Genomic DNA, 144,179 nt, shown 5'->3' on the forward strand with positions numbered 1-144,179 from the left:
AACTATCTTCAAAGATTAAGCAGGCTGCATCTCTGGAAAATAGTTTAAAAAGAAACGTGAAAGAGGTCTTTAGAATTATGAGGGTGTTCCATAAGGTGGAAACTATTCTCACTTATGGATGAGCACAGAACAAGAAGCATAAATATAAGATACCCACTAAATTGTCAAATAAAGAATATAGCAGGAATTTCCTTACACAATGGGTGGTGAACATACATATCTTGCTGCCACATGGTTGAAGCAGATAACACATTTAAGGGGAGGCTTGATGTATACATGAGAGACAATGAAATAGCAGGAAATAGGGACAGCGTGGCAAGAGATTAATTTGTGGGAGGAGGCGCATGTGTTCTGTAAACATTGGCATTGACCAGTGGGGCTATATGGCCTGCTTCTGTGCTGTACATTCCATGCATGTCATTCAACCCCTTCAATAAAGGGCTGAGACAAACTGTAGCGCTTCTGCTGCTGCCCAAATCAAATGAGATTGAATTACTTATCACACACTGAAAACATTGTAGTGCTGGAGAAAGAGGACAACCCAGAGGGTTCAAGGACAGAATCACTTTGGCTAGAGCTAAGAAACAAAAAGGGTGCAATTACATTGCTCAGTGTAGACTATAGATCGCCAACTGGTGAGAAGGACGTAGAGGAACAAATCTGCAGGGAAATTACAGAGAGATGCAAGCATTATAGAGTAGTTATAATGGGTGTCTTTAATTACCCAAATGTAGACTGGGACAGTGGTAGTGTAAAGGGTGCAGAGGGGCAAACGTTCCTAGATTGTGTTCAGGAAAATTTTCTACAGTAGTATGTGTCCAACCCAACAAGAAAAGATATACTGTTGGACCTGGTTCTTGGAAATGAGCTGGGCCAGGTAGATCACGTGTCAGTGGGGGAACATTTAGGAGACAGTGATCATTGTATTGTGAGTTTTAGAATGATGATAGAAAAGGACAATAGGCAATCCAGAGTAAGAATATTTGACTGGATGACAACTGACTTTGATGGGGCAAGAACGGAGCTGGGCCAGAGAGACTGGAACGAAAGATTGGTGGGAAAAAATGCAACTGAACAATGGGCTACCTTCAAAAAAGAATTGGTTCAGGCACAGGCAAGGCATATTCCATCGAAAAGCAAAGGTAGGGCAAACAAATCCAGAGCTCCCTGGATGAAGAAGGAGATAGAAATTAAGACAAAAAAGAAAAAGTGTGCTTATAACGGGTGTCAGGTAGAAAATACAATACAAATAAAATTGAAAATAAAATACAAGAGGAATACAGAAAGTTCAGAGGGGAGGTGAAAAAGCATATTAGAGAAGCAAAGAGGGATTATGAGAAAAGACTGGCAGCCAACATAAAGCGGAATCCCAAAGCCTTCTGTTGGCATATAAATAGTGAAAGGGTGGTAAAAGTGGGAGAAGGGCTGATTAGGGACCTAAAAGGGAATTTACACATGGACGATGGGGCCATGGCTGAGGTATTAAATTAACACTTTGCATTCGTCTTTACCAAGGAGGTAGATGCTACCCAGGCCATGGTGACAGGTGAGGAAACTCTGTCACTAGAAGGGTTCAAAATTGATAAGGAGGGAGTGTTGAATAGACTGTCAGTACTTAAAGTTGACAAGGCACCGGAACCGGATGAGATGCATCCAAGGATATTGAAGGAAGTGAGAGCGGAAATTGCAGGGGCACTGGCCATAATCTTTCAGCCTTCCCTAGAAGTGCCAGAGGACTGAAGAATTGCAAACATTACGCCCTTGTTCAAAAAACATTGTAAGGATAAGCCCAGCAATTACAGGCCAGTCAGTTTAACTTAAGTGGTGGGCAAGATTCTAGAAACAATTATTCGGTATAGATTAGTAGTCACATGGAAAAATATGGATTGATAAGGAAGAGCCAACATGGATTTATAAAGAGGAAATCATGTTTAACTAACTTGCTGGAGTTTTTTGAAGAGGTAACAGAAAATGTCGATCAGGGTAATGCTGTTGATGTGGTGTATATGGACTTTCAAAAGGCATTTGATACAGTGCCACACAACAGGCTTGTGAGAAAAGTTATTGTTCATGGAATAAAAGGGACAGTAGCAATGTGGATACAAAATTGGCTGAAAAATAGGAAGTAGAGAGCAATGGTTAATGCATATTTTTTTGGCTGGAGGAAGATTTGTGGTGGAGTTCCCCAGGGGTGAGTATTGGGACCCTTGCTTTTCCTGATATATATTAATGATCCAGATCTTGGTGTGCAGGAGACAGTTTCAAAGTTTGCAGATGATATGAAGCTTGGGAGTGTTGTAAACTGTGAGGAGGATGGTGTAGAACTTCAAAGGGCATAGACAAGTTGGTGGAGTGGGCAGAAAGGTGGCAGATGAAGTTCAATGTGGAGAAGTGTGGGGTGATGCATTTTGGTAGGAAGAACATTGACAGACAGTATAAAATAAGGGGTGAAATTTTGAAAGGGGGTGCAGGAGCAGGAAGACCTGGGTGCATATGTGTACAGATCATTGAAGGTGGCAGGGCAGGTGGAGAGAGCAGTTAATAAAGCATACAGTATACTGGGCTTTATTAATAGGGGCATAGAGTACAAGAGCAAGGAGGTTATGCTGAATTTATATAAGACACTCATTAGATTTCAGCTGGAGTATCCTGTACAGTTCTGGGTGCCACATTATAGGAAGGATTTGAACACATTTGCACCGGTCTTCACAATGGAAAAGGACGATGTAGGTATAGACATAAGGGTGGAGGACTGTGAAGTATTAGAGGAAATTAACATAGAGAGGAGGTACTAGTGGGTTTAGTGGCTTTAAAAGTGGATAAATCCACAGTCCAGATGAGATGTATCCCAGGCTGTTGAGGGAGGCAAGGGAAGAGATATCAGGGGCCCTGGCAGTAATTTTTAAATCCTCTCTGGCCACAAGTGAGGCGGCAGTGGACTGGAGGACTGCTAACATTGTCCCATTATTAAAAAAGGGAGGAAGGGATAGACCAGGAAATTACAGGCCAGTCAGCCTATCCTTGGTGGTGGGCAAGTTACTAGAAAGAATTCTGAGGGACAGGATATATCTGCACTTGGAGAGACACAGATTAATCAGGGATAGTCAACATGGATTTGTGAAGGGAAGGTCGTGTTTGACAAATCTGATCAAATTTTTTGAGGAGGTAACCATGAGTGTTGATGAGGGTAATGCATTTGATGTGGTCTACATGGACTTTAGCAAGGCTTTTGATAAGGTCCCTCATGGCAAACTGGTCAAGAAAATAAAAACCCATGGGATCCAAGGCAAAGTGACATGTTGGATCCGAAATTGGCTGAGAGGCAGGAAGCAGAGGGTGATGGTAGAGGGATGTTTCTGTGACTGGAAATCTGTTTCCAGTGGGATTCTGCAGGGCTCAGTGCTGGGGCCCTTGCTGTTTGTGGTGTACATAAATGATTTGGAATTAAATGTAGGGGGTATGATCAAGAAGTTCATGGATCACACAAAAATTGGTAGGGTGGTATAAAGTGAGGATAGCTGTAAACTGCAGGAGGACATCAATGGACTGGTCAGGTGGGCAGATCAGTGGCAAATGGAATTCAACCCAGAAAAGTATGAGGTAATGCACTTGGGGAGGGCTAACAAGGGATTACACAATGAATGGTAGGTCCCTGGAAAGTACTGAAGATCAGAGGGACCTTGGTGTTCATATCCATAGGTCACTGAAGGTAGCAGGGCAGGGAGATAAGGTGGTTAAGAAGGCATATGGGATACTTGCCTTTATTAGCTGGGGCATAGAATACAAGAGCAGGAAGGTTATGCTGGAGTACTGCATGCAGTTCTTGTCACCACATTATAGGAAGGATGTGATTGCATTGGAGAAAGTGCAGAGGAGATTTGCCAGGATGCTGCCTGGACTGGAGGGTCTGAGCTATGAAGAAGGATTGGATAGGCTGGGGTTGTTTTCCTTGAAGCAGCGAAGGCTGAGAGGGGACCTGATAGAGGTGTATAAGATTATGAGGGGCATAGATAGAATGGATAGGAAGGCACTTTTTCCATTAGCTGAGGAGCCAATAACCAGGGGCATAGATTTAAGGTAAGAGGTGGAAGGCTAAGAGGGGAATTGGGGAGAAATTTTTTCATCCGGAGGGTGGTGGGAGTCTGGAACTCACTGCCTGAAAGGGTGGTTGAGTCAGAAACTCTCGTATCATTTAAGAAGTATTTAGATATTCACTTGTGATGCCATAACCTCCAGGGCTATGGGCCAAGCGCTGGAGAATGGGATTAGTGTAGTCAGATCTTTGTTGACCAGCGCAGAAACGATGGGCAGAATGGTCTCCTTCTGTGCTGTAGATGTCTGAGTCTACATTGGAACCAGTGCAGAAGAGGTTTACAAGAATGGTTTCAGGGAAGAGAAACTTCAGCTATGAGGATAGATTGGAGAGGTTGGGATTGTTTTCCTTGGAGAGAAGAAGGCTAAGAGGAGATTTGATAGAGATGTTCAAAATCATGAGGGGGCTGGACAGAGCAGATAGGGAGAAGCTGTTCCCGCTCGTAAAAGGATCAAGAACGAGATGGCACAGATTGAAAGTGAATTGTAAAAGAAGCAAATATGACGTGAGAAAAAACTTCTTCACACAACGAGTGGTTCGGGTCTGGAATGCACTGCCTGGAAGTGTGGTGGAAGCAGGTTGAATCGAGGCATTCAAGAGGGCATTAGATGATTATTTGAATAGAAAAAATGTGCAGGGTACAGGGAAAAGGCAGGGCAATGGCACTAGGTCACAATGTTCATTTGGAGAGCCAGTTCAGACACGATGGGCCGAATGGCCTCCTCCTGAGCTGTTAAAAATCTGTGATTCTGTGAAACCAAGTCCTGGAGCTTCCTAATCTGCAGGCTCAGCTACTCGCTGGATGAACTTGCTGTACCGTGAGGGGAGGCAACTGACAGCGGAATATTTTTGGCATATAATAATATACTTTGACTTATCACGGAGAATATTGTGTCCAGAAAGCAAAAGCAGGGCCAGAATTTTACGCCCCGTGGGCGGGCACGCGTCCGACCTGAACAGATGTGGAATAGCACAAGATGACATCGGGCAAGTGTCCTGAAGTCATCCCGCATGCAAGCAATCTTCAGGTCGGCGGGCGCATCTGGGTGTTGGAGCTGTGCCCGCCAACAATTAGAGGGCCACTTAAAGCCATTGAAAAGCCAATTGATCCCAATTTTACAGTGTCCGTGTAATTTCGCGCTCGTTGCATGGGCAAAATGGGCAGGCGGGCAGCCCACTTTTACTGAAAGGGCGGGATAAAAAGGGTGCGCAGCAATGCCATTGTGAGGAGTTTAAGAGATAGTTTGCTGCTGTTTACTTATTTGAACTTGGCAGCTTCATCTTTATTCTGAGCTTCAGTCTTAGCATTTCTAGGCTTCATTTCAGGACTCATTGCTGTCTCCAAGCCCTCTGGATGAATTTAACAGCCTTTTATTACCCTGGTAATGGGGATTGTGCTCTCCGCTGTTGGCACCTCCTCTGAGGAAGAGAGGGGCTGAAGGGAGAGGAGGCCAGGTGTCCCAATGCAGCTTCCAGGGGAGGGACCTGTGGGAGGAGAGGTGCAGGCACAAGGGGCACAGGGCCAGCAGGTAGTCCAAGGAGGAAGGGGCCGCAGAAGACGCCACTATCCTGCTGCCAGGGTTTACAGGCGGCGATGCAGCTACCTCAACATGTCCGAGGTGCAATGCCAAAGGAGGCTCCGCCTCTCTAGGGAGACTGTGACCTCCATTTGTCATAAGATTGGGCCTGAGATCACCTCCAACTTTTGGGTGGACACCCCATGCCAGTGGCTCTGAACGTCACAGTGGCCCTCAACCTCTATGCCTCCGGCTCTTTCCAGGGGTCAGAGTGGGATCTTTGTGGAGTCTCCCAATCAGCTGTCCACAGTTGCTTCAAGCTGGTGACTGATGCTCTGTTCAGGCGGGTCATGACATTTATTCATTTCCGAATGGATGAGGCCAGCCAGGCTGAGCAAGCCAGAGGCTTTGCAGTGATTGCTGGGTCCCCAACATCCAGGGTGCAATCGACTGCACACATGTGGCCATCTAGGTGCCAGCAAGTGAGCCCGGTGCCTTTGTCAACAGGAAGTGATTCCACTCGATGAACGTCCAGATCGTGTGTGATCACAAGATGCACATTCTTCAAGTCTGTGCACGGTACCCTGGCAGCTCTCATGAAGCCTACATCCTCAGATGCTCCCAGGTGCCAAGGCTCTTCAGTGCTCCAGCCCGGCTGGGTGGATGGCTGCTGGGTGACAAGGGCTACCTGTTGAAAAGGTGGCTCATGAAGCCTCTCCCCCATTCAAGAACAGAGGCAGAGCAGCATTATAATAGGAGTCATGCCTTCACAAGGGCGGTGATAGAGAGGACCATAAGTCATCTGAAGATGCGCTTCCGATGCCTGGACCGTTCAGTGGGAGCACTACAATACCCCCCAGAGTGGGTGTCACTGATGGTGGTTACATGCTGCGCTCTCCACAATCTGGCACTGGAAAGGGGGGACCCACTGCAGGAAGAGGATCTTGAGGCAGCTGCACAGGCTGCAGAGGTTGAATTCAGTGGTGAGTCAGAAGAGGAGCCCAATGAGGAGCATGGTGAGGACATGGAGGCAGACCTCTGGATCTTTCACTGAAACAGGGACACCAGGGATGCCTTGATCCAATGACCCTTCAGCTGGGCTGCCAAAGATCTGCTTCCACCTCAGGCAAGGCTGCAGCCTCCATCCCGGATGTCTGAAATGATCCTTTCCTTTGAACTCAAAGTCCACTCGGTTCCGGTGCAATAAAGTTTGGAGCCACTCCTTTAACACTCATTTTGACACTCACATCAAATGAACAGAACTATATATGGTGTTAACAGCCACACCATTAAACATATTAACAAAACATGGCAGAACAGAAGATATCCATGAACAGTCCCTCTTGTGTTCACAGTGCCTTAAACCTATGTTTGCAAGTGCTGTGTCTTGTTGCCTCCACCCCACCTCGCTGGCAGCGGCATTGGAAGCAGCCTGCTGACTCTGTTGTCCTGTTGGCCTTGATGACCTTGGCGTTTGTCCTCTGGCCAGTGGATCCTGTTTTGGCCCCACCTGGGAAGGAGCAGCCGGTACTACGGCTGGCCTGTCCCCAGTCATCACAGCCTCATCAGTTGCCACAGTCACTGGATGAGTTGCGGAGGAGCTGCTGCCATCATCCAGAGTGCCCTGAGAAGAACCCTCAGCTCATGTGCCAACGTGAGGTCTCCCTGGACCTCCCTGCTTGCCATTGATGGGCAGGCACCTAGTTGGGATACTGGGTGCCTCATCCATCTCCCACAAGGATACTGACATCCTGAGATCATTGCTTATGTGAGGGCTTACAGTTCCGAGTGCAACCCCAGGAACTCCTGATTCTGCCCCTGAAGCTGCCTCTCCATGAGAGTCACCACTCTCTCAATGGAGGAGGCAGTGCGCTTGGCGATGAGGGTTAACACAGTGTTTATGCTCCACATGGACTTCTCCACAATGGAGACCATGGCACGCAGACCCTCATGGATCTCTGCCAGATCCTCCCACACATCCCACTGTACATCCAGCATCAGTCGCCTAATGGGCGACTCCAGAGGCTCATCACCTGCCTTTGACTCAGTATCGTCCTTGTCGACAGCAGTCCTCCAACTATCGGCGCCCTGGGTACTCTGCCTCTGCCAGCTCCTCAAGCAAGTGTGAAGTGCCCTCACTGATATTCTAGCTGACAATCTAATGCCCACCATTTGTTGGTATCTGCGCTGGTGCTTGGTGCTGAGATGGGATGTGATGCAGGGGCATCTAAAGCCCAGTGGTCCTCTGGCATCAAAGGTGACTCTTTGGTGTCCTGCATTCATGGGCGAGCTGGCGATTCTAGGGGAGAACAAGTCATCACACTGTCACTGTGCATACCAGGCACCCTGGTGAGACAATAGAGATCTGCATCACGGTGCCATCTCTTTCAATGACCAATGGAGACTCCAAGTTTGAGGCTCCCATTAATGATGAGACTATACAAGAATGTTTGCACAATCCAATGCTCTCACCTCTGTTCACTGCGCTCTTAACTTCGACAGAGGCCCCTGCCTCTCCACGACCGGCTGAACAAGGCGGGTGGCGGCTCTCCAGCTCCAAGGCATCCATCTCATACCCTTTCTTAGTTTTTTCATTGGTGTTATGGCCTCTCTTCTCCTGAAATAACAGAGGAGCATTGATTAGTCCACTCGCTACCTGGCCCTCGACCCACAAGGCACTCAGGCCAAGCAGCCAGGGTTCACTCCCTTGGCCAGCACCGGTGTCAGTGACAGTTGGCACTTAGACTCTAATACCCCTGAGCTCCATGGAGGGACAGCCAGCCCTTAACACTTCTCCAACACTGATCCATGCCAACCCGGTATTCACCCTTGCTGAGCGCAGCAGATCGTTGAACCTGTTGCGGCACTGCATCCATGTGCGCCGCACAACATCGTGGCTGCTGACTTCGGCTGCCATCTCCTCCCAGACATTTTTGGTCAGTTGCGGTGGCCTCCTCCTGCCATCCCTGGGTACTAGAGTGTCCTGCCTGACACCGACCTCCTCCACAAGGACCATGAAGCATTCATCCAAGAAACGGGCAGCTGAGTGCCTACCCGACTTTCCCTCCCCACCTGACATTTCCGGCTGCTGGTGAGGCCATTATTTGAATGAGATGGTTTTCTGGACAGACTCCAAAGATTCTCCTCAGCAGTCTTCAAGGGAGCTGCCTCTGCCAGTTTTAAAGCACTCACCGGGTCGCCATTGGACCCGGCGCCCGACAGGCTCCCACCTGGCCCTTGCCAACCATTGAGAAGATGCGTTTCACGCTGGGCGGGCCTTAGTTGGCCAATGCGAACATGGCCGGGAGCAAATTCCATATCCGCTTCTACTCCCGCTGACTTGGCGTGCATGCCAAGTGTGAAATTCAGGCCCAGGAATCACAGTGTAAAACATGTTGCAATAAATCTCAAGAAGAACACCGCATTAATTTGAACTGAGCTGAAGTGCCATGTACAATTTCAGCCTTGCTCTTAAAAGGGGCACCTGTATCATACTCCTCCATATTTTGGAATTTGGAATCCTCTTACTAGATTCCATAGAGTCTTGGCATTTCTATCCTAGGTTTATGTTAGGCTCTGGTTAAACACAGCTGATCTGCAACAGTTGGTGAGGCAGCACATTAGTCAGGAAGGAAAATCTGGACAGAATTTGTGGTTGTGATGATGGCAAAACTATCAGTGTTCACTCTCATTACTATATGAAAAATACAGGAAATTTTGGTGCCCACACATACACAATTAAACATTGAAATCCGGAAGTTGCTGGCACTACTACCCTGCATCACAGAAGGGTATGCCGTTGCATTCTTCATATATGCAATCAGCACAGAATTAGTGAATTGACATAAACTTCCATTTTTTATGCAATATCCCTGCTGGAAAAACCATTGGAAATGTTAAGCCTTATTGAATGAGGTGTAAGTGAGTTTTTAATGGCCTAGCAAGTCGTAATTACTACTGAATAACCTCACTGATCCTGAAAAAACAATTTTATAAGTGTGGAGTGTCATCCCCTCCCATTACATGATAAAAATTCCATGACTTTTAAAATAGTAAAAATTAATTTTTTGAGTGGAGTTCAATGTTCCTGACAGAGCTCTTGCCTACTGGCTGGAGAACCGTTGGATGCACCACCTCACCTCCAATGGGGAAGGCTCACCAGAATTAAGTGGCCATCAGGTGCTTAAGTGGCCAGCATCTGGTCATCCCTGGGATTAAGGACTCCCGGGGCAAAAATCCCACCCACCAAGAGCTGCCGGCCAATTAGAGGCTGGCCTTTCTCTGTTGCCAGCAGTGCCACTGGGAGCAGTGGCAGCTGCTGGCAATGCACCCTCCAGAGGCCCAGAATCAACAAGCACTCTAGGCCAAAGCTGAGTGAGGGCGGGTTGGGTTTGTGGGGTGGGGGTCGTGGGATGGGGGGAAGGGGATTCTGCAGAAAGGGCAAGGGGTGGATCTCAGCGGGCCCCCTTCCTGACAATCCCTCGATCAGCCACTGAATACCTTTGAATGAGGGGCCTCACCCACACCCCCACCCCCACTACCTTCCCCCCACCCCACCCTACCCCACACCCACCCTACCCCCACCCTCACCACCCTTGGAAGTCCACAAGCAAACACCAGTGGCAGCAGGATGAGGCTTTTAGGTGGGCATTAATTGCTCACTTACGGGCTTCAATTAACAACCTCCAAACACACCACCAGGATATGTTAAATTTCACCCTAATTTATATTTTTGAAGCTTGTTTACGCTATTTTAGTTTCTACCTTAATCCCATGTCTATGCCCTGATCTTTATTTCACTTTCTGTAAAGTGATTAGAAAGTGAATTATAAGCAGTGATTTTCACTTCCTGGTTTGCTGTTTGTGAGGTTTAGAACCATAGAACCATAGACAAGTTACAGCGCAGAAAGAGGCCATTCAGTCTATCGTGTCTGCGCCGGCCAAAAAGAGAAATAAAATAAACTAGCTGCTCATTTTAATCCCACTTTCCAGCGCTCGGTCTGTTGCCTTGCAAGTTACAACACTTCAGGTTCAGATCCAGGTGCCTTTTAAATGACTTGTGTGTTTCAGCCTCAACCACCAATTTAGGCAGTGAATTCCAGACTCCCACCACCCTCTGGGTGAAAAAGTTTTTCCTCTTGTCCCCTCTAATCCTTCTATCAATCATCTTAAATCTATGCCCCCTGGTAATTGATCCCTCAGCTAGGGGAAATAGGTCTTTACTGTCTCCCCTATCTAAGCCTCTCATAATTTTGTACACCTCAATTAGGTCACCCCTTAGCCTCCTCTGTTCTAAGGAAAACAACCCTAGCCTATCCAATCTCTCCTCATAGCTGCAATTTCCAAGCCCTGGCAATGTTCTTGTAAACCTCCTCTGCATTGTCTCCAGAGCAATTGTGTCCTTCCTATAATGTGGTGACCAGAACTGTACACAAATTCCAATTGTGGCCTAGCCAGTGTCTTATACAGTTCCATCATTACATCCCTGTTTTTGTATTCAATACCTTGTCCAATAAAGGAAAGCATTTCATATGCTTTCTTGACCACCTTGTCCACCTGTCCTGCCACCTTCAAGGACCTGTGGACATGCACTCCAAGGTCTCTCACTTCTTCACCCCTTCTCAATTACTTCCCGTTTATTGAATATTCCCTTGCTTTGTTTGCCCTCCCCAAATGCCTTACATTATACTTTTCTGGACTGAATTCCATTTGCCACTTCTTCTCCCACTCAACCAAACCATTGATATCATTCTGGAGTCAACAGCTATCCTCTTCACTATCAACTACATGGTAAATGTTTGTGTTATCTGCAAATTTCCCAATCATGCCTCCAACATTTAAGTCCAAGTCATCAATATATACAACAAACAGCAAGGGCCCCAACACTGATCCCTGTGGAACAGCACTGGGAACAGTTTTCCATTTGCAAAAACAACATCAACCCTTTGATTCTTGTCACCGAGCTAATTTTGGATCCAACTTGCCACCTTTCCCTGTATCCCATGAGATCTCACTTTCCTGACCAATCTGCCATGTGGGACCTTGTCAAATGCTTTACTGAAATCTATGTAGACAACATCCACTTCACTACTCTCATCAATCCTCCTTGTTACTTCCTCAAAAAAAATTACTAAGTTAGTAAGGCACAATCTTCCCCTCACAAACCATGCTGACTATCTCTGATCAATCCGTGCCTTTCTAAGACAGTTTATCCTGTCTCAGAATCATTTCCAGTAATTTTCCCACCACCGAAGTCAGGCTGACCGGCCTATAATTTTCTGGCCTATCCCTCGCACCCTTTTTAAATAATGGAACAATGTTCACAGACCTCCAATCCTCTGGGACCTTGCCTGTATCTAGTGAAGATTGGAAAATGATCCTCAGAGTATCCCTTATTTCCCCCCTGGCTTCCTTCAACAGCTTGGGAAACAATCCATTTGGCCCTGGTGATTTATCCACCTTCAACGATGCCAGTCCCTCCAGTAATTCCTCTCTTACAATGCTTATTGTATCTAATATTTCACACTCTTCCTATTTAACTAGAATATCTGCATCATCCCTCTTCTTAGTGAAGACAGAGACAAAGTACTTATTGAGAACCCTGCCCACATTTTCGACATCAACCCACAGGTTACCATGTACATCTCTCATAGGCCCTAACTTTTCCTTAGTTTTTCTCTTGCTCGTAATGTACTGGTAAAACATCTCAAGATTTTCTTTGACTTTACCTGCCAATATTTTTTCATATCCTCTCTTTGCTTTCCTAATTTCCATTTTTATTTTATCCCTGTACTTTCTATGCTCCTCTAGGCTTTCTACAGTATTAAGTCTTTTGTGACTGTCATAAGCTTTCTTTTTCTGCTTTATCTTGGCCTGTATGCTCCTGGATAACCAGGGGGCTCTAGATTTTGTAGTACCACCCTTTTTCTTTGTGGGGACATGTCTACACTGTGCCTGTAGAATCTCGCCTTTGAATGCCTCCCACTGATTTGACACAGTTTTCCCTTCTAATAGCTGTATCGAGTCCACTCTCGCCAGCTCACCTCTCAGCTTTGTAAAAGTTGTCTTCCCCCAATTTAGAACTTTTACTCCTATTCTATCTTTGATCTTTTCCATAATGATGCTAAATCTAACTATACTATAGTCACTATCTCCAAAACGTTCCCCTACTGCTACTTCATCCACTTGCCCAGTTTCATTTCCTAAAACTAAACCTAGAATTGCACCCCCTCTCTTTGGGCTCATTATGTGCTGGCTAAAAAAAACCCTCTTGAATGCAGTTCAAGAATTTTGCACCCTCAGTGCCCTTCACACTGTTCGTATCCCAATTGCTATTAGGGTAGTTGAAGTCTCCAATGATTATTACCCTAATGTTTTTGCATTCAGAAATCTGTCTACATATTTGCTCTTCTAACTCCTTTCCACTATTTGGGGGTCTATAGGGCTATCTTAGCAGTATGGCTGCCCCTTTTTTATTCTGAGCTCAACCCATATGGCCTCATTTGATGCCTCATTTAGTATATCATCCCTCCTCACAGCTGTAATTGATTCTTTAAACAATAATACTACACCCCCACCTTTTTTATTCCCCTCCCTATCCTACCTGAAAAGTCTCTATCCAGGGAGTTGAGCTGCCATTTTTGCCCCTCCTTAAGCCAAGTTTCCATGATAGCGATGATACCATGTTGCCACGTGTCTATGTGTGCCCTCAGCTCATCGGCTTTATTTAAGACAAATACAAAAATATCTGGAAAAACTCAGCAGGTCTGACAGCATCTGCGGAGAGGGATACAGTTGATGTTTCGACTCTGTATGACCCTTCATCAGAACTAAAAAATATAGAAATGAGATGAAATATAAGCTGGTAGAGGGGGGTGGGAGGGACAGGTAGCGCTCGATAGGGGGCCAGTGATAGGTGGAGGCCAAGAAGAGATTGCCAAAGATGTCATAGACAAAAGGACAAAGGGGTGTTGATGGTGGTGATATTATCTAAAAGATGTGCTAATGGGGACATTAAGGGTAACGAGCAGGACAAGCTAGTGGCAGATGGCCCTAGTGGGGGTGGGGTGGGGGGAAGGGATCGAAATGGGCTAAAAGGTAGAGATAAAACAATAGATCAAAATAAATGTAAAAATAGGTGGGAAAAGAAAAATATATTTGTAAAAAAATTATAAATTATTGGAAAAAGGGGGATTGGAAACGGGGTGGGGATGGAGGAGAGAGTTCATGATCTGAAATTGTTGAACTCAATATTAAGTCCGGAAGACTGCAAAGTGCCTAGTCGGAAGATGAGGTGCTGTTCCTCCAGTTTGCATTGAGCTTCACTGGATCATTGCAGCAGGCCAAAGACGGACATGTGGGCATGAGAGCAGGGTGGAGTGTTAAAATGGCAAGCGACAGGGAGGTCTGGGCCATGCTTGCGGACAGAACGAAGGTGTTCCGCAAAGTGGTCACCCAGTCTGCGTTTGGTCTCTCCAATGTAGAGGAAACTGCATTGGGAGCAGCGAATGCAGTAGACTAAATTGAGGGAAGTGCAAGTGAAATGCTACTTCACTTGAAAGGAGTGTTTGGGCCCTTGGACGGTGAGGAGGGGGGAAGTAAAGGAGCAGGTGTTGCACCTTCTGCGGTTGCATGGGAAGGTGCCGTGGGAGGGGGTTGAGGTATAGGGGGTGATGGAGAAGTGGACCAGGGTGTCCCGGAGGGAATAATCCCTGCGGAATGCCGCCAAGGGAAGCGGTGAAGGGAAAATGTGTTTGGTGGTGGCATCATGCTGGAGTTGGCAGAAATGGCAATGGATGATCCTTTGAATGCAGAGGCTGGTGGGGTGATAAGTGAGGACAAGGGGGACCCTATCATGTTTCTGGAAGGGAGAGGAAGGAGTGAGGGTGGATGCGCGGGAGATGGGCTGGACACGGCTGAGGGCCCTGTCAACCACCGTGGGTGGAAAACCTCGATTAAGGAAGAAGAAAGACATGTCAGACGAACTGTTTTGGAAAGTGGCATCATCAGAACAGATGCGACGGAGGCGAAGGAACTGAGAGAATGGGATGGAGTCCTTACAGGAAGCGGAGTGTGAGGAGCTGTAGTCGAGGTAGCTGTGGGAGTATTTGGCTTTATTTAATATGTCCCTTGCATTTACGTGTATACCTTTTAACACTGCCAAATTCCTGTGCTGTACACTTTTTAACCTGTGCTGCTTCTGTCTTTCAGAGTCACTCACTAATTCTCCATCTCCCGTTCCCTGCTCTGACTTTGCCCTCAGGTACCCACGCCCCTGCCAATCTAGTTTAAACACCCACCCCATCTCCCCCCACCCCCCACCCCACTCCCGCCAAAACAGCACTAGCAAATCTCCCTGAGAGGATAGTCATCCCAGTCCTGTTCAAGGGTAGACTGTCCAGCTTGTACAGGTCCCACCTTCCCCAGAACCAGTCCCAGTGCCTCAGAAATCTGATGTCCTCCCTCCTACACCAGCTTTCTTGCTACGTGTTTATTCGCTCAATTATCTTGTTTCCATACCCACTTGCATGTGGGACTAGGAGTAATTCAGAGATTACTACTTTAGAGGTCCTGCTTTTTAATCTCCTTCCTAGCTCCCTGAAATCTGCTTTCAGGACCTCATCCCCTTTCCTACCTCAGTCATTGGTACCAGTGTGGACCACAACCTCTGGATGATCACCCTGCCCCAGAAGAATGTCCTGCAGCCGCTTAGTGACATCCTTGACCCTGGCACCAGGGAGGCAACAAACCATCCTGGAGTCATGTCTATGGCCACAGAAATGCCAGTCCATTCCGCTAACTAATGAATCCCCTATTACTACTGCTCTTCCCCTCTTCTTTCCCTCCTCCTGTATAGCAGAGCTGCCTGTGATGCCGCAAACTTGGCTCTGACTGCACTCCTCCGAGGAACCAATGCCCTCACCATTATCCAAAACAGAAAACCAATTGGTAAGCGGGACCCCAGGGGACTCTTGCACTACCTGCCCAATTTTCTTGGACTGCCTGGCAGTCACCTATTCCCTTTCTGCCTCCAGGCTGCTAAGTTGCGATGTGACCACCTCTCTGAACCTGCTACCACGTAGCTCTCAGCCTTGCAGATGTGCCACAGTAACTCCAGCTGCCGCTTGATCTCTGAGACCCGGAGCTCAAGGTTCTGGAGCTGGTGACACTTGCTGCACCTGTAGTCATCTAGGACACCGGTAGCATCCACGACTTCCCACATATTATAGGACACTTATTCCTCACAGCTGAGCTGTCCTGGCATGGCTTCAATTTACCTCCCTTGTGTTAACTTTACTTTACTTTGGTTTAGTCATGCAACTTTATTTTACTTGGCCTTGAATTAACTTTATTCCCCCATTGCTTGCGTTTTTTTACTCAAATGTAAGTAGCACCTTCTTTTAAAAAGAATGTGTTTTTCTAATTCTCAGTTACTTGATGAAACTCCCTAACAGCAGTTTCTCATCAACCAATGAACTTATGTTTCTCCTGTGAACTTGGGTGCTAGCTGCTGCTGACTGCCTGGCTCGGGATCCTCCTCTCGCATTTAGGTGGCTCGGGGTCCTCTTCTCGAACTTCAATCTGTTGGGTTGCTTAACCTGACTTCACTGTTGCCAGACACAACAGTTGCCCTATAGAATGTGCCAGAGTGAGAGCAGAATTTTCCGTACCCATTGGCATCGGATGTCATGGTGGGCGTGAGCGGATAATATGGCAGAAAGGCCAAAAATCAGTTTTAAGACATCGTGAAACCAGTTTGCAATCATCTGCTTCACCTGTCAATGGCAGGCCGTGTTTCCCACCGCCTCACATCAGGAACTGCATATCATTATAAGCCCAGCTCACCGGAATCAGCCCCACACCTGGATCATCCGGCACATTGGCATGAATGCACGTCAGCGTGTTTCACAACTGAACATAAGCGACATGTACCTGGCGAGTTGCACTTCGCTTGGGACTTTGAGGCTTGTTTGCCTACCTTGCTTCAAGCAGCACTCATCAGTGCCAGGCTTTTCAGGCAGCACCACATTAATTTAGGGGGGCTGAAGGGCAGGTCTGTACTTAGGCCAGCTGTAAGGCTTGGGTGGCTTTTTAACAGCCGGATGGCTAGGGCTTGCTTGGGGAAGGGGGAGAACTGGCATCAGGCAAGGAAAGAGGCTGCAGGGTGAGGAGTGTACTGGGGAAGGGTGGTACCCCAGTGTGTGTGTGGGGACACATCTGTGCAAGTGTCCTCAAGAGGTTGTGGAGGCAGTCTCCAGAGGGAGATGTGAAGGTGTGTGTGAGAGAGTGAGTGATGATGTCCCTTGAGTTGGCAGTGAGTGAGATGCCAGTGAGATGTGAGTGTGTGAGTTTAGAGTGGGATGGTTGTCTTACCCTGGTGGCATGGATGAGATCATTCATCTTCTTTCTGCACTGGATGGCCAACCTCTTATGTGCAGTGTTGGCACTGACCAACACTGTCACCGCTTCCCAAGCCAGGGTGGTGACACTGATGGATCTCCTGCAGCGGGAGTGGGGGTAGAGGACAGTGCGGTGGGCTCCAGTAATGTCCAGAAGATGTCCCAGGGATGTATTACTGAATCGGGGGGCTGCAGTCTTCATGCCTTTCGGGGCCTTGTCCTCTGTGCAGTAGTCCAGTGCTGGAAGCACTGAGAGGTGTACTTATGGCTGCACTTTAAATATGGCGCCTGGTGTGAGGAAGTGGTGAGGTGATGGCGTGGTGGGCAAATTGGAGGTTGCCCGTCAACAAAATGGCGTGCTCCCGGGAATGCATGATTAATAAGGTGGGATTAAGATGGTATGGCGCAAAAACCCGCCATTGCAGGCAGCAGGTAAAATGTCCTTTTTCCCATCCACTACCTACTTAGCGCAAATCTGGGACGATTCCGCCCTGAAACTCAAGTTGGGAATAATTGACTCGATTCCACAGAGCCTAGTAAATTTTCGTGGACAGCTTTCTTTGGTCAATTGTTTGTACCATCTCTTCACCATAGACCACACAATCTGGACCAATACTTTTTCTTTAATATATCCCCCCTTTTATAGAAAATCACAGTCTGAGCAGAATTTTTTGTTTTCGTGAAGTCACTATGATGTTACCAAAAGTACATGTGGCCATTCCAGAATAGCAATGTTAGGTGAGAGCAACCCAACACAACCCATTTTTAAAGAGCTGTCATTTAATGCAAATTATTCAAGTAAGTATTGAGAAAAGTAAAACAAAAGCTTTAACAACTGTAGTTATGGTGAATGACTAATGGATATTGATGATATTCATGAGCTCCAGAAAGAAAATGGGACAAAGTACCACAAGCGGTATATAAGAGTTAGTAACCAGCAACTGCAGCTCACAGCAAAATAAAACCACTCTTCCACATTGTTAACATTCAATTCAAGGATTCATTTTTTCAAGAACTTTTGATATTACCTATGATTTATATTTGCGATTGTATAGCTGCTATTGGCTCAGTAGGAAGGACATAATGGTTGCTCAGCTGATACAAAGAAGAAAACTGCAGCTGAATGGAGCATTGGTATTGTCAATGAATATATTGGCACTTACAATTTTGTGAAGTGGAGAAAATAACATAAATGCATATCTGAAGTTGGAAATGACATTGACAACTCTGGGAATTGATCACATTAGTTTGCCTTATGTTAGAAAGTAAGGTTTCTCTTTCATCAATTACACAGAAAGGATCAGATCAGAGTGTGATGACTGCACAGATTTCCTTGTAGATAAACCTTTTTTTCACCCCTCCTGGACCAAACAGGATGGTAGAAGATTTGTTTTCAATTAGTCATTTGCTTTCAGTTCCTGAAGGTCAGGAGCCAAGTGGTAATGATAGTTGAGGAAGGGAAAGATTTCACAATGATAAAATATTAATTTTCTTTGTGTAATAAAATTAGTTTCTGAATTGGACAAATTAGAACATGATTTTTCTAGGAAACATAGACCACATTTAATTTGTTTCCCTATATGTGCTTTTGTACTTTAAACACTAAAATTAAAATTAATTTAACATATAGTAATGCAAATTAGGCCTGAAAAACTTGAATGCAATTTGTCGTTTTTAAAAAAAATGTCATTACCAGCAGTTTACTGTCACCATTACAATTGAAGTCTTGCTAAATGAATGGTTGCTTTAGTGTTGATAATGAGTTTGTTCAAACATTTAATCTCAAATTAAATTCAAGGGACTATTCCAAAGAAATGCATATGTAAAGTATAAAATAAAGTATGAAATAAAAATGCTTGAGAAAATTCTTTAGCTCTGTGTGCTATTTATTTCAGGAACGTGTAGTATTTGATACTCCCTGTCCCCTATGTTTAACAAAACCTGATCCCAGGTCCTTTTTTTAGTTTGTCCTGTTTACCTTCCCGCCCACCCGCCTGCTGATTGATGTCTTTCTAAACATGCTGGTGTAAGTGAGCAGTCCTGACCGAGTCAGGTGCTACAAACAGTGTTTGGGGGTTTTGCCTCACAAAAGAAACCAAGGGTATTTTCTTTTACAGTGCTTCAAGGTGGAATGTGTCTACCATCTAACGATGAAACATTGTTCATTTATTTCCCATGAAATAACGTGGCTAACCTATCTTAAATGGCTCCTTACATTTTGAGAAAATAGCATTCTAATTACCTTCTAAAAGAAGAAAAGGCTTGCATTTATATAGCACTTCTCACAATGTCAGGACTCCCAAAGTGTTTTATTGCCAATGAAGTACTTCTAAAGTAGTCATTTGGTAAGACAGAATTTGATTATAGCTGAAGAAAGACATGTTGAAGCTTTTCATCTTGCACTCATTAGGACATTCTCAAGAATACCAAATGTAAAAGGAACAACAGTTTATACATTGTGAAATTGATAATAGGGTCACTAATTTGTGCTGTGCCCTACACTGCACTTGATCTGAGGTGTGCAAATTTCTTTCATTTTTTTGATTTGACCTGTTTATGCCATTTAATTGCCTCAATAGATGACCACACAGAAGAAGCCTATTCGACCTGTCATGTTTAAGAGCAATTTACCTCGTGCCAGTCCCTGACCTTCTCCCTGTAACATTGGCACATCTTCCTTAAATTTGCCCATACTACAAACAATACGCATATTCCTTTAATTTATACTTGCTTGTTGATGTCTATTCCTTCCATTTCCTGTGGGTGACATTCTCTGTGCTCCCATTTTTCAAGGTTTTAGTTTGATCTCCGGCACCGCTGGGAGCTGACAGATTAGCATTTTAACCTGCATTCCTGAGCAGGTGGCAAGAACACCCACCAATAGGTTCCTTTTTAACATATCTGATGATGTGACTGGAACCTGACAACAATTTTTGCTCTGTAGCCTGAGCAGTCTGAGTTTCCTGCCAGGTCAACTCAACACATAAGTGAATTAGGACCAGAAGAGGCCCCAAAAGGTATATATTAAAAACATTTCCTTTTGAGACCAGGAGGAATGGAAGGGCTCCTTCCAGCCTCAAAAGAAAAGCTTCGGATTCCTCTGTTGTGACCTTGCATCCTCGACATTCCACCCCACCACCGCCACACACCTGTCTGATCACAGGATACCTGAAGGGTGGCCCAGTCTCTGATTTTCCACTATTTCCCACTGACCTTTTGCTCAGAATAAATGAGAATTCGGCCAGTGGGATTTAAATGAGGCTCAGCCATTAAAATCAGCCTAGTCTTATTCTGTCACAGGTAGGCTGAAGAATTAACGTGCCAGCATGGTTCCCAACTGGAAAACTACTGGCAATTAAAATGCAGCTGCACCTTTCAGTTGGCTAAATAAAAATTCAGATGTATCATTTGAAATGCTTGACTATAGGTTAATTGAAGGGTTCAGTCCACAATCAGAATGTCAATGGCCGAACTCACACTGCAATGATAGAAGTTGCATTTCATATTATCACTACTATTGTAGTGTTGATATCTGTTTCTTTGCCAGTGGGATAGGACACACTAGGAATGGTGATGGAGGAGTCTGGGACATTGAAGGTGTAGAGTAAAGGGTTAACATCAGAAGTATACATGATGCTGATGTAACAATGATGTCAGATCACATGACTGAGTACCGAGCGAGATCTTGTAGAGAGCAGACGCTTTTACCTCACGTGAAGGTCCAAATGTCCAAATACTTGGCTTTAACTAAATCGTTCTGGTTAGAAAGACTATGGACTTGAGCAGCATGCTTTTGGGACTATCAAATAGCCTAGACAATCCCCAAACCCCATCTAAACCCCTACCACACAACAAAACATGATGTAAGGTTTGATTTGGTCAGTATGACCATGTCAGGCTGTTGCTTGACTTGTTTGTGTCAGCTCTCCCAGTTTTGGCACAATCCCCCAGTTAATAGTGAGGATGAATTTACAGGGGAGACCGGGGTGTGTCTTTTGTCATTCCCAGTGTCTAGATTGAGGCTGGGTTGTCTGTCCGGTTTTATTCTTGTTCAACTTTTCTGGAGCTGTTTCATACAACTGAATAGCTTGCTAGGCTATTTCAGAGGTCAGTTAAGAGCCAACACTTTGCTCTGGAGTGGGTCTGGAGTCATAGGTAGGCCAGACTGGGTAAAGACAGCAGATTTCACCCTGATAGACCTTTGTGAGCCAGATTGGTTTTTTACAAAATCATGGTTCTCATTACAGAGGCCAACTCTTTATTCTAGATTTTATTTATTTTTTACCTAATTTTCAAATGCTATCTATGGTTTGCTTGCTAATTACTAGCCACTAATTATTGCAAGTTTGTTAGTAGTGAAAAGAGATTCTGTAAAATGCCTTCTCAAGGGCAATTAGGGATGGGCAATACTTGCTGGCCTAGCCAGCGACACCCACGTCCCATGAATGAATTAAAAAAGTACTCACAGTATACATGAGGATAATCATTAGAAATGCACTAGAAACATAGGCCAGACTTCTATGAACGGTGTGCGTTTTTCAGCGTGCATATCGTGCTGGCTGGCCATTAATTGACCAGCCAGCAGGAAGTCGCAGTTGGGGGCCAATTGCGGTTGGGGGCCCATTTCCTGACCGCTCCCAGGCCCGCCGATCACGCGCGCCCGATGAGGGAAAAGTTCAGGCTTAGAGACAGGGCAGTTATGGTATAAATGGAGGCTATTTATTATGTTCCTTCTATCGGATCGCTTTGCTTAGCGAACATGGTTGCATACCTATCTACTGGTGATTGAGTTGGTAATCAAGATGATGAAGACGAAGAGACAATTGTAAGATGAAGCACATGCTGTTTATTAACATAAGTAACAGACCACTAACACGATGTGTGCTTTGCAAACCAAACCCTATTCTAAAACTACTGATTAACAGTGTAGCCCGTGCTACATAGCAATTGGGTGATATAATCATGTGGTCAATCTGCTCACACTCTCTAAAGGGTGTATTGCACCTCAGATTACCACTTCACCCCCTCTTTACTCGAAGGTACAATTTACAATCTTTACAATATATCAACTATTTACATAAATAAACTATTTACAAATTCAGTCTCTCTGGAGGCTTCTTCAAACGTGTCGAATGTTGTAGTTCTACGACTTTGGATGGTTTATCCGAGGCTTCTCTGTCAAGAGTCATCTGTCCATTAGGCTCTCCAGTAGGAACCTGTAAGTTTGTTTCTTCATCTCTCTCAGCCTCAATGGATCCTACCGGTACTTCCAAACCAAGGGGACACATTGAGTAGTCTCAAACAGGAATGCTTGCTGCATCCTTTCTTGTAGATCTGTTCCCCTTTTCCTGAGGTGATCTACGTGTATCCTACTTATCCGACCTTCGACCAATATGTGATAGGGCAGGGGTCCTGTCATTGCACTAACTTCACCTGATAGCCACTTGGGTCCATTTCCAAAGTTCATTGTAAAAACTGCGTTTCCAACACTGAAGTTTCTTCATGACTGTGGTAATCCTATCCATTTTACTGGGCCTCCTGACTTCTCTCTACCCTCCCACTAAATTCGGCCTTATGAGACTCAAACGTATCCTGAGACGTCTCTTCATCAATAACTCTGCGGGGGCAATACCAGTGGTCGCGTGTGGCGTAGTCCTATAGCTGAGTAGGAAATGTGATAGTCTCATTGCAACAGAGTCTCCATCCAATATTTTCATTCCGGACTTGAATATCTGGACTGCCCTCTCGGCCAACCCATTAGATGCAGGGTGGTAACGCGAGGTCTTAACAAGTGTTATGCCATTGAGACATGCAAATCTTTGGAATTCCCCACTGGTGAATGCCGTTCCATTATCATACACTATTATCTCCGGTAACCCATGTAACGTTAAACTCTGATACAATCTGTTTATGGTGTTGGCAGATGTGGGTTATCTTACGTCATATACATCCATCCACTTCGAGTGAGCCTCTATGATCAAAAGGAACTTTGTGCCCAAAAAAGGCCCCACGTAGTCAACGTGGAGGCAGACCCAGGGCCCTCCTGGCCATTCCCAGGGATGCAATGGAGTTGAAGGGGGCAATTTCTGTACCTGTTGGCATTGTAAGCAGCTCTTGACTAAGTTTTCGATTTCTGTATCTATCCCTGGCTGCCATAAGTAGCTGCGCGCCAACATTTTCATTCTAGAGATACCGATGTGAGCACTATGCAATTTGGTCAATAATGGCTTTCTTCCTTTCAGAGGCACAATTACTCTCGCTCCCCACAGCAAGGTGCTTTTTTGGCAAGTGAGCTTGTGACTACTATTAAAATAGAGCTTCATTTCATCAGACTTTGGCTTGTTAGACCACCCCTGTAAGACTTGATCCCTTACATGAGACAAAACTGGATCGCGGTCTGTCCACTCTCTTATTTGTTGGCATGTACTCGTGACGAATCCAGAAAGTTTAATAACAAGACAAGTTCTTGAGGAATTGGGACATTCACATTGCTGGCTTATAGAGGTAATTGGCTCAGTGCTTTAGCATTTACAATCTGGCTTCCCGGCCAGTGGATAAAAATATATTTGTAAGCAACTAGAATCAATTCCCACCTTTGGATGAGTGCAGAGGCAATTGTGGGTATTGCCTTTTCTTCGTTGAACAAGCCTAGTAGTCACTTGTGGTCGGATACAAATGTAAAGTGGCGACCATCGATGTATTGGTGGAACTTCTTAATGCCAAATATAATGGATAAGCCTTCTTTCTCTATTTGTGAGTACCTTCGTTCTGCTACACTGAGTGTTCTTGAGATGTAACCAATGGGCTGCTCGGAGCCATCCGCCATCCGTTGGGACAGTACTGCCCCTACTTCATAAGGGAATGCATTGCAGGTCAAAATTAATTCTTTCTTTGGATCGAAATGTACCAACACGGCCAATGAATATAGCAACTGCTTTACTGCCGTAAAAGCCTGTTGTTGTGGAACTTGCCAGGAAGGTTTTTGTGGAGTAACCCGTATAATGGAACCAGTGCTGTTGGAAAATTTGGGAGAAAATGGCCATAATAGTTAATCATTCCCAAGAAGGGGCGTTTTTCGGTGTTGGTGCCTCACGAGTAGCTCTCACCTCGTCTTCTACTCAGTGAAGGCCCTGTGAGTTGACCCCATGACCCAGTTAAACCACTTCTTTTGCTTGGAAGATACATTTTTCCCTTTTCAAACATACTCCAGCTTGTGAGAAAAACTTCAATACCTCTTCCAGGTTAGCCAGGTGTTCTCCAACAGTTAGTCCTGTTACTAGGACCTCATCGAGATAAACCACAAAATGGGGCAGTCCTTGAAGTAAATTTTCCATGGTCCACTGGAAAATGGCACAAGCCGATGAGACTCCGAAGGGTAACCGGGTATATTGATATAACCTCCCTATGTGTGTTGATAGACACCAAGTCCCGAGAGGCCTTTTCTAGCTCGACTTGCTGGTAAGCGTGGCTCATATCGAGCTTCGTATATGTGGAACCCCCTGCCAGCTTGGAGTACAATTCATCAATTTTTCGTATAGGATACCTGTCCAGTCTGGCCATTTTTTTAACGGTCAACCTGTAGTCCCCACATATTCGCACACTCTGGTCAGGCTTTAGTACTGGAACTATGGGTGCTGCCCATTTGGAAAATTGTACAGGTTGTAAAACTCCCAACTTTTCCAGCCTGTCTAATTCAATATTCACTTTTTCTCGCTGTGCATAGGGGACTGGCCTTGCCTTCATGAATCTGGGTGTTGCCTGAGGACCCATGTGGATTTTAGCTTGCAGCCCCTGATTGTTTCCAAGCTCCTCCCTGAACACAGAGGCATATTTCTGTAATAATTCTTGCAGATCTTTCACTCTGAGTTGAAAAATCTCAGTCCACTCCAACTTTATTTCCTTAAGCCAGTTCTAACCGAGTAGTGTTGGACCCTCCCCTGCTACCACTATTAGAGGCAGGTTAACAGACTGATTTCCATACTGTACTGGAATCTTGTATAAAACTCTTACTTGTATGTCTTCACCAGTATACGTCTTTAATTTAGCATCTGAATTTTCCAGATTTAATGGGTGGTCTCCTCCATTCAGATATTTGAACGTAGGTTCCCCTTTAACTGTTGTGGATGCCCCTGTATCCACCTCCATTTGGATGAGTTTTCCATTGACTTTCACTGTCACATAGATTAGCTCTATTTTACCCACTTTTAAGTTATATAGTGAGTAAATATCCGACTCTGTTTCTTCTGGTTTCTCTGCAATCCAGATTTCACGATTTCTACCTTTTTGTTTAAAGTTTTATCTTAGTCTGTCTTTACAATGTTGCATAATGTATCCATTATGATGGCAGAAGAAACATTCAATTCTTTTAAATTGTCATTCGCTTGCAGTCTGTCTGGTTCCATTTCTGTCATTATTATTGTGGGTTTTCTCTGTTAAACCATTGCTTTTTGCTGGTCTGTTAATGGTGGCTGTTTCCCGCCTTCCTACGGAGCCCTATACTTCTGCACCATTTCTAACCAGTGCTTCCCTCCTGACACCAAGGAGGGTGACATTTTGTGCTCCCGTGATTGCTTCTGAATCCCAGTGCTGTCCATTGAGAGGGCCAACTCCAGCACCTTGCCGAAGCCTAAATTCGTTTCTGACAACAACCTTTTTTGAATGGCATCTTCATTAATCCCACATACTAATCGGCCTCTTAACATGTTGTTAATCGATGTCCCGAACTCACAATGCTCTGTCAGTTGTTTTAAGGCTGCTACATAGCAAGCGACTGTCTCTCCAGAGGCATGACACCTCAAATTAAATTTAAAACGCTGCATTGTTACTGAGGGTTTCAGCTGAAAGGGCTTTTCACAAGATTTACCAACTCATCAAAGCTCTCAGAATCTAGGGTGTTTTGTGCCGTTAGACTACGAATTAGGCCGTATGTTTTACTGGCACACGTCAATAAGAGGATCACTCGCCTCTTCTCCTCTCCCGATATGTCATTGGCCAAAAAGAAGAATGCAAGGCATTCAGTGTAATGTGACCAGTCATCAGTGGTCTGATCAAATGGTTTGATACGGCCAAACTGTGGCATACTGGAGGGAGATAACTTCGACGACAATGATAAAGGCTGTACTTACAATCATCTTGCAAGGTATGGCTGATTTACTTCTGGTTAATTTCCGTGGCTTTCTTTGGTGTTGTCGACTGGTGGTGTTTTGCCTCATCGCCAGTTGTTATGTTCCTTCTATTGGATCACTTTGCTCAGCCAACACGGTTGCACATCTATCTACTGGTGAGTGAGTTGGTAATCAAGATGATGCAAATGAAGAGACCATTGTGAGATGAAGCACATGCTGTTTATTAACATAAGTAATGGAGGGCTAACACATGTGTGCTTCTCAAACCAAGCCTTATTCTAAAACTACTGATTAACAATGTAGATCACGTTATGCAGCAATTGGATAATACAATCACGTGATCAATCTGCTCACATTCTCTTAAAGGTGTATTGCGCTTCAGATTACCACACTATTCAACCAATTTTGTTCGTGCCAGCCAAAAACACATCTATCTAGCCTAATCCCATTTTCCAGCTCTTGGTCTGTAGCCCTGCAGGTTATGGAACCTCCAGTGCATATCTAACTATTTTTTAATTGCAATGAGAGTTTCTGCCCCTATCACCCTTTCAGGCAGCGAGGAGATGTCCTTAGCCCTGGAACTTGGCAGGCAATACACCCTCTGGGTGAAAAAAAAATTTCCTCAACTTTCACCTAATTCTTTTTCCAATTACTTTAAATCCACGTGTTCTGGTCATTGACTGCTTTGCTAAGGGAATTAGATCCTTCCCATCCACTATTTGCTCATAATTTTTCACACCTCAATTAAATCTCCCTCAGCCTCCTCTGTTCCAATGAAAACAATCCCAACCTATCCAATCTTTCCTCATAGTCAAAATTCTCCAGTCCTGGCAGCATCTTTGTAAATCTTCTCTGTACACTCTTTAGTGTGATCACATCCTTTCTGTAATATGGTGACCAGAACTATATATAATGCTCTAGTAATGAGCTAACTGTGTTTTATACAGTTCTAGTGTAACCTTCGCTTGCTTTATGTTCTATTCCTCAGTTAATAAAGGAAATTATCCTCCATGCTTTCTGAACTACATTATCTACCTGCTCTGCTACCTTTAGCCAACTGTGGACATGCACCACAAGGTCCCTTTGTTTCTCTACATTACACAATATCTCACCATTTATTGTGTGCTCCCCTGCCTTGTTTGCCCTTCCCAAATGTATTACCTCACACTAGTCCAGATTGAATTCCATTTGTCACTTTTCCACAACCTTGATGGAGTAAGGGGACACACTGAGAGGAGACTACACTGAAGTGAGATGTAGACAGGGTGCATGCTGGGAATTTTGTTCTTGTAAGCTTTTTTCTCAATTTAAATTTATATTGGAGTCAGGCCCTGACACAGATGTCCGGGCCAAAGGGGCAAAGAGGTGCTCCTTTTTCTACCTTTTTTCGGCCTCCAGTAGTTGGTGAGTTTTTTCCTTTGTCTCCAAGCAAAGGTGAGTGCAACTTTCTATTACTTAATCTGTGTAAATTATTGACTAATTACATAAGGTTGGACAGAAATAGCAGGGCTGCTGGTGTGCTGTGACTACAGCATGTGGGAATCTATGGCATGCACTGCAACCCTCACCTGGTCTGGCCTACATGTTACCCCAGACCCACAGCAATGTGGTTGACTTTTAACTGCCCTCTGAAATGACTCTCTGAATAAATCACTAAGGGCAATTAGGAATGGGCAACAAATGCTGGCCTTGCCAGTAACACCTACATCCCATGAAAGAATAAAAACAAATCCCAGACAACCATATCTGCAGAGACAGGAGAAATTATCATGGGGAATGAAGAAATAGAAGAGGCATTTAACAAATATTTTGTGTCTGTCTTCACAATAGATGACACAAATTTCATGCCAGAAATAGACAGTAACCTAGGTATTAAAAAGAGAAGAAATTAAGGAGATTAATATCAGCAGAGAAAAAGCATTGAAGAAGCTTAATGGATGGGACCTGATGTCCTATGCACCCTAGGGTTCTAAAAGAGATAGCTGCAGAGATGGTGCACGTACTGGCTATGATTTTCCAAAATTCCTTAGATTCTGGAATGGGCCCATTAGATTAGAAGTTGTCAAATGTTTTTAAGAATGCTTTTTAAGAAAGGAGGGAGAGAGAAAACAGTGAACTACACGCCAGTTGGCCTAACATCAATTGTTGGGAAAATGCTGGAATCTATTATTAAGGAAGTATTAACAACGCACTCAGAAAAGCATAGTATGATTAGAACAAGTCAACATGATTTTACTAAAGGGAAATCCTGTTTGACAAATTTATTAGAGTTTTTTGAGGATATAATGAATAGGGTAGATAAAAGGAAACCAGTTGATGGGGTATACCTAGATTTCCAAAAGGCATTTGATAAGGTGCCACACAAAAGGTTATAGGCAAGATAAGGGCTCGTGGAGTTGGGGGTAATATTTTAGCATGTATAGAGGATTGCTTAATGGATAGATAGCAGAGAGTAGGTATGAACAGGGCTTTTTCAAGTTGGCAGGCAATAAGTAATGGAGTGCCGCAAGGATCAGCGCTGGGGCCTCAGCTATTTACAACCTATATTAATGACTTAGATGAATATACAGAGAGTAACATATCAAAGTTTGCTGATGATACCAAGCTAGATGGATAGGTAAGCTGTGGGGAGGACACAGAGAGGCTGCAATGAGATATAAATAGCTTAGGTCAGTGGGCAACAAGTTGGCAGATGGATTATTATGTAGGGAGGTGTGAAGTTATTCACCTTGGTCATAAGAATCTTGTAATTGTTGATGTTTAAAGAGACTTGAGTGTGCTTATACAAGAAATGCAGAAAGTTAGCATGCAGGTGCAGCAAGCAATTAGGAAGTCTAATAGCATGTTGGCCTTCATTGCAAGGGAATTGGAGCAAAAGAATAAAGAAGTCTTACTAAAATTGTATAGGGTTTTGGTCAGACTACATCTGGAATAGTGTGTGCAGTTTTGGTCTCCATATTTCAGAAAGGATATACTTGCATTGGAGGCGGTACAGTGAAGGTTTAATAAATTGGGCCCTGGGATGAGGGGGATGATGACAGGCTAAGTAAATTGGGCTTATACTCTCTGGAGTTTAGAAGAATGAGAGGCAATCTCATTGAAACGTACAAAACTCTGAAGGAGTTTGATAGGTATGATGCTGAGAGATTGTTTCCGCTGGTCGGAGAATCTAAAAAGTGGGGGCACATACTCAGGATAAGGGGCTGATCATTTAGGATTGTGATGAGGAGAAATTACTTCACTCAAAGGGTTGTGAATCTTTGGAATTCTCTACCCCAGAGGGTTGTGAATGCTCCATCGCTGAATACATTTAAGGCTGGGATAGATGGATTTTTGATCTCTCATGGAATTGAGGGATATGGGAACTGGGCGGGAAAATGGAGTTTTAGCCAAAAGTCAGCCATAATCGTATTGAATGGTCAAGCAGGTTTGTTGAGCCATATGATCTACTCCTCCTCCTATTTCTTGTGTTCTTGTGTATTTTTATCAGTCTATTGATTGATTGCTGCAGTTTACAGTTTTCTTCTTCATTATCAACCACATAGCCATTTTCCATATCAATTTAATTTTGATTTTTCCACTTTCATTTAAGTCTGAATCACTGATAAGTACCATGAAAAGCAACGGATAATACTGCACCCTGCAGAACCTCAATGGAAACCTCCCAGTCAGAAAAAAAACTTGTCAACCCTTACCCTTTGCTTCGTGCCACTCAGCCAGTTTTGAATCTTCTTTCCCTTTGGTCCCATGGGATTTTGCTTTTTGGGCCACTCTGTCATGTAGGACCTTTACAAAAGCCTTGGGAATATTCATGGTAAATGTGCTGTTTCATCGATCCTCCTTGTTACTGCCTCAAAAAACTCAATCAAGTTAGCTAGCCATGACCTTCCCTTAACAAATCCATGCTGACTGCCCTTGATTAACCTTTGCCTTTTAAATGGCGAGTTACACTGTCCCTCAGAATGTTTTCCAATAATTTGCCCACCACTGAGGTGAGGCTGACTGGCCTGTAATTACTTGGACTGTCCATTCCTCCCTTTTTAAACAACGTTAGTAGGACATTAAATGTTCATTAAGATCTATGCCCATGTCTTCCACCTCCACACACAGGTTACTTTTTTTATTCATTCATGGGATGTGGGTGTCACTGTTAGGCTAGCATTTATTGCCCACTCCCTATTGCCCTTATTAAGAGGGCACTTTAAGAGCCAACCATTTTAAGAGTCACATGTAGGCCAGACCAAGTAAGGGTGGCAGAATTCCTTCCCTAAAGGGCATTAATGAACCAGATAGGTTTTTCCAACAATCGGAAATTATTTTGTTGTCATCATCAGACTTTTAATTCCAGATTTTTATTCTATTCAGATTTCGAACCTGGGTCTCCAGAGAATTACCCTGGATCTCTGGGATACTAGTCCAGTGGTAATACCACGATGCCACTGCCTCTCCTACTCTTTACTTAGTTAGCCTCTTGTTCTTTATGTATTTAGAGACATTTTTGCATTTTCCTAGATTATACTTGTCAATATTTTTCATGCCCTCTCTTTGCTTTCCAGATTTCCTTTTTAATTTTACCCTTACGTTTTCTATACTCCTCTAGGCTTTCTGAAATATTGAGCTCTCGGTATCTGACATAAATTTACCTTTTTGCCTTAGCCTACTCTGTATGCTTTTTGACATCCATGGGGGTCTAGATTAAGGGAACCCCACCATTTTCCTTTGTGGGAACATCTTCTGAACCTTCTCTATCTCCTCCTTGAACACCTTCCTCTGCTTTGTCACCAACCTACCCTCATGTAGCTGTTTCCAGTCCACTGGACTGTTTCCAGTCCACTTTTGCCAAAACATGTCTCAGCTTAGTAAAATTGGCTTTTCTCCAAATTAAGACTTTAACTCTTGGTCTATCATTGTCCTTTTCCATAACTACCCTAAATCTTACTGAGTTATGATCATTGTCATGAAAATGCTCTTCCACTGATACCCCTTTCATCTGCCAATATTCATTCTCTAAAACTAAGTCCAGAACTGTCCCTTTCTGTTGTTGGGGTTGCTATGTACTCTCTAATAATATTCTCCTGAATGCATTTTAAGAACTCTATACCTTCTATAATTTTTAGACTGATCTTATCACAGTTAACATAAAGGTAATTGAAATCCTCTGCTATTACTACCTGTGTTTTCTGTACTTCTCATCAGTTGGCTTACATGTTTGCTCTTCTAGCTCCCTCTGACTGTTTGAGGTCAATAGTATATCCTAGCTGTGTGATTTCCCATTTTTTGCTCCTCAGTTGAACCCATTAGCCTCATTTGATGATCCTTCTTGTATGTCAGCCCTTCTCATAGGTGTGATATTGTGACTGTCTCCTTTTTTACTCCTTTCTATCTCGTCTGAAAACCCTGTAACCGGGAATGTTGAGCTGCCATTCCTTCCCTTCTTTAAGCCATGTTTCAGTAATAGCTATGATATCATACTTCCAAGCATCTATTTCTATCCTCAGCTCATCTGCCTTATCCACTAACCTCCTTACATTAAAGTACCATTAATCACTGAACCTTTATTGTCTTGTTTCTAGCCTTTGTTCCTCTGCCTTCCACATTCACATACTAATCTTCTGCCTTCCATTTCCAGATATATATCTCTCACATTTGAATTTATGCTCAAGTTCCCAACCCACCTGCCAAGTTAGTTCAAACACTCCCCAAAAACACAAGCAAATCTCCCATCACAATCTTGGTCCCGGCCCTGTTGAGGTGCAATTCGTCCAGCTTTTTGGGGCTCACCTCGTAACGCCACCCTCCCCCCAAACCCATCACAATGCTCGAGAAATCTAAAGCCCTCCCTCCTGCTCCATCTCTCAAGCCTCACCTGCAGCTGCACTATTGTCTGATTTCTGTACTCACTAGCATGTCAGACCAGGAGTAATCCAAAGTTTACAACTGCTGAGGTCCTACTTTTTAATTTCTTTCCTACCCCCCTAAAACCTGACTGCAGCATCTCATTCCTCTTTCCACCTATGTCATTGGTGCTGATGTGGACCATGACCGCTGGTATTTACTCCCCTCAGAAAATTTTGCAATCACTCAGTGACATTCTTGACCCTGGCACCAGGAAGACAACACGCCATCCTGGAGTTATGTTTGTCGTGGCAAAAGCACTTGTCAGTTCCCGTAACTCCTTATTCCCCTATCACTACTGCTTTCCTGAGCTTCCTCCTCCTATCTCTCTTCAATGAAGAGTGCAGGAGGGCATGCCAGACATACCTAAAAATGGGGTGTCAATCTGGTGAAGCTATACCACAGGACTACTTGCATAAGCAGCAAGTAGTAGAACTAAGTAAGTCCACAACCAATGGATTAGATCTAAGCTCTGCAGTCCTGCCACATCCAGTTGTGAATGGCGGTGGACAATTAAGCAACTCATTGGAGGAGGAGGATCCACAAATATCCCCATCCTTAATGATGGAGGAGCCCAGCACATCAGTGCAAAGGATAAGGCTGAAGCATTTGCAACAATCTTCAATCAGAAGTGCCAAGTGGATGATCCATCTTGGCCTCCTCCGGAGGTGCCCAGCATCACAGATGCCAGCCTTCAGGCAATTCAATTCACTCCATGTGATATCAAGAAACGGCTGAAGGCACTGGATATTACAAAGGCTATGGGAACTGACAATATTCCAGCAATAGTACTGAAAGCTTTTGTTCCAGAACTTGCCGCGTCCCTAGCCAAGCTGTTTCAGTACAGCTACAACACTGACATCTACCAGGCAATGTGGAAAATTGCCCATGTAAGTGCTGTACACTAAAAGCAGGACAAATCCAACCCGGCCAATTAACGGCCCATCAGTTTACTCTTAATTATCAGTAAAGTGATGGAAGGAGTCATCAACAGTGCTATCAAGCAGAACTTGCTTAGAAATAACCTGCTCACTGATGCTCGGTTTGGGCTCCACCGAGGCCACTTAGCTCCTGACCTCATTACAGCCTTGGGTCAAACATGGACAAAGAGCTGAACTCCAGAGGTGAGGTGAGAGTGAATGCCCTTGAACAAAGTTGCATTTGGCTGAGAGTGACATCAAGGAGCCCTAGCAAAACTGGAGTCAATGGGAATCAGGGGGAAAAATCTTCCCTGGTTCGAGTCAGACCTAACACAAAAGAAGATGGTTGTAGTTGTTGGAAGTCAATGATCTCAGTTCCAAGACATCACTGCAGGAGTTCCTCAGGGTGGTATCCTTTACCTTGACCTTCCTACCAGCATAAGGTCAGAAGTGGAGATGTTTGCTGATGATTGCGTAAAGTTCAACACCATTCATGACTCCTCAGATACTGAAGCAGTCCATGTCCAAATTCAGCAAGGCCTGGATAATATACAGGCTTAGGCTGACAAGTAGCAAGTAACATTCATGCCACACAAGTGTCAGGCAATGACCATCTCCAAGAAGAGAATCTAACCATTGCCCCTTGACATTCAATGGCATTACTATCGCTGAATGCCCCACTATCAACATCTTGGGGTTACCATTGAACAGAAACTGAACTGGACTAGCTATATAAATACTATGGCTACAGGAGCAGGCCAGAGGTCAGGAATCCTGCAGCGAGTAGCTCACCTCCTGACTCCCCAAAGCCTGTCCACCATCCACAAGGCACAAGTCAGGAGTGTGATGGAATACTCTCTACTTGCCTGGAGTGAAGCTCCAACGACACTCTCAGACTTCTCAGAGGAACCATCACCCTCATCAGTATTCAGAACGAAGTACCGGTTAGAGAATGAGCACTTAGGGAACTCCCGCACTACCCCAGTGCGGTCCACTTTGATGGTCACCCATTCCGTTTCTGCTTGCACACTCCTAAGTTGCAGGGTAACCACCTCTTGAAATGTGCTCTCCACGTAGCTCTTAGCCTTGTGGATGCATTGCTGCGATGTCAGTTGCTGCTCAGCTCCTTCTGCTGAAGGTACTTCTTGCACATCAGATTTTCCAGGCACAAGAAGCGTTCTAGAATCTCAATTTAGAACAGGATGCATTATCGACATGACTGAGGGACCCTGACTTGTCTTATCTTCATTTATTAGGCCATTAACCAAATGTATCAGTTTAAGCCACTATAATTTTTGGTGATACATGCCAAAAACTTCAAGCACAACCTCCCCTTCCCAGTATTGCTACCACAAGGTCAGAATTACTGCCAGTTTCCTTCTGCTAGTGCCAGATACAAAAGATACTACAGTGGGGAATATTCAAATTGTGAGTACTGCTTGCTAAATATTTTAGATGATAAATGTGCAATTGCCTGACTTGGCAAAAACTCTGCTGTTTTGAACTCATTTATGTTTCCTGCACATGAATGAAACAATTTCTTGTATTCAAATCCAGTGATTATTTGATCAGTACCTGCGCTCACAAAGACTGAATGTAACTCTGAGGAAATTGGAGCAAATACATGTATAGAAACAATTTTCACATAGAATCATAGAATGGCAGAGCACAGAAGGAGGCTGTTTGGACCATTGTGCATGTGCCTGTTCTTTGAAAGAACTGTCCAATTAGTCCCATTCCAGTCTTTTCTCAATAGTCCTGCAAAAAGCGCCCCTTCAAATATTTATATAATTCCCTTTTGAAAGTTATTATTAGATGTGCTTCCACCTCTCAAGCTTTGAATTCCAGATCATAGCAACTTGCTACGGAAAAATAATCCTCGTCTCTGGTTCTTTTGCCAATTATCTTAAATCTGTGTCCCCTGGTAACCAATCTTTGATACAGTTTCTCCTTATTTACGCTATTAAAACCCTTCATGATTCTGAGCACCTCTATTAACTCTCCTCTTAATCTTCTTTGTTCTAAGGAGATGAGCAGGTCCTGCTTCTAATCTACGCTTTAAGATATGCACAGTGTCAATACCTGAGCTAGTGGCAGTAATCGTAAACTGAAGCGATGGAGCTGTGTCTTCATGATCACTTTCTTCTTGGTGTTCTCCCACTACCTGTAGGCCTGAGTACCTGAAAGAGTAATAAAGCACAGAGGTCAGTTTGTGGTGCTGCACGGAGGGGAAAACAAGAGATACGAGCATACTCCTGGTCAGGCTTGGGATAATAAGTGGCAAGTAACATTCGCTTCACTCAAGATTCCAACAAGAGAGAATCTAACCATCTCCCCTTGACATTTAATGGCATTACCATCGCTGAATCTCCCACTGTCAACATCCTGGCAGCTACCATTGGCCAGAAACTGAACTGAGGCAGCCATATAAATACTGTGGCAATGAGAGCAGGTCAGAGGCTGGGAATTCTGCGATGAGTTTCTCACTTCCTGACTCCCCAAAGCCTGTCCATCATCTAAGGCACAAGTCAGGAGTGTGATTGGATACTCTCCACTTGCCTGGATGAATGCAGGCAACAACACTCAAGAAGCTCAACACCCTCCAGGAGAAAGCTTCCCGGTAGATTGGCATCCCATCCACCATATTAAACATCCACTCCCTCCACTACCGATGCACAGTGACTGCTGTGTGCACAATATACAAATGCACTGCAGCAACTCACCAAAGTTATTTCGCCAGCATCTTCTAAACTCGCAAGCTCTGCCAACTAGAAGGACAAGGGTAGCAGATGCACGGGAACATCACCACCTGGAAGCTCCCTTCCAAGACACACCATCCTGACTTGGAACTATACCGCTGTTCCTCCGCTATTTCTGGGTCAAAATCCTGGAACTCCCTTCCTAACAGCACCATGAGTGTACCCACGCGACAAGGACAGCAGCGGTTCAGGAAGACAGCTGACCACTACCTTCTCAAGGGCAGTTAGGAATGGGCAACAAATGCTGGCCTTGCCAGTGATGCCCACATCCCATGAAAGAATAAAAAAAACTCCATCTGCAGCTTGTAAATCAGAAAACAGCATGGGATAAAGGGAAAGTGAGATGTGGGAAGCAAAATTAGCTATGGGGATACGTTCATTTTCGATGGTTGCAGCCCTGTCATTGGCTACAGCATCAGCAATGGGTCTTCCAATAATGTGAAGCAATATCTCCTCTATGAGGCTTAGGAGATGCAGACTTACCTGCTCCAGTTCTGTGCCACTTTGTCCTTGAAAAAAGAGGAAAGTGTGTCAGAGAGTGTGGGGTGCAATCTGTTTGGCTGATGTGGTTGTCAGGATTGAATAGCTGTGTGCAAGCTGTGCGATGCAGGTTTGAAGCTTGCAGCGGTGTGGGGGTGAGGTGGAGCATGTGAATGTTTTCTTTGAATTCTGATTGATGGTGATTATTGATAGCTGAGTTGTGGGGTTGCAGTGAATTGAGCAGTGTCTGAGGCTGATTGTGCATGGTGGGATATGGCGTTTGAAAATGCATTCACTGACCTTGACCACTTGTGTGAGTTTATTGAACTTCTTGTGGCATTGTATCCAGGTCTTCAGGGCTTTACTCCTGTCATTGACCTCCACAACTATTTAAGAAGGAAATAGATAAATTCCTGGGCTCTAAAGGGGTCAGGGGGTATGGGGAGAGCACGGGAGTGCGGTGTTGAGATCGAGGATCAGCCAAGATCATGTTGAATGGTGGAGCAGGCACGAGGGGCTGAGTGGCCTACTCCTGTTCCTATTTTCTATGTCTCTATCTGGTCCCACTGCCTTTTGAGCATATTTCTGCAGGGTCTTGAGGCCCACTAAGGATAAGGGACTCCTCCTTTCCACTTTCTCCATCAATACCTCCAGTGCAGTGTCTGAAGAGCTTGGGGCCCACTCTTCCCCATGTTGTAGCATTTTCTGTTCTTTCCCAGTTCAGAATTACTTCCTGTACGTCTGCCAAAACCTGCCCTAGACAGAAGGGAACTCCCCTTTAAGAGGATAAAACAAAATACTACGGCTGCTGGAGATCTGAAATAAAAACAGAAAGTGCTGGAACATTCAGCAGCTTTGGCAGCATCTGTGGAAAAATAATCCAATATAGCTCTTCTTTGGAACTCTGGGGCCCCGAAGAAGAGTCATATTGGGCTCGAAACATTAACTCTGTTTCTCTCTCCACAGATGCTGCCAGACCTGCTGAGTTTTTCCAGCGCTGTCTGTTTAGATCCCCTTGAGAGGTGCAGGCTAAATTGAACTGGTGTTAGTAAGTTGCCATTATGGGCTCCCTGCAGATTTGTCCAGCCAATGAACAGCAGGGTTATCACTGGTCGCGTGCAGCAACCAATCAAATGAACAGGCAGCAGGGAATTGGCGTGCTGCCTGCTTTACATTAATGGACAGGAGTTAATGGTGCATTGTGATCCCTGCTTTGGGAGCTATCCAATTTAGCCGTCTAGGTTTCTGCTGTCATCCATGTAAATGAAATTCAGTGGCTCGCAGTAACTTGCAGCTGGGGAAAAAGTTAAACACTGATTCGAAAAATTTTACACAATGTTTTTCAGCTGTGTTTTTTGGAATGCTGCATTTATGTGGCAATTTCAATAATAGCAGCTTTTTCCCAAATGTTAGTAGTTACTTTGATGCCAAAATGTGTTGGGAAATGTAACCTTTAAACATGAAATTCAATTAGTTAATGACCTCATTATATTATGGCCATTTTCACAGGACCTTATGAATGTTATGTGATGAAAATATAATCTCATGAGGGCTTCTCCCAGGTGGTTATGTATGGTTTCCATTATATTCTCTCTCATGGGAATCATTGTCTTACTTCATATGCTTTTTCCATTCTACCTCCTGGAATGTTCCAATCTACAACTGCAACTTCTCACAGCTTATGATGTTTTATGAATGTTGAAGATGTGACTTATCCAGTTGTGCAAATAATGTTTTGACTCTTGGCTCTCGGGCAAACCTTTACACAAGTGTATTGCATGTATCAGTTATGAGAAATGTTCCATTTTAACCTCACAAGACTTTCATTTTACCTTAGGAATTTATTTCATCCAGGCAGCAAGGATCTTCTATTCTATTTCAGTAAGAGTGTGCTATCATTGTCCTCCTTCATGCCAATTTTACCTGCCACCTTGCAAGATGTATCTACTCCGAGGCACTTACGAGATGATCAGTATTCTCACAATATGGCAAAGGTGATTGTAAAATGATTCCTTATGATCGATACGATGAAGTCAGAAGGCTAAATAATAAAACACATAGCACATGATCAATAAATGTTTTCTTCTATGAAAGTACTTTCTGTTCAAAATGAGATTGAATTGCTACTGAATGGCACCTGTTCCTCAACATTAAAAAGAACCTCCTGAAAACATACCTCTTCAGCCATGGCTTCATTCAACATTCCTAAGTTTTCTGTCAACTCTTGCTTGGTGTCTAACCTTCCTTCGTTCCCAAACCCCCATTCCCATCATCACCTCATACAACCTGGTGAAGGATCTGGGATGTTAAACTTCTATTTGTTATTAGTGTTTTCAAAAGAATAAAAAAACTTAGAAGATGTTATTGCTCTGCAAAATATTTTGTGAATCTATGATACCAGACCATTTGTAGAAATGTTTTCAAAGCTCTGATAGTCATCTGAGTGATAAAGAAAAAGTGAGAAAATTGTGCTTTTCACACTGGAAAGGAGGCAACTTATGTGGTCTTGTAGAGGCATATGAGATAGAAAGAGATTAGAAAACAATAATTTGGGATACTTTAAATAAGAGCGGGACGTAGTTACAAACCAGTGAAAGGCATTGGATATTAGGTGGTTCATTCTTACATAGAAAATGATCAACACTTGGATAGGGCCTCTGGACAGAAAGGTCCAGGTGAAAATACTGGTTTTATCTAAAAGACAAAGAGAGAATAGATTGTGTTAAAATCAGGGCCGTAGTTAACTTGCGATTGGTACTGCACTATTCTGGTAGTGGCTTCACTGTGCCAGTGCCTTCTTCCAGAAATTTCTGATGCTGCTACTCCTCTTCCTTTTTTTTATTTCTTCAGAGGATGTGGGTTTCCCTGGCAAAGCCAGCATTTATTGCTCACTGAGGGGCAGAGAGAAAGGCCCCAAGCTTCAAATTTAGCGAGATAAAAGCTGTAGGAAACAGATTTAAAGCAAGAACAGCTTGCAAGAGGCAAGAAGGTCCAAAGAGACAACTGAAGGTCTGTATATCTTTGCTATGGGCATGCAGAGCAGCAGTGTACTGTTGATGGCTGAGTTAGTGAGAGAATGTTTGGAAACAGTTTGAATGCATGTGGTGACCCAGGGAAGAGGAACATCAGAAGGGGAGTTCAAAATCCTGGAGGTGAACCCTTGTGGAAGATGTCTGAAAGTGTCGGTTAGGGAAAAGATTCCCAAGCAAGTTCTTGGAGAGTGGAGATTGGAAATCCTCCTGTGAAAAACGAAGTTCAGTGAGACCGGTTGGCTCATGGTGTGACAAGCATCTGGGGGGGCGGGGGTGGGGTTGAGGAAAAATCCATGCCATCTGGTTGAAGTGGCATTTGTCACTTGGTTTCAGAGTGTGGTGTGTCTGACCATGGGGTGTCTATTGGCACATGGACTTGTGTACTTACTGTGGACATTATAGTATAAGACAACTTTTGTAACTTGTGTTATCCTTACAAACCTGTGTATATCTGTAAAGGTATAGTTGTGGGTGAAGGAGTATTGTAATATAGTTCATCTTTTCTTGTTGAATAAATATTTTATTCTTTTGTTAAAAGTTCATCAGCTGACTCCTGTGGCTCTGTTCAGTAGCTACTCTCCACGTATCTAAAGAAACAAATAAAAGTTAGAATCTATCAAGCTGGGTTCCACCCTGGTATCAGACTTGTCCAGGGGCAATCTCAGCTGGGATTGTAACACTAGTAGTTAATAAATACTTACTGCTGAACTACCTAAGATTTCGAAAACCTTGATAAGGTTTACTGAACTATGTTCAACGCGTTACAACATGGTGGCAGGGAATGGAACAACTCAAGAAGAAAATTAAATTTCTGAAAAACTGAAGATAAAATCAAAGAAGCATTGTGACCTGAAGAAAAGCTCAAGAAGCAAATGCACAGAAGGAAATTGCCAGAGAAAAGCTCCAAAAAAAGACTTGGAAGCTGATGGCTGAAATTAAATTTCTCATTGTAGCAGAAGACTCCTTTGCATCCCATGGAAGCCCAGGTTCAATATCCAGAGTGTGCAGAGTCAGGACGCCTAGCAGGGGTGAGTAAAAATTTAAAATTCCTGAACAACGCAAGTCCTGAGAAAAGTTAAATATTGCAGTGGTCAGACATTGCTTTTTAAATTGCAGTGGGAGAAACCTGATCCCCGAGTCAGCACTTGAACATGTGGTGGCAAGCTTGCTCTAAAGAAAGAAAGAAAAATTAATTAAAGTTAATCGCGACTGAACAGGCAGCTTTAAAAACCCAGCAAAAGCTGGGATTCGGTGCTTCCAAGACCCGAGAACACTGCGCTAAAGCAGGGAAGACTCTAACCAGTTGGTCCAGGCAGCCATTGCTGAAAAATTTAAACACTGAGATCGCAAATGCCATTACTGCAGGAGCATGCTAAAACTGGCAAGAACAGGAAAACCCTTTGTGCAGAAGCATATGGCAGTGCCATCTTGGATTTTCAGAAATCTCTTAAAGCTGAACCTGCAGTTTAAGAATTTTAACCATTGATCAAAAATCCACGCTTCCAAATCAATTTGGACTTATCCAAGGTCCAAATCAATCACAAAATTGGGGACTCTGGAGAAAGAGATTCCTTAGATACATGATTGTTTCAGGTCAGGATAAAAAGACAGAAGCTGAACAAGTTAACACATTGCTTTATTTGGTAGGCCCCATAGCCAATGATATAATAGCTAGACAAGGAATCAATAAATCATCTGCAAAACCTAATGAACTTTTAAAATCATTCGGTGCTTACTTTAACCTCAGAAGTAACACAATCCTTGAAAGGGCTAAATTTAATAAACATATTCAGCATCCAGGAGAACCTGTCAACTCCTTCATCGATGAGCTGTACAGAATGGTTGAAGGCTGTGATTATGGGGACCTGAAACCTGAGCTAATCACAGATAGAATAGTTGTAGGAGTTGTGGACGATGCACTTTCAGATATGCTTCAAGTGAAGGAAGATCAAATCCTTGAGAAGACCATGCAGATTGTCAGGCAATCTGAAATCCATTTGCAGCAGAGATCCATAATGAGGGGAGAAACAAAACCACGGTACAAAGTAAACCCCACTGTCCAGTTAGTGAAGCAGCACAGAAACAGAGAGGCTCTAGGCCAAGGGAAGCAATATTCTAACTGACCAGTAGCGTGACCATGCCAGCACTGAGGAGCAAAGCACCCCCACAGGCGTGATCAATTATCCAGCAATTTCAACCCAATGCTTTCAATGCAAACAAATAGAGCACTTAGGGGAGTTGTGCAAAGCCAAAACATCGAAATGCACAGGAGATCCCAAGGGGATGCATGAGGTCGAGCTAGCACACCAGGAGGACACACAACCATGCTTCTTGGTGAGGTCAAAGATCCTAGACTTTCATTCTGGAATGCAGCCACCTTGGTTAATGGCCATCTCACAAACTTTAAATTGAACACGAGAGCCAATGTTATGGTCATATTGGACAAAGAACTGTGGCTGAGGGACCTCTGTCTATGAACAACAAACACACCACTTTATGGCCTGGAGGAACCTGACTTCCAGTCATAGGCATGATTCTGGAACCATTAAGCTATGGCGGCAAACAAGTCTTCGAGATGATGTGTGTCATCTGTAACCAGTCTTTTTCTCTCTTGAGCAGAGATGCATGTGTAGCCCTGAATCTCCTCAAAATGGCAGGAGATGTCATGACAACCACTGTTGTAAATTATACCGAACTCCTGAGAACTGCAAAAAGAAAGGTTCTCTTGACTGGGACTTCAGCTCTGAATTATCTTCTCTTTTTGCAGAGCAGGTTTGCTCAATTTCATTATAGGTGGCAGAAGCCCCTCATTGGTCAGGTCAGCCAACCAATCCGATGGTGACCATGACACCTTGAGCAGATAACAGCCAGGAAAGGAACCAACAATGAAAAGAGACTCAACCTCCGGCCAGGTTAGAGAGATAAACCCTGAGGCCACAGAGCAGATGCTGCAATCCCCAGCCAGTATGACAGTGGCACAAATGATGCTGGAACCGAGGATCAACCATCCATTGATGACAGCACTCCACACAGCCAAATGCAAAGGTAAGCTTACTATCAAGCCACACCCTCACAACAGGAAGAGCCAACTTCCATCCCGGCATGCATCACAGTGAGCTGCATGAAGGAAGAAGAGAGAAAAAAGCATTATAGAGACAAGCTGAGAGTTTGTCCGTCCTGTAAAGGGTAGGATAAATGAACTGCCATCTATCACGACAATTGGGGAACCGACAAAGAGCGATTCAATGCCAAAGAACAGAAAAACAGGAAAGATACCCAGGTGCCAGAACAACCTCGGATTCAACAAAACTTACCTGCAGTGACAGAGTCTACCATTCCACCGACAGCAGTGAGAACAAGATCTAAAAGGGTTACAAGGCCTTCGGACCGAACCTATGAGCTCAGAGACTTGAGGAGGGGAAAAGCAGTAGGAGTAATTATGTAAATATATATTGAATAAAGACTTGGGAGAGGTGTAGTATAAGGGTTTGGCACATAAGGGTTAATATGGGGCTGAGTACAGTACTACGTACATATAACACATGACCTGCACATATAGGTCAGTGTAGTGGTAGAGCCATGTGTAGAAGCAAGCATGGAGACAGCTTCTAGCTTGGACCTTTACGGTACCTATGTATATAGTTACTATTAATTGATAAATCCTTACTGTTGAACTACCTAAGACTATGTATACCTTTATAAGACCTACCAAACTGCGCACAATACCTTACAACACATGTGGTGTAGCTACTGTACATCCACAGTGCTATTAGGAAGTGGGTTGCAGGATTTGGATACCATTCCAAGTCAGGTTGATGTGAGGCTTGAGGGGGAACTTGAAGGTGGTAGTGTTTCTGTCCATCTGCTGCCTTTATCCTTCTAGGTGGTTGAGGTCGCAAGTTTGGAAGGGCCTGCCGAAAGCACCTTGGCATGTTGCTGTAGGGCTTCTTATAGATAATACGCACTGCTGCCATTATGTGTCACTGGCGGAGGGAATGAATGTTTAAAGTGGTGGATGGTGTGCCAATCAAACACGCTGCTTTGTCTTGGATTTTATCAAGCTTATTGAGCATTGTTGGTGCTGTACTCATCCAGGCCAGTGGAGAATATTCATCACACTTCTGACTTACATCTTGTAGATAGTGGACAGGCTTTGGGGAGGCAGGAGATGAGTTACTTACCACAGAATTCCCAGCCTCTGAACTGTTCTTATAGCCATAGTATTTATATGACTAGTCCAGTTATGGTCCTGGTCAATAGTGACTCCCAGAATGTTGATGGTAGGGTATTCAGCAATGGCAACGCTCTTCAATGTCAATGTGAGGTGAGTAGATTCCCTCATGTTGTAGATGGTTATTTCCTGGCACTTGTGCGGTGCCAATTTTAATTACCAGCTATCAGCTGAAAGCTTAATGTTGTCCAGGTCTTGCTGCAGGTGGACATGGACAGCTTTAGTATCTGAGGAGTTGTGAATGGAACCGGATACTGCAGTTATCAGTATAAACTCCATCAGACTTCATGATGGAGGGAATGTCATTGATGAAGCTGTTGAAGATAGCTGGGTCTCGGATACTACTCTGAGGAGCTCCTGCAGCAATGTGTCCTGGGGCTGAGATAATTGGCCTCCAATAAACACAACTATCTTCCTTTGTGCTAGGTATGACTCCAAACAGTGGGGAGTTTCCTCCCGATTCCCATTGCCTTCAATTTTGCTCGGGCCTCTTGATGCCACACTCTGTCAAATGCTGCCTTGATGTCAAGGGCAGTCACTCTTGCCATGCCGCTGGGGTTCAGCTCTTTTGTCTATGTTTGGACCAAAGCTGTAATGAGGTCAGGAGCTGTGTGGTCTTAGCGGAACCTAAACTGAGCAGCGGTGAGCAGGTTATTGATGAGCAAGTGCCGTTTGATAGCACTGTTGATGACACCTTCCATCACTTTGTGGAAATTGAGAGCAGATCTGATAGATGATAATTGGCTGCATTAGATTTGCCAACTTTTTATGGAGAGGAATTACCTGGGAAATTTTCCACATTGTTGGATAGAAGCCAGTGTTGCAGCTGCACTCGAACAATTTGGCTAGGGGAGCAGATAGTTCTGGAGCACAAACTGGGATATTGTCTTGGCCCATAGCTTTCTATGTCTGGTGCATTCAGTCATTTCCTGATAATGCGTGCAGTGAATATAATTGTCTGAAGACTATGATGATGGAACCTTAGGAGGATGCCACAATGTATCATGCATTTTGTACTTCTGGCTGAAGATGGTTGCAAATGTTTCATACTTGTCACCCACATACTGGGCTCTCCCATCATTGAGGATGGGGATGTTCACGGTGCCTCCTCCTCTGCTTAGTTGTTTAATTGTCCACCGCCATTCCCAACTGGATGTGGCAGGACTGCTGAGCTTTGATCTGATCCATTGCTTGTGGGATTGCTTAGCTCTGTCTATGGCATGTTGCTTCCACTATTTAGCATGTTTGTAGTCCTTTGTTGTAGCTTCACAGTTTAGTAACCTATTTTTAGGTATGCTTAGTGCTGCTCCTAACATTCTCTCTTATCCTCCTTATTGAACCAGGGTTGGCCCCTAGCTTGCTGATAATGGTAGAGTGAGGGATGTGCCAGGCCATGAGGCTACAGGTTGTGGTGGAGTGCAATCCTGCTGCTGCTGCTGGCCCTCTGGTGGGTCTGTCCTACCGGTGAGACAGGACATACCCAGGGTATGGTGATGGAGCAGTCTAGGACATCGATTGTAAGGTATGATTTGATGAGTATGACTATGTCAGACTGTTGCTTGACTAGTCTGTGGAAAACCTTTCCAAATTTGTGCACAAGCCCCCAGATGTTACTGAAGATGACCTTGCAGGGTTCACTAAACAGGGTGTGCCTCTGTTGTGTCTGGTGCATAGGCCAGTGCCGGACAGTCCTGCCTATTTTATTCTTATTCAGCTTCTCTGTAGTGGGCTGATACAGCTGAGTGACTTGCTAGGCCATTTCAGAGGACAGTTAAGGGCCAACTGGTTTGCTGTGAGTCTGCACTTACATGTAGACCAGACTGGATGAGGATGGCGGATTTCCTTCCCTAAAGGACATTCATGAACTGGATGGATTTTTACAACAATTCGGTAGTTTCATGGTCCCCATTACTGAGACTAAATTTTTATTCCAGATTAATTTATTTGGATTTAGATTCACCAGCTGTCATGGTGGAATTGGAACTTATGACATGAGTCCTGAATTATTATTCTGAACAGATGTTATTCCCATTAGGTCAATCCAACACTCTTCGTCCTTCTGAACACAAAAATTGGAAATTAGGTGTCAGGAAGGTTTCAGGTGCCCTGATATTGCTCGGACTTTGGTTAAGTATAGTGTACACCTCAGTTAGAACTTAAAAACAAAATCATTCACAAAATCACGATTGAACTCCAGAAATATCTGTTATCTCGATATCAGGCGACTTTGGGGCCTGTTGCACTTAAATTTTACAGATGTAATTCCACAGCAGCACATTACTGATGTAAGTCTGGGAAACTCGCGCGAGCTGGTCTTTTCCATGGAGAAGGGAGCTATATAAATAAGTGTCACAAATCATTGAGGAAATTTGTGCATATTGATATTCCAGCTAAAGCCGGTATAAACCAATGTAATTCTTGCGCTTTAGTTAAACCAAAACTTTCTGGGAAAGTTCCAAGGGAATTTGGGCAATTATGTCTTTTGAGGAAAACATTCTTTTTTTAAAATTCAGATACTTTGTCCACATTTATGCACAAGGAGTCTAGCAATCCAGAACATCGACCAGTCCAGTATAGTGCAAAAGCTAGTGAAATGAAGGGCCCTAATTTCTGACTAGTGCCAGAAAGTGCTGGCCCGCAGGAATTAGAAGAAATAAATACCTACTCACCTGGTCTTGAAAATTACGTTGCCACTTCCGTTGGCCGGAGCTGCTTGGGACCTGCATCGAAAGAGTCCTCACAGGCCAGGCCCCAGCAAAGTGTAGCTCCAGACAATTCAAGGACCACCCCCCACCCTGAATTTTCGACCGCCCCTAACCTCGCCCCCACCTCGGACCCCCCACGCCCACCTTTTTTACAGCATGAGCTGCCGTCAAGCAGGTGAGTTTAAAGGACCAGGGAAATTGATAGGCCAGGGAGCATGTAAGTGTCTAAGGAAAGTGGATAGGGTTTGGGGGCTGGGGGTGTTCGGGGGTGGGATGGGGTGTCGGAGGTCCGGGGGTGGGGGTAGGGGGCACGTTGGTCGGAGGTCCGGGGCTGGGGTTCGGTTGGATGTCCGGTGGAGGGGGATCAGGTCCATGGTTGTGGGGGGGCGGGGGGGAGTGTCTGGGGTACGGTGGGTGTGGGGGTCCGAGGCGGGGGCGAGGTTAGGGACGGTCGAAAATCCAGGCGAGGTCCTGTGTGGGGGTGTCTGAGGCCTGGAGGGGTTGTGTGGGGTGGGGTCCGAGGTCTTGGGGGGATGGGGGGTGTGTGGGTGGGAGTCGGAAGTTCGGGGGTTTGGAGGTCAGGGAGAGTTTGTATGGTGGGGGGGGGGGGGGGGTCTGAGGTCAGCAGGGGGATGTAGGTTGGAAGTTTATGGGGAGTGGAGGGGTTGTCCGAGGTCATGGGCAGAGGTCAGTAGGTCAGTCGAAGGTCTGGGGATGACGGGGAGTCGGAAGTCTGTGGGGAGGGGGTGGAGGGTGTCGGACGTTGGGAGGGTGGGGGGTGTCAGAGGTCGGTGGGGCTAGGGGGTGTCGGAGGTCGAGGGTTTGGGGGTGTCGGAGGTTTGGGGAATGGGGAGCTTAGGGGATGACCCATGGGGCCGGCCTGGGTCTTTACAATAGCTACTCAGAAGTTAGAAGTGGCTTTAATTCTTCTAACTTTTTCTGAGTAATCTTTGCTGTAACCCTGGCGGAACCATCTGAAGTTTGTGATTTAAACCACATTTTTGGATGGTTCTCCGTGCAGCGCAATTGTCCAGAGGAAGTTAGCACTTCTGGGCAATTGCTGCACAAATCCTTACCTGGGAACTTCCCAGGGGGATTCCCCAGCACATCTTTGGGGTACCCCCCTAGTTCGATGCTGGGGAGCATGTAAGTTATGGGCCAAAGTATCTCTTCTCTATCCGCTGAATCTGTAGATCCTTTATTTCACAAATGCCTGTTTTATTTAACTTTCTAATGATTTGTATAATTAGGACTACAGATTCTATGCTGAAAGCCTCCCAAATAAATTGTACACTTTTTAGGTTTTGCATTCAGGCAGTTATGGTGTTTTAACATTATTTTCCAAAAGAATATTATAATTAGACCAACCCTTTTTTCTTGTTTCACGCATTTTTTTGGGAATACTACAGACACTCAACCAAATAAATTCAAATTGGTAATTGTAAAAACAAAAAATAAAACATGACTATCATTTCAAACATGCATTTATAATCCAGTCATGTTTTTTGACCTCAAATGTGGAATTCAAGGTCATTCTGGTAGGAACAACCTGATCATCTGTCTAAAAGAATTTATGACAAGCAAGCTTTGCCAGTGAGAGAAGCATCTTTGCCTATATGCATGTGTGGGTAAGGGGTGCAAGGGCAAATGTTTATTGATTTATTTATTTATTGGGCTTTGCAGCTTTTGGGTTTTGTCCTACATTTACTACCATTAGAAAAAAATCCAACAGCGTCTCAATATATTTTCTGTCTTGAATATCAGGGTCAAATATTTTTGGAAGTCATCTATGGCTGGAATTTTCCATCCCTGTTGGCGTGGGGAATCATGGTGGATGTAAGAGGACAATATTGTGGGAAGGCCAAAAATTGGTTTCACTGCCATCGTGAAACCAGTTTGCGATCGTCCGCTCTGCCCGTCACTGGCAGGCCCTGTTTCCCACTGCTGGACAATAACACATACGCACATCATTCTAAGCCCTGCTTGCTGGAATCATCCCCCAGTGTAAAAGTTACTGCCCACATCGACTGGAAAACACGCCAGCCTAGAACATCTCTTGAAAAGTGTGACGTGCAGAAGTCAGGACTCACCGCTAGGGCCCTGCTCACATCACGGACATCCGATAAGCAGAAGATGCTGAAACCCTACAGCTATCAGACCCTGGAGGAACACATGCATCGCATGCTGGGTGGATCTTCATGGACATGGCTCCGTCGCGAAGCAGCTCAAGGAAGGTGGAAAATGACAGTTGAAGTCTGGGGTCTGCTCGGGACATCAGTGTCTTGACCATGGTCTGCTACGGATAATCATTGCGGGGTTGGAGAGGAAGGTCCAGCTGTAAGTGGGAGAGGAAGGTGTACTGGGGGGGCAGGGCGATGTTGGGAGGGGGGAACTTTGGTGTCAAGGGGGTGGGTGAGGTTGGTGGGGGCGGGAGAATGGGGGAAGGACAGTGTAATGGGGGAGAATGCAGCAACTGAGGAGGTAGGTGTAAGGGGGGAGGAAGGTGTAAGGGAAGGAGTTCGGAGGGGAGAAGGAGTTCAGCAGAGGGAAGGACTTCAGATGGAGGAAAGAGTTTGGAGGGAGGAAGGAGTTTGTGGGGTGAAGGAGTTCCGGGGGTGGGGGGTAAGGAATTCAGAAAGGGGAAGGAGTCCGGGAGGAGGAAGAAGTTATGGTGGAGGAAGGAGTAAGTGCAGAGGAAAGAGTAAGGGGGGATGTCCAGGTAAATGTGCAAGGGAGGGGTCTGTGGAGTCAATGGCTGCCTCCTGGGGAGTGAAATGAGGGTGGGCAAGGTAGGAGGGAGTGGTGAGAATGAGAGAGGGCAGAGGGAGCCAGTAGGGTGGGAGGGTGAAGGTGTGTGATGTTAGCAGCCGAAGGGATGGTGAGGGTGGTTGGTGGGGACTCGGAGGCAAACACGGACGCTGGGGGAGGGAGAGGACAGCCTCTGAGATTCCTGGGTGGAAGACCCAGGGGTGTCCAGCTGTCGCTCCTCCTTCCTTTTTGTGTCCCAGGGCCCCGGCCTGATTCCTTGAGGGGAGGGAGCACCTGGAGGGACGTTGAGGTGCCCCGTTTCCCTCTCGAGTTGCCACTGCAGGAACTCACCCATGACTACGGTGATGGAGTGCATCGCTCCGTTCAGCTGGACCAGGGTCTCCATGACGTCCACCATCCTGCCCATGGAGACCTCTATATATACACACGTGGGCATCACTTCATCAGAGAGCAGGCGGACTCACTCCTCTGACTCACCTGCCGCTCTGTTGAGGGTTTCGAGCAGCTCTGCGTGATGTTCCCCTGCCTTCTGCTGTCTCTCCATGGTGAGATGGAAGGCCGAATCCAGAGGCTCGTCATCTGACTTGGACTTTTTCCCCAACAGTCCTCCGAGTGCCAGGAGCTTGGCTGAACCTGCCTCCTCTTGCTGTGGATGGGCGTCTGTGCGGTGACCACCAGATTGTGAACCCGAGCCTGCTCTAGATCGGGGCCCCACCGAGGTGTGCGCCTCTGCAGTGGAGCAGGGTGTGGGTAAGTGCTATGATGGGTCTTCGAAGCTGCTTATTTCCAGCTCTTCAATGGAGGAGGTGTCCTCTTGGCTGGAGGTGAGGGTGTGGATGGAGTTGAGGGACTGGCTGGCTGAGAGTGTCGGTTGCTTGGCAGAGCTCCCTGTGAACCAAAGTAGAAATAATGAGCGCATGGCAGCAGAGTCAAAAGCAGGAGAGAGAGCATTCACAGTTGTGTTGAGAGAGGGATGATGTGGTGCAAAATCCTCCCGAGGCTGTTTGCCGCTGACCTCACAGTCACCACAGGCACGGTCCACGTCCTCACCCATCAGCACGATGGCACTCTCCTCAAAGCGAGTGAGGGGCCTAATGTGGGCCACTTCACTCCTGGACTGGGACCTCTCCCTGCTGTTGTGAGCCAGCTTCTCCTGCATGAAAGGAGATGGAGAGAGTGTGAGAATGGCACTGAGTGGAATGTTTGCGTGGTGAGTGGAGCCATGGATGGGATGAGGACATGAGCTACAAAGGATATGAGTCTGATGGAGATGTGAGGGTGTGTGTGAGAGTTAGTGGTGTTGTCCTTTGAGGTGTGAGATCCCTGTGGATGTGTGATGTATTTGTGAGTGTGTGAGTTGAGAGTGATGAGAAGAGTGTCTTACCCTGGCAGAATGGATGAGAGCATCCGTCCACTTTCTGCACTGGGTGGCTGTCCTCTTTTGCAGGGTGTTGGCACTGACCACAACTGTCACCACCTCCCATGCTGGATTGTTGACCTTGCTTGCTGGCCTTCAGCCCGAGCGGGGGTAGAGGGCATTGTGGCAGGCCTCCACTGCGTGCAGTAGGCGCTTCAGGGAGGCATCGCTAAATTTGGGGGCAGCATGTTTCCTCCCTTTGTCAGCCATCAGTTCCCAGCAGCTTCCTTGAAGAGTGTTAGCTCAGGGGCGGCCTTTAAATACGGCACCTAGTTTACTGAAGTCCTGAGGTGATGGTGTGGGGTGGACAAATAAGAGGATCCACCTGCCAGCGACCCAGCGTGCTTCCCGGGAATGCATAATTAATGAGACGGGAATGGGGCGATACGACGCAAAAAGCCACCATTGCTGCAAGCGGGTAAAACGTCCTTTTTCCCACCTGCTACTGCACTTAGTGCAAATCTGGGACAATTCTGCCCCATGTGAAGTGTGTGCCTCTGGCAACATCAGCATCTATTGCCCATCCCTAATTTCCTTTGAGAAGATGTTGGTGAGCCATCTTTTGGAATACAACTGAGTGGCTTGCTAGGCCATTTCAGAGGGCAGTTAAGGGTTAGCCACATTGCTGTGGTTCTGGAGTCACATATGGGCCAGACTGGGTAAGGATCACAGGTTTTCCTTTCCGGAAGGACATTCGTGAGCCAAAATGGGTTTTCAAGATAATTCAGTAGTTTCTTGGTCACCATTATTAATGTTTCCTTTTTTAAAATGCCAGGTTTAGTAACGAATTGAATTTAAATTCCTCAGCTGTTGTGATGGGATTTGAACTCATGTCTCTGGATAATTAGTCCATGAATCTGGATTACTAATTCAATAACATACTGCATCCTTAATCTGTATTCTAAATAATCTTTGATTCACTAATCTAAAAAAGTGAGTTCTCTCAGAATGTAGTGTGTATATCAAACAAGGAGCAACTTCAACAGCCTCCAAAGGGCTCCACAGAATGTGATTGATGATGTAGAGGTCATCTAAGTGTTGGTGGCAGCTCAGTGCTACCAGTATTTCTCACCCTTTAGCACCGATCTTATCTCCAGTTGAAATTTATGACTGAATTAACAAGCGTTCAGCTGAAAGGCAGTGGAAGAACACCTCCCTCTAAGGTTGAAGACACTTGAGAGTTTCTCTTGTGGTGCTCTAAATTCTAACCTTATGCCTACAAAGATACTCACTTTCCCATTAAACTAATGCTGACTAGAGTTAGTTGGGGTCTTAAGGGAGCAGCACTTTGCTGCTGTATAGAGACAAATTGCTATTCAGTAATGAGAATAATGGGTTTAGTAATAAGTATGTAGGTTGAACAAGGTACTATTTATGCATCACAAATTACTTGCCTTGCAGGGGCAAGAAAGTTCTGTTTGCTTAGCCAGCTATATTTTGTACTTTGACAAAAATAAATGATGGTGCAAAATTATTTAAATCTGAGCATCAGCAGTTTATTCAACTTCTCTGTCCTCCTTCAAGGGGCGGGGAGAGAGGATCCAGTTTTAGTTAGGCTTTCTACACAGAACACAGCAAAATCTCATGGATGATTAAAGAAATGCTTTGGGATCAGCTCTTCCTGCTTAACTCTTCTTTGATTATCACGGAGCAAAATTTAATGAGTGTTGTGATTGATTATTATACCCTCCAGAAAAAGGAAACATGACAGCAGGAAGCAGGAAATAATTACACACAAAAAAAAGAATAAATCCTTGCCGGGTTTCTTCACTCTCCTATTCCTTGCCCCCTCCACCACCCCACCCCACCCCCACCCTAAACTCTCCAGTCACTGCCAAAACATCCACTGCCTTTCTCGCTTTTTGTTTCTTTTTTGCTATTGGTATCACTTAAGTTAAGGTCCTCATAGGACTTTTAGGCAGACATCTGAACTAGTTAAATGCCCTTGGCTTTAGTAGCTATGACTAATTGACGAGGGGCATTGATATTGCTAATGTTGTGCAAGAAATGAATAAAATTTAATTTTTGAGTTCATCTGAAGTTTGAAGGTTTTTTAATCTCTGGGCAGCGATAACCAAATGATGTGATATGATTTGTCAGGGAGACCATTGGAACTCAAGATTTTAACTCAGTCGAAACCCATTCACTTGCACAGTGTTAAAGTCAGGCCAAAGTCTTACATGTTAAATAAAATTTGACCTGCGGGTTCCTTTATGAATTTTATTCCAAATTATTTTTGCAATTATTCCCCTTTCCACTCTTTGGAGCTTCCTATGACATACACATTTCCTGCTGTCTCGATCAGAACTGCTGCAGCAGTTAACAGCAGGCTCCCTGATCGAGAGAGGGGAAAATAAGCCAGGGTTGTCACTCCTAACAATGACCCAGTGACCCAAGCTAGAAATATGCACTTGCGAATGCCAGAAGAGGACATAGTTCTTGTGGTCCGCATAGTCGAACAGTCCTCTGGCGCTCATAGTTCAGGCTGATACATGAAGAAAGACCAGCAGGGAAAATTATCAGGGAGCAACCAGTGGAACTGTACCCTAACGTTACTGCCTTTCAAAGGGGAAAAACACATGGTAAATTAATTGAGACCAAGCACCTTCTGAAATGACAGAGTTTTATAAGAGGCATATTGTTAAGATTTTTTTTCAAACAAAACCTAAGTATATCTTATCAGGGGCTGAATGCATTTAGTGAAAAGACATGAACAGATGCTATCCTCATTTTCATGCTTTTTAAATAACATACATGATCTGTGAATTCACCGTGTCCTAATTTCCCTCCTATCAATCCATCTGGAAAGTTTTGTTAAGTAATTTTCACTCTTTACCAATGACCCTTTATAAGCTGTCCCATGCCAGTACTATTGCTGTTTTCTTAGCAGCAACCAAACAAAAGCTGTTAAAGTAACAAGGAGGAAATAAATGATTTAATAGCACAAATGCAGCCCAACCAATTGGACATTTTGCATGCAATAAGCCTGTGAGGCGAAAACATCAGCACCTGCGATTCCCATTCTAATTCCCTTGACACTCTACATTCCAGCCATACTGCTCAAATAAAGTTCTTATATGATCCATTGTTGACCCTAGGGCAGGACCTAAATGCCAGTAAGGCTTCATCTGAGGTCCTGGACCTTGTTTTGCACTGTGCTTCCATTAATCACTGCATCAGACTGACAAGCATAGGCCACAGGCTGTCAGTGGCCTTCATGTTGTTTCCATGGAAACATTGAAGCCTTTTGCAGATGTGGCTTAGTCTTAAAGTTTTCCTTTCCAGATTTTTGCCTTATATCCACAAACAGCCGTTGTATCCTGTGTGGACCAGATGGCAATGGAGCTTCTAATTTTAACTGGACTGTAACCTCATGTAAATGCCTTACAAAAGAGCACCTGAAAGGTCCAGAGATTCCCTAGCATCCAAAATCAGAACAAAATGTTGCATTGTTATTCTACAAAAAATCTGCTCATGTTCTTATCTTAGTAAATCCCTTTGATAATTTAGCGTTAGTGCTAAGATTCCTATTTGAAAGAACTTCTTCAATGTACAGAATGTAAGAGTATAAATCAATTTAATGGCCCAAAGCATAAACTAAAGCTGATAATTCCTGAATATGAAATTATATTAAGCATTTTGAGTTAGATTGTTAAAACGCAGTGACAGTTACATTTTTGATTAGCATATGTATAATATATATATTCTTAAATGTTTTGTTGGACTTGCAGTTTCTAATAATGTCTGAGGTAAACTTTAAACCAGATCTCTGTAAGTAATATTGGTCTGCCAAGTTGAACACAATGATAGAATAGATGAGAATTTTTGTTATATTCCTGACATGAATTGCACAACATATATAGACATGTTTTATAACCCACAGTACTCACCTGCAGAAGGCATGTTTGGCTGATGTTTTGCATATGTGCTTCAGCCAACATCAAATGATGGTTGGCACAAAGAATAAAGGCCTGTCATATTGAAGAAAGTGAGTAGGAACAGGGCACATATGTATTTATCCTTCTGCTAGGAGATAGGTGGAGAGGATAAGAACATTTCCTGTAAAATACTTCAACAGTTGAATGGTCAAGTTAAGTAGAGATGCTTAAGTTAAATTATTATGGACAGGGATGAGAAAGGACTGAAACCCCAATTTCCTTCCCTTACTGACTGTAATCAGGCTGTTGTTGAAAAGGAAGATGTGTGTGTTTCTCAGTCCCAGAGTGTGGGATCAATTGGAATAACCAGCAGCAAGCTTTAGTGGGTTTAAATAAAGATTATTATTTATTTGTGCATTTACCGTGAATGTCTAATGCTACATCACTCACTTGTCTGAACATATGAACAATGAGCCATTCAGTCCCTTGAGCCTGCTCTGTCATTTAATAAAATCATGGCTGACCTGATAGTAACCTGAAATCTGCATCCCATAACCTATCACCCCTTTGCTTACCAAGAATCTATCTACCTCTGCCTTAAAAATATTCAGGGACTCTCCTTCCACCACCCTTCTAGGAAAAGAGTTCCAAAGACTCATGACCCTCTGAGTGAAAAAAACTGTGCCTCATTTCCTCATTGTTTTAAATGGGCAACCCCTTATTTTTAAACAGTGACCCCTAGTTCTAGATTTTTCCACAAAAGGAAACATTCTCTCCACATCCACCCTGTCAAGACTAATCAGGATCTTATATGTTTCAGTCAAGTCCCCTCTTACTGTTCTAACATCCCGCAGATACAACACTAGCCTGTCCAATCTTTCCTCATAGGACAACCCACCCATTCCTGGTATTAGTCTGGTAAACCTTCTCTGAACTGCTTCCAATGCATTTACATCCTTCCTTTAATAAGGTGACCAATACTGTACACTCACACACATACTCTCGAGAAAAACACTGTTACAGAGGATATGCGCTTTTACCAATTACAACAAAGGAACAATTCATAGTTTGAGTGTTTGGCTCATCTTAGGAAAGGAGCATACATGGAAGACCCAGTAAAGAAGGCATTTTCACTCCTGAAGGGCAGTCGAGGTGGATTCAAATAGTCAGAGTTGCATACTGCAGGATTACTGCAGGGTTCCCTTGAAGAGATGGATTGTTCAACAAGTCACAGAGTTAGTCTTCCCAACAGGGTGTCAAGTTTCTGTGCTGGTGGACTTGAAAAGGAACAGGCTAGGAGACTTATAAGATATTGTAATCTCCATGTTTTAAACAGGCATAGATGTTTCTGCCCTGTCTGTGCTGTCTCTGAGTTGTCGCTCACAGACTGACTGGTTTCTCTCTTGGTCTTGGAATAAAAGATTTATTATGTGAAGACTGTTTCATCAGGTGACCACCAGATTAAATATTTCTATTGCCCTCCCAGAATTAATTAAAGCTGGCAGCCATTGCTTTACAATGGGGAATGTGCAGTGGGGCGGTGGGGGGGCAATCTCTTCACACTACCATATGATGAACTGGCTTCTGCAATTTTCATTTGTTAAGTATCAAGCTTGGAGACAGGGAGTCTCGGGGGTCTATAGGTTCTGAGTTTTGGGTAAGTCCACAAACAATAGCAGGTGTAAATTCCACAGATAGGTTTCATCTTGGTATGTCCATTCAAGGGGGCACTCCACACATGGTGAATCAATAAGGAACTTTATCGAGACTGAAGTAGCCTGTACAGAAATTACATAAGTCAGCTGACCCTCAGAAGCCACCTTAGCGGCCTTTAGTGCCCATTTTTAAAAGGACATTAGTTCCGGAAGATTCCAAACTGACTACAGCCCGTGTTTTTAAGTTATGCATAGTACATGCCTCTAATGGGCATGACATAATTTAGGAATACTCAATGGGAATGTAAGTAACATTTAATTTGTTTCATCACTAGGGAAAAAATGCTAATTCACAAGTGACAAAATCATATCCATCTATCCATCACTGATCCCTAACTTTGAAGATGGTGATATCTCACTTTACCCCTGATTAACCTATTTTATGACTTAGAATTGCAGCTTACAGACAGCACCCCTGGCACCCCCACCTCGAGCTATGAGCATCATGAAGTTCCAAATTAACTATATTATTTCTCGAGTAGTTGAAATATTCAGTTCTCATATATTCTTCCGGGAGAATAATTGCCCAATAAATGTATGGTAATTCAAAGACTCTGGCTCCAGACTCATCAAAGTTTGTGATTTACAAAACCAAAGCTTGAAACAATGCAGTGGACTTAATTTACTTTCTTTCAAAATAGGTATCAAGATCAGGGCTGGGATATTTGTGCTAAGGCAGGTTCTAAGTAGTAGGTTGGGTGGGATAGTAAGTAAATTGCCTGTGCAAAGCCCAGAAGAAAATGAAATAGGTCGAATTATCCTATTTCCAGTTGATTGCTTTGATAATTATTTCCTTCCCGGTTTTGCGTCTCCAAGCTGTGATGCAGGCGTCATGTGCACATGCATAACATGATCTCCAGTCGGCAATTTAAGTGGCCAATGCAAAAAATGGAATTTGGAGGAGCTAGGAAGTTTTGAAAGGAGGCAGTGAGAGGTAGTTAAATTAGATTCACAATGAGAAAAACCAGCACCTGTTTTAATGATGCTTCCCTTAAATAACTGTTAGGTACAAAAACGGGAAGACTTACATTCACAAAGCACTATTCACAACCACTGGACATCACAAAGTGCTTTACAATGAAGTACATTTAAGTGTAGTCACTACTGTAATGCAGCAGCCAATTTTGCACACAGCAAACTCCCACAAACAGCAATGTGATAATAACCAGATAATCTGGTTTTGCGATATTGTTTGAGGGATAAATATTGGCCATGACACTGGGGATAATGCCCCTGCCCTTCTTTGAAATTGTGTCATTGGATCTTTTACATCCACCAGAGTGATAAATGGATCCCAAGCCAGAAGGTGAAGTAGGAAATTAGATGAAAATCCTTTATGTGATATAAGGACAAATGGATATGATGGATATAGTAAAGAAACAAAGGTTGTGTCAAAATGAGGAGTGAATTGCTACATAAAATCCATCTGAATGGAACATGAAGGGATAAAGAAAGAAACAAGACAAAATCAACATAGCAAAACCAAAAAAAAGAGAGAAGAGAAAAACACAGAGAACAAGGTGGAGGCAGAGGTTATGATCTAAAGTTGATGAACTCAGTGTTGAGCCCATAAGGCTGTATAGTATTGAGTTGAAAGATAAGGTGCTGTTCCTTGAGCTTGCGTTGAGTTTCACTGGAACACTGCAGCAGGCCATGGATGGAAAGGTCGGTATGGGAGCAAGGTGGAGAGTTAAAAAGACAAACAACTGGAAGCTTGGGGTCGTGCTTGAATGTGGTGTTCCACAAAGCGGTCACCCAGTCTACACTTTGTGGCTCCAGTGTAGAGGAGACCTCTTTTTTAAATTCATGCATGGGATGTGAGCATCGCTGGCTGGGCCACCATTTATTGCCCATCCCTAGTTGCCCTTGAGAAGATGGTGGTGAGCTGCCTTCTTGAATTGTTTCTGTCCTTGTGTTATAGGTGCATCCACAGTGCTGTTAGTGAGAGAGTTTCCAGGATTTTTACCCAGCAACAGTGAAGGAACGGCGATATATTTCCAAGTCAGGATGGTGAGTGACTTGGAGGGGAACTTCCAGGTGGTGGTGTCCCCATGTATGTGCTGACCTTATCCTTCTAGATAGTAGTGGTTGTGGGTTTGGAAGGTGCTGCCTAAGGATCCTTGGTGAGTTCCTACAATGCATCTTGTATATGGTACACACTGCTGCTACTGTGTGTCGGTGGTGGAGGGAGTGAATGTTCATGGATGGGGTGCCAACCAATTGGGCTGCTTTGTTTTGGATGGTGTCAAGCTTCTTGAGTGTTGTTGGAGCTGCACTCATTCAGGCCAGTGGAGAGTATTCCATCACACTCCTGACTTGTGCCTTGTAGATGGTGGACAGGCTTTGGGGAGTCAGGAGGTGAGTTACTTGCCACAGGATTCCTAGCTTCTGACCTGCATTGGTAGCCACAGTACTTATATAGCCAGTCCAGTTCAGTTTCTGGTCAATGGCAAGCCCCCAGGACGTTGATAATGGGGGATTCAATGATGGTAGTGTCTTTAAATATCAAGGGGTGATGGTTAGATTCTTTCTTTGTGAGCCAGTAAATTTTAAGTTGAAAAGCAAATCACTGTTTCACTTGTTCACACAGGGCTTGATGTTCAGTAATGATATGGTTCAGGGGGAGGGAAGTGTCACCGAGAGTTGGCATATGGTCCCTGCTAGGTAGAGGTCAGTACACTAGACAACAACAACACCACCCTTGTCAGTGGTTTTGATGGCAATGTTAGGGTTGGACTTCAGAGATCAGAGTACAGCAAGTTCAGAGGGAGACAGGTTAGAATGACTGAGAGGAGAAAAGAAATTGAGCTGATAGTTCACAATGAAAAGAAGGTAAGAGGCCATCGGGAGGGCTCCAGGTGGAGGGGGAGTACTGGAGACAGGTGAAGAGATCCATTAAGCAGGGGCAAGACTCCTGGTCAAAGAGGTGGGCACTGAGCTCAAAATTTATTGAGGTGGGGACATAAGGATTGGAGCAGGGGCACCCAGGTGCAAACATAACCGTGGAAGAGGGGCAGACAGTTGGGCTGAATGATCCCCTCAACCTCCCGCTGCCCAGACCTGTTAATGGCCACCTTGCTCAAAGGCAGGAGCAGGCGAAAGAAGAAGCCCCCTGTGCTGCCCGCCCCCCTCAATACCAGCTGGCCAAAGATCAGGAGCACGGGGCTGAAGTGCAGCCAAAAATTGACGAGCACCCTTTCAAGTGAAAAAAAAGGGGCTGTAACCCTGGGCAACCTCTATATATGTGGAACACAGTCTCCTCAGGGCTGCAGAAAATACAGGTAGCCTGGGAGTCTTAATCTTCCATTGCATGGGACTGCTGCATGCAACACCCTCCATGTCAAATCCCTGATGGTAAAGGGGAGGTCTACCATGTGAAGAATCTCCCACCAGGGGCCCCCAGCACCTCCAAATTCCCTCTTTATAGGCTGTTTGTAAATCGAATGAACAAATATAAACTAATTAACTAATTGAAAGTCCCTTAAAAGTCCACTGTAACAGAAAAACCAAAGCTTTCAAAGGAAACTTAACAAATTCAATTAAAATAATCTTCCCTGGGCTGATGATGCACTCCAGCCCCTGCGGTGTCCACCAGTCACAGAAGGCCTTGAGCTTACCAGTGGACATGCTCCCTCTCCAGGGACACCCAGGTATGAATGAAGCCATGGAAGAGGGGCAGACAGTCGGACTGGATGACTCCCTCAACCGCCCACTGCCTGGACCTGTTAATGGCCACCTTGGCCAGGCCCAGGAGCAGACTCATGAGGAGATCTTCTGATTTGCCCACACCAGTGGCCAAAGATCAGGAATGTGGGGCTGAAGTGCAGCCACAAATTGATGAGCAACCCCTTCAAATAAGAAAAAACTGAACTGCAATCTTGCATAATCTACATATACATGGAACACGGACTCCTCAAGGCCGCAGAAAAGAAAGGTGGCCTCTGGGAGTCCGTGAACCATCTTAACCTTTCATTTCACAGGACTGCTGCAGGCAACACCCTCCACACCAGGCCCCTGATGGAAAGGATGAGGATTCCCACGTAGAGCGCCTCCCACCGGGGTATCCCACCTCCACTCTCTTTAAATGTGCTAAAGATATATAATAATCTATAACCTCCACCTGTTTATCCTTAACTTTAACAATATAATTAACACAACATTAACACAGAACAGGTAGATGGGACATTGGTTTAGCATCTCATCAAAGGATAGTACCTCTGACATGCAGTGCAGCCTCAAAACTTCATTGGAGTGTCGGCCTGGATTTTTGAGCTTAAGTTTTGGAGTTTGGGACGTTGTGACTCAGAGGTGAGAGTGCTACCAACTGTGCCAGGAGTGGGACGGGTATAACTTTCCCCAGCAATGGGAAGAAGAAACCTGCTGCTGTTACCAAGAAAATGTGCTTTGTGGTGGCTGATCAGCAGCAGGAGGGTTGTGCCTCAGCAGTGCAGAAAGTGGTTTCGTGACCTATCTAGGCCAAGATAGATTTTAAAATTTTTTCATGGGATGTGGGTGTTGCTGGCTAGCCCAGCATTTATTGCCCATCCCTAATTGCCCTTGAGCAGGTAGTAGTGAGCTGCCTTCTTGAACCACTGCAGACCATGTGTTGAAGGAACATTCAGAGTGCTGTTAGGGAGGGAGTTCTAGGATTTTGACCCAGTGACATTGAAGGAACAGCAATATATTTCCAAGTCAGGATGGTGAGTGGCTTGGAGGGGACTTGCAGGTGGTGGTGTTCCCATGTATCTGCTGCCCTTGTCTTTCTAGGTGGTAGTGGTCATGGGTTTGCTGTCGATGGAGCCTTGGTGAGTTGCTGCAGTACATCTTCTAGATAGTATACACTGCTGCCACTATGTGTTGGTGGTGGAGGGAGGGCCAACCAAGTAGGATGCTTTGTCCTGGATGGTGTCAAGCTTCTTGAGTGTTATTGGAGCTGCACTCATCCAGGCAAGTGGAGGGTATTCTATCACGCTCCTGACATGTGCCTTGTAGATGGTGGACAGGCTTTGGAGAGTCAGGAGGTGAGTTACTCTCCACAGAATTCCTAGTCTCTGAACTGCTCTTGTAGCCACAGTATTTATATGGCTAGTCCAGTCCAGGATGCTCCCAGGATGTTGATAGTGGGGGATTTAATGATAATAATGCCATTGAATGTCAAGGGGAGATGGTTAGATGCTTTCTTGTTGGAGATGGTCATGGCCTGGCACTTGTGTGGCATGAATGTTATTTGCCATTTACCAACCCAAGCCTGGATATTGTCCATGTCTTGCTGTGTATGGACACGGGCTGCTTCAGTATCTGAGGAGCCGTGAGTGGTGCTGAACATTGTGCAATCATCAGCAAACATCCCCGCTTCTGACCTTAGGATGGAAGGAAGGTCATTGAGGAAACAGTGAAGATGGTTAGGCCTAGGACACTAACTTGAGGAACTCCTGCAGATATCCCAGGATTGAGATGATTGATTTCCAACAACCAGAGCCATCTTCCTTTGTGCTAGATATGATCCCAACCAGCCGAAAGATTTCTCCCTGATTCCCATTGACTTCAGTTTTGCTAGGGCTCCTTGTTGCCACACTTGGTCAAATGCTGGTCAAGGACAGTCACTCTAACCTCACCTCTGGAGTTCAGCTCTTTGTCCATGATTGAACCAAGGCTGTAACGAGATCAGGAGCTGAGTGGCCCTGGCGGAACCCAAACTGAGCATCGGTGAACAGGTTATTGCTGAGTAAATGCCACTTGATAGCACTGTCGATGACCCCTTCCATTACTTTACCGATGATCAAGTGTAGACTGATGGGGCGGTGATTGGCCGGATTTATCCTGCATTTTGTGTACAAGACATAACTGGGCAATTTTCCACATTACCGGATAGATGCCAGCATTGTAGCTGTACTGGAACAGCTTGGCTTGGCTAGTTCTAGGGCACAAGTCTTCAGTACTATCGCTGGAATGTTGTCAGGGTCCACAGCCTTTGCAGTATCCAGTGCCTTCAGTCATTTCTTGATATCATGTGGAGTGAATCGCATTGGCTGAAGACTGGTATCTGTGATGCTGGGGACCTGTGGAGGAGGCTGAGATGGATCATTCACTCGGCACTTCTGGTTGAAGATTGTAGCAAATGCTCCATCTTTGCCTTTTGTATTTTTTTGCTTTTTTTTGATTTACCTAATTCTGTGTTGTAGAACACTACACCTGTCCCAAACTGCACCACCCAACCCCTCTCTGTCTTGCCAATTGTTCTCAAACACATCACTTCACACAGTCACTCAAGTTTCAACAACACCCACTCTTCATTTTCTATGCACTCCCTCTCCTCCCCATGTATCCACCCACCACTCCAATCCTTACGTAATGTGCCGCATTAGCAAACAAAGGACACTGGTGACATTCACAGCAACAGGAAATGTGTGACCACCAGATCCAGCAGGGAGCACTGCACCTTGAAGGATGCTGCAGAGGTCAGTGACCACCTGTTGTGCCAGTGTCAGTTTGCAGGAGTACTGCTCTTTAGATAAGTGAAGGGAGTCGAGCCTCTGCCTGTAAACACTCACAAATGGGGAGTGCGTCCTGCGACCTCAGTCTCTCTGCTCTCTGCTATGTCATTCTCCATCTGTTCTCCTCTCTACAGTTCTCCAGTCTATGGTCCAGAATCTATTTTGCACCTCTCTCTCATGTGCTTTTCTGTTGCGTGCCTGTATATCACAACACAAAATGGTAGTTCTGCCTGGGATGATAACTGTCTTCCATGCCCGATATCCCACACCACCTGTCCTGATACTATCTGTTTGTAAACCTCCAAACCTCTGAAAAAACATCTCACAAGAACTCTCTGCAAAACGTTTGCCTGGGGGAGCTGAGAAAACAATTGTAAGCACTGAGCCCTGATTGAGATTGGTCAATTAGAACTTTAAACTTTGAAGAGCTGCTTCAACTCACCTCTGTTTTACCAACCAGTTTCCAAGCTCAGGGAAACCTGTATTGGAGGCAGTAAATTCAAACCCCTATTGAAATCATTTGAAATTCACTTCATGAGAACATAAAAATTAAGAGTTCGAGCAGGCCATTTGGTCCTTCAAGTCTACTTTACCATTCAATAAGACCATTGCCAATCTTCTACCTCAACACCACCTATCCGCACTATCCCCATATCTCTTAATTCCTAGCACATGGCAGTGATTGGTCAACCTCAGGTTACTTGCACGCAGTCAAATGTAACTCTGTTAAATCCGAAAGTTGGCTTGTTGGGTTTGGGTTTGAGAATTTTAAAAATTTTACCTTCCCACCCATCTCAAACCCACCCATCCTTGGAGATTGAAATTCTCTCCATTAAGATTCTCTGTATGTGGAGGAGAAATACTTATCACAGCCCACCTGGGACTACACATCAACCCATTGTAATCATAATACTGGATCTCTTTAAACAACACCAGGGCCAGGATTTTACAGCCCCTTCCGCCCGGTGGGATATCACGGTCCCGCCGAACTGAATGGTGATTTAAATGGCTCGCCGCATCTGCCGGGTGGGGAGACACGCCGTGGTGGGACCCTAAAATCCTGGCCCAGGTTGTCCTCTGGCTTCATTTAGCCTGTTTGTAGTCAATTTAGATTTATGTCAGGTCTCTGTCTGCATTGTTTATGTACATTTGCTTCTGTTGTCCACTGTCTCTATTATAGAGCGTTGGAACAGTACTTAAAGAAATAAATGGGAATTTGTTTTTAGTGCATAAAACAGAGAACCAAATGAAGCAAATGCATCATAACAATGCTTTCCATCCATGTAACAGATAATGAAAAAGATTGTTCCTGTTTTCCAGAGTAAGGTGTGAACAGTGTATTTAGGACAAGCTAATATTCCTGCAGAATTGAAATATTTTCACAATCTTAGCACAGTAGATTGCTAGATTACTTTTCTGTTATGTTTGAATGAAGCATCACTTATGTCAGATTATGATTTCCAGCATCCGCAGTTTTTTGTTTTTACCTCTGAGCTTATAGTTTTTGAGTTTTAGGGGAAAAGTCAATTAACTGACCCTATTATCTTGTATATATTGAATTTAATGGGCGGCTTCAGTTGACATATGTTACTCATGATGAAAAGCTAGATATATTTAGCTTAACTTTATAAGTATAAGGCTCACAAAACATGTGACATTTTTTACCACTATTTTAATGGTCCCCAGGACGCCTGCCTCCGAATATTGTGCTCCTATTCGTCAGCCAACTCCTGTTTCCTGTGAGGTTTGGGGAGAAAACTGGTGGGGGACATGGAAGTGAGGCTTGGGATCTCCTGGACCTTACATTGAGGAGATCAGGAAGGTTTATTGCCTTCTTCAGCCTCTGTGAGTCTGATTTCCAACATGAGTTAACTTGGGCCTCCAGATCCCTTGCTAATTGATGCAAAGCAAATTCATTTACTACACCAATCCATGGTTGTGGGTCACACAGAATTATAACAGTGTTCAGAGGGAGAGATAATGAATTCCTGGAAGATATAGTTGGACTTCTCTCAATCTGATGCTTCATTAGTTAAGCTCTTATGGTCGTTGTGAATCAGTCTGTAAGCATACTGTACATTTTTATTTGAATTTGCTGTAAATCAGTAACCAGTTTAAATTTACAGTCATAGTGTAAATAGTGCTGTATTGGGTGGAAAAGGAAAATCGAATGAGGTATATGAGTTAGAAGGGGAGGTATATGAGTTGGAAGTTAGAAGAGTTACTTCACGGTGTAAATGGGGCTAAAACTGCATTGCTCTTGAACTTCTTTGCTTGAGTTTATATTGAATTCATCTTATTGACTGACAAATCTGTTCTGACTTTGGTGGGATCAAAGGCTTTTTCTAGTTCTCTGAATATTGATTTGGTTGACAGTAATAAGCTGGAGACTGCAAGACTTTGTTAAGCAGAACTCAACTCATTTTTGATCATGACCAATCCAACAGTTGTCTTGTAACAGTTTCATTGTTATAGACAGGAATAGAATTAGTTTCATGCTCATATTTTAATCTCTCATTAACATTAGGATCTTAGAGAAAGTAAAAGGAGTTGAGTAGGACCTTATTGCAAAGGGGTGGAGTATAAAAGTAGGGAAATCTTTCCAGAACTGTAAAAGGCACTGGTGAGACCACACCTAGAGTACTGTGTACAGTTTTGGCCTCCTTATTTAAAGAGGGGTATACTTGCATTAGAGGCAGTTCAGAGAAGGTTTACTAGGTTGATTCATGGGATTGGGGTTGCCTTATGCAGAAAATTTGAGCAGGTTGGTCCTGTACTCATTGGAGTTTAGAAGAATACTAGGGGGAGAATTTTCTCCCCCGTTCGGGAGCGGGTGCAGGAGTGCAGAAATCCCCCTGAGGCATGGAGCTGCCTCAGGGAGATTAATTTAATAATGAAACATTGGAAAAAGAAAAAATGAAATTACTCAGACATGTCCTCTCTTGTGACATTGTCACATGAGCTGGGACATGTTTATGAATTTCCCCAAGACATTTTATTTAATTAGTAAATGCTTCATGAAACCTCATCCCGCCCATGGATGAGATTTCATGAAAAATGCGAAGGCCGCCTGGGCTCTTCGCCTGCCCCCAACCTTAAGGTTGAGTGGGCAGCCCTGACAATACTTTAATTAGTTAATTAATGGCCTTAACAGGCCTTTGACAGTTCAATGGGCGTGCAGCCGACTCCAGTGCGCGCCTGCCGAACTGAAGATTGGAATTACATGCGGTGACATTGGGACACATGCCCCCGCATGCCGAACGGAAGATTCTGGCCTCAGTGATCTTATTGAAACATATAAGATTTTGAGGGGCATTAACAGAGTAGATGCTGAGAGGATATTTCCCTTGGGGGAATTAGGGAGGCACAGTTTCAGAATAAGGGGTCCCCCATTTAATGTAGAGATGATGAGGAATTTCTTCTCTCAGAAGGTTATTAATCTTTGGAATTCCCTACCCCAGACAGCAGTGGAGGCTGGGTCACTGAATACATTCAAGGTTGAGTTAGACAGATTTTTGATCTAGAAGAGAGTCAAGGGTAATGGGGGAGAGGCAGAAAATGGAGTTACAGCCATGATCAATTCAACCATGGCCTTACTGAATGGTGGAGCGGGCTTGAGGGGCCAAATGGTCTACTCCTGCTCCTATTTCTCATGTTTCTTATGTCTATGTTATGATAAATGGAAGAATATGAGCTGAAGTTGCTTCGCATATGACTTGTTCCTTAAATGCAAAGGCAGATCTAGATTTCTGTTTTGACAGGCTGAAAACCCTGCATCAAACAAGCAGGCCAGATTTTGATTCTGATAAGAACATAAGAACATAAGAACAGGAGTAGACCATTTGGCCCCTCGAGTCTGTGCCACCATTCAATAAGATCATGCCTGATCTTCTTGTGTTTCGATTTCCATGTTCCCATCTACCCTCGATAACCTTTGATTCTCTTGCCTAACAAGAATCTATCTACCTCTGCCTTAAAAATATTCAATGACCCCACTTCCACCACCTTCTGAGGAAGAGAATTCCAACGTCGCACAACCTTTTGAGAGAAAAAAATTCTCCTCATCTCTGTCCTAAAAGAGTGACCCCTAATTTTAAAACAGTGCCCCCTAATTATGGATTTTCCCACAAGAGGAAACATCCTTTCGATGTCCACCTTTTCAAGGTAATTCAGGATCTTGTATACTTCAATCAAATCACCCCTCACTCTTCTAACCTCCAGGGGAAACAAGCCCAGTCTGTCCAACCTTTCCTCATAAGACAACCCACTCATTTCAGGAATAAATCGAGCAAACCACCTTTGAGCCGCCTCCAATGCATTTAGATCCTTCCTTAAATAAGGAGACCAAAACTGCACACAGTATTCGAGGTACGGTCTCACCAATGCCTTGTATAACTGAAGCACAACATCCTTGCTTTTATGTTCAATCCTTCTCGTAATAAAGGGTAGCATTCCATTAGCCTTCTTAATTACTTGCTGTACCTGCATACTAACTTTTGTGACTCATGTACTAGAACACCTAGATCCCCCTGCACCTCAGAATTATGCAGCCATTCTCCATTTAAGTAATACTCTGCTTTTTTGTTCTTCCTGCCAAAGTGAACATTTTTGTGTCATCTGCAAATTTAGCTACCATGTCTTCACTCCTCTCATCTAAGTCATTGATGTAAATCGTAAAAAATTGAGGCCCCAGCACAGACCCCTGTGGGATTCCACTTGTCACATCCTGCCAATCTGAAAAAGGCCCATTTATGCATACTCTCTACTTTCTGCCAGCTAGTCAATCCCCTGCCTGCCAGCCAATCTCCTGTCCATGCTAATATGTTACCCCCTACACCATGTGCTTTTATTTTCCATAATAACCTTTGATGTGGCACCTTATCAAATGCCTTCTGGAATTCCAGGTACAGTATGTCTACAGGCTCCCCTTTATCCACTACCCATGTTATTCCTTCAAAAAGCTCCAATAAATTGGTTAAACATGATTTTCCTTTCACAAAAGCATGCTGACTCTTTCCAATTGCCTTGAGCTCTTCTAAATCCCAGCTATAATCTCCTTAATGGTCGATTCTAACAATTTCCCCAGACATCCAACAGACACCAAGCTAGCTGGCCTATAGTTTTCTGTTATCTGCCTCTCTCCCTTCTTGAATAGAAGAGTCATATTTGCTACTTTCCAGTCTGATGGAACTTTTCCAGAATTTAGCGAATTTTGGAAAATTAACACCAGCACATCGGCCACCTCATTAGTCACCTTTTTTAAGACCCTAGGATATAACCCATCGAGGCCTGAAGACTTGCCAGCCCACAGATCCATCAACTTGCTCAGCACCATTTCCCTAGTGATTTCAAATTTCACTAAGTTCCCCTCTCCCTTTCACCTCCTGATTTGCAGCTATTACTGCAATGTTTTTTTGTATCCGCTATAGTGAACACAGAAGCAAAATATTTATTCATTTCTTCTGCCATTTTCTTATTATCTTCTATTAACTCTCCAATGTCATTCTCTAGAGGACCAACACTCACTTTATTTACTCTTTTCCTTTTTAAATACATGTAGAAACTCTTGCTATGCGTTTTTACATTTCTAGCTACTACTCATGCTCTAATTTCTTTCTCTCGATTAGATAGATCTAGCAGAAGGAACAAGAAGGCATTAGCAAGATCTTTTTCTTTTTAATGTTCCCCAGAGGCCATGTTGGTGAAGAGATAGCAGAGGATGATGGTCATTGTCCAGAATGCTTTGTTCATTGGAAAGATTACAGCTATAGTGAGGCCTCTAAAGCTCGTTGGGAGATCACAGGCAGGTCACTGGTCCCTAGTGTACAGTCAATTCAACCTGCGGTAATAGCAAGTCCATGCACTTGATTTCTTCACCATCTGAGAGGCTTGCTGTCAGATATCTGGGATAAAGAGCCTCTTTCTTTCTTGTGCCATCTGAAAACATAATCTGGGTTTCAGAAACCAGATATATTGGCAGCTTACATTTCACAGGTAAAGATGATTTTTAAAAAAAATCCTTGTGGGGAGTGATCATTTGCAGTCCAGGTGTATGATTAAAATTGCAAATCAAAGCTGACCTGATAACAAAGAAATCATTGATACCATGTGTGTCTAGCTTTTAGACCAAGGATCACACACTGCCTGTTTAGGACAGCTGTAACTATTGTGAAAATAGAAGTATTTTATGGGTATTTTAAATTCATTGGGACTAAAAGTTTGGTCTCTGTTTTTCATCTGAGGTTTTATTCATCTTGTAAAAAGGTTTTTCTTTACCTCTTTGCACGAAAGGAGTGTTGACCTTTTATCAATCCAGTCTGCATAATGAATTGAACAAAATGCACTCTAAGTTTCCCTAACATACAGTGTGGGATTAGTATTCACAATGTATCAATACAAGCGATTTTTAAAAAAAAAAGCAAAAGTGCGGCATGACCCAACTCCCACCTATCTTGGAGTGACCTTTGATGGCTCCCTAACTTACCATCATCACCTCTGATAGACTGCCGAAAAGACTAAGGCACAAATGAATATCATTGGCAAGCTTGCTGGCACAAGCTGTGCTACAAAAAATCCACTGTACCTCGTACTTCTGCCATAGTTCTTCTTGACAGCTGAGTGCTGTGCCTCAGGTTGTCATTCCAAAAACATTGACGCACAGCTTCACTCAGTAATGGAGATAATCTCTGAGATCAACTCCAGTTCAGTGGTTAACAGTCCTCCCTGCATTCGACAGGATGCAGCAACACACAGAGAAATTACTTGTATCAGCAGCAACTTGGACCTCCTCATCTATAGAGACCATCAAATTCCCTCAGCTCAGCACATGGCTCTACAAAACAGCCTTTGGACATGAACTGAACGTCTCCAACTCGGTAACAGTGATGACGCCTATTGGAAGGCTTGAGCAGAAAACACCCTCCCAAATAAACACATTAGGCAGAATTTTCACCTCGGCAGGTGGCGTGCGCCCGATCCGCTTGAGCGTGGAATGATGCGTTGACGTCGGGTGAGCGTCCTGAAGCTAACGTGCAGTCGCCCGGCAGATCGGTTGGCAGACAGGCATGGAAATCGGCAGCACGCCCGTTGACAATTAAAAGGCCTGTTAAGGCCATTAAAGTGTCATTTAAATTAAATTTTCCACTGCCCTTCCAACCTTACGGTTGGCGGGCAGGCGAAAAGGCCAAGCGGCCTTTGCATTTTTTTGGAAACCTCATCCACGGGCGGGATGAGGTTTCCAACATCAAATAAAAATAAAATAACATTTTTACAATTTCACTTATAACATGTGCCCCTACTCATGTGACTGGGTCACATGAGGAGACATGTTTTTTAACATTAAAAAATTCTTTATTTTTGTTTTTTAAAACTTTTCATCTCCCTGAGGCAGCTCTGTGCCTTAAGGAGCTTTTCCAACACGTGCCTGCACACATGCGTGAAGTTCCCCACTCACCCTCCCCCTCCAATCCCCAGCACAGGCAGCGCTGAGTGTTGCTGCTCACGTTTCACACTGGGCGGTCCTTAATTGACCGGCTTCCCGACTGTCCCCGCCCACCCCCGCCAAGCCCGCCTGACAAGGGCAAAATTCTGCCCATTGTCTCTGACCCAACATCTCAACAACTGGGCTTCAATCTTTCCCGGAGCATGAGAACAATTCTCAATAGACTATAACTGGAAATGGCCCATGAGGCCACCTGATGTACAAATGGCACCTCAAAGTCTCACCTGGCTGTGACCGTGGAAACTCTGACCAAACCGCGAAACACATAATAACATCTTGCCCCGACTCAAGATTGGGGGCGACATTCTGAAGCTATACTTGCTCTCCAGCAGGTCACTGGACTGGTCAGGGAACTTGACATGCCAGCAGGTAAGAAGGAGTGAACTGGCTCCCTTCTATTTAGCCTCCTCAAATGGTCACGAGAAAGGTTTAAGTTTCTTTTTCACGAGGATATGCCTTTTCCAAATCAGAATGTATTCAACCATTTAAGCTGTGAGCAATAAGGAGCCAATCAAACAAAGCCTTCTTGAGTAAAAAAAGGACCAAATTTATTTTCCACAAAACCCGAGGAAAAAAGAAAAGAAAAACGTGACATCACACACACAGGTATCAGAAATAAGGGAAGTTAGAATAAAAAGAAGTTAAAAGAATATACAGTTAACTGTCCATAGATTGTTCTTGAGACGTAGATTTTTAAATGATACGACAAATTTGGATTAGCTGGTTTTGTGGATGCGGTCAGATGCGGAGGATGTTGTAATTATTATGAGATCTCAGTTTGCTGGCCGATTTCTAGTAAAGTTGGCTTCTGAACTGGCTTATACACTTCTTCCAAAAGAGAGAGAGAGGGAGCCCAGCTTTAAGCCTGTTTCCTTTGCTGAAGTCTTTCTTGCAATCACTGCAGTGGCTGCAGCCTAGCTTGTTATACTTCACCCATTGTGTATTTCCCAGTGGTTTTGGGTAGGTCTGCCTGTGGCAGCCATTGTTTCAATATCCAGCACTTTGCATTTTAATGTCTCTTCCTTTGACAGTGATGAATTTCGATGGGTCTCTGAATTACAGGAAATGTATCTCTTCACGCTCCCCTGAGGGTGATTTGTTTGTTTTCATTTTCTCCTTGGAAGGTGGCTTTGCATTTTTTAAGCAGTCTGTTCTGTCTCATGTCAAATTGCAACATTTCTAGTCAGTTGAAAGTTGAAAAATCATACTTCCAAAAATAAAGGGGCATAGTCTCATGCCACCATGAAAACTGTGATGAAAGCCTCTGCTCATAAAACCTTACAAAAGGAGAATACAAAAGGTGGCTAGCATTAGCAGTAATTACCAATTGGTGAATGAATTAAACACAACAGCAATAACTTGCATTAATGAAATGTCTTGAACATAAAAAATTGCAATGCATTTCACAGGGGTATAGATCAGTCAAAATTGGATGCCAAGACTTAAAAGGAGAGTTGACCAAAAGCTTAATTAAAAAAAGTGAGTTTTTAAAGAAAGCCTTAAAGAAGGAGGGGAGCTGGAGAGGCAGAGAGAGCATTCCATGAATGGGACTTCAACAACTGATGGCATGGCTGCCAATACTAGATAACGGGAAGGAGGATACACAAAAGATCAGAGTCAGAGGAACAGAAGATTACAGGAGGGTTGCAGAGCTGGAGAATGCTGTGGAGATATGCAGTGGCAAGGCCTAGAAGGGATTTAAACATGAAAATTAGAAATTTAAATTGGTTCCAGGTCTTCCAACAACCCCAATGTCAGCAAGGGCAAGAGTGATAGGTAAGTGGGGTTTGGTGCAAAATAGGATACAGGCAGCAGAGTTTTGGATGACCAAGTTTATGAAAGATGGAGGATGGATCAACTAGGAAAGCATTGGAATAGTAGGGCCTGAAAGTGGCAAAGGTTGGGGCTGGGACAGAGGTGGGTGAAATGGATAGTCCATGTGATAGACAGGATATGGGGTCAGAACCTCAGCTCAGGTTCAACTGATATACTGAGATTATGTACAATCTGCTTCAGCCTGAGACAATGGCTGGGAGTGGGATGAAATCAGTGGGTCCAGAGTTTGTGACATAGGATTGGAAATGGTGTCAGCAATGGCTGAGTTGGTAGCACTTTTATCTCTGAGTCAGAAGGTTGAGGATTCAAGTCCCATTTCTGAGACTTGAGCACAAAATGCAGGCTGACATTTCAATTCAGTATTGGCCAAATGTTGGACTGTCTGAGATGCTGTCTCTTGAGTGCGATGTTAAACCTAAATTCCATCTGCTCTCTCAGGTGAATTTAAAAGATTCCATGGGGCTATTTTGAAGAAGAGCAGAGCAGCTATCCCTGACAATGGTCGGGTGGGCACGGCACACCTGACATTTTACATCTCCCCTGCCAACCAACTCGCTGCAGGGGAAACATAGAATCCAGCCCCACATCTTTGGATGATGTTGCCCAGGAGTAGCATATAGATGAGGAAAAGGAGGAAGCCAATAACTGATTTTTGGGAAATTCCTAAGGTTACAATGTCAGGGTTGGAAAGAAAAGCAATTGCTGAAGATGCTTTGGTTATAATTGAATATGTATGAGTGAAACTAAGTGAGGGCGATCATGCTGAGCTGAACAACAGTGTATGGGCATTGGAGGAGGATGGTGTGACCAACTGTGTCAAAGGCTGCCGAGAGGTCAAGCAGGACTAGGAAGGATATTACACCACGGTGACAATCACAGAGGAACTTGGGACTTTGTTTAGGGCTGTTTTAGTATTCTGACAGGGATGGAAACTGGGCTGAAAAGATTCAAACTCATTGTAAAATCTAGCAAAATTACAGGAACAAAGTTACAACCTAATTCTAAATTAAATGTGGATAATTATGGCATGTCGGCACAAGCCTTTTCACCAAAAAGCTGTGAGAAGTCATTTAAGAATTGTTGAACCTTTGAGGATTGAAGCACATAGAAAGGAAATCTACTGTACGAAGTTTCAGTGAGTAATCAGACAAGGGCAAGGAAAATAAGACAGAGGGCAAATTAAATACCTGCAGCTTAGAAATGAATAGGATACAGGAATCTTTGTGTGATAGAAATAATACTGCAGTCCAAAAAACACTAATAGATTAAAAACAAAGATGCATAGACATCTCATTCAGACCATGGAAAGTGTGTACATTAAGTAGTAGATTTCTCAGGGTTGTGTTCTGAAATTAAGATCAAATTTAGCTATTTGATAATAGAGGTTGTGCTCTTGTAGCAAAGTGTTTGAGTTATCAATGAATATTCATTGAAGTCTCAAATTCTTTGTCCCCTATCCCACTGTCACACTAACTGTGTCACTATTTTGGTCCACGGCAAACTGAAGAGCTGTTCACAAACTTCAAGTGAAATATCACCTCACATGCCTAACATATTTAGCAGTCTATCTCTTGAGTAAAACATGATTGTGCCCCCCCTCCCCCCCCCCACCCCAGCAGATTTTCAAGGTCCTGCTACCCTGGCACTGTGTACACCTGACCTTGGAAATCTGCTGCCGCATACAACCGTGTTTAACTCACCAGACAAACTCATGATTCGTAAAATATGGGAGGTGAAATTTCACTTAAAGTTTTGATACCGCTCTTCAGTTTTGAGTTAATCAAAATCATTGCCAGCTTTATCACCCTTACCTCCCTTGGCACTATTTACCCATCTCCCCTCATTTAGAGGTTCTCAACCACCCACCAGTGACAGTCGTTGCCAGCTAGTTTGGCAATGCCACTCTGCTGAGGTAGTTGCTATTGCTCCCCCACTCCCCAACTGAGCTTTTTTCCTAACTTTCCTTAGCCCCAAAAGATTGTTTACAATGCTTCTTCCCTTCCACACAAGATTGCTTTTCCAGACACCCACCCCAAGGTAGCCTCCCTGGCCTCTGTTCCTCCCTGGTCCCCATTCTCCTCTCCTGTTTACAATTCTCCTACTCTTTTCTCCTCCTGTCTCCCTCACCCTGACTCCCATTCCTGCTCTCTAATTTTCCACATCGCTGCCTCTTGTATCCCTTTCTCTGCATCACGCCCACGCCCTTTCTCTCCTTCTTATCTTTCTCCTATCCAACCTCTTCCCCCTCTCCCCTCTTGTCTCTCTTTCTTTCACCTCCCATCTGCCATCTCCTTACCTCTACTTCCCCGCCCCCACCCACACCCACACCCCCATCACTGATTCCACTCTGTTGGCCAAATTATCTTTTTGTTCTTCAACCATGCTTGACTTGGATTCTGCATTTAGTCTTAACTTGCCATAGTAAATTGATTTGTTATATTTAAAATTATTGGGACAATTTCTAACTTTGCATTCCTAATGGGGTTCCTTATCTTAAGAGTGTATATTGAAAATTCTCCATAAATTTTAGTTTGTCACAGCCTTGAGTCAGTTATTTTTACTAAGAACTATATCAGCATGAAACTCTTTCTGATACAAATCGGTAATTATGATATAGAAGACTTTGAGAAGGAAAACTAATTTATTTTCATTATTTTTTATTTAATTATTTATTTTTATAACATCATTAAACATCTGACTCCTGTATCTTTAGGGGGATTGATATAAATTGGATTAACACCTATGGGACCATGGTGCTGGTAAGTCAGTATTTGTTACATTTTTTTATTTATCTATATTCATAATAGCAATTAGTTAAAAAAATTCTTAGCAACGTTTTTGTATTTTCAGACAAGTCATCATATTTTTAGATTAACATAGTTCAGATATAATCAGAATCCATTCAGTAAGATAGGATTAAATTTATGCACTGAGTCTGAATAATACACATGAAACACTGAGGGCAGCTGCTATGCTGATTCTCAGCGAGTTAGCTCCCTTGGTCCAATTTTAATTTACCGATATATGCATACATGCATCAGATATATGTCTGGCTATGATTAATGTTAATATATATAGTGAGTAGAGTACTATCGATCTTCTGTGCAAGGGAGGAAGGTTTGGAGCAAGAGGGGACATGATGGCGTAGCGGTCATGTTACTGGACTAGTAATCCAAAAGCCCTGGTTAATGCTCTGGGGACAAATGTGCAAGGTCTCAACTTGAATTTGAATTCAAGTGATAACCTAGAATTGAAAAGCTAGTCTCAAACAATTCTTGATTGTTATAAAAACCCATCTGGTTCACTAATGTCTTTTAGGGAAGGAAATCTGCCATCCTTCTCTGGCCTGGCCTACATGTGATTCTAGACCTACAGCAATGTGGTTGATTCTTAACTGTCCTCTGAAAATGGTGTGACAAGCCACTCAGTTCAAGGGCAATCAGGGATGGGCAACAAATGCTGGCCTTACCAGTCACGCCAACATCCCATGAAAGAATAAAGAGAAAAAAAATGTTGTTGATTCTTTCCCCAAAGTGGGCTCATCTTCAGTGAGGTGTGAGTCAGAATGAAGAATTCATTGCATTAACACTTACGGTCAGAATTTCAGGTCTAGCCTCCAATTGAAAGTCTGACATTCCTTTGCCACAGAAAATTGTTTAAATAATCTGCAATACAATTATGTCCTTTACTATGATTCTTCTGCACAGCATTTAGAAATGTATAGCAACAATACTTTATGCGTCTGTGACCTGATACTAAATATAATGAAACCTGCAAAAGAATTTCAAGCTCGGAGGAATGTTAAGGCTCTTTCTTTGTGTGTTTTTGTGCACGTCACTCTTCATAATTTGAAGGATTCATTTTTATTGTTTGTGCTGTTTTCACATGCTCAGTAAAATTAGATGCAGACTTCCTGAGGAAAACATTTCAGTGTAATGAGTAAGAATATGATTTATAAGAACATTAATTGAAATGTTTAGAATATTACACTGGGCATTAAAACTTTAGCAAAGTTGAATGAAACAGGAAGAGAAACAGATGTGGAGGGTGGCTGTCAGTTTGCAGTAAAATTTCACAGTAGATCTGTGTCTCGGAAAGGAAACATGTAAATAGGATTTGTTAGGCATTTCAACATTACACAGACATGACTTAAATTTTTCTTGTGGTGTGAAAAAATGTTTCAATTTAGTTCAAATCAATCAGACAATTACTCACCCTAAAACTACTGTATAAATGAAACATGGTGCCAGTTTGTGCCTGATGTCAGCAGGTTTATTTTTCTGAAACTAGGTGCTCATAAGTTGTTTTTCTAGTTGAGATCTGCTCCAATACATTCCAGAAAGAATTAATTAATGGCTGTTGTGATGTAAATGACTATAGGTGACCAGAGTTCACATAACATCATAACGTTTCAAACTTCTGTAGGAAAATAATTGACTGCTGGTAATTATCTGTGTGGATGAAGGGCCATAAACCTATTGTGCAAATATGCAGAAAGGAATTCATTTTTTTTTCAAAATGGAAATGCTTTCTACCTACAGGAGATATATGCTTTTGTATCTTTTCCTTTGATCTTTTGGTCCATATATTTGAATTGTTATTACAATTATTCACTTGTATCCAAGCTTCCATCATGTCAGTGGGTTACAGGACCAAATTCATTTAAAATAAACTTCCACATTCAAATGATCAGCTTCACCTGATAAACAGGTATAAATTGGGTGAGCTCAGTAGTAAAATTGATGATCTGTACCGTTGAACATCTGCATAGAACTGACGGAAACTTCACTGGAATATTTCAGTGAAGATAAACCACAATCATTTCGAGACCCACCCAATTTTACAATGTTCCAGCGTACAGTATGCTGAATGCTCCATATATAATGGGGTTGTCAAAGGTCACTAGGGAATGAGTTGCATTCAAAACAATTTGATCAGTTTGATAAATAACCAATTGGCAAATCTTAATGTGCCACTTTCTAGTTTTCTTTTCAGTTTTTCCTACTGTCACTTACTTTCTTCAGGAATTTTGTAGCAATTGTTCTGTGTTGCCTTTTTCTTTTCTGCATCCATAATAAATAGGTTTTCTATTCAGAACCCCCACCTATATCTGAGCTTTTCAGGGCATGAAAACCAAACCAGGAATGCAAAGCAGGTTGGTGTACACCTGTACTATTCTATGCCCATCTTCTGGCCCCTTTCCACCTGTATCTACAGGCAGGAATGTGCATGCCACGCTTTGTCAGAGGACTGGTGCCTGTGGAAATTTCCAATTCAGCTAGTGTTGTGCTGCTTCATCACTTGTTGGCAGACTGTTTCATGCCTACAGAGCTCTGAAGAAGAGTCATGCAGTCTCAAAACGTTAACTCTATTTCTCTCTCCACAGATGCTGCCTGACATGCTGAGTTTTTCCAGCATTTTCTGTTTTTATTTAAGATTTTTAATTATGTACAGAGAACCGTTTGTTCATTCTAGTATGCCCCACTTTTGTCCGTCCTAAATCATCCCGGCTCGGTGAAAATCTAGCCGTCTAAATAATTATAATATTGCTAGCTGTAGGAAATATTATGTAATTAGCACATTACACTTCAGGAGAGCTAATTGTTTATTTGTAGCTATTTATAACTAAACTGCACTTATAATGGATGCTATAACTCTTATTATGACGCAGCAGATGATGTGTGCCAGGCAGATCAAATCCACAAGGAAACATAATCACGCGGTCACAAATGTTTTGCAATTTGTATTTTATTTTGAGATATGTGCCCTGAATTCAGAAGTAATAACACTACTGTGGCTTCAGAGGTTTTAGAAAACTAAATTAAGCATTTATTAACAAAAGAAAAGATTTCAATCACAAACATAGGTCTACAAATTACTATTATAATAACTCCTAAAACCCCTAATTAATCTGGCTCCCAGTTAAGGCTACAGTAGAAAACAAATAGATTTAAATAGACCCAGGCAAAGCAACACAATACCTTGGACAGTGATATTCAAAGTGAGTTTTCTCAGCTTCGGTTCCTATAGACAGCAACTTGATGCACAGAGGCTGGAGGCCTTTCACACTTGTTAGATCTTAGAATTCCTTCTCCTAGCCTTATATCCTTTATATGTGTTTCTCCTTTTTAAATGTCAATTCCATTGTTTCGATATGTCTTTGAACTTTACCTTTCTCATAATATAAATCTTTTCACAATGTTCATATTATCAGTAACCTTTGGGAAAAATAAACACACTGTTTGGCCTAGCTGCTTCTAGCTAGGTGTAACATCCTATCATCTCTTTGAAATTCAAACTATCCTAATTTATATAAAAATGCAAATTTTCCTCACCCCTCACATTCTACAACTTCAGCCATGTTTACGTATTTCGCATTTCAAGCCTAGCTTCTTCTTGATAACTCAAAGCTTCCAGACCAGCTGTCTCCAATTCAATTAAATCCCACACACACTCACATACACACAAACTATCCAAACCCCACTATTAACCCACCTTTACAATAAATCACAATAATTTTACGAGAATTATTATATTTTTATGACACTCTTAAATCAGTCAGCAAATTGAACACTTCCCCAAGATGCAATGGAGATCACTAGATACTTAGGGGTGAAGAAGGCCATTTGGGTGATCTTGGTTCATTGATCCAAAGTGATCCTTTCTCAGTCACATAATTCTAAGGCATTTTCTCCCAGTATTTTATTTGTACTTATTGTTCATTGTGTGGAGACAAAATTTTGGATATTTGTTCAAAAATGATTTCGTTTCAACCTGAGTCCCCTTGTACTAAGCAGCAAAGAAGTTGTAATTAGTTAGCACCTCTCACAATCTCAGTATGCCCCAAAGCACTTCACAATCAATGAAGTAATTTTGAAGTGTAGTATAGGAAAACACAGTAACCAATTTAAATTTAGCCAGGATCCACAGTCAGCAATAAGTAACATTGGCTGACAGATAAATATTAGCTAGGATACCAGGAGAATTTGCCTGTTTTTCTTCTTTAAGGGGACTGCTGCAGGTTGCAACAAGAACTGGAAAACTGGAACGGAGCACACCCAGCAGAACATGGAGCAGTAGGCCCTTGTTTATGCAGCCTGATTGTCGACGGAGCCAATTTTTTCCAGGTGTCTTTGGAGTATGAGAAATAGCCCATAAAATGTAACATTTGTGCTCATTCCCTCTTTGATGGTAGGTTTTGTAAGATGCTGCATATGGCCACATAATGCTTCTGAACATCATGGGGGAAACCTGGACTTTAAGATATGTAAACCTGGATCCGTTGCTTTGCTTCTCCCCGCCTTAACCCTCACCCTGCTTAATTCCGGTGAAATTCATTAAATGGCCTCTGTGAGTAGTATATTGTGGTATGGTGCCAAATTGGCTGTAGCCTCACACATAGTCTAATCCCAGTGGGATATAGCTTAAACCATCCTTAGCAATTACTTCACTTCAGTGTAATGTCATTGATGGATCTCTTCTGACACCATCATCACTGCAACACACTCCAGAAATACAATGGTTTAATGTAGCGACAAAAACTGTTTAATGGCTTTCTATAAACAATATAAGCAGCTGCCACTCTAGATATTATTTAATTGAAAATGATATAGATAATGACCAATTAGTCAAAACTGAGAATTTTACAAAACCTATTATTTTCACATCTAACTGAACATATGGAACAATTTTAAGTCATAAGATTGCCATTACTAGAAACTTCTTTACTACATTCAGATGCGGGATGTTCTAATTGAGGTTTAGGCAGTTTTAAATGATACTCCAGTGATTAATAAGAATAATAGGTTTGTTACCATACAAAGTTAAATCTAGTTGTTGTGAGGTTGATTTATACTTATAAATAAACCGCCATCTGGACAGACATCTGGGTTGTACTTTGGTATAAGGAATTAGAAAGTTCTTTATATTCAGCAATGTACTGAATGCCTGCAATAGAGATGAATAACTGTTGCCTTCCACTGATGTCAACAGTTCAGCTCCACAAACTGGTTTCCCACAGCATGTCAAGGATGAGTATGCGTGGCTTATAGATCACAGCCATTTCCCTGATAGATATTTCAGCCTTTATATATCAAAAACACTGGATAAGGGTTTCACATACTGATGAATCTATAGATATATCTATATACAATAATTATTAACTTAAATGAGGTATGATTATTAATTTTATTAAACTTGACTAGAAACTTATCACATAAAATAATTTTTCCTATATCCAAATCATTTCATTGAGAGTGAATTATGATAATCTGTGAAGATTCTTCGGAGTAGATTTGGGCGATGGGTGGTTTCTGGATACCTGGAAAGCTCCTTCTGCTGGTTGCCTGATTGTCCTAATGAGAGGCCTGTGACATTGAGAAGGCTGGGCCTCATTAGTATAATGCTGGCAGACTCCAAGTGGAAGAGGAACACCCCTCGGGACATCCACAGTATCAGGCTGAAAGAAAGCGACTGCAAGAAGGAGGATGCATTCTTGGGGTTGAGTGGGGTGGGCTGAGGAGGGGTGGGTGTGGTGGTGTGACAGCAGCACAGGTTGTTTTTGTGAGGCCTGGAGAAACATTATTGTTCCCATGACCACGGAAACATAAATTAAAGCATACCTGCTGGGCTTCCCTTTGGCTGTCTGGCCCATTGATGCTGGGAGGAATGTAAACAGATTGTACCCCTCCCAATATTGTCCTAATATCGCAATTGGTGTCCGACATAGGTTTGCATATTGAAAGGGCCTACCAACTGGCTGAGGCTCAGCATTCTACCTGTTTAGCAGTACATCCTGGAGAAGATAGAGATGTCCACATTGTCAATAGGAATGTGATGGTAAGTTGTTCCCCCAGCATTTTGGGGGCATTATTACCCTGTAGCCACTGGATTGGAGGCCTTTAATAGTCTCCTATAATTATTTTAAGCAACTTATTACTTTTATAGCCGTGCTAGTTATTACTCATTGAAAAAAGTGCAAATTGCAATTGATGAATTGTATTTAGATGTATTTTCCACAGGATAGCCAGAATTTATTGAGGGCCCCTTGAGTAGGATGTGAGGTGGGAGTGTGGTACAATCGCATCAGGACATGTTGTTGTGGAAACCTGATGCTGCAATGGTGGGACCTCATCATGCCAGTGGCGGGAAAGCAATGAGGTGGCGAAGCCACTGGCAAGTGGCAGGAGCCAATTGTGCTCATTGATCAGGTAGTTAAGTCTCATTTATATACCTCTGACAGTGATTTTATGTTACTTTGAAATTAAACAAGGGATGCAAGGGGATCACAGGCCATCAGGTTCCCCAGCTGTTTAAAGCTGATGGCACCCAGGCGTGGCCTCATGTTTCCAAGTGGAAGTCAGCCATTTCAAAGCTGCCTTCTAATGGAGTGCAAATGTCTGAGGAAATGGGAGGAGACGACTGCTTCAGGCAGCCTGTGGGGAAGTTTTGAGGATCCGAGGGGCAGGACTGAGGAGTTGAGGGACTGCAGCCTGTGGGGCAGTTCTGAAGAGCCTAAGGGAAGACAATTACAGTATTTGCCTTTCAGTGGGATCCTGCTCTGAAGACAGGGAGGTATGAGGCCTCCCAATCTGGAGATGGGGATTGGGGAAGTGGGGGGTGGGGGCGTTATGGCTCCCCCTCTGGAGACAAGGAGGGGTGAGGGCTCCCCCTCTGGAGATGGGGATGGGAGGGTGAAGGTTCCCCCTTTGGAGACAAGAGGAGCAGTGAGGACTCTCGCACTAGAGACAGGGTGGGATGATGACTTCCACTCTGGAGACAGGGTGGGGCCCTCACAATGGTTGCTAAAAATTCCAGAGGGTCAAGGAGCACTGCAATTCAGGTATGACTGCCGTTTCAGAATGACGACTGCACCTGTCTCCTCATCAGCTGAGTCAAGGTTGCCGTCTTCCTGCCGGTCCTGTCACATGATTGGACAGGCCCTATGCCTCCATCTTGCTAATCACCACCACGTGATCACATTTGGCTAGGGGCTTCACTCCTGATTGGCAACAGCACCAGCTTCTGGGTCCACTGCCAAGATCTGTGCCCTGACATTTCAATTCTGTCTGATATTTCTGAAATTAGACACAGCTGTAAATAAATAAATGCTCTTCCAAGTAGATAGTTTGTTCTATTAGAATATTTAGGCAGGCTGATTAAAGAATATTTGAGATCTATCAATACAGAACCATGGTGGGAAGCAAAGTAAACATTTTTTATTGAAACATTCTTATAAAACACACATTATTCAGCATATACACTGATCTGGATAATTAGCTGCGGAATATACTATTGCCAAATAATCCATTTCAAGAGCAGTTTCACATTGTGCTGTAATAAAATATAAGATGATATAATTCAGCTTCTTCAACTGGTCTAGCAGTAGATTGTAAAGAATCTAGCCAGCCATGTTTGTTATACTTAGAATTGTGTAAATTAGAGCAGAGAAAGGGGCTATTCAGTCCATCTGGCTTGTGTCAGTTCAGGCTCTTTCTTGGAGATATCAACTCTAATCCTTTGTCCTTTTATATTTTTCCTTTTCAAATATCCAATTCCATTCTAAAGCTTCAGTAGCTACCTGTGCTAAGTTATTCCCTATTCTAATAGCCTTACTTGTGAAAATGCTTCTTCTAATTTCCTGTTTAACCTTCCAGCGATAATCCTAAATTTATGCTTCTTTGCTATCAAATTGTTCCTTAAAGTTTCAATCAATACCGGTTGCAGTATTGATAGTGTCACAAGGCTGCACAATAGTAACTCAAGTGCATGTTTTTCATTTAATTTAATAAGACCTAAAAATTTGCAGTACCAATTAGAAACCCACTCTAACAGCGGGATTGTCCGGTCCCGCTGAAAATCAATGGACTTTTGGCTGGGCCACCATATCTCCTAGAGCAGGTCCCGCCACAAAAGGGCCAGAAAATCCCAGCCTATGTTCTTACAAACCAGCTTTGCTTTGGGGAGATAGAAAGTGGCTGCCCACATGTATAAAATTGAAACTGCGTCAAAATAAATGTGTTTTTCCAATAATGTTTCCGGTAATAGGGTATCCGTTAACTGATACCTATTTTTATCCACTTTATATAGGCACAAACTAGACATTTGTCCAAAGTTTCCACACTAGACTAGTAAATAGAAATGCTGCAGAAGCCGGATGTACCACTAAATGGTCTAGACCAGAAGTTGCAAAGTTGGATTCCAAGTCTGTGCTGCCATCAACCAGGTCTGGTTTCACACTTGTCGTGGCTGAATTACACCCTGCTGAAAAATTGTAAGGAACCAGGTAAGAACAAGACTTGGGTTTGGCTGTAATAGTACTGGATGCTCCCAGCCCTCCTAGAACTAAAACCCAGTGAGAGTCAACACTGTCAAGAGTGGCTTGGAGGAAAGGAAGATTTGTAGAAGTATTATTAAATATTTCTTATTCAAATATGAGTAATGATGATTTTGAAGGGATCTGAACCCAGTTTTCACCTAGTTTGTGATTGTTTTATTTGTGATTATGTTGGATAGAATATTCATCTCCAGATGTAAGAACTTGTCTGATGATTTTTGAGTACTCTGGATTACCTTGGGCCACGAAAGTTATAAGATATTTAACATTAACCCTTTATCCTATATATATGTAAATATATAATCTGCTGTAATGTGCCTTTAAGGGATATCAACATGACATCCCTAGAAGGGGAATGTGTCATGTGATCCAGTCTTAGTATCACTTTTGCTTTGAGCAGAGCACACACACACAGCTCTGATGTCTTCAAGTTTTATACCCATGTATAACTGTTCTCATGTGCCTAGTCTTAATAAATGAACTCACAATGTGTTTACTTAATCCCTTTTGAGTGATTGGTACCTTGCGTCTTGTACAGTAAATAAGCCCCCAAGAATTATATCATTATAATAAGATGACGTGGTGATCAGCGGTTGTATGACAGGTGGCAGCAAGATTAAGTACAGGTACAACATGACGAACAGCCTTAGATCATGCTACATGGAATGAGAAGATCCTTGGTGTTTTGGTCAGACTGCAAAGAAGTTAGAGAGTGTTGAAAAAACAGAATGGTGACTGCGAGGAAAATCTTTGGAGACACAGCGCCAAGCTAGTGCTCAGGTAAAGAACTGGTAAGCAAATGGATCCCTTGTGATGAGATTGCAGCGCATAGCCTGTCAGTTCTGTGAGTGGAACAGCGCATCGAGAGGACAAGCACTGGGTTAGTTTAGTCAGGAAAAGTGAGTGACAAGGGTGTGGGCTGGATTGATAGCAAACAAGGAAGAGTCAAACAAAAAGCAACTCATAAAAATCGAGCCAGACATGGTTGCAATTATAACGCGTGGCTTGGGGAGCTCCTGAACAATAAATTGAATAAAAAGCAAAGATGCCATTACTCCATGGTGCGTTCCCAACACAACTCATCTTCATGGGCAGAACTTTGGAAAAGCACACAAAAGTGGCTACAGTGACACTCATCCCAGGTATGTTAGAAGAAGGAAGGTCAAAGGGTTATTATCAGAACACCCACAGAATCCTCCAGTTTGAATTGGGATTTAGATGAGCACGACGAGATGAAGAGTGGTGAACACATGTTTCACATTGTCAATCTCATGGAAAACATAGATGCCATCACACCATCCGAAACATTTGCCAAGATTCAAATTATCTGTCATAAGAAAGTTGGCAGCTATTCATTATTAGCTAAGATTGACACCTGCGAATTCTAAAAGACATGTATCCACAGAGATGGAAGGCCATGGCGAAACCTACTGTTGTGAAATTTTCAGCGTACAACGGTTCACTAATTCCATGTACAGGGTCATAGTACTGGAGTGCAAGTACAATCAATCCTACTATGTGTCACAGATGTTCTACATTGTGGAAACGACAAGCTCAGCGATTGCAGGTCTACCAGCATGTCATAACCCAACTCTAGTAATTCTTTTTTATTTACTCATGTGATGTGGGTGTCGCTGGCTAGGCCAGCATTTATTACTCATTCCTACTTGCCCTTGAGAAGGTGCTGATGAGCTGCCTTCTTGAACCGCTGCAATCCCTGTGGTGTAGGTACATCCACAGAGCTGTTAGGGAGGGAGTTCCAGGATATAGGACCCAGTGACAGTGAAGGAACGGCGATATATTTCTAAGTCAGGATGGTGAGTGACTTGGAGGGGAACTTCCAGGTGGTGGTGTTCCCGTCTAACTGCTGCCCTTGTCCTTCTAGATGGCAGCAGTCATGGGTTTGAAAGTGCTGTCTAAGGAATCTTGGCGAGTTCCTGCAGTGCATATTGTAGATGGTACACACTGCTGCCTCTATGCACTGGTGGTAGAAGGAGTGATGAAGTGCCAATCAGCTGGCTGCTTTGTCCTGGATGGTGTCATGCTTCTTGAGTGTTGCTGGGCCTGCACTCATCCAGGCAAGTGAAGAGTATTCCATCAGACTCCTAACTTGTGCCTTGCAGATGGTGAACAGGCTTTGGGGAGTCAGGAGGTGAGTTACTCACCGCAGAATTCTTAGCCTCTGACCCGCTCTTGTAGCTACAGTATTTATATGGCTAGCCCAGTTCAGTTTCTGGTCAATGGTAATCCCCAGGATGCTGATAAAAGGGGATTCAGCGATGGTAATGCCATTGAATGTCAAGGGGTGAAGATTAGATTCTCTTTTGTTGGAGATGATCATTGCCTGGCGCTTGTGTGGTGCAAATGTTACTTGCCACTTATCAGCCCAAGACTGGATATTGCCCAGGTCTTGCTGCATTTAAACATGAACATCTTCAGTATCTGAGGAGTCGTGAATGGTGCTGAACACTGTGCAATCACCAGCAAACATTCCCACTTTTAACCTTTTGATGGCAGAAAGGTCATTGATGATGCAACTGAAGATGGTTGGACCTAGGACACCAACCTGAGGAACTCCTGCAGTGATGTCCTGGAGCTGAGATGACTGACCTCCAACAACCTCAACCATCTTTCTTTGTGCTAGGTATGACTCCAATCAACAGAAAGTTTTCCCCCTGATTCCCATTGACTCCACTTTTGCGAGGGCTCTTTGATGTCACACTCGGTCAAATGCTGCTTTGATGTCAAGGGTAGTCACTCTCTCCTCACTTCTGGTGTTCAGTTCTTTTGTGCCTGTTTGAACCAAGGCTGTAACGAGGTCTTGAGCTGAGTGGCCCTGGCAGAACCCAAACTGAGCATCAGTGAACAGGTTATAGCTAAGCAAGTGCCACTTGATAGCACTGTTGATGACCTCCTCCACCACTTTAGTGATGATGGAGAGTAGACTGATGAGGTGGTAATTGGTTGGGTTGGATTTGTCCTGCTTTTTGTGCACAGGACATACCTGGGCAATTTTCCACATTGCTGGGTGGATGCCAGTGTTGTAGCTGTACTGGAACAGCTTTTATAGGGGCGCGGCAAGTTGTGGAGCACAAGTCTTTAGTACTATGGCCGGAATATTGCAGTATCCAACGTCTTCAGCTGTTTTTTAATGTCACATGGATTGAATCGAATTGGCTGAAGACTGACATCTGTGATGCTGGGATCCTCCGGAGGAAGCTGAGTTGGATCATTCACCCGGCATGTCTGGCTGAAGATTGTCGCAAATGCCTAGCACCCTGGGCACTGGGCTCCCCCATCAATGAAGATGGGGACATTTGTGGAGCCTCCTACTCCAGTGAGTTGTTTAATTGTCTACCATGACTGGATGTAGCAGCACTGAAGAGCTTGGTTGTGGGATTGCTTTGCTCTGTCTATCACATGCTGCTTTTGCAGTTTGGTACGCAAGTAGTCCTGTGTTGTAGCTTCACCAGGCTGACACCTCCGGCGGGATTTTCCACACCCGCCCACCACCGCCATCTTCTGGTCCCGCTGCAGGTCAATGGACTTCTGGCTGATGTGCCGCCTCGCCCACGGCGGGTCCTGCCTATGACGTTGCTGGAAAATCCTGGCCCTCATTTTTAGCTATGCCTGGTGCTGCTCCTGGCATGCTCTCCTGCACTCCTTATTGAACCAGGGTTGATCCCCTGGCTTTATGGTAATTGTCGAGTTGAGGATATGCTAGGCCATGGGCTACACATTGTGGTTGAGTACAATTCTGCTGCTGCTGCTGCTGATCTCCCACAGTGCCTCATGGATGCCCAGCTAGATCTGTTTGAAGTCTATCCCATTTAGCACAGTGGTAGTGCCACTCAACATGATGGATGGTATCTTCAATGTGAAGACAGGATTTTGTCTCCAGAAGGACTGTGCGGTCATCATTCCTACTAACACTCCCATGGACAGATGCATCTGCGGCAGGCAGGTTGGTGAGGATGAGGTGGTCAAGTACGTTTTTCCCTCTTGTTGGTTCCCTCACTACCTGCCGCCAACCCAGTCTAGCAGGTATGTCCTTTAGGACATGGCCAGCTCCGAGCCACTCTTGGCCCCCCACCTAGAGTACATTCTGCACCCTTTCTTCCTTTAAGTGGTATTTGACATGGAGGAGTACTGACTCATCAGCTGAGGGGGGTCAGTACGTGATCATCAGCCAGAGCTTTCCTTGCCCGTGTTTGACCTGATGCCACGAGACTTCATCAGGTCTGGAGTCAATGTTGAGGACTCTCAGGGAAACTCCTTCCGAACTGTACCGCCACCTCTGCAGTATGGTGATGGCAGTGTCTGGGACATTATCTATAAGGTATGATTCCATGAATATGACAATGTCAGGCTGTTGCTTGACTAGTCTGTGGCACAGCTCTCCCAATTTTGGCACAGATCTTATTAAGGAGGAGTTTGCTAGGTCAACAGGGCTGAGTTTGCCATTGTCATTTCCAATGCCTAAGTTGATGCTAAGTTATCCATCCAGTTTCATTCCACATAGGCTTCCACATAACTGAATGGATTGCTAGGCCATTTCAGAGGATCTGGAGTCACATGTAAACCAGGTCAAATTCCACCATCTGCTATGGTGGGATTTGAACCCAAGTCCCCAGATCATTACCCTGGGTCTCTGGATTACTAGCGCAGTGACAATACCACTATGCCAAGGCCTCCTCATAACAATCCATGGAATCAGTCAGACATCACAGGGCAGATCAACCTCAAACTACTCCTATCATTTCAGTTCATGACCTAACACCCAAATATGCAGAATATTTTGACAAAATTGGCAGTTTCAAGGGAGCTGCTACAATACATTTTCAGGAGAATGCAAGTCATCAATTAATCCACCACATAAATGCAGTATCCACATACAAGACAATTTGAAGGTCAAACTAGACAAAATGGAGAAAGACGGAATCATTGGAAGAGTACAAGAGCATACAGTCTGGTGCAGCTCAATTATGTGTGTCATAAAGAAGGACGGATCGTTGAGAGTATGCCTCCATCCATGACATTTAAATGCAGCTTTGAAATATTTTCCTTACAAAATATCCACATTAGAGGAGTTAAATCCTAGATTTGCAGGTGCAAAATGCTTCTCGAAGCTTGATGCCAAGCCTGGTTACTGGTCATTACATCTTGTGGAGAAGTCCCAACAGCTTCCTACATTTTGCACTCTGTTCGGATGATACTGTTTTCAATGTCCTTTTGGGCTGTTAGCCAGGATCTCTTTCGAGCTCATATGGACCACATTACATACACTGTACCAGGTTGCACCTGTATTGCTGATGACATTGCCATTGTGAGAATAACAAAGCAAAAACATGACCATGCGCTTGTTGATGCAAGTGGCACATAATGGAGGATTAGTGTTCAACAGTCTGAAATATGGCATCAATATGAAGCAGATCAATTTCTTTTGTTCTATTTATTCCAGTACTGGCATGTGTCCTGATCTAAGTAAAATAGAGGATATCAAGCCCATGCCGACTCTTCAAGATAAGAATAATCTTCAAAGGTGTCTTAGTCTCTTTAACTTCTTGTCTCCATACATTCCCAATTTTACTCAAAAAATCTTCATCGCTAAGGGAATTGTTGAGAAAAGATGTGCCTTTCCTGTGGCATGAAGTCCATCAATATCTCTTCGAAGCACTGAAACAGTCATTGACATTGTAATTTTACGATTCTAGGAAGACAACTACCCTGTCAATAGATGTCTCACAGAATGGTCCAGGAGCATGCATACTACAAAAAGACAAACTGGTTGCATTTGCTTCAAAATCTCTGTCCATAACACAATTCAACTACTCCAACATAAAATGGGAAACATTAGCTTTAGTGTTTGGAATCATGCATCTTCATACCTATGTATCTGGCAACAGATTTGTGATAGAGACAGGCCACAAGCCACTGGAGACGAGTTGGCAAAAACCATTGACCAGTGCACCACTAAGATTGTAATGTCTCTTGATAAAGATTCAAGGTTATGACTGTAAGATTAGGTACAAGCCACGTAACTTGATAGTCACATCAGATACACTTAGCAGATTGCATAACCCAGTGAAAACACAAGATACACCCTTAGATCTACAAATTCATTGCATTGACGCTGAACTTTAAGATGTTCTCCAAATTGGTCTGGTAAATTTTCTGCAACACATATGCCAGCAGCTACAAAAATAAACAGTGAAAGATTCTACACTACAAAAACTGCAGAAAACCATCATCAAAGGATGTCCTGATTCAATTCAGCATGTCCATGAACATGTGAGACTATTTTAGTTTTAATGGAATGAGCTAGGCATCTCCTAGGGCATCATTTTTAAAGGAAGGCATCATACCAGAATCTTTGCAACCTGATATTCTTCAACAATTTTATCACTCACATATGGGCATAGATTGGATGAGAAGACTTGCAAGAGAGCCAGTCTATTGGCTGCGTATGAGCAATGACATTGAAGTCATTGTCAAGAAGTGTGAGGCATGTCAAGAGCATATGCTAAGTCAGCACAAAGCACCACTGATTCCACATGAAGTTCCTACCCATCCCTGGTCTAAAATCGCATCTGACCTCCTTCATGTCCGTGGCACTGACTTCATTGTCATCGTTGATTACTTCACCAAATACTCCTTTATTCAACAATACGTCAAGCACAACTGTCGCAGACACTGTAAGTGCTATTTTCAGTTTATTTGGTGTGCCTAGAGTGCCTAGAGTGACCAGGACAGCACGGGAAAATCTTCAACGGAACTCCAGAAAAGTCAACATGAAAAGGAAGCCATGAAAATGTCCTACCTTTACTAGAGTCCGTCGACCATGTAGAAGGTTCGGATTAAGCTGAGAAGTGCGCTGCAGGTTTATCAGGTATAGAACAACTTGGGACTAGCAATGAAGTCTAGTAAGGAGCAGGTCAGTACCTTACTCCATGCCATAGGCAGTAGTGTAGATGACATAACGGCCAGGCAGTGCATAAACAAAGACACGGCAGCATATGAAGATGTTATCAAAGCCTTTGAAACTTATTTTAGTCTTCGGCAAAATGCCATTATAAAGAGAGCAAAATCTAATAGGTGCACCCAAAGACTGGGAGAGAGCATAGATTTTCCACAGCAAAGAGCTGTTCTCTAAAGCAAGGAGCTTTAGAGAAATACCATCAGACTCTCAAACCCATGTTAAGACCTATTGCCATGAATACCCAAAGGATTGGGACAAAGGATTAGATTTTTTTACTATTTGCTATCAGAGATTCTCCGAGTGAATCTACTGGTTTTAGTCTGTTTGAATCAATCTATGGACATGAAATAAGAGATTCATTAAAAGTGATTAAGGGAAAGTTTCTAAAGCAGAAAGATGAATCCCTCATGTTGGATTACGTGTCCATGTTTCTAGAAAGACTGACAGGAGCATGTAAAGCAGCATGAGAGCACTTCAAATTTTCCCAAGCCAAAATGCAAGAATGAGCAGACAAACATGCTACAACTAAAATGTTCCAAGCAGGAGATGAAGTATTGATATTATTAGCTTTGCAGCATGAACCCCCGAAAGCGAAATTCAGTGGCCCCTGCAAGGTAGTTAGGAGGGTTAGTAAAGTGACTTGTCTGATAGATATTCCTGAGTGTAGAAAGAAGCGGTTATGGCAATAAATATGTTGAAGCAATATCATCGCAGAGAAGGTGATAAGACAGAGCAAGTGTGCCAGGTGGCAGGAGGAGCGGAGGATGACAGAGACAGTAAGGGCAAGCTAGAAGGAGAAGTAGGCAGTGCTCAAAATGAAGCTCCCACAATTTGACTAGCCAATACAACAATACTGGGACAGTTAGACACTGTGTTCTCATATTTAGAAGAAGGACCAAGGGAAGATCTAATAAGGTTACTTAGCAAGTATAAGGGAATTTGTAGGGATGTACGCGCTAGCTAAAAATGACGTGGATATAGGAGACTCAGTGCCAATAAAACAATATCATTATCAGTTGAGCCCAGAAAAACAAGCTCAGTTAGAAATAGAGATCCAATATATGCTGGACAATCAATTGGTTGAGCCTAGCCAAAGTTCACCGGTAGTATTGGTTCCTAAGCTGGATGGATCCACTAGATTTTGTATAGACTACAGGAAAGTGAATGTAGTAATGAGGACAGAGTCGTACCCAATTCCTCAGATAGAAGTTAGATCGATAGGGTTGGCAGTGCCTCATTTCTTTCTAAAATTGATCTATTGAAGAGGTACTGGCAAGTGCTATTAACATCAAGGGATAAATAAATATCCACCTTTGTTACACCAAGTGGGTTCCATCAATGTCTAGTCATGCTGTCTGGGTTTAAAAACGCCTCAGCTACATTTCAGAGACTTATGAATCGTACCTGAAGTGCCTAACTGTGTGGTTTATTCAGATGATGTGGTAATATATAGTAACACATGGGAAGAACATATAAAGCAGATGACCTGTTTAATCAATTGCAGTTGGCTGCCTTAGTCATAAATCTGGCCAAAAGCAAATTTGCAAAAGCAAGGGTAACTTACCTAGGTCACATCGTAGGACAAGGGCAAGTGTTGCAAAAAGCAACAAAAGTGAACGCTGTAATAGAATTTCCCAGTCTTAAAATGAAATGAGAAATCCTGAGATTTTTGAGAACGTGTGGGTTTTATAGGATGTTTGTGCCTAACTTCAGCACAATAGCTGTACCTCTCACCAATTTGTTAAAAAAAGAGGCAAAAGTGGTATGGTCAGCAGAATGCCAAGCAGCCTTTGAAAAGCTGAAGACAATCTTAATAAATGAACCAATGTTGGCCGCCCCTGACTTGACCAAACCTTTTAAAATGGCAATTGATGCTAGCGACTTGTGAGTAGGTGCAGTCCTATGGCAAGATGATAAGTTAGAGATAGAGAAGCTGGTGGGGTACTTTTCCAAGAAACTAAATCAATATCAGAGGAAGTATTCTACAGTAGAAAAAGAAACTCTAGCATTGTTGTTGTCTCTTCAACACTTTGAAGTATATGGGTAGGATTTTCCTGTCGGTGAGCGAAGAGGCAGGGCCTGCTCGCTGACGCGTAAAATGACGTGTGGTGACGTCAGGCGGAACTCCATTTAAATTTTCAGGTAGGCAGGAGCTCAGCAAAATCAGCTGTGCGCCCACCAACCTTTCAATGGCCAATTGAGGCCATTGACAGAGTCATTAAACTAATTAATGGACCTGCCCGTCCAACCTTAAGGTTGGCAGGCAGGCCAGGAGCCCTGGCGGGAATTAGAAAAAGCATGAAACTTCATCCATGGGCAGGATGAGGTTTCATGTAGGTTTTAAAAAATTTAATTAAAGTTTTAAAAAAAATTATGGACATGTCCCAACTCTTGTGACGGTGTCACATGAGGGGACATATCAGGGAATTTTTTTTTTCTATTTTTAATATTTTTGTCAGTAGAGGTGATCTCCCTGAGGCAGCACTTAGCCTCAGGGAGATGAGTGCGCTCTTTTGTGCGCCTGTGCGAAAGAGCGCACACTCTGGTTTAGGGGTTCCCCCCCCACCCACACAGGGAGCGCATAGTGCTTCCATACAGACATCATGCTGGGCGGGCCTTAATTGGCCCACCCACGTAAAATGATGGCGTGCCCCCAATCAGGGGCGCCGATCGGAGGCACGCCTCTGCGCGCCCACACTTCAACTTCGCCCCCGACGGGGGGGAAAATCCTGCCCTATGTCTAACACAATAACAAAGAAACACTAATCTACACTGACCATAATATGTTGGTATATATTTAAAAGTTTAAAACTCAAAATGCGAGACTGTTTAGATAGAGTCTATTGTTTAAACCATTCAATGCAAAGATTGTTCACATTGCTGGTAAAGATAATGTGATTGTGGATGTATTGTCGCGGGTGTAAAGTACTAAAATAAGTTAAAGGGGTAAGAAATGCTGAAGATTGTATAAGATTCTACAAGGGGGAGGAAGAGTGAATGGAAGTAAATCTCATGTTTTGTTGACCATGTGTCACATACTTTGTGATGAAATGCATTTTTGAAATGGAGGCATGTAAGGGAAATATTTTTTATTTCTGTTGGACTATTGTAAAGAGCATATCTTTTTATTTTCTGTTGGACTGTGGATTAAAATTACAATGGCTGCAGTTTGAAAGACATGTCCACTGGAACAGGATGAGAGATATATACAATGTTGCAGTCCTAGAACAGAGTGTGCCATGAAAGACAGGATGGTGCCGGGAAGGAATCCTGGACCAAGGGAGCTGCCTGGCAACAATGTTTTAATTGGCTCCTGACCAGGTAATTAGGTTTTGTGTGAGAGCAATGAGACAGAATAGCTCTTAGCCTGAAAGGAACAAGACCTAAAACCTCTTGCTCCTATGTGTGGAAGATTCCAGTAATTCCACATCAATAGCTAGCTGGCTTTTTCTTCTCATATCTCTATAACTTGTCCTCTCTGAAAGCCCCAGTCAAGAGGCAAAGGGGAAAATCACTGTTAGAGACATTGAAAGGCAAATGCTGAACCAGTGAACTAAGTACTGAAAGTGCTGGAAGACCACCTCACGTCATCAACAAGAACTGAAAGGAATTTGGAAGACATCGATCAAAATCAACCCATCGAATCCTGTACTCCGGAATTGCGCTATTTAACTGTGCTATCCTATCCTTAAAATTCATGTTTTTGTATGTCTTATGTGTCTTGTATATGTGCATATAAGGACTTAAGAAGGGGTAGAGTTTAGGTTATAGAGTTAGAAATTAGCAGTTCATATTTCTTTCTTTTGCCATTGGTTAATGACAGTTTGTTCAATAAACAGTTACTTCTTAAGTTTACAAACCTGATGCTCGTAGTCTGTTAACCTAAATTAAACAATTAGGTGGTTTGATCAAACTTTTTCACATTTGTCGCGGCTCGGGGAGCAGTGGCACTTGATATTGCAGCGCACTATTCCCTGTGAGTTGTGACACTATCTACTCTCTCCAGCTGTCCTGCCACCTTCAATGATCTATGCACATATACACCCAGGTCTTTTTGCTCCTGCACTTCCTTTAAAATTTCACCCCTTATTTTATGCTGTCTGTCCATGTTCTTCTTATCAAAATGCATCACCTCCACATTGAACTTCATCTGCCACCTCTGTGCCCACAAAACCAACTTGTCTATATCCTTTTGAAGTTCTACACTGTCCTCCTCGCAGTTTACAACATTCCCAAGCTTTGTATCATCCGCAAATGTTGAAATTATCTCCTGCACATCAATATCTAGATTATTAATATAATGTCAGGAAAAGCAAGGGTCCCAATAATAGCCCCTGGTGAACTCCACTACAAACCTCCCCCAGCCTGAAAAATATCCATTGACCATTACTCTCTGCTTCCTATTTTTTGCCAATTTTGAATCCACGTTGCTATTGTCCCTTTCATTCCATGAGCAATAACTTTTCTCACAAGTCTGTTGTGTGGCACTGTGTCAAATGCCTTTTGAAACATAAACAGCATTACCCTCATTGACCTTTTCTGTTACCTCTTCAAAAAACTCCAGCAAGTTAGTTAAATACGATTTCCCCTTTAGAAATCCAGGATCAAATGGGGACTATTAGAGTGCAGGTATTCTAGTCATAAAACAAACTTCAAATTATACTGGGACAGATGTTTCAATCTTTTCAAACACGGAACTGTGGCTAAAACCAGACATACTCCAGACAATGACTATAAGACAAGGAGTTCAGGAGGCATCCAGCTGTAAATCAAGGGACAGTTGGCTGCTAAACTCCAGCACAAAGGAAGAGAAATCCCTGTGTGTGATACACAATTAAGAATGCGCACTGTTAAGTTGAAAAGCTTGCACAGATTTACAAAGCATCCACAAAGTTGGTGAACCAGGAAGCACAGAAAAATCCACAGAATTCAGGGCAGAATTTCAAAACTTTTCAGAGTTCTAGGGAAGCTGAAAACTGCCTATTGCATCACATTGAGACCAGGTGCAAAGCCAATTACTTGTTCACCTTAAGGAAGGCCCCACACCACTTTTACAGAAAGAGAAACAAAAGATTGAGTCAATGCTGCATTGGTGAGTCATCTCACCTGTACCAAACCCACGAATTGGTGCTCAGTCATAGTTCCTGTACCAAAACTGAGTGGCTTAATGTACATCCGTGCACATCTCACATTGTTAAACAAGATAATGGAAAGGGAGATCTATTCAATGGCATCAGTGGAAGGGAGTCTTGCAAAACTAGCAAAAAGTACCATTTTTACAAAGCTGAATGCAAACAGTGGCTTCTGGTAACTACCTTTGGATCCAAACTACTGACGACATTTATCGCACCCTTTGGGAGATAGGGGCATGAATTTCACACTCCCCTGCCAGTGGGTTTTTAGGCAGGAGTGTGAAATTGAAGGAACCAGATTCCCTCTGCATTACCACCTGCCCCAACCTCCCAGCGATTTTACACTGGGGTGGGCAAGGCCTCAGATGAGGAGCCAATTATTGGCTACTTAAGGGCAATTTCCCACCCAACCTCAACTTTTAGGCTGGCGGGAGGATTTCCTGGGTGTGGGGGAAGCCGGTAAAAAAACAGGCTTAGATCTTGGGTGGGAAGGGGGGGGCATCTCCATCAGAAGCCCCCTTCTGACAATGACCACTGGACCTCCCTCCCTCCCTACCTCCCTCCCCAGCCTCTCCTCCAACACCCTGATTGCTAGGAGCAATACTACTAGGAGCAGGACTACTAGGAGCAGTAGCCTTTCAAATCCAGAAAGATGGAACATACACAACAGTAAATTATGCGGCTTGGTCATTGACTGAAACAGAACAAAGAACAAATTGAAAAGGAGGCATTGGCAGCCACATAGGCCTGTGAGAAGTTTGCCAACCATGTCTTAGGCCTCCAGTGTACCATCGAGACAGACCACAAGGCCGCTTGGTCACCTTGTTAAATACTAAGGAACTAGCAAAGATGTCACCTAGAGCCCAGAGATTCCAGCTGCGACTCATGAAGTTTGGTGCCATGACTGACTATGTACATGGCAAACAACAAACAACAGCAGATACGCTGTCACACATTCCAGCTGGGAGGCCTGAACAGGAGGACGTAAATCTTGTTGAGAATGTAGAGTCATACAGCTCATTGACTATAAAATTCCTACCAGCAACCACACAGAAGCTGGATGAAATATGGCAGGGACAGAAAACAGATGAAGGATGTGCTAATATTAGAGAATACTGCAAGAGCCCAGCACATCAGTGTAAAAGAGAAGGCTGAAGCATTCTCAACAATCTTCAGGCAGAAGTGCCGGGTGGATGATCCATCCAGCCTCCTCCGGAGGTCCCCAGCATCACAAATGCCAGTCCTTAGCCAATTCAATTCATTCCATGTGATATCACAAAATGGCTGAAGGCACTGGATACTGCGAAGGCTATGGACCCTGACAATATTCCGGCAATAACACTGAAGACTTGTGCTCCAGAACTTGCCATGCCCCTAGCCAAGCTATACCAGTACAGCTGCAACACTGGCACCTATCGGGCTATATGGAAAATTGCCCAGGTATGTCCTATACACAAAAAGCAGGATAAATCCAACCTGGCCAGTTACTGCCCCATCAGTCTCTCCATCATCAGTAAAGTAGTGGAAGGAGTCATCAACAGTGCTATCATATGGTACTTGCTTAGCAATAACCTGCTCACTGATGCCCAGTTTGGGTTCTGCCAGGGCCACTCAGCTCCTGACCTCATTACAAACATGGTTCAAACATGGACAAAAGAGAAGAGCTCCCGAGGTAAGATAAGAGTGACTACCCTTGACATCAGGGCAACATTTGATCAAGTGTGGCATTAGGGAGCCCTAGCAAAACCTGAGTCAATGGGAATCAGGGGAAAATTCTCCGCTGGTTGGAGTCATACCTAACACAAAGGAAGATGGTTGTGGTTGTTGGAGGTCGGTCATCTCAGCTCCAGGACATCACTGCAGGAGTTCCTCAGGGTAGTGTCCTCAGCCCAACCATCTTCAACTGCTTCATCAATAACCTTCCTTCCATCATAAGGTCAGAAGTGGGGATGTTCGCTGGTGATTGCATAATGTTCATCATCATTTGCAACTCCTCAGATACTGAAGCAGTCCATGTCCAAATGCAGCAAGACCTGGGCAATATCTAGGCTTGGGTTGACAAGTGGCAAGTAACATTCACACCACACAAGGATGAGGCAATTACCACCTCCAACAAGAGAGAATCCAGCCATATCCCCTTGATGTTCAATGGCATTACCATCACTGAACCCCCCACTGTCAACATCCTGGGGGTTACCATTGACCAGAAACTGAACTGGACTAGTCATATGAATACTATGGCTACAAGAGCAGGTCAGAGGCTAGAAATCGTGCGATGAGTAACTCACCCCCTGACTCCCAAAAGCCTGTCTACTATCTACAAGGCAGAAGTCAGGATTGTGATGGGATACTCCCCACTTGCCTGGATGAGTGCAACTCCCACGATGCTCAAGAAGCTTGACACCGCCCAGGACAAAGCAGCCCGCTTGATTGGCATGACATCCACAAACATTCACTCCCTCCACCAACGATGCACAGTAGCAGCAGTGTGTACCATCTACAAGATGCACTGCAAAAACTCACCAAGGCTCCCTAGGCAGCACCTTCTAAATCCACGACCTCTATCATCTAGGAGGACAAGAGCAGCAGATACATGGGAACACCACCACCTGGAAATTCCCCGCCAAACCACTCACCATCCTGATTTAGAAATACATCACTGTTCCTTCACTGTCACTGGGTTAAAATCCTGGAACTCCTTCCCTAACAGCACTGTGGGTGTACCTACCCCACATGGAATGCAGTGGTTCAAGAAGGCAGCTCACCACCACTTTCTCAAGGGCAATTAGGTTGGGCAATAAATGTTGGCTTAGCCAGCGATGCCCACATCCCATCAATAAATAAAAAATAAATTGCCAAAGTCTGAGTCATTTTATTTCCCTTTATTTGTAATGCCAGCCTTGTGGAGTTTCCTGAATATAGCTTTTATTGTTAATAAAGACATAATGCAGATTCTCACAGGAAGGGCCTGGAATTCCTTCGTTCTTGCTGTGCCACTGGAAATATGACAGGGAGGGGCCGCCATATGCCGATCCCATCCTAAATCCCAGCATGGAGCCATTTTATTGGCTGTGTTACAGACAGAGGATTGGCATGGCTCCTCTTCTTTTTTCACCTATCCACTGTCCAAATACAGCGTGTTTAAAAAATGGTGCTTTAACTCTTGAGTGTTCTAATTGTCAGGAACAGGCAAGTGATCTTTTTTGTAAGCTTTGAAAGAAAGATACCTGTGTATTGTTCAACACCCAAATATGTGCCACTACACCCAGACTCTCACTCACACAGACATACACACATTCAGGAAAAGATTGCGATTATAAAAGTAGCATGCGTTTATGTTTAATGATTTCAAGAGTTCTTTGTTACACTTGCTTTTCCCTGAGGCGAAGACTTGAAACAATGCAGGCCTATAATTCCTTTTCTCTACTGATGAAAATCTCTGGTAGTTCAGAAGGACGGATTTACACTTGTTTTCTGCTCGCAGTAGCAGATTTCTCTTACACTCCAGTCAAGGTACAATAGCACAGCCTCTCTACGGTTCCTTAGGTGGACAGTTCAAGGCCAACTTGAGTTTCTGCCTACATGTGTCTTATGAGCAGGCGTTGTTAGGCAGGGTCTTTTCCCCTCTTGGTATAGATGTTTCTGCCTGTCTGACCAGTATTTGCATTATTAAGCCACTTATCAGAAACCTTGGGCAGGATTTTCTGGTCCCATTGAGAGTTGTTGGGCTTTTGGCTAGGCTGACGAATTTCCTGTGGCAGGTCCCACTAGGATAGAGCTGGAAAATCCTAGTCCTTGTCTCTGTCATTTGACCAGAACATCTCTTTCCTAATAAAACCTTTCTGATGGTCAGACCATTGTCAGTCAATGAAGTCCGGATATCCACACACCATCTTGATAAAATACCCATTGTGCCTGGATTTCAAGTTTGGAGTTGCAGAGACTGAAAGTCAGAGTGGCAGGATATTCTTCCAAAGTGGTAATTTCAACAGTTTCATTTTTTTCTTTGGGATCAAATGAGCTACAATTGGAAGGGATTGATTATCTTTTACTCCTTACAAGGTTCTGGTCTGTAAAACTTGGAGGGAGGAGATTCATCCATTCTCTGATTGGAAATTGAAACACAATGTAAAAAAGGCATAAACATGATAGGTCAAAAATTCCTACCCTGCCTGACTACCCACCTGAGCCTTTCCTTCTCCCGTCCTAGCAATTATGGTTTAAAATCTCTAATGTACACCAGAGGGAGAGTTATGGTGCTTGTGATTTGTGAACTGTATTGTGACAGTGACATGTGCTTTGAAAATTAGGAGTTGGACATTGTACGTATTGGGCTGCAGGACTCATCCTTCAGAGAATGGAAGAGCTGAAAAGCATGGTTCATAGTAGATCCTGCAATGTGCAAAACAACAGTTAAAATACTTTTAATTAACAATCCTGGTTATGAAACAATTAGATTTAAATTCCCTTTACAGTAGGTATAAAATGGTTCCTTTTATCAGCTGCCAGAGGTCTGAGTTCAAGTATTGAAAGTCAATGACATTTAGATGACTTCCATTTACAATAGAATGCAATATTTGCAAAATACTCAATGCACATTGCCAGTTCTAGCTGCCTTTGTAAAACAAGAACTCTATCTAGTCAAACATTGCTAAAAGGTACTTTTGATGTAATGTTTGAAAATAGAGGTGCAGCAAATTGACTGTGCCATGGCACTTGTTTTCCCTTTTCTTGGAGATCTTGTTTAATGTACATTGTCAGCATGGATAAATATTTGTTTACAGATTAGATTGCCAAAAAATACTACACCTAGACGGGAATAATGCACTGAATAAATAACTACCTTTGAGCTATTGCTTCAGATATAGTTATGGCAAGCCTATTCTCATGTGCGCCCTGCAAACTAAATTAATCCAGCTTCTTAATTTTGTAAAATATTAACCAGATCATCATTTATTATTGGGTACTAATATACAACTTTACAGTTCAATTGCACTGGGACTTTTGATGACATTAGATTTTTGGTATTAACTGAATATAGGAGTAAAATTTCAAGTTTGCAGATATATTTTCCATTGATAGAGATAACTTATGCAAACATTAAGTCTGAGTGTAGGAATGCTACACAAAAGGAATATGTGAGGAAGTGATTTGTGCATTTAAAATTCAAATGCATGCATACAAAATAAAAATCACAACAACTTTTTGGGATCCTAATGGCTCCTGTTGGAAGGAAAATGGCTCGGATTGTACAGAGGAAATAATTCAGGGCAAAAACAACTGTGTGAGAACGAAATCGAGGGGGAGCAAATTGGATAAGGCCCACATATAGGCACGGGGATTGTGGTGCATGATTAACCCGCTCCTGTTCAATGCGAGGCAGTAGCACACAAAATTCATTCTGTCTACTTATTTACAGGATTGCAATATGCAGCAAGTGCTTTGCACATTGTTCAGTGGCTGCGCCCCTGATTAGGGGGTGCACAATCTTGAGATGTTTGCATGAGCTCAAGCTAGCCTCGCTATTTAGAGCAAGCCTGTAAAGGGGATATATTAAAGATAGTATGTAAACACAAGTTATTGCAGATGATCATGTTAGTTTTCTGATTATCCATCATAGTACTTAACTAGATGTGCTGGGAGTAAAGAGCTTTGCACTGCTCGATTGGTTGTGGAATTACTTAGTTCTGAGTAATATAAATATAAAGCTGTTGATAGAGAAGACAGGACAAAGGCGAGGTGGTCAAAGGGGGAAAAAGTACCAGAGGAGTAGGGTGGGAGGCCAAGCTGTGGTTTAGGGATAACAGCCACACTGTTATTGCGATGGTTTGGGCAAGGCAAATAGTGGAAATTACCGACAGATGGGGAGACCTCAGTATTCATCTTCAGACAGCTAGTTAGTGAAGAATAGTACTGGAACCAATCATTACTTAGCCTTACATTTATTTTCAGAGTTAAAATTACAAACATACACCCTCCCCAAGTCAACCACACCACAGTTTCAATAAATGTCTCTTTATATGTGCTCAAACAAAACCCCAGCAATCACCTGCATACATATAAACACAATTAATAAATAATTAACAGATTATTTTCTTTATTTTAAAATAAAAACTAGAGTTAATGCGCACAACCAAAATTTTGAAACAAATCAGATCAAAAACCTCCATATTCTGTACAAAGTTTAACATTGCAAGACATCATCTCACAAGACTCTTAACAATTCCTTCGCACAAGCATTTCTTTGGTAAAACAATCAGATTCTTTACAACATGCATCCACCTATTTAATTTTTAGAGATTTCCATACTCTCCAGCATTTGATTCAAATCAGTAATGTCAATCTATAACCCTTTCTCACTCACACTTTTAATGGAATAAATATTATCTCACAATGAATGACTATATACATAACATTCAATTGATATATTATCTTCAGTATGCCCCTTGTATAGAATCTCACTTAAAATATTTGACAAATAAAATTCCATATTCTCTGCCTCTATAAGGGTGAGTGTTTCAGCAACTAAAGTACTTCTAACAACCCATTTATTTTCTTAGCTTCTCAAGCTAAATATCAACATCTCCATTTAGGAAATATTTTGAAACAAGCTGCAGTAAAGTACCCACCAAGAAGATTAGCATGTGAAACATTGCTAAAAATAGTTAGTTTCATGTTCTTTGGCTCACCTAATGATGTGAACCTAAGTACCCATTTCTCCACTTCTAAGTTTTTGTCATGCCCAGGCATGAAGATATTACAAACTTTAAAGCTATATTTTTATAAGTGGACACCAAAAGTTGTTTCAGATGGCTCCAGCATATCACGTGACTTTGTAGTATCCAGCTCCAGACAGTCCTGAATCTCGAGCAAGTACCTAATTAAAACATGGACAATCACAGCCATGTGTGAAATTCACACATCCCTTTTGTTAAGGATGGACTGTCATCAGAAAGGACCATGGACACTAGAGACATCATAACTCAATGGGTGCTAGATGAATATGAAATGGGTCTCATCAACCTTTCTTTGTATTGTGATAGCTTCTCACCCCAAACACAAAGACCTTGGCTGTCTGAAACTCTCAGGTTGTGAAAAGCCATAACAAGACGTTTACTGGCCTAACACACCACCTTATTTGGAAAAGGACTTTGGACATGTAACTGGTCATGTGGGTAAGGCAGCCATGTTTGTTACCTGATTCCTGCTTTTAAAATATGACAGCAGGAACTGTTCTAAAATGGATACCTTCAGAAACACTATCTAAGCCATTGAACCAGCTGTAAGACAATTACGCTGCTAAGGTAATTTACAGCTATACCTTGAAAGTGGGAGAAGGACTTTTGCCAACCACAAGCACCGCCCCCCACCCCCCACCCCTGCCCAAACCTGTTCCAACTTCAAGTTCACCTGAGAACCGATCTCCTGGCAATTCAACTACAGAAAACCTCACATCTTAATAAGAATCCTCTGCTTTTACAAGACCTCCATGCCAGCTAAACCATCGATTCATCCAAGAAACTACGGCTTACTATGAAAAGGACTGAAATAATCCCAGGATTTTTTTTTCACCTATATCTAATCTGTTTGTATGTGATAGTGTGTGTCAGGTGTCACGTTTTAAACCTCTGGGGCAAATATATGATAATAAATAACCTTCTTTATTATTAAATTCACAAAAGTGTTGCTGGAACTCATTTAAATTGGGACAAATCACTCTGAGGGTAAGAAAACACACTAACCTCACATATTAAAACACTTTGATCATGGACAATAATAAAACCAATAAACCCTATCCATGACATTTTTAATGTTTGATTTATCCTTAGAGTATTTTTGACGTTCGGGTCTTTCATCATGATGCTTCACACAACACATCAAACTAGCATCTGGTCCGGTCTGAGTGCACAAATAGTTCAACTGACCAACCAAACTTTGCAATTGCTGTCTCTTCTTTTGATATAACATCTTTCTGTGATGGCCTGATATAATTAACTGGAATGGATTGTTCCCATCCTCTGCTACCATGCTCATCACTAATAGTACTGGTTCTAATTTTTTACTCAATCTTCCATTTATTTATGGAGTTAAGCATTATAAGTATACACCTCTAACTCAACCACACCACAGCTTTAATAAATGCCTCTTTATATGTGCTCAGGTGAAAGGCTAGTTAATGCCCTCATACAATTAAATACAATTAATATACTGTTAACATTCAGTATGGGGGTCAAGATGTCGTCAACCATGAGACAAGTTTCTGTCAAAGCAATGGTATCAATATAATCATGTGCAATATGGCGCCACAGACCTCAAATGCATGTGAATGTGCATTCTGGAGGGAAATATAGAGAGGGGTAATGGTTGTTTATCCACCAGCAGGATTCAAGGAGTCGGAAGTGGTTTGGCAAGATTAACCACCTAACCTACTCCTCCCTTCCCTGGGAACATTGGGTGGGAAATGAAAAAGTAGAATAGGAGACTGAGACACTTGGGGTTGCCACTGATGTAATGGATTGTTCGGTGGGTCCTCTGGAGAATGCTGAGAGTTACAGTTGGTCGCTGTGCGCATTTCCGAGGATAATTCAAGGCTGGATCAGTTGCAGAGCAGTGTGAGGAGAGAGGAATTGTAATGGATCAGGTTAAGAATTGGTCTGGCGGGGCCAAAGCACTCAAGATTGGAGGAATGGAAGCGGCAATAGTGGTTGGAGGGCTGTGTGGGTGGGGAAGGGTGGGGGGGGGGGGGCGGTGGGGGGGTGCAACAGAAGAAAAGAGCACAAGAAAGGTCAAGAGAAGAATAGAAAAAAGGAAAGATAGAGGTTAGAGGATAGAGGTTTGAGTTTGTATAAAACGCATATGTAGATGAACAGCATAGGAATTTAGGTTACATGAGCTTGGCAAGGAGGAGAGACATGTTCTGGTTGTAAACAGAGGATAGCATATTTTTGGTTGATTCTCTTTGTCTCTTCCAGATAATTTGATTGTGACTTATAACTGAGGATGAGAAAGTTGGCTCCAAATATTTGTGACAATCCTCAATAACACAGATGGTACAGCTCTATGGTGCATTGTTTTAAAAATACTGCTTCACTGTTTACTGAAGGGACTGATTATCTGGTCTAACCGTATACCAACATTTACAGTCTAGCCTTTTATCTTTGTACTCTTCTGTAGAAGGATTAAAGGCTAAGTTTTAAATGTTGTTATATGATGTAATGAGAGCAATGAACAATAGTTTTTTTTACATTTTGTTTGAAGTGCTACTGGATGTATTAATCATTTCATATTAACAGAAAACTGCCTTCATTGTATCTAGTCAGTTTTATTGCAGCTAGTCAGTAAAATTATTGTTTGGAATTAACATGTTTCTGTAGGTTGTATTATTGCCATAGTAACCAGCAGACCTTTATTGTCCTTTGACACTGTGGGCCTCACAGCTGTTCAGTTACCCTTCAAAGAACATTTGTGTTGGTCAAACAAAGATGCTTAGAAACAAATTCCAACACTTGTATTTTAAGACCTTATTTTCTTCAAGTTGTGTCTGACTGAAAATATTTATCTATTATTAAGCTAAGTGAAACATTTTGCACTCAAATTTTCACACACTCGTCACCTGTCTATTTTAGATTCTCTACCATTGCTCAAAAAGGAGTATTGTATAAAAGTAAGAAAAGCCACTACTTTAAAAAGGCTCCGTTTCCTTTCAGACCTTCAAAGCATTAAACAAATTTGACTACGGTAACTTCTTCAAAGGAAGTGCAAATATTCCTAATTAGTTTGACTTTTGTGAAATTTTAAGATACATTGTTACTATAATGAGAATTTGGCTGGCAAGATGGTTAAACTGAATTGTCTGTTTCATGCTTGTTGTGAAACCTTTGAACTTAGCTTTATTTTGTCTCTTTGACAGTCATAAACCATATCAGCTGTTCTGTGCTAAGTAACTTGTTGAGAAACTGAGTGAAAAGGGGAGGTAAAGAAAAATAAGGCGGAGTTGACATAAAAAGGGTAAAAAAAGGCCAGTTCCACAGTCATTAGAATAAATCAAAGCAATACTGAAATCTGAAAGAGATCAGCATATAATGGTATCATTAAGCAAAAATGTTACAATAAATTACTCAATACAATGATTGTGGATAATTGCTGAGAATACACTAGTGAACTGGCCAAAAGAACCAGAATAAAACATTTGACATTAGTTGGCGTAGAGTTTCTGCTTTGGTTGCAATCAGTGATTCTGACATAGATTATGTCTAAACTTGCTCCTGTTCTCAAGATTCTTTCCATCCCAGCGCCTGAGTTTCCGATCAAACTCATTTGCATATCGGCAAATGCAAAATCTGCCGTGAACCAGTGCAATCAGGCAGCATTTTGAATTACAAAAATTGTAATTTTTTGAAACAAAATATGCTTTCAAGATATATATATATATGTATTCCTTGAAATATTGAAGGGAAGTAACTCGGTAAAGTTTGATTAATACAACTGAAGGTGAACTTATCACAAAAAGTAAACGTTTTGTATCACTGTGTCAATTGACAAGCTGTGAGTAACTTGATTTTAAATTACTGAAAATGGTTTGTAAAAGATATAAAGAACTATTTTAATAGGTTGGGGTACAGTTGTCGGTTCCTTAGTAAAAAAAAGAATCAAAATACACCCATTAGTGTTCTTGCTCCCAAAAATTCCAGCTTAAGTTTGGCAGCCTCCCTGAAGACCTGCAAATAAGAGCAATTATCAGAAACTCCCATTGGTGATTAATTCACACTGATGGCATGGTCAGTTTTATGGGCAGGCTCTGCTTCTAGTGCAATGTTTTTAAAACTAGTGCAAAAGGTCATTGAATATGTTTTGCACCTAAAATTCTTCAATCTTTTCCATTGGTTACATTGATATTGAGCGAATTATGCAAATAAAAGCAGGACAATTAAGTGGAGTGGTGTTACTTAGCAAAACAGCTACACTGGTGTATGTGTAGCCAAGATACTTAGTAGAATAATAATAATGTTAGTAAGTTATTTACAGCCATGGCAACAAATTAGGGTTTGTCATTCATATGGACAAGCACTGCAACAAAGTACGGGGAGACATTGGCCCAGACCTTCCACAAAGCAGCAATCACCATTGGATTGCTGACCCGTGCCCAGCTTTTCCAGAAATGTGGAGTGTACAGTCCATTGGAGAACCCCATTGTAGCACTGTAAATTAGGGGGGAAGCATGGACACACCCCGTTTTACGGCCCTAGCTGCCGCATGGTAAGTTTAAATGCCCAGTGAATGAATGTTAGTAAATGGGTGCATGGATGAATGTTAGTGAACAAGTACATGGGTGAATGGATGAATGAACAAATGGGTAGGGCGGTAGGGTGGGTGAGGTGAATAGGTAAATGGGTAGGGTGTGGGGAGGCAGGTGGGTGAGGTGGTTTCGGGAGGGGTAGTTGGGTCAGGTTGGCAAGGGTAGTCAGGTAGTGGGGGTAGTCAGGTGATTGCGGTAGTCGTGTCACTCACTCAACAACACCTCTCTCGACTTCTCTGACATCTAGTAATGGATTAGCAGAAATTTCCTCCAATCGACTATTGGGAAGACTGAAACCATAGCTGATGGTTCTTGCCCTAAACTTTGTTCCCTTGACACCGAATCCATCCCTCTCCTTGGCAACAGTCATCACTAAACCAAGCTGTTGAAACTTTGGTGCATTTTGAACGCTGAGATGAGCTTCCAACTACATATTCATGGCATCATAGAGACTGCCTACTTTCAGCTCTGTAACGTCACCCGAACTCACCCCTGCCTTCGCTCACCTGCTGCTGCTTTTGTTAGACATGGCTATTCCAATGCACTCCTGGTTGGCCTCCCATATTCTAACCTTCATAAACTCAAAGTCATCCAGAACTATGTTGCTCATGCCCTTACTCATGCCAGTCGCATTCCCTTATCCCTCCCATGATTGTTGACCTACATTGACTCCCAGTGAAGCATAGTCATAGAGTCATAGAGGCCTACAGCACAGAAAAAGGCTCTTCAGCCCATCAAGTCTGCACCGGTCAAACAAGTACCTAACTATTCTAATCCCATTTTACAGCACTAGGCCCATAGCCTTGTCTGCCATGACATCGCAAGTGCACATCCAAATACTTTTTAAATGTTATGAGGGTTTCTGCCTCTACCACCCTTTCAGGCAGTGAGTTTCAGATTCCCACCACCATCTGGGTGAAAAAATTCTCCCTCACACTTCCTCTAAACTCCTGCCCCTTGTCTTAAATCTATACCCCCTGATTATTGATCTCTCTACCAAGGGGAAAAGTTCCTTCCTGTCTACCCTATCTATGCCCCTCATAATATTATAAACCTCAATCATGTCCCTCCTCAATCTCCTCTGCTCCAGGGAAAATAACCGCAGTCTATCCAATCTCTCCTCATAACTAAAACTCTCCAGCCCAGGCTACATCCTGGTAAATCTCCTCTGCACTCTCTCTAGTACAATCACATCCTTCCTATAATGCGGATTCCAGAACTGCACGCAATACTCTAGCTGAGGCCTAACCAGCGTTTTATACAGTTCCAGCATAACTTCCCTGCTCTTATATTCTATGCCTCGGCTAATAAAGGCAAGTATCCCATATGTCTTCTTAACCACCCTATCTACCTGTACCGCTACCTTAAGGGACCGGTGGACAACATCTTGGGTGAATTTTACACTTCTTAATGGTGGGCAGGACTCTGACCTGGAAGTGCACAGTTTGCTGACTCCCACTCCTGTCTTTCTAGAGGTCAAAAATAAAGTGTCTTGCGGCCAACGAATGGTCGCCCGGTGGGAAGCCTGCCAACTAGGAAAGAAAAGGGTGAGCAGCTCACCCAATTGGGCCTTCATGGTGGGATGTCTGGGGAGAAAGGGGTCAGGCCATGAACCGGAAGTTGATTACGGCCATCCATTTAAAGGCACCCTGGCACGGATTGCTGATAACTGCACCATAATTAGTGGTTTTCAGTCAGAAGTTTTGACTTTGAAGAATGTGAAATCCTTTGAACTATCAGAGCAGCAGCTGTTAGGAGCTTATTTTTAAATTTTGGTGACTATTGTGTCAGCACTGTCTCACTCAGGACCCTCAACAGAGAAGAAAGAACATTTGAGTACAGCTGCCCCATTCTCCTCATGAATAACAAGTGTTTAGAAAAAGACTCAAATTTTATCCTTGAACTCTCTGTAAGGCCATCAGATGGCAGAGAGAGTAGCTGTTGAGGGGCCCAGACCAAGGATGGCCCCACCATTTGATGATGACTCCCTGTGGGTCCTCCTCCAGGCTGTGAGTGACCAGTGGGAGATACTCATGCCCATTGATGGGAAGAGGAGACTTCCCAGCCAGACCAAAGAAGCCTGAATGGAGGTCAAAGAGGAGGTCAGCAGCCATAGGGTCATCCAAAGGACTTGGTTACAATGCTGTAAGAGGCTGAATGAACTCTTATGATCTGCCAGGGTGAATGTGCAACCATTTCGAAGATGGACCTGTATGGAAGGGTGTTAGGGTGTGAACTGTCAAGTGTGGGATTACCTAGTGACTTGGCCAAGTGCACAAGGTGGTATGAAGCAGACATACCACTGTGTAATCTACTGGGGATTTGGGGGTGGCAGGGAGCGGGGGGTGGGGGGTGTTGGGGGGGGGGGTGCTTATGAACTGCACCACCTGTTAGTTAGCAAGGATCATTGAGGATGTGTTGACCACCGACAATGGACGAAGCATGACTTTAGCACAGCATATTCATTACAATGTCGCTTTTGCTTTGCAGGAGAAGAGGGCACATAATGCCAGAGAGAAGGCCAGGGCCAGAGATGGTCAAGCTAACATGACCATTTTCACTCCTCTGGAGGAGGAAGTGCTGGAACCGGCAGCAAATCAGTGGAGTCTCACCATTGGGCAAAGTGAGGTTGGAGGACTGGTGTTGGAAACTGGGGAAGGTGGTGGGGAAGTAGGATTGTTGGCTTTTGACTTTGGAGGCTTGCAGAATTTGGGGAGGAATGTGTCTCTCAATGTTGAAGGGCCTAAGGATCAAACCCCACTTATCATCTCCCAATGTGATGAGTTTTTAGGAAGCGTGTCTCTCTGAAGTCATCTCAATTACTGTTGATGCCCTTTATTCTCCTTGTTTGTTTCCCCCACAGGTGGAACCTCGGCAACTACAGATGCCAGCCTCGAGGGATCAACCTCTGAGGAAGAGGTGGCCTGAAGGGGTGCAGTGTCATGTCCTTACTCCACACATAGTACCAGCGCAGATACACACAGTTCAGTGGGGTATGTGTGGGTGGGCTCTAAGGGATCCACAGACCGGTGAGAGCACATCAAATTCACAAGACCAGCAATTGGAGCCTGAGACAGAGCAGGCCTCTGGCAGTGGGAGGAGTGTTGGAGGTGATCTAGATGCTGAGCCCTAGGCTGATGGCAAGCCTCTGGATTTGGCCGTCAGACGGAAGATGCTGGACATGGAGATATGGTCGAGATTCCATAGGGGTTGTGCACACTGACATGGACAGTGGAGGAATCCATCCAGGCCATGAGCACTGCAAAGATCCTTCAGAATGCATAGCTTCCTCCATTGAGTGAGTCTCCACTGTCATGGAGGACTAGACCCAGCAGCTACTGGTGGGATACTGGGGATGCGTCCTGACCGGCAATCCATTGCCTTGTCTCTGAACTCCCAGAGCCAGGACGAGATGGGGACAAGGAGTCATCCAGGTCACAGTTCCTCTCAGGAAAACAGGGAGGACCAAATGGACCTCACAGCGGTGGATAAGCAGCTGCTGCTGCCATCGGGAGGCATCTCTCTGGGTGCTTCTGATGGGGGCAGTCCCTCCTTTCACCCCTTTGCCATTGACACAAATGCTTCAGAGTGCAGTGGTGACAGTTGAGCCTCCTGCCGCTGTGTGGGAGACTCCCAGCACGCCAAGGACCTCATGGCCTCAGGCGACCAGGGGACACCCACCAAAATCATCGCAGGCAAAAGGGCATAAGCATCAGCAGCCTGTCTGCAGCACAACAGGCAGGGAGCGGGGGAGCCCATGTCGCAGAACCCGTAAACAATTTAAGGAAACACCACATTAGTCACATGTGGGTTCACAAGAGTGATTGTTCAGTATTGAGAGTTATGAAAATTGTTGATTCATTTTGTTATTACTTAATTGTTCTTTTCACTTAATGCTCTGGCTGCATGAATGTTTCATGTGTGTGGTGATGGTTTTGATTTGGATTGACTACATGGTGCTAAGGGAGTTTGTGCTCATGTTGGCACCTCTAATTGTCCTCATTCGGTACCTCTGCATTGGTACATGCACAGGCAGCCCTGCCGTTTATATGTGGGAGATACCAGGAAAAGGAGAGTATGTCCAAGATGTTCTAGTTGAGAAAATGACACATTGCTAGTGGAATCTTCACGGTATTAGAGAACCTCATGTGTTTCTGGCCTCCTGCCCACCATCTTGCACAGCTGGCTGGCATGGCTGACCTTCCTCCTCATCAGATCCAGCCTCAGAGGATGTGGCTCTCTCCATCAGATCCTCTTCCGCCAGGGCTTCCCCTCTCTGAAGGGCCAGGTTGTGTAAGGCACAGCACACAATGACCATGAGTGAGACTTGAACAGGAGCATATCGCAGACTGCCACCAGTCCAATTGTCTACTCAATAATGGCCCAGGTGGATGTGTGGCTATTGTTATATGTCCTCTCAGGCTCTGTGCGTGGATTTCTCACTTGAGTCATTAGCCATTTCTTGAAAGGGTAACCTTCATTTCCCAGAAGCCAGCTATCCAAAGGTTCTGGACCCCTGAACATCCCTGGCACCTGGGAATGCCTAAGTATGTATGAAACTTAGTTGCTTCCTGGATACTGTGCATACACATGCATTTTCCTTGTCTAAGATTGCACACAATCTGCATGTTGATGGAGTGAAATCCTTTTCTATTGGCAAATGCCCCTGGCTGTCCAAATGGAGCTTTTATTGCCACATGTGTGTAATCAATGACCGCCTGCACCTTTGGAAATCCAGCCATGGCTGCAAAGCCTCTGGCTCTTTCTGCTTGAATGGCATTGTCAGTGGTAAATGAGATAAACTCATGAGCAAACCTGAATATTGCATTGTAAAATCATTTTAATGTGATGGCCGCAGGCTTTGAAATTCTGCTAAGGTCCTCATATGATGCTTAGAATAATCCAGAGGTGAAGAAATTCACCATAGTCACTTCTAACGTCACAGGCATTGGGTGGTCACCAACACAATTGGAGGCAATCTCTCCAGATAGAAGGTCACACAGCGATGTGACTCTCTGCCTTGAGAGAAGCAGTCTTCTAAGGCACTGTTGTTCGGACATCTGAAGGTATGTCACCCTCACTTTGTAGATACGGTTACCAGGGTAGTGCCTTCCCCTACCTCTGCCTGCCTGATGTTGCTGTCTGTCCTCTGTAGTTCCTTGCTCTGCAGCACGTTGCATGTCTTGCTGGACCACAGGGTGCACCTGTCCATGGCCAGCTGCCCTCCTCCTTCCCCTTCTCTCCTTCTCACTGCAGGAGGAGGCATCTACAGAATGCACATTTCCCATGGGGGACTGTTGTAGGGTGGCCAAGTTGTACTATTAATGATCGAGTTGATCTGTAGACACTTCTGGGTTGAAACATTAAGTTTACCTACAATATACTCAGCAGCAACTACACATATGCTTTCAACTCCAAATCTATCTCAGCACTGACTGCTGATGTAGCCTGTGCTACTCTCCTATTGGTTACTACAGATCGTGTGAGTTCTCCTAATAAGTATTATTCTTAAAGGTACATTACACACTAAATAAAACCATAATTACTATATTCCTCCCCCCTTAACTTGCCTCTACATATTATATCTACAAGACATATTTTTCAAGAGAACATAATATTTACACTGGGGAAGGAATTTACAAGTTCAGTCTTTCAGGTGGTTTCCTGGTACATGTGGAATGTCACAGCTCCACAACTTCAGATTCTTTGTCAGGAACCTCCTTTTCCAGTTATGTATCCTCAACTATTACAGGAACATCAGAAATGTCTGTCCTGGGTTGAATATCCTCAACAGGAAACGCAGAGCCGGTCATGATCACTGGTGGAACCAAGTCTTGGTGATTTGTCTCTCTCTTCCTTGAATGGTCCACATGTTTACAGATGATCCAGCCTTCTACCTCCACATGGTAAGATAGAGGTCCAGTCACCGCACTTATTTCACCCAGTAACCACTTTCGTCTTCCCCCGAAATTTTTCACGTATTCTGGCTCTCCCATGGTAAATTTCCTCTCATGACTATGCCAGTTGTGTCTAGTTTTCTGGCTTCCCTGACTCCTTTCCATCTTTCCCTCTAAATTCGGCATTATTAAGTTCAATCTTGTCCGGAGATGACGTTTTATGAGAGAGACAAATCACCAATAACTCCACAGATGTGACAGCTGTTGTTGTGTGAGGGGTAGTCTGTAATGAAAAAGAAGCATGCTAGCTTGGTTGCCAAGGAATCGCCAGTTAGCTTTCTCATGCCTGCCTTGAATGTTTGAACCGTCCTTTCAGCCAGCCTGTTTGAGGAAGGGTGGTATGGTGCAGTTTTCACATGAGTGATACTGTTGAGGCTGATAAACTGTTGAAACTCAGCACTCGTAAGTGCTGTGCCATTATCAGAATCAACTATTCTGTGAATGGCAAAACTCTGGCATGGTTTCTCAATTGTAGCGGCCGACATTGGTGACTTCACCTCGTACATGTCCAACCATTTTGAATGGGCATCAACAATGAGCAGAAACGTTCGGGATCTTCCGCCTCCGTGATCTTCCGGTCCCGCCGCAAGTCAATGGACTTCTGGCTGGAGCGTCACCTCACCCGCAGTGGGTCCCGCCCGCGATGGGGCCGGAAAATCCCAGCCATTGTTCCCAGGTAAGGTCCAAAGTAGTCAATGTGTAACCACACCCAGGGTCTACCTGGCCACTCCCATGGGTGTAATGGAGCTGTCACTGGCAACTTTTGCAGTTGCTGACATTGCACACAGTGCTTTACTAAACTCTCTATTTCGCCATTCATCCCAGGCCACCATAGATAGCTGTGTGCTAACGTCTTCATTCGGGAAATTCCTGGATGGGCACTGTGTCGTTCAATTAAAAGCAGTTCCCTTCCCTTTGGAGGAACTATCATTCGTGCTCCCACAATAAGATGCCATCCTGGTTGGTTATGTCATGTCTTCTTATGAAGTACAGTTTCATTTCATCAGATATGGGCTCCTGGGACCAACCATGTAGCACTTGTTCTCATACTTGACATAGGGACTGGGTCCCGACTTGTCCAGTCTCTGATCTGTTGAGCGTATACTGGCAAGGAATTTAAGAAATTTAACAGTAAAACAAGTTCCTGTGGAACTGGGACATGCTCATCATTTTCTTGTAAAGGCAAACGACTAAGTGCGTCGGCGTTTATGATTTGATTGCCAGGTCTACGTATGAAAGTGTATCTGTATGCTGCCAGAATTAAAGCCCATCATTATATTCTTGCTGAGGCTATGGGTGGTATAGCCTTGCCCTCACTAAACAATCCTAGCAATGGGTTGTGGTCTGAAACAATTGTAAAATGGCAGCCGTGTACGTACTGGCGAAATTTCTTGACACCAAAGATGACGGACAGGCCTTCTTTTTCTATCAGTGAATATCCCTTTTCCGCTGTGCTGAACGTTCTTGATACGTAACCTATTGGTTGTTCCGTGCTGTTGTCCAGCCAATGAGAGAGCACTGCTCCCACTCCGTAGGGAGATGCGTCACATGTCAACACCAATTCTTTCGTCTAGTCGTAATGCACTAATAGATTGGACAAGTGCAATAATTGTTTCACCTTTATGAAAGCTTCTTTCTGGGGCACCTCCCAAGACCGATGTTGGTTCTTTTTGAGTAGAGAATGCAGGGGGGCCAGTACAGTAGACAAATTGAGTAAGAAGCACCCATAATAGTTGATCATTCCTAGGAATAATTTGAGCTGGGAGGTGTTCTTTGATGCAGGTGCCTCTCTCATGACTCTCACTTTCTCCTCAACTGGGTGGAGGTCCTGCGAATAGACTCATAGACATTACCAGCACAGAAGGAGGCCAACCAACCCATCGTGTCCATGCTGGTCAACAAAGATCTGACTACGTTAATCACATTTTCCAGCGCTTGGCCCATTGCCCTGGAGGCTATGGCAACACCAACTAACTAAGTTAATATCTAAATACTTCTTAAATGTTACAAGAGTTTCTGACTCAACCACTTTTTCAGGCAGTGAGTTCCAGACTCCCACCACCCTCTGGGTGAAAATATTTCTCCTCAACTCCCCTCTTAGCCTTCTACCTCTTACCTTCAATCTATGCCTCCTGGTTATTGACCCCTCTACTAATGGAAAAAGTGCCTTCCTATCCACCCAATCTATGTCCCTCATAATCTTATACACCTCTATCAGGTCGCCTCTCAGCCTTAGCTGCTCCAGGGACAACAACCACAGCCTATCCAATCTTCCTTCATAGCTCAGACCCTCCAGCCCAGGCAGCATCCTGGTAAATCTTCTCTGCACCTTCTCCAGTGCAATCACATCCTTCCTATGATGTGGTGACCAGAACTGCACGCAGTACTCCAGTTGTGACCTAACCAGCGTTTTATACAGTTCCAGCATAACCTCCCTGCTCTTGTATCCTACATCTTGGCTAATAAATGCAAATATCCCATGTACCTTCTTAACCACCTTATCTACCTGCCCTGCAACAGGGATCTATGGATATGCACACCAAGGTCCCTCTTACCTTCAATGATTTCCAGAGTCCTACCATTCATAGTGTAATCCCTTGCCTTGTTAGCCCTCCCCAAGTGCCCTCCCAAATCTACCCGGTGACGCAAATAGATTACCTCCCTCGCTTGGAACGTGCGTTTTTCTTTATTTAAATGCACTCCAGCTTGCAAGAAATGTTTGAAGTCTTCTAAGTTTGCCAAATGCTCTTTTTCAGTGAATCCTGTCACCAATACATTGTCTAAATGGATTACAACCCTGCAGTAAGGGTTCCATTGTTCTCTGAAAGATGGCACAGGCGGAGGAGACACAAAAGGTAATCTTGGTACAACCCTTTGTGGGTATTAATTGTGACAAATTCCCGGGAGGCATTATCCATTTCTAGTTGTTGGTAAGCATGGCTCATGTCAACCTTTGTGTATGTTGTCCCTCCTGCCAGCTTGGCATACAGGGGTCTTCAATTTTTGGAATGGGGTGCCTGTCTAGCTTAGCTACTCTATTAACTGTCAGTTTGTAGTCTCCATAAATTCGGATGCTTTGGTCGGACTTAAGGAGGGGGCAATGGGTGCTGCCCATTCTGAGAACTGAACAGGTTGTATAGTGCCCAGTTTCTCCAGTCTGTTGAGTTCAATGTTGACTTTTTCTTGCAGGGCATATAGCACCAGCCTCGCCTTCATGAAGTGAGGGGTTGCTTCCAGATCCACATGAACCTTGGGCTACAGGCCTTGATTTTTCCCCAGTTCGTCCTTGAAGACAGTAGCATACTTTCTAAGTAGCTCTGGTAGCCCACTTGCTTTCAACTGGAAAATTTCAGCCCATTCTAACTTAATCTCCTTTAACCAATTTTGCCCCAGGAAGCTTGGCCCTTCACCTGCTACCACCATCATGGGTAGCTGTGCTGATTGGCTTCCATAATGCACAGTTACTCTGCTTATGCCTTTTATTTGAATGTCTTCACCCGTATACGTTTTTAGCTTGGCAGCTGTTTCTTCTAAAATTAATTGACGTTCACCATTATTCAAATATATGAAGGTATGTTCCCCAATTACTGTAGTGGAAGCTCCCGTGTCCACTTCCATTCTAATAGGTTTGCCATTTACTTTCACTGTGACAAATATTGGTTCTGTCTTTCCAACTTTCAGATTAAATGAGTAAATGTCTGAATTTGTTGTTTCAGGCTCTTCTACATTGCAGGTTTCATTCGATTTTTTAAAACTGCCAATCGCTAAAAGACTGTTTCCACCTCTATTAAAATTATTCTTCCATTTCACTGCTAAGTCATTTTTCTTTATTCTTCAGCTAGCAGGGCTACTTCCTGTCTTGCTTTTTTGCACCTCTTTCGGCTAAGGTTTCCCGCCCGATGTGGAGCACCATTTTGCACACCCTGTATTGCTTTTGAATCTCTTACTGCGCTTTCCATGGCCAGCGCTATCTCTAGCACCTTCTTGAAATCCAGATTCACTTCAGACAATAATCCTTTCTGAATAGTGTCCACTTTCACACCACATACTAAATGATCTCTGAGCATGTTGTTCAGTCGTACTGAACTCACAATGTTCCTTTAGCTGCTTCAAATTTGTCATGTAATATGCAATTGTCTCGAATTAAACCTGAACCTCTGCTTCGTGGCTGAGGGCTCATGAGATCCACCAATTCATTGAAATTCTTTGAATCTGGGGCACTGGGTGTCGTAAAACTTTGAATCAAACCGTATGTTTTGCTCCCACAAGTACTCAAGAGGATAGTTCACCTCTTCTCTTCCCCCATAATCTTGTTTGCTTGAAAAAAGAACGTGAGGTGTTCTATGTATTGAGACAAATTGTCTGTAGCTGGTTCAAAAGGATCAATTCTCCCAAATTGTGGCAGTTTGAGAGGGGGTAACTTCTTCAATTCTAACGGAGCTTGCTACTTACGATCACTGTGTGAGGTACAGTGCTGATTTCTTTTTAACTTGATTTCTTCTGTTCAATCCTGTTTTATCCTCATCGCCAGCTTGTTGTAGGGTGGCCGAATTGTACTATTAATGATAGAGTTGATCTGTAGAGACTGCCTGGGTGGAAACATTAAGGTAATTTACAATATACTCAGCAGCAACTACAAGTGTGCTTTCAACTCCAACTCTATCACTACACTGACTGCGGAGGTAGCCTGCGCTGCTCTCATAGTAGTTACAACAGATCATGTGACCTCTCCTAACAAGTATTATTCTTAAAGGTACATTACACACTAAATAAAACCATAATAACTACCGGAACAGTGACCTAAAAGTCCACACTGAAGTGTGCAAACTTGTTTACAGCACTTTTTCATTAATGTCCCCCTTCCTGAGAAAATGTCCGAATGCAGGCCAAAAACTATGATAAATCAAAGTTAAACCACTGTGAAACTCTCCCCCGCCTTCAGCATCACAGCCTTCTACTGAATGCAGCCACAATCCCGCTTTGAGCCTTTCTGTCACCTTTGCAACATCCTCTTACCTGGCATGATTTCCCCTGAATATTTCTCATGTGCACCCACCAAAAAATGATGTGGGCATTGTAACTTTCAGGGCTTTTGCCCTGTTAACAAGTTTCTTGTTAATCTTGTTATTTAGCTTTTTAAAAATGGCGGCAAGCAGGCTGCCAATTTTGTTGCCCACCTGATTTCGGTATTATTGCAGACTGACAGCTTAGCGACCCGACGTCATCACACCATGCATGCATGGTGGTGGAGGGGGGTGGAGGGCGGTGGAGGGTGGTGGAGGCGGCAGGGGGTGGGGTGCGAGAGGGCAGTGGTTCCAATTTTCTAAATGTAAAATTCACTCCCTTAAGTTTAAAATTCTCATCTTCATTTTTTTTCAACTCCTTCCATGGCCTTGCACTTCTTTTTCTCTGTTATCTCCCCCAGCCCCACAACCTCTGCGGTATCTGTGCTCAACTAATTTTGATCTCTTGAGCATCCCCTATATTAATCGCTCTGCCATTGGTGATCATATTTTCAGTTGCCTAGGTCCTAAGCTCTGGGATTCCCTCCCCACACCTCTCTGACTCTCTACCTTGCTATCATTCTTTAAGACACTCTTTAAAACTTATCTCTTGGACCAAGCTTTTGGTTACCTGACCCAATTACGTGGGTTAACTTACATGGGTTCTTGCAGTATTTTATGTTATCATGACCTTGTGGAACACCTTGGGACATTTTAATATGTTAAAGGCACTGTATAAATATAAGTTATTGCTGGAACTAAGAGGTTATACTTTGCAGGAAAGATCAAACAGGTTGGGACTCTTTTTTCTAGAAAAGAGAAGATTGAGGGAAGAGCAGAAAGGAGCCTTTAAGATCATTAGGGTACAAACAGAGATATTTCCACATGCAGATCAAACCAAAACTAAGGTGCCAAAAGTATAAGATAGTCACTAATAAAGTCAACAGGGAATTCAGGAAAAACCTCTTTACCTAGAGAGTGGTTAAAATGCGGAATTCGCTACCACAAAGAATTGTTGAGGCAAATAACATGGATGCATTTAAGGGGAAACTCAATAAACACACAAGAGAGAAAGACATAAATGAATATGTTGATGGAATTAGGTGAAGAAATGTACAAGGAGGCTCGAGTGGAACATAACCACTGGCTTAGACCTGTTGGGCCGAATGGCCTGTTTCCATGCTGAAATGTTTGTAAAGAAAAGCCACCAGTTTAGCAACTTGTTGTTACATCAACATTCTGTAACAATGACATTTTAAATGGTATATCCTACTAATTTAAGATATTTTATAGTAATATAATTTTCTGAGTATGTTAAGTTTCCGCTTTTCGTTTAGCACTAACTAGATGGCTTACTTCCAAATAATATTCCCAATGAACTGATAATTAGGCAAGATTTATTCATTCAGGCTCTTTGCCAAGTATGCATGCTGGCATCGTCAATAGGATAATAGTTTGTTACTTTGTATCGGTGGCTTCTGAGATTTGTATGTTGGGCCACTTGCAAATGTTGACTTATTTCCAGTGGCATTAAACATTTAAAATACAATCAGCTACTCTAAGAAACTTAGTTTTATCACTGTGTAAATGTTATTTTGCTTTAGTGTATTATGAATACCGTGGTGATTTTAACAATTCCCTGGCAGGTGGTTAAGTCACAGCAGCATTACTCTGTTCCGTTCGTACCCGCTGCCAATTTAACTATGTAGTTTTTTCTTTAGTTGGCAAATTAAGGCACTTTGCCTGAGGCAGCTTTATTAATACATGCAAGTCAGGGTCAAATGATGCCTTTAGGGCCACAACATAATTTTGAGTGTGGGAACAGGGAGGTTTAACGAATGCAGAATGCTGATTCCTGCCTTAAACAGTTAATGGGTGGAATGACCAGCAAACTGAAAAACTGGATAATGGTGAAAACTGGTGGATATTATTATAAACCTGAAAATCTGTGGGCTGTGATCCTGACAGGTAGGCTGGAATCAAATCTGGAGATGCTCTTCAGTGCTGACCCCACTGGAGGTTGCAGAGTCAATGGGAGGGCACCTCAATTGCATGGGGTCAGCAAGATCCCGCACCACTACAGACACATCTTGGGTACCAGCTTGTTTCATGCTGCTATTTTTAGTGCCTGGCCATCATTGGAGGCAATGGAAGTGCCCCTTACAGCCTCTCTTCCAGCAGTAGAGGGGTGCCACTAATATTTTTTATAATACCAATTTTCAGAGATCCAAGCCTTAGCTGGACCACCTGATGGTACTCACTTCACCCTTTCTGGAGGTCAGTATGCCTCATTTCATTGAATGTACCAGACTTCAGATTTATGTCAGTTCCCTTCTGGATCAGAGATTGTTGCTACCCACAACCCTGCTCCTTCTGACATGGCTGATCTTGTAAGGGAGGTGCAGAGGCTCTACCCCTTATAGGGATAGCCAGTGTAATGACTTGATGGAGCAGACAGGTTTCAACAAGAAACAGTTAAACTTTATTCCAGAGAGCTTTTCAGCTGCTCACTGGTTGGAGCCTCCTCAGAACATTACGTCACCCCTGATAGACAGCAGGAAGGGCTATACCCTCAGTTACCACATTCCTCCCCCTTTAGTTTTTTTTTACAATTTCTATTAGCAGGGAAACATTTGAACATCCAACAACATATACATATATACAATTTCAGTTGATTAAAGATCAAGTCTCTGACGTACTATCCTTACATGACTAGACCGGCGTAGCTCTGATCTAGAACTGCAGCCTGAGACACATCATTGGAATGTGGCAGTTCAGGGTTTGGTAACTCTGCAGAGACATTGAGCATGTCTATTCTAGGTCAATCAGTCACCTCAGGAATTGACGGTTCAACATTAATCACAAGCAGAATAGTTGGTTGTTGGAATGTCTCTCTGGCATGAATATGATCTACATGTTTATGGATGATTCTATTTCCCACTTGTACTTGACAAGATAATGGACCAGTCTCTGAAGCAATGGCTCCGGGGCCCAATAGGGTCCATTGCCAAAATTTTGCGCGAATACCATGCCACCTAGAGTGCATGTGCGAGCTTTGCTTTGTATGCATTGGTTAAACTTTTGATTACTCAGATTACGTTCTACCTCCCCTTCTAAATTTGGAAACACCAGGTGTAACCATGTACGTAGGCAGCATTTGATTAATAATTCAGACATTGTTGAACCCGTAGTCAAATGTGGTGTTGTACAATAACTGAAAAGAAAATGGGAAAGTCGAGATTCCAGAGTGCCTTCTGATAGCTTTTTCAAACCAGACTTAAAAGTTTGTCCTTCCCTCTAGGCTAGGCCACTTGATGAGGGATGGTAAGAGGCTGTTTTATTATGTCTGATTCCATTTAGATCCATAAATTTCTGAAACTCTGTGTTGGCAAAAGCGCTGCCATTATCTGAAATGACAATTTCAGGTAGGCCACGTTTGCTGAAACTGTGATGTAGCTTCTCCATAGTTGCGTTTGACATTGGCGACTTGACTTCATATACATTTATCTATTTGGAATGGCATCTACAATTAACAAGAACATGGTACCCAAGAATGGTCCTACGTAATCGAACCCAGGGTCAACCAGGCCACTCCCATGGATACAGGGGAGCTGGAATAGGCAACTTCTGTTGTTGCTGACAGTGGAGGCAGTGCTTGACCAAGTTTCGATATCTCCATCAATGCCTGGCCACCATAAATAACTTTGCACAAGCATTTACATTTTTGATATGCCCGGATGGGCACAATGGAGTTCTGTCAAGAGCAGCTCTCTGCCTTGTGGTGGGACCACCACTCTTGACCTCCACAACAAAATCCCACTTTGGCAGCTCAATTCCTTCTGCCTGACATGGAATTGTCTCAATTCTTCAACTACAGGCAAGTTTGGCCATCCTTTTAAGACAAAGTTTCCAATTTTCGATAATCTTGGATCTTTGTTCATCCAATTTCTAATTTGTTTCGCACACACAGGTGAAGAATCTACGAAGTTCAATAATAGCACTAATTCCTGCAGAACGGGAGTGTGCACAATACTATCAGGTAGTGGGAGACAACTGAGTGCATCTAAATTTGCATTGTGTAGGCCAGCATGGTACATAAAAGTATACTTGTACACAGATAATGTCAGAGCCCATCATTGTACTCATGCTGATGCTATGGCGGGATGGCCTTGTCCTCAATGAATAAGCCCATTAATGGTTCATGGTCTGATACAATGGTGAAATGGTGACCACGCAGGTACTGGTGGAATTTCTTCACCCTGAATACCACCAATAAACCTTCCTTTTCTAGCTGGGAATAGCCCTTCTTGGCTGTGGAGAGGGTTCTTGAGATGTAGCCAATGGGTCTTTCTGATCCATTTTCCATTTTATGGGATAACACAGCTCCCACTCCGTGGGGAGAGGCATCACATGTTCATACCAGCTTTCTACCAGCTGTAGTGTATCAGTAGACATGATGAATGCAACAATTCCTTTGCTTTCATGAGGTTTCTTCCTGGTGTGACCCCCAAAGCCAACGGTGGTTCTTTTTTAGTGGAGTGGAATGGTACCAACACAGCTGATGGATTTGGTAAGAAGCAGCTATAGTAGTTGATCACACCCAGGGAGGACTTGGGTTTTGTTACATTGGATGGTGATGACGCATCTTTTATTGCCTGAACTTTGTCTTCTACTGGTTGCAGTCCCGTGGCATCCACCCTGTGACTTCTGGTGCCTGAAATGTGCATTTTTCCTTCTTTAACTGTATGCCTGCTTCCATGAACCTCCTTAGCATCTCCTCCAGGTTGGCCAAGTGTTCTGTTTCGGTTAACCCTGTGATGAGGATATCATCTAGAAATACAATTACTCGTGGGAGCCCTTGCAAAAGGCTCTCCATTGTTCTCTGGAAGATAGAACATGCTGATGAGATCCCGAAGAGCAGACTGGTGTACTGATAGAGACCCTGGTGTGTGTTAATGTTTACATACTCCTTCAATGTGTTATCCAGCTCTAGTTGCTGGTAAACGTGGCTCATATCCAATTTCATATAGGACTGACCTCCAGCCAATTTAGCATATAAGTCATCTATCCTTGGGATAGGGTACTTGACTAGTTAGGCTGCCTTATTTACAGTCAATTTATAGTCTCCACAGAAATGTATGGTGCAGTCGGGTTAACCACTGGAACTATGAGCACAGCCCATTCCAAGAATTGAATAGGTTGGATAATGCAGCTTTTCTAACTGGCACAGCTCCATGCCAACCTTTTCTTTCAATGTATAAAGCACAGGTTTTGCCTTAAAGAAGCGAGGTGTCTTCTGTAGCTCCACATGTATCTTGGCCTGCATGTGTTTTAACTTTCCTAGTTCATCCCAAAAAACCATGTTGTATTTTCTTAGAAGTTCTGGAGCTCCATCTGACTTTAGGTGAAATATCTCAGACCATTTGAGTTTGATCTTCTGTAGCCAGTCTTGGCCTAAAAGACTGGGTCCTGCTCCTTTCACAATTATTACAGGAAGCTGGGCTGTTTGTTGGTTGTAAGAAACTGGTACTGTGGTGAAGCCCTTTACCCAAATGGATTCTCCAGTGTATGTCTTTAATTTAGCGGTTGCCCGCTCCAGGTCTATTGGCTATCTACTTTCATTAAGGTACCCGAAAGTGTGCCCTCCCACCACCGCAGTTGAGGCACCCATATCCACCTCCATTATTAGTAGCTTCTCATTAAGTTGGATTATCATAGTGATAGGTTTGGTTTTCACAGCAGTTACATTATACAGGGAGTAAGTGTCAGTGTCTCTGCTGTATTCTTTAATTTGATCATGCTGGTTTGCTGTTCTGCAGGCTGCTTCAGTTTTTCTCGGCATTGCCTTTTTTATGGCAGTAATGACATTCTGCGCCCCGCCCAATATGAAGCATAGCACCATGTTGTATGTGTTGCAAAGCCTGTGAGTCTCTCGCAGCACTTTCCATGTGAGGGAGATTCCCAGGACGCACTTAAAGTCGATGTCGACCTCGGTGGGTAAACGGCTCTGAATGGCGTCGTCCTGAACTCCTCAAACTAATCGGTTCTGCAGCATCTCATTTAATGTATCCCTGAAGTCACACTGTTCTGTAAACTGCTTGAGGTTCGCTACATAGATTGCACCGGACTGTCCTGGGACGCTAACTCTTGAATTAACTTTAAAACACTGCATTATTATGCATGGCTTCGGCTGGAAATGTGTTTTCACGAGGTTCACTAATTCATTATAGGACTTGGAACCGGGCGCGGTCAGTCAGGTTGCGAATTAAGTTGTATGTTTTACTGCCACGTACACTCAAGAGGCTGGCTTTTCACTTTTCCTCTGCGGTAGTTTCACTCGCTAAAAAATAAAATCCGACTGGCTCCAGTCTTCCATAGTCACATCATATGGATTGTTTCTGCTGAAGAATGGCATGACTGGTCAGTAGTCTTTTTTTTCCCCTTAAAATTCAATGTACTCACAGTAACAGGGCGAGGTACAGAGTTGGAGCTAATTTTACTCTCGTCGCCAAATGTAATGACTCAACAGAGCAGACAGGTTTCAACAAGGAACAGTTGAACTTTATTACAGAGAGCTTTTCAGGTGCTACACGCTCAGCCAGGATTCTTGTCAGGAAGTCCCTCCCCCGGATTGCCCGTGCAAAGGGCTTATTGGTAGAAGACTCCTCAGAACATTGCGTTACCCCTGATAGACAGCAGGAGGGGCTATACCCTCAGTTACCACAGCCAGATATCCAATTTACAGTTGGAACTCAGCCTACCTGGTGTCCTAGACCTTTTCCAAGTTGCAGTTTAACGGAACTGCTGAGAAAATTTGGCTGAATTGCTTCAACGGGGTAAAGAAGAAATGAGCCTGAAAATAGCTAAATAGGGCAGTAATAATATATGGGATTGGCTTTGAAATACAAGAAACACCCACAAAGTGAGGGTGAATCAAAAAGGCAGGAAGGAAGTTGTCAATGGGGAACACAAATGGAGATGAGTGACAACTTTGCCAAACAGTTGCATTTTGTCTGCAAACAAAATCCTGACCTCCCTGTGGCTTAACGGTTCAAATACCTCTCCCGTTCCCAATGTGGCCTCTGAACCTTTGGCCTCTCACACTATTCCAAATAAGTTCAATGCAAACTTCAGGAACAGTAGCCTAGATTTGCAGGCATAACAAATCAAGGAAATGGGCAGAAGCCTGTAAAATCAGATTGCTACTCATTTAGCACATCATTGCACACATTGGTAGGGAATTTGATGAATTCAGAAAGCTGAAATGTAAAAGAGAAGTTTCATTTTTATGTGTTGATGCTGTCCAAATACCAGCTGCTCCTGCTTATTTGTGCGTTGTGCCTCACCCAGGGGGATTCCCTGTGTAGAGATAATGACCTGGTGCTTCAATAAAATGAATCATGGTGTAGGATGTAAAGTGGAACAGCCCTGATGAAACATTACAATGCTATCCTTACAACCAGCCTCGATACATAACTTCCAATAGGAGGAGTAACACACTAACTGCTTCAGTATATAGCTTGACACCAGTGAATGAATGAGAGAATAGTTTGAGTAGAAAAAGCAGGAGATACTGGTTAGCACAACGTCTGAGCTAGAGAAAATCTTCTTAAGCTCTCTTATGGCCTCGTTCTTCAGGATTTGCACAAATTTCTCTCCATTTAGATTTGTTGGATAGAAATTAGGTGCTCACACCATCTTGTGTTTTGCTACAGCTTGTCTTCTGCAAGCAGAGTACAAACGACATAGTTCCAATTATCGGGTTGATATCCAGAAATATCCAAATGTAAGTATTCAGTTGTGGGTATGGTGACGCGTATATACTTCATGCAGCTACATTAGATGGGCTCATTACTTTGACCTAAATATATATAAGGATGATGACAATAGAAAACTTCAAGCATATCCTGTCATCCATTAGGCGGCAGACGCTGGATGTCAGGCGAGATGTGCGGGAGGATCCGGCAGAGAGGCATGAGGATGTGCTTGCCATGGTATTCAATGTGGAGGAGTCCATGCGGAGCATGAGCACTGCGATGACCCTCATGGCGCACTGGATGATGGCAGCAGCTCCTCCCCACTTTTGCCAGTGACCGTTGCATCTATTGAGGCTGAGGTGACTGGGGAGATGCCAGCCTTGACACTGGAAGCTCCCTCCCAGGCAGGGCCAGCACAGGCTCTACTGGCCAGAGGACGACTGCCAAGGCCAACAAGACAGCAGATTCAGCAGGCTGTCTCCAATGCCGGTGCCAGTGAGGGGACAAGGGGGCACCAAGACGTAGCACTCGCAAACATAAGTTAAAGGCACCATGAGCACAAGGGGGACAGTTCTTGAGTGATTTTCAGTTCATTTATGTTTGCTTTATCTATACCGGCCCAGGAATGACGACCAGAGAAGATTATTTTTTTGAATTGTCAAAATGAGATAAATTTTGGTTTGGTCGTCATAGCCTGAGTATGCATCACTTTTTTTTGGTCCAGGGTATGCCAGTATGTAATGCTGGACGTGAGTGGCCCTGAACTTTATTGCACAGGCTCTGAGTGTTCTGTGTGTTCAAATAAAAGGGTCATTTCAGACATCCGAGATGGAGGCGGCCCTGGCATGAGGTGGAAGCAGATCTTTGGCAGCTTAGCTGAAGGAGCATTGAATCGAGGTGTCCCTGGTGTCCCTGCCTCCCTGCAGGTTACCGAGGTCTGCCTCCATACCCTCAGCGTTCTCCTCACCGTGCTCCTCTTCTGACTCACTACTGGATTCATCCTCTGTGGCCTGTGCAGCTGTATCAAGATCCTCTCCCACCAGTGGGTCCCCCCCCTTGCCAGTACCAGATTGTGGAGTGCGCAGCATGTAACCACTATCAGTGACACCTGCGCTAGGAGGTATTGTAGTGCTCCCCCTGAACGGTCCAGGCATCAAAAGTGCATCTTGAGAAGACCTATGGTCCTCTCTACCACCACCCATGTGGAGGCATAACTCGTATTGTAGCGCTGCTCTGCCACTGACCTTGGGTGGTGGAGAGGTGTCATGAGCCACCTCTTCAACAGATAGGCCTTGTCACCCAGCAGCCATCCATCCAGCCGGGCTGGAGCACTGAAAAGCCTCAGCACCTGAGAGTGTCTCCTGATGTAAACGTCATGACAGCTGCCTGGGTACCTTGCACAGACTTGCAGAATCTGCGTCCTGTGTCACACATTATTTGCATGTTCATTGAGTGGATTCCCTTCTTGTTGATGAAGGCACCCGGCTCACCCGCTGATGTCTTGATGGCCTGACACCTCCCACTTGTGCAGTCGATTGCACCCTGGATGCGGGGTAACCCAACAATTGCTGCAAAGCCTCTGGCTTGCTCAGCCTGGCTGGCCTCGTCCATATGGTAAAGAATAAAGGTCATTATCCACCTGAACCGAGCTTCTGTCACCAGCTTGATGCAACTGTGGACTGCTGATTGGGAGATTCCACACAGAATCCCCACTAAGCCCTGGAAAGAGCCGGAGAAATTGAGGGCCACTGTGACCTTCAGAGCCACGGGCATCGGGTGTCCACCCACACAGCCAGAGCTGATCTCAGGCCCAATCATCTCACAAATGGAGGTCACTGCCTCCCTAGAGGGGCGGAGCCTCCTTCGGCATTCCACTTGGGACATATTGAGGTAGCTGCATCGCCGCCTGTAAACCCTGGCAGCAGGTTAGGGGTGTCTTCTGCAGCCCGTTCCTCCTTGGAGTACCTGCTGGCCCTGCCCCCCTTGTGTCTGTGCCTCTCCTCCCATCGGTCACTCCCCTGGAAGCTGCATTGGGACACCTGGCCTCATCTCCCTTCTGCCCCTCTCTTCCTCAGAGGAGGAGGTGCCACCAATGGAGACCCCAATCCCTATTACCAGGGTAAGGGAAGGCTGTCTGATACCTCGAAGGGTTCACATGGGCTGAATCCTCCAGGGGCCTTGGAGATACCAAGGAGTCCTAAAATGAAGCCTAGAAATGCTAAGAATGAAGCCCCGAACAGAGATGAAGCTGCCAAGTACCAATAAGTTACCAGCAGGAAACTATGTACCAAACTCCCCACTACTGACAATGGCAATGTTGCTGAGCCCTTTTATCCTGCCCGTGGATGAGGTTTTTGAAATAGTCGGCTGGCCGCCTGCCCATTTTGCCCATGCAACGAGTGCAAAATCACATGGGCAATGAAAAATCACCATCAATTGGCTTTTTAACAGCCTTAGGCGGCCTCTTAATTAATGGCAGGTGCGGCTCTGGCACTCACTGACTGAAATATTGCGTGAGTGCGTGGTGACGTCGAGACACTCACTCGACGTCATTGCGCACTATTTTATACCCAATTGGGTCGGGTGCGCGCCCCCCGCGGTATGTAAAACTCTGCCTCTGGTTAATATCCAGGCTTGGGCTGACAGGTGGCATGTAACATTTGCGCCACACAAGTGTCAGGCAATGACCATCTCCAACAAGAGAGAATCTATTGCCCCTTGACATTCAATGGTATTACCAACTCTGAATCCCCCACTATCAACATCCTGGGGGTTACCATTGACCAGAAACTAAACTGGACTAGCCAGATAAATACTATGGCTACAAGAGTAGGTCAGAGGCTAGGAATCCTGCAGTGAGTATCTCACCTCCTGACTCCCCAAAACCTGTCCACCATCTACAAGACACAAGTTAGGGGTGTGATGGAATACTCTTCACTTGCTTGGATGAGTGCAGCTCCAACAACACTCAAGAAGCTTGACATCATCCAGGACAAAGCAGCCTGCTTGATTGGTATCCCTTCCACAAACATTCATTCCCTCCACCACCAATGCACAGTAGCAGCAGTGTCTACCATATACAAGAAGCACTGCAAGAACTCACCACAGATCTTAGGCAAAACCTCCCAAATCCACAGCTGCTACCATCTAGAAGGACAAGGGCAGTAGACACATTGGAACATCACCACCTGGCGTTCCCCTCCTAGCCACTCACCATCCTGATTTGAAATATATCGCTGTTCCTTCACTGTTGCTGGGACAAAATCCTGGAACTCCCTCCCTAACAGCACTGTGGGTGTGCCTACGCCACATGGACTGCAATGGTTCAAGAAGGCGGCTCACCACCACCTTCTGAAGGGCAATTAGGGATGGGCAATAAATGCTGGTCTGGCCAGCGATGCCCACATCCCATGAATGAATAAAAAAAAACCTTGCTTCTTGTTTTAAGAAGGCACACCCAATTAGTGTTAGTAGCTTTGAGTTATTTTAATTAAGAAACTTGGATGAAGCTAGCCCCAAATAAATCCCTAGTAGAGTTTATTTTATGTTGGCTGAGGGCATCAAAAATTTTCTTGGATTGCTTACAAGTTTGTGTTATGTTAATCATGGAAATCACACTATTTGTTATGTTGGATCTTGCTGATGAGTGTCCTCGCTTGTGTCTCAGTTCCCTGTCAGAATTTTGATGGTTTTGTGGGATACATGAGTATTCTGTTCCTTGCCTTTCTGTATTGCCAGAAAATATGTTTTAAAACACAGAGGCTGGGGTTTTCTGGCTCTGCCCACAGCGGAATCGGCACGGGTGGGACTGGAAAATTTGGAGAGCAGCCAAAAGTCTGTTGACTTTGGGCTGGTATTTCCAGTTGTCTTCTCATGCACAATTCTTGTCCATTTAAGTTACTGCAAGGCTTTAAATCCTGCAGCATATTCCACCTCTTTCTATCTCCATGCTTAGTTCTATTGAGGGACTTGTTTATCTTCTGCTTTGCATTTCTGACAGTCTACATTTGGAATATTAACCTGCTTTTTCCTGTTGCAGAAGAAGCTAGACTCGCTGTGTGCTTCCTGCATCCACTAATTATAGATAGGAGAACTGATTAATAAATGATCAATAAACAAGGTGCTTTCTGCAAACATCACTAATAATCAAACCTACCATTGAAGCTACATGTAAAATTTTGAATTTTAAAATATTTTGTTTTAGCACTATGCCTAATAAATAGTCAATGAAAATAAGTCTTGTTTCTTTAATTAGCTTATTGAGTTGGATGTGTCAACAAAGTCTTAATTACATAATCTGATAGCTGGAGGGGGTCTTGTGATGCAATGGGTAGTGTCCCTGCCTCTGAGCCAGAAGGTCTGGGTTCTAGTCCCACTCCAGGACTTCTTGAAGGCTAAGGAATGTGTGTGTACAATGTGAGTTGAATAACAGCAATATCCTTCCAACACATAGCAATGGGAGGCAGTAAGAGTGGGGTTATTAGTTAGATGTGTAATGGAAAGAGTTTTGGAGCTTCTACCATACTAACACAACATGCATGTGAGTGAGTGAGAGAGTGCATGCTTTAACTCAGACTCTGAGTGAAACAATTATGATAGATTAAATCACTGGATACTTGTGATGCTTCAGAATATGTGGACCAATTCATTCAGGTGATGTGGGCATCACTGGCTGGGCCAGCATTTATTGCCCTTGGGAATTGAATGGTTTGCTCAGCCATTTCAGAGGGCATTTAAGAGTCAACAACATTACTGTGGGTGGCCAGGAGTCACATGTAGGCCAGACCAGCAGATTTCCTTTCCTAAAGGGCATTAATAAATCAGATGGGTTTTTATGGCAATTGACAATGGTTTCACGATTGTTCATTGAATTTGAATTTCACCATGGTGGGATTTGAACCCCAGTCCCCAGAACATCACCCTGGCAGCCAGTCCAGTGACAATACCACTGCTCCACCACTTCCCCCAGTGTGGAGCAATGAAAAAGCATAAGGGCTGGCTTTCACCTTGTTATTGACCATTTACAGTAAAAAGTGCACTGTTCTCCTTCACTTGTCTTCAAGGAATCACCCATGCTAACCTCCATTGCTCATCAATAGTATGCAGAATGCCAGATTCTGCATTCGTGCTTGGCAAGGCAAGATACTTTCTGAGGTTCTTCCCCCTCAGTTTGTGGGGCTACAAGGCTTAATGGACTGAGAAAAAAGATGAGGGTTAGCAAAAGACTGGAAGAACAATAAGCAGCAACATGTCATGCCGAATGTATGAATGAGAGTTAAGTGTAAAGTAAAAGTAAGTAGAGATGGCCAAAACACACACCTGTGCATGGCCTCCAGCCTTATCATCTTGAAAGTTGTGTGCTCTCTCTGCCAAAGATGCTGATGGCCCCCTCTTCCTCCTCCATTGGTGTCATTGTTAATTTGGGGGAAATTTTAATCAAACCCATCCATCGAAAAACTAACAGGCGCAGGTACTTTGCTGGTTTTGCACCCTGCCAGATTTTACTTTCCTATGAAGTCAGTTAAGGTTAAAATGACCCCCAAAATAGGATTGAATTCTCTGATATGGCGATGAGAATGGGGGTGCAAGGGCACATAATTTCACAATGCTGGCTAGTATGCTAATTTGCCAGCCACATTCCACCCTAGACCATTTTCCCGGAGGTGGGATCTGCAGTGGGTAGCTAATTCAGGTAAGTTGATGGCCAAATAAAGTTAATTATCAAAGGCCGACTGACATTTTCCAATCAGCCTGCAGGCACCACCCCCAACCTACACCCACCCTGCCCCTATCCCACCACAATGTCAGGAACAGGCCAGTTGCTGAGATGCAGCCTCCCGATGGCAGAGTAGGGGGCCTGCACTCCAGGTAGACTTTGAGACCATCCCTGCCTACTTGATTGCAGCTTGAAATTGCAGGCTAATCTGTGGAGGGGTTTTCCCACCACAATGGTTGCCTGGCAGCTGGGGCCATTGTTTAATTGTAAAGCTTTACAATTTACTGAGAGGGTGCTGTAAGGTGGAAGTGCCCTCTCTCTCCCTTATCTGCAACAGCAGGCTGCAGCTCCTTCCACCATGTTCTAAAAGTCCTTTCACTACAGCCCAGTAAAATGTCCATCATCCAGACCCTCTAGAATATCAATAACAGAAACTGCAGGCACTTGAAACCTCTTAGACTTGTGTAAATAAACATTGTGAAATAGACAGCATAGATCAGAGATCCAGAGCTGTCAGTCAAGCAATGTTGTCCCTGGGGCTCAGGTACTTCATCAGAGTAATGGATGCCTGGCCTCTCTTAGGAATTCTTGGCTGAGAGCCCAGGCATCCATTACTCTACTGAGGTCATCAATTTTTGCATTGCATGATACACTGCAATGGTATTCTTACAATAAGATAACTACCAGTTGAAGGAAAGATTTACTAACTGCTTCGGTATAAGGTTTCTGGAATACAATGCTAGCTTCAGCTATAATAATAGAACAATACAACATGGCTGCAATATCAGTCTAACCTCCTGAGGTTTTAATGAAAAGTGCATCAATAAGTGCAAGGGGCTCATGGATGTCTTTGTTACTAAGATCAAGATCATCCAATCAGTTGCTTCCGCTGTTTCCTTCCATTTCACTAGCCTAGTGGGTCAAGCTTCTCAAGGGTCAAGGTGCCCCTCTGTCCTAGCCCCAAATGCTCATCTTTCCCTAGTTTCTCTCCTATTTGCCTTAATGTTCTCTCTGAACTCATTTTACCCATGAGTCCCACTTCTTGCTCCTTTGACCCTATTCCCACCAAGCTACTGAACACCCAACTTCCCCTCTTGGTCTCCATATTAGCCAATACTGTTTAATGGATCTCTCTCTTCAGGTACTGTCCCCATCTTTCCTCTTAAATCTGCCATCAACACCTGCCTCAAAAAAAAACCCTGACCCCACCGTCCTTGCAAAATACCACCTATCTCCAACCTCCCTTTCCTCTTCAAAGTCCTTGGGCATGTTGCCTTCTCCAAAGTCCAAGCCAATCTTTCCTGGAGCTACATGTTTTGAATCTTTCCAATGAGGTTTCCACCACTGCCACGGTACCAAAATGACTCTTATCAAAATCATAAATGACCAACTCTTGGGGAGAAGCAGTAAGCTATTCAGTAAGCAACATTCAGAAACAGAACTGCATGTGCTGTTAAAATATGGATCCTTGTTATTTCTCCAGACTCCCTTTGCTGGCGTATGCTAGCTTTAAGTGGACAAAATGCACAATATAATTTTCAATACACAACAGAATGGTTATCATCACAAATGACACCCTGTGTGGCTGTGACAAAGGTAAACAGAGGTACTTTGAGACCTGCCTACAGCCTTTGACATGGCTGACCATGCCATCCTCCTCCAATGTGTCTCCAGTGCCTTCAGCTGGGAGATGTTCCAAGTGGTGGATGAAATGGCTTCTGCTCTCAAGCCTTTATGCATCAAGGATGTCTTCAGAGGTCACATGACAATGGCAAGCCAATGGCCACATTGCACAAAGGTAATTCGCCAAACAGGAGGGACTGCTCTTACCTGGTTCCATTCTTATCTACTTAATTGTATCCAGAGCATCACTTGCAATGGCTTCTCTTCCTGCTCCCACACAATTCCCTTTCAAGACCCCAATGACCTATCCTTGGCCTCCTCCTATTTCTGATCTTCATGTTCCCCTTGCTGATATTATTGCCAAAAGCACAGAGCACAGCATTAGTTTTCATATGTATGCTGACGATATCCAGCTCTACTTTATTGCTACCACTATTTACTCCTGCACTGTTGCTAAATTATTAGATTGCTGATTTGACTTCCAGTACTGGACGAGCAGAACTTTCCACGATCTTTTATGTGAACAGCAAAGTACTTAAATACCAGCCAAAAGCTCCCTGTAGACTATTCAAACTTTGCCCAAGTATAGCTAATATAAATAAGAGTCTCACCACCACTTCCTTGGACTCCTCCATTGTCACTGATTTGTCATGCTACTTGTCCAACACCCAACATTGGATGAGCAGAAATTTCCCTCAACTAAATATTGAGAAGACTGAAGCTACTTTCACCACCACAAACTCTGTTCCATGTTCACCATTTCCATTCTTGGTAACTGTCTTAATCTGAGGAAGACAGTTCATAACCTTAGTGTTGTGCTTGACTCTGAGCTTCCAATCACACATCTGCTCCATCACCAAGATTGCCTACATTCACCCCGAAAAACTGCTCGGCCCCAACTCTGCCTCAGCTCATTTCCTGCTGAACCCATCGTCAATGTCTATGTTACCCCTGGACTTGACTATTGCAATACTCTCTTGCCTGACATTCCTTCTTCAGCCCTCCATAAACTTCTTCATCAAAAACTCTGCTTCACTGGTTCCTCATTTCTAAATGCCTCAATGTTAAAATCTTCTTTCTTGTTTTAAATACCTCCATGCCCTCGCACCCCCCTAGCTGTGTAGCATCGTCCAGCAGTACAAGCCCTCGATGTACCTATACTCCTTCAATTCCAGCCTTTTGCAGATCCCTGATTTTAATCCCTCCGCCATTGGTTGCCCAGCTTTGAGCTGCCTTGGCCGTAAACTCTGGAATTCCATTTCTAAACCTCTTTGCCCCCTCTCCTCTTTTAAAATGCCCCTTCAAACCTGCTTCCTTGTTTAAATTTTTGGTTCATCTGTCTTGATTTCTCCTTCCGTGGCTCTGTGTCAACAATATTTTTGCTAGATTTATTCGTATTCACCGTCTTGGGACATTCTACTATGTTAAATATGCTATCTAAATGTAAATTGTTGCTGTTTGAGGATCCTTCATTCCATTTAGCGTTAGAACTGTACAAGGCTGACACAGGGTGTTGGCTGAAGATTGCAGTTAGAAAATGGCAGCACTGGCACTGTATCCTCATTGCAGACTAATTATCATCATGATCTGGCTGATCTGCATGCTGTCTTCGGTTGATAGGTGCACGCATGTAAACCACTTTATCAAGATGGTGTCCCACAAGCTTTCCATCAAAAGTGTGCATGTACATCTTGGACCCCAGTTTTGAGCATAAAGGTAGGCTGCTACAGAGCCTAAATTCAACTCAGGGAACAGCATTGCATCTTCAGCACCAGTGTATTTGTCAGAATTTTAAAATGATTTTTCAGGAGTAATTCTCACTGTCCATGAGGAAGTTTTTTTTTATTTTACACATAGTTGCTACATGATAATCTATCTGCTAGTTGCTTGTTTCCCAAGGTCCCATAGATACCACTGAGAGGAGTATTCCTCATAAAGTTTTGCCACAATTCTCAAACTTATGGGCACTATCTGAGGATCGAATAGCAAACAACATTAACTATCTTATTTGCAATCCAAGGCTGAAACAAGGCCTCATTCCATGATTTGGTGAGCCAAGGTAATACTAATTTTGAAACGATTCAAGGTCAGTGATGCTGTTGCACTTCGAAATGCACAAAATATTGGAAAATGTTTGAAATACTTGAGTAATGGCTCTAGCTTCCAACAATACACTACCACCTGGCCATTTTAATTGCTATAATTACTCAATTTGTTTCTGTTTTTCAGTTTGATGAGGCAGAAGTTTACTGCCTTTCCCAACACGTTCAAAATAAAAATGATGGAGTTTTGTGGCATATAACTTTTTTTGCAAACAAAATATGTGTGCATTTCAATCTTTTGCCCCTAAGTGGATCTGGTATCAATGCGATAGTTCATAAAGACTGTCATATGTTTCACATTCCTTTTCTCATTCAGACACAGCCTTCCCCACATTTGTTGCTTATTATTAATATCTCATGATAAAACCTTGACACACACATCATCTGATTCCCATAGATGGGCACTGAGATGGATGGAAAATAATGAAAACAGAGTCTTAAGATTCCTCCTCAAAAGCTGGACAGAATAGTCCACGTATTTGCCAGTCTGAGGCCCTCGGGGCTCTGGGATCAATCGGAAAGTGGGTGCTCATTGCGGGATGGTCAGATGGTACAATATCATACCATCCTTGTTAATCCAAGATCAATCAATCAAACATTTTGAAAAATAAGTTATTTCAACATTGGGCTGGATTTAATGCAGTCCGTCACAGTGGGAATCATGGCAGCCAGGCCCGCTTACTTGTGGGAGAAGCCCCATGTCAGTCTCCTGGCGATGGCAGAACTTCCAGTGGTTAAGGCGGAAGGAGCTGACGCGGGATTCCCGGCTGCTGCTTGTGGGATGTCAATTAGGTTCATTAATGAGCCCACCGCAATGTAAAGGTGGCTTAGGGATATAACGGGAGCTGCATGCATGGCTTTCCTGCACCATTAGAAGGCTGCCTCGTGAAACCTGTTGGGTTAGCTGGTGGCGCCCCCATGGGGTGGATGGGATGGGGAGGGAGGTGATGGGACTGATCAAGGGACCAAGCATCGGGAAAGTGGGAAGGTGTTGAAAACCACCCCCTTGCCCTTGTCTCTGACCCACCTACACCCCCTCCTCTCTCCCACAATGGGTGGTGTACCTGGTGTTTCAGGAGGGAGCGAGGCCTGTTTTAACCATCTGGACTCATTTTAATAATTGGAATTAGTCTCCCGCCTGAAGCTGGTGAGACTGATGTCAAGGTCACTAGGTGGGAGCAGGATTTAGAGGGGGGACTGTTTGCTGCAGTGTCCCAAGGAAATAGTCCCTAGCTTAGAGGTGGAGGTGGAGGGACGGGTGGCAGTGTCTAAAGAGACTCCAGTGTGGGAGGATTTTCTGCTGGGTTTTGACACACTGTGGACCACCTACAAGATTTCGTTAAAGTCACGTCAAGATGCCAACGTCATCGGCCTGTGATTTTTGGATTTAAATTAGGCCCTAACAGCCTGCAGGCAACTTCAAAGTTGGCAAAGCTAGAATGCCTTAGAGTGGGAATGGTGTGGCCTCAGACTGGTAAGTGGGCTGTGCTGATTATATATCCTTTTATGCACTGTTCCTGCTGGGTAGATTGTGACGATGTGGGTTAAAATCGACCCCTTGCATTTTTAGTTCAGTACCTTTTAAAAAATGAGTTAATTTGTAAATTAGTAGACCCAATGAACCAGTTGTTCTCTTAAATCATTTTGAAGAAAGCATTCTACAGAACATCAATTGACTTATTTTTACTAATTTGGAGTAATGGCTTCACAGACTGAGTCTTTTGTTAAGTAAGTTATTTTTGCTGCTCAATGTATTATTTCATTGGAGGAGCTATATCCAAATAAGCACCCATACAGCATACTCAGTCAATGTACTCCCTTTGAAGTTTACATTAGACAGAGCAAAACTATTGCAGGAGTGCTTCTTTTCAGTGAGAAACTTTGGAGAAGGGCCAAAGCCTAAAATGTCATCAGCACTGAAAGAATTGGATAAACTAAAGTGTAGCTATTTAGTGCCAACACATTTGGGTTTTGAAACATGTATGAGAAGTAAGGGGGTTGGTTAGCTTGGATGGTTAGAGTGTGGTGCAGAATAACACCAACAGTACGGGGTCAATCCCTGCACTGGCTGAGGTAGCTCTTGGATCCTGCCTCCTCACCCCATTGTGCTATCATGGAATAAGTCATGATTAGCAACTGTCAGACAATGAGGGTACTACATAGAGAAATAGTTGAGAAGCTCAATGGAAATAAGGAGTTTATTATAACCTAACCCATCTGGCAGAAAATTGCTGGACTCTGATTGGTCACTTGTTTTGAGCTGCAAAGGAAGAAGAAGCTTGTGGAATGACATAGTTAGAGTCAAAAAGCAACAAGAGAAGTTCAGAGGAGCAGTGGTCAAGTAGATTTAATGATACAAGAAACATTATTGCGACTATCAAAATCACTGGGCGGAATTTAACACAACTCCCAGGGGTGAGTTTCGAGGCAGGGGGCATTTAATTGGGCTGGACGGTGCAGTGTGGGGGCCCAGCCTTGTTGTAAGATGTTGTGTGTAGTTCTGTAGGTCTCACAAAGAGGTTCTGCATTTTGTATAGTGTAACAGTTAGTGTTTATTAATTACTCATAACCCTGTACATATATACAGTGTAAGGTCTAAGCCAGGAACTGTCTCCATGCTTGCTTCCACACATGTCTCTGTCCAGTCCAAGACTGCCCTCTGTGTTCCTTTACATCACAATGTGGACGGTACTGTACCCAGTGCCACTTTAACCCTTTCAACGCCAGACCCTTATAGTACACTGCCTGATTCAAAAACAGAAAATGCTGGAAAAACTCAGCAGGTCTAACAGCACCTGTGGAGAGAAGAACAGAGTTAACGTTTCAAGTCCAAATGACTCTTCTTCAGAGCTAAAAGGAAGTAAAAATGTGATGAAACTGCCTGATTCAGTCTGGGGTAGCAAGGATAGCTTTCCTGCCCAGGCACCAATTGGGGCCCTTAAGTGGGAAATTAATGCCCACAAAAGGAACTCACCCCACCTTTGCTGATATTCAACCCAGTGATGTGTGGGGGAGGCATCAAGCATGGAGCCTGAAATACAAACTCTGTTGTGCTTGCTTGTGCACCCCCAGAGGGGTACGTTCTTCAAAGGCACTCAGTGCCTGTCTGAGCGACATGACATTGGGAAAGGGTGGGATATGGATGGCCTCTGAGAGCCAACCCCTGCCCTTGCACCTGACCCCCATCCCCATCCCACAATTCTCACCTCACAAACTCCACCCCATCCTCATTCACCTTTGGCCTAGGAACCCTTGTTGATCCTGGGCCGCTGGGCACTTGAGTGCCTAATGGGCACTTAATCCAAGTGGGCCTTCCCCAATGGAAGTGATGTGGGATTTTCAGCAGTTCTGTAGCCGATGGCTGAGACCCTGGTCACCAGCATTAAATTTCACCGCCTTCGTCTCCGTGCTCACTTCTTTGGGCAGGAGTCCTCTCCCCATTCAACGGATCCTTTTACCCACATCCAATATTCTCCCTCCACCTGGACCCCTCCCTCTGGATTCTTACCTTCTCTTGATCTTTTCATTGAGAACTGTCGGCATGATATTAGTCGTCTCAATTTCTCTGCTCCTCTCACCCACTCTAATCTGTCTCTCTCTGAACTTGCTGCACTCTGTTCTCTCAGGTCCAACCCTGACATTGTCATCAAACCCGCTGACAAGGGTGGTGCTGTTGTTGTCTGGCGCACTGACCTCTACCTCGCAGAGGCTGAGCGTCAACTCGCAGACACTTCCTCCTACCTCCCCCTGGACCAAGACCCCACCACTGAACATCAAGCCATTGTTTCCAGGACTGTTACTGACCTCATCTCCTCTGGAGATCTTCCTTCCACAGCTTCCAACCTGATAGTCTCCCAACCTCAGACGGCCCACTTCTACCTCCTACCCAAAATCCACAAACAGGACTGTCCCGGCAGACCGATTGTGCCAGCCTGTTCCTGCCCCATGGAACTCATTTCTTGCTATCTTAACTCCATTCTCTCTCCCCTTGTCCAGTCCCTTCCCACCTACATCCGTGATTCCTCTGACACCCTACATCATATCAAAAGTTTCCAGTTCCATGGCCCCAACCGCCTCTTCTTCATCATGGATGTCCAATCCCTCTACACCTCCATCCCCCACTGGGATGGTCTGAGGGCTCTCCGCTTCTCCCTCGAACAGAGGCCAGAACAATCCCCATCCACCACTACTCTCCTCCGTCTGGCTGAACTTGTTCTCACACTGAACAATTTCTCCTTAAACTCCTCTCACTTCCTCCAAATAAAAGGTGTGGCTATGGGTACCCGCATGGGCCCCAGCAATGCCTGTCTCTTTATGGGGTATGTGGAACATTCCTTGTTCCAGTCCTACTCCGGCCCCCTCCCACAACTCTTTCTCCGGTACATCGATGATTACTTTGGTGCTGCTTCATGCTCTCGTCTGGACCTGGAAAAATTTATTAATTTTGCTTCCAATTTCCACCCCTCCATCATTTTCACATGGTCCATCTCCGACACTTCCCTTCCCTTCCTTGACCTCTCTGTCTCAATTTCTGGTGATAGACTGTCCACCAATATCCATTACAAGCCTACCGACTCCCACAGCTACCTCGACTACAGCTCCTCACACCCCGCTTCCTGTAAGGAAACCATCCCATTCTCTCAGTTCCTTCGCCTCCGTCGCATCTGTTCTGATGATGCCACTTTCAAAAACAGTTCCTCTGACATGTCCTCCTTCTTCCTTAACCGAGGTTTTCCACCCAGGGTGGTTGACAGGGCCCTTAACCGTGTCCGGCCCATCTCCCGCGCATCCGCCCTCACACCTTCTTCTCCCTCCCAGAAACATGATAGGGTCCCCCTTGTCCTCACTTATCACCCCACCAGCTTCTGCATTCAAAGGATCATCCTCTGCCATTTCCGCCTACTCCAGCATGATGCCACCATCAAACACATCTTCCCTTCACCCCCCCCGGCGGCATTCCGCAGAGATCATTCCCTCTGGGACACCCTGATCCACTCCTCCATCACCCCCTACACCTCAACCCCTCAACCCCCTCCCACAGCACCTTCCCATGCAACCACAGAATGTGCAACACCTGCCCCTTTACTTCCCCTCTCCTCACCGTCCAAGGGCCCAAACACTCCTTTCAAGTGAAGCAGCATTTCACTTGCACTTCCCTCAATTTAGTCTACTGCATTCGTTGCTCCCAATGCAGTTTCCTCTACATTGGAGAGACCAAACGCAGACTGGGTGACCTCTTTGCGGAACACCTTCGGTCTGTCCGCAAGCATTACCCAGACCTCCCTCTTGCTTGCCATTTCAATACTCCACCCTGCTCTCATGCCCACATGTCCGTCCTTGGCTTGCTGCATTGTTCCAGTGAAGCTCAACGCAAACTGGAGGAACAGCACCTCATCTTCCGACTAGGCACTTTACAGCCTTCCGGACTGAACATTGAGTTCAACAATTTTAGATCATGAACTCTCTCCTCCATCCCCACCCCCTTTCCGATTCCCCCCCCCCCCGCCGATTCCAATAATTTATATAGATTTTTCTTTTCCCACCTACTTCCATTATTTTTAAATGTATTTCAATCCATTATTTTATCTCTACCTTTTAGCCTTTTTTGATTCCTTCAGCCCACCCCACCCCCACTAGGGCTATCTGTACCTTGCTTGTCTTGCTTTCTATCCTTAATTAACACATTCCTCAGATAATATCACCGCCTTCAACTCCTCTGTCCTTTTGTCTGTGACATCTTTCGGTTATTTCCACCTATCACTGGCCCTCTAACCGGCTCTACTTGTCCCACCCCCCTTAAACTAGCTTATATTTCACCTCTATTCTATTTTTACTTAGTTCTGTTGAAGAGTCATGCGGACTCGAAACGTTAACTGTGTTCCGCTCCACAGATGCTGCCAGACCTGCTGAGTTTTTCCAGGTAATTTTGTTTTTGTTTTAAATTCCACCCACTGTTTCGGATAAAAAAGCAAAATACTGGAAATGCTGGAAAGCTGAAATAAAAACAGAAAATGTTGGAAACACTCAGTAAGTCTGTCAACATCTGTGGAGAGAGAAACAGAGTTAATGTTTCAGGTTTCATGACCTTTCATTGCTTATTTTTTGAAAATTAATTAATATGTGACCATAGCAAAACATTATATTTAGCTCAGCGCACTTGTTAATATTTTGTTCAGAGTTAAAAGGTTATGATTTAAGCACATAATCTTCAATTCTACATTGATGGGGTCCTGCATTGTTGGAGATGCCATCTTTTGAGAGGGTAAATATTTTTGTTTGAATTCTACTTCAAAGTATATTCCTCCTTTAGAGATTATTTTTATTGTTGTTAGCAAGTTAATTTGGCTCTGTGGTAAATCATGATTGTAAATTAATTCAGAATACTTGAAACCCAATGCATCCTTCTTTTTAAGAAGTTTTGAATTAATTTATGATATACAGATCAATTGCTTTGATGATGCTTTATTTGTATAGCCCCTCCGTAATTAGCATGGCCAGTGAGGGGCCGTAGTCATCTCTCTCTTTTAGAGAGAGAGAGAGAGAAATAGAAGTGGTTATATAGCTTGAGGTACACCACTCTGCATCAAGCATGGCTGACCAGAAATCTCTTCCACTCTTAACATCTGCCATGGGCGTGTTGGAAGGATTAATAGGTTGATTATCAATCTGTTTGGTCATGTCATGAATCCTCCTTCCTTAGCCAACAAGTCCTGGGCCCAGATTTCTGCTCCTGAGGTAGGTGCGCAGAGTTGGGAAAATTCCTGACTCCCCAAACCTGACTGGGGAGAAACTGCCCCGAGTGGCTAGATTTTCACTTCGCAGGGGCAGGTGCGTCATGGAGTCAGGCCCCTTGACCCCAGAAGCATTAATGACGAGGTGGCAGGCCCTGGCGGGTAATATAACAAGGTCAGGGTATAAAGGGAGGGCCGGTAAGGAGTTCCTGCTGTGAGGCAGGAAGTGCGTGTGAGTGCTGTTGTTGCTTGGAGGAGATGTCATTCAACAGTCAGGTAAGCGCTAATTGCAATAGTTGTCCAACTGGTTGCTGACACTGGAAGAAATGGTCCATCAGGAGCTTTTCATAAGAAAATAAAATTGTTACTGCTACCTATTCACAATCGGCACACTCTACAGAGTTAAGGCTAGAAAAGCTTCACAAGACACAGCCCTGGAGATGGAAGCATCTTGGCAGCATCAGCTGCTCACGATATTCTGTATTGAGTCAGATTACTATAATACCTCAGGGGATGACTGATAGACACCATGTTTGCCAGGAACATTTGCCCTTCCGCCTATCCTCTTTCCATCCATCTCTCAGGGGGCAGCCATGCAATTGAGCCTTGACCAGACCCTCACAGCTGCACACTGTCATGGAAGAACATTGAGATGCAGAGGTAGTAGGCCATACAGGGTAGCTTGTGTTCGGGAGCACATCATGCCATTTGGTAGTGACAGGAATGAATGCCAGGCCACCGTGCATTCGTCCAGCCCCATTCCCAATCTCTCCCCCGCCAACATTAGGCACTGATGAGATAGAGAACACGGTTTACGTATATAAACAGACATACGTGAGTGAGACCATTCGAAGTTGGAAGTCTAACGTGCCTTTTTCTTCATTTGTCATGCCAGTATTTCATAAAGCAAGGCAAGTGGGGAAGGAGAGGCAGGGGCTCCAGCTCCTGAAGATACTGATTGAGCAGGTCCAGAGACGCCGCTGCATCATATAACCCAGTGGCCAGTGGGACCTGCCCACAGCGACCAAGTGGTTATGGCAGGAGATAGCCTCCGGCGTGAGCACAGTAGGGGACCATGCCCAATCACGCATTCGATGTAGGAAGAGGTTCCATGACCTGCTGCACTCTGGCTAGGTGTGTTGTTCAGCAGAAGCACACAGAGGTCCAAGTGATGGTTCACATCTGAATGCTGCACCTACGGTGGGAGACGTGGCACATACCTCTCCTATAGCACAGAGGCTTGTATGTCCAAGCCACTCCTGTAAGTGTACACAGCAGAGATATGAATGTACACTATGATGCACTGCCACATTCAAGGGGTTTGTCCTTGGTGGGCTTATATATTAGGCTAACATCACTCTTCATCTTGTATCTACAAGATAAGAGGACCCATAATGCCAAGGCAATCTCCCGGACTGGGAATGGGTGTGCGAGTCCACGGACAATTAGGAACGTGGAGGAGAGAGCCATGGAGGTAGCCAGGAAGCCCGCAGGCCTGGTTGTTGCTGATGGAGAATCACCCACAGCAGGTGCTAAAGGTGGTGATAAAGGGTCGTTGGCATATGGTGGTAATGAGGGAGGTGACGCTGTTAGTTCACTGAGCAGAAGGGGGCATACAAACATATGAATTGCAAGCAGAAGTAGACCACTTGGCCCCTCAAGCCTGCTTTGCTACATTCAATAAGATCATGGATGATCTGATTGTAGCCTCAACTCCACATTCCCACCTACCCCTGATAATCTTTCACCCCTTTGCTTATCAAGAATCTTGGGACATTGTTATGAGAATGGCTGTGAAGGTTGGGTTGCATGATAAAGGCACCGCAATTATAATTAGAGGTTGAAGGAAATGGCATGTGTCAGAGAGTTGCCTCACAATGTAAAGGGCTCAATCTTATTACCTTCTTTTGTGTCTCACACACCTCCCAGTGCTGCTTGCTCACCCACTGCACCCCACCAACCCCCCCAACCCCGTCCCCTGCCCCATCCCGGCCACCTCATCACTTGGGCATTGGGAGGAGGAGGAGATGTCCAAGGAAGCAGCATCACACAGATATTAGCACATCGGAGGGATGTAGTGCACGTTTAGAGTCAGAGGCATGTGCACTGCTTCAGAGTGCAGGAGGTGGTGTCAGAGTCAGAGACATTTGTGTTTAGCCCCCTTGAAAACGGGAGGAAAGTCATGATGATGCTCCAGTAGGCATGGAGGTAGGGCCTCAGGAGTCACCTTATGGGGCACAGTATTTGGAGCATCAGCAGCAGATGTGTGGACATCTGACAGAGTTCCCTGAGACAATGCAAGCTCATGCAACGTGAGGTCTGAGGCTGGTCCCTGGAAAGAGCTGGCAGCATAAACATTTAGACCTTGAGTGTCACTGCAAGGCATATGGATCTGTAGACTGTGGTGCCAGATCTTGATGCACCATGGCACATATCTCAGTAACCAGTTGCTGGGTTAATCTGAGCCATCTTCTGCATTGGTTTTCTGTCATATCCGGATATGACCTCTGCAGTTGGTATATCCTTACCTCAGGGTAAACTCTTGATATTCTCCTCCTCTTTCTGCCTGGTGTGTGCTGCTGCACCTAAATCCTGGCCTTGTCCCCCCCACCCCGGCCACACCTTGCTCCTGCTCACATGCCTCTATTGTGTGAATATACGAAGGTGCCATCCCCATGTTGCAAATTCTTTGCCACAATGCACACTTGTCCCTTTATCTGGCACACACTTCTTCCTCCCACCTGGATGCCTGAGTCAGGAGGGCTAAAAGTACCTGCCCTTC

This window comes from Cetorhinus maximus, chromosome 6 (genome assembly GCF_964194155.1).
Source record: "Cetorhinus maximus chromosome 6, sCetMax3.hap1.1, whole genome shotgun sequence".
Lineage (NCBI taxonomy): Eukaryota > Metazoa > Chordata > Chondrichthyes > Lamniformes > Cetorhinidae > Cetorhinus > Cetorhinus maximus.